The sequence below is a fragment of the Meriones unguiculatus genome, chromosome 15 (genome assembly GCF_030254825.1).
Source record: "Meriones unguiculatus strain TT.TT164.6M chromosome 15, Bangor_MerUng_6.1, whole genome shotgun sequence".
NCBI classification, from domain to species: domain Eukaryota; kingdom Metazoa; phylum Chordata; class Mammalia; order Rodentia; family Muridae; genus Meriones; species Meriones unguiculatus.
Window position 1 is genome coordinate 5,963,694 of NC_083362.1, and position 138,807 is coordinate 6,102,500.

A 138,807-nucleotide genomic window follows, 5' to 3' on the forward strand; every position below is an offset into this window, starting at 1 on the left:
AGAGCTGGTGTACAAAGGACAAGAGCAAGCCCATCGCCTTGACTCTAGACACAGGTCCCCGGCTAGGCCAGGGTGTGTCTGCAGGTATCCGTGCAGAGACACCACGATAAAGGCAACTTAAAGGAAGGGGGGGCATTTAATTTGCAGCTCGCAGTTCCAGGGGTAGAGTCCTATGACCATCATGACAGGGAACATGGCTGAGACAGGCATGGTGCCAGAGCAGTAACTGAGAGCTCACAGGCTCACAGGTTGGAACAACTAAAAGACACAGCTAACTGGGAATGTGTGGGCTCTTGAGACCTCAAAGCCCCACCCTCGTGACACACCTCCTCATGACAAGGCCACGCCTCCTAATCCTTGTCAAACTGTTCCACCCACTGGGGACAAAGCATCCACGTATATGAGCCTATGGGAGCCATTCTCATTCAAAGCACCACACTGTGGTTGCCTCCGTGGCCCTGGCAGACATCTGACATCCTGTTTGAGACAGGATCTCTTTGCCACTGTGTAAGCCAGAATAGCTGGTCCTATAGCCTCGGGAGATTCTCCTGTTCCCTCCATCTCCTGTTGGTGTGCTAGGATTACAAGTGCTTACGCTATGATGCATTGCTTTGATGTGGGTTCTAGGGACCCAAACCCAGCTTGTCAGGCCTGTCAACGCACTGTCTTCTTCCATGCCCTGCCTTGTTCTTTGAGGCAGGGTCTCTCATTGCCAAGTGAGATAGGCTGGTTGTCCAGGCAAACCCTGGATACTCCTTTCCACCTCCCCAAGTGATGGGAATTTGACGTGGCCACCTAGGGATGGTTCTCATGCTCGAAAAGAAGGCACGTGACCAGTTGAGCCATGTTTCCACGTCTGCCCATTTCTCTCTGAAGCCTTGCTTATTCTAGGTCATTGACAAGAGCCAGACAGACATGGGGCCAGGTTCCCACCTTGACAGCTCCTCTGTCTATGTCAACTTCCTTTTTTTTTTTTTTTTTAATTTATTTTTGTTTTTTCCAGACAGGGTTTCCCTATGTAACTTTGTCCTGGATTCTCTCTGAGTTCTGGCCTTGAACTCAAGAGATCCTCCTGCCTCCACCTCTGGTGTGCTGGGATTACAGGCGTTCCCCGCCACTGCCCAGCTTGTGCCTGTATACTTTCGTGTGGCGCAGAGAACTCAAGCTCTAGTCCTCCTTCTTGCACGGCAAGCAACTTGCTGACTGAGCCATTTCTCCAGTTCTATATTTTTTTCCACTTAAACTGTTAGGCCCAGCATGAGCCTAATTTTCAGAAGGGATGAAGAGAACTCAGAAGATCAGATCTCATCAATGCAAAATCGCAAGAGGTTTATTTTAATCATTGTGCAATGGGGTCACCCCTGTTGGTCAGCCAGGAGTGGCACTGGGAGACAAAGGCCTTGGGGTTTTTAAAAGAATAATTGCGGGAATTTTGAAGTTGCAGTCTTGGCAATTCAGGATTGGATGAGGAAGCTATAAAGTAAGATAATTGGGTAGTCTTAGGTGCTCAAGCTTGGCCAGTCCTGCCAAGTGTGGATGCAGCTGCAATTAAAGGTGGGGGTGGTTAGCTCATCCTTGAAGACTGGGGCTTCGGGCTTTTGGCTGGAGGTCAGGGTCTACTCAGAAGAAGGATTGAGGCCATCTGGGTTGGTTGCCAAGAAACACTATCTCGAAGACAAGAGTCTGGTCATTCTTTTTGCGAGTGAAGGTCGTTGCTTGCTCACTTTTTTATATCTGTCCTCACAGATGGCCAGGGTCACATTCCTCTGTTCTCTGGAAAGGTACTAAGAGGCTTTAGCTTAACCTGGGCCTAAAACTCAAAAATATAGGCTTTAGAAGACATATAGGTTACAAAGTTAGTCTGATCCTTTCAAAACTATTTTCCACTAATAAGACCATCAAATAACCTGCTACAGATTTTCAGAAACATCAAATATCACCCGTGGTAATACTGCTTAGTGGGTGTACGTGTGTGGGTAGAGGAAGGGAAAATGAATGCTCAGTGCCTGGCACACAGGTTCCTGTCTTGCTGGGGTGGTCCCAGGGCCGCACGCGGACTAGACAAGTGCTCTAGCACCGAGTCACGCCTTCAACCCTTACTGGGCGATGCTAGGCCGGCGCTGCAGGCCTAAACTGTGCGCCCAGTCGCTCCAGCCCACAACCTACCACTAGCAGTTCCGGGATGAAAGGGAGCTGTTCCGGGGCCAGAAGCCCTGGGCTCAGAGGACCACACTTCCGGAGTTCCCTGGCTGCAGGCTGACAGACGCCCCAGGGCAGGCTGGAACCGGCTTCTGTGCCGCAACTCATTGGTCCACGGCGTCCGCCCCGCCCACCTGTCGCAGCACCGGAAGCCGGTCTGGCTCTAGCCGGGTCCGCCCACGTGACGGGACACCGGAAGCCGGCAGCTCGCGCTCCAGGTTCTCCCACGTGACGTGGTGGGGGCGGTGCTGGGTATAAGAGGGCGGGGCGAAAGGGAGGTGGAGCCGCGGTCCGATCACGTGAAGGTCACGTGACGCGCTCCCGGAAGTCCGCGGCAAGGCTTCGGGAGGTGGTCAGGCCGAGGTGCGGCGGCATGTTCCCGGCGGGCGCCGAGAGTCTGCTGCATCAGGCCAGGTCTGCGGATCTGGGGCTGAGCCCCGAAGCCGGGGAGGAGCGGGGAGGTGGCGGCCACGCGGCGTGGCCTCGGGGACGGCCAGCCTGCAGCACTGAGGTGCACAACCCAGCAAAGGAATTTTCTCTGGTGCCAGGCTAGCGCTGGCCGTTCTCTGAGCGCCTAGGTTGCGCCCGTCCCCCTAACTAGCCCGTCCAAGACTTGATGGCACTTGATTAAACGAAGGAAATGGCAACCAGAAGCCCCAGACTGATGCATTTGGTAAACTTAAAAACCAAAGGGACAAATCTGGACTCTGAGCTGAGCCACTTGTCTGGGAAGATTAGAATAGAAAGGGTCTCTGGGATCTCAGGGAGCAAGAGCGTGGAAGAGGTAAAGTCTGGGGTCTGCGAGCAAGGCAGAACTCCCAAGATAGGGACTGCACAACAGGTCAACGCACTTGCTGCCAAGCCTGAATGACAGCCGCGGTTCCACCCCTGGCACCCTGGAGGAGCAAGGAGAAAGCTCCTTTTATTGTCTTCTGATCTCCACTCGAGGGCTCCCCACATGCACATAAGTAAATAAATGTAAATTTTGAAACAGCAAGGTCATTCTCTGAGATCTTTTAGGGAAGCGCTCGGTGAGCCAGCCGCGCAGCTTGCCTCGGGCCCCCAGCCCTCCCTGCCACGGTCCCCAGCCCTCCTTGCCTTCAGTGCTGAGTGTGCACTTTTAAGCAGTGTGTTACTTGGGGACCTTCGTGTTGCTTAGCATGTGACCTCATGCCAACATGAAAATGAGGTTTCCCACTCAGATTCTACTCAGGGTCACGAAGCGGAGGAAATGAAAGGCAAAGGGATGCATTGGCATTATTTCTGTCAGAGCTGTAGCCACAGAACACAGGGTATCTATTCTGGTCATCTTGTAGAGGATGTGGTTTATCGCTGTGCCCGGCTAGGCACAGGCCCGGGCCAGATCGTGTCTCCCTTTCCGTATCCTGCCTGTTCTGCAGGCACCCTGGCTCTGGGTGGAGAATGTAGAAAGCAGAGTAGGCTGGCGTGGTAGCAAAGTTGTTGGAGATCACCTGCAGCCTTCAAAGAGCACTAGGACGGGTGAGAGCAGAGACATAGGCTGCCTGGCTTCCTCTTGGTTCCCAGGAGCCAAGTTCAAGGAGCTGGCAGGCAGGTTCAGAATGGGGCAATGTGCAAACTGCCGGCCCTGTCAGGAGACCACAGTGCAGGTGTCAGCCATGGCTTAGGAACTTGAAGGCTCTCCTCAGCACCCACAGGCACCTCATCCATTTCATTCAAACATGTTTATTTATTTGGGGATGGGTGAGACAGAGTCTTACTTGGTGTGGCCTCTGGAACTCACTGTGTAACCCAGGCTGCCTTCAGACTCACAGAGATACACCTGCCTCCACCTCCTGAGTGCTGGAACTAAAGGTGTATGCCACCACACCCAGCAATTTTTTCATCATGGGCCTCTATTTTGTAGTGCTGGGGATGGAACCCAGGCCTGCATGCATCTGCGCAAGTGCCCATCTGCTGAACTGCAGTCCAAGCTCTGTTTTCCTGCTGTTAAGCTTTGTGTCCAAGCTGAGAAACAGATTTTCATACCGATGGCTGGCGTATTCGAGTTGAGCCAGTGACATGTTCTTTCAGGCCTACCTTATCCTCTGCTCTAGTCTTTGTTCTTCACTATAGAAGGTTTGTAGTCTTCTCACAAGTGGGAGGCTCACTGAGGCGTGTTTGAAAGCCAGCTTGGGAGGGCTGGTAATGGAGCGCAAAGGAAGGGTGCTTCCTTTTTATGCCTAAGGCCCTGGGTTCAAACTCCATCAGTGCCATTAAAGGTGGGGTTAATGGGAGCCAGGTGTGGTTATGTCCCCCTGTCCATCATGGGAGGATGAAGGAGAATAAACAGGTTGAGTCTGGCCTATATAGCAAGACTCTCTGGGGGAAGTGGAGGAGAGGCAACTTGGATTAAAATATTCCTGACTTTTGAAAGGCTCAGAAAGCTTTTTTCTGAGTGCGGTGGCTCACTCTTGTAATAGAAGCACTTGGAAGCTGAAACAGGAGGATTGCTGCCAGCTCCACCCTAGCCTGGGCTGCAAAGTCTCAAAAGTGTGGTGTTTTGTTTGTTTGTTTTGTTTTTTTTGCCATTGGAACAACAGAACAAGGTTGTTTGTGTCACCACTAAGGGGTGTCACTAGGAAACCGGAGGTGCTGCACCTCAGTTCCTGGAGAGGAGCCTGCCCACACTCCCGTTCTGTAATTGGCTCCTGGGCACTGTGATCCTGGGTGACTATTGCGCTGGTTAGGGATGGCCCCCCAGCTGGGGTCATGCCTGTGGCTCAGCACAGCACCACGCTCCCTCTGTCTTCCTTAGGGACATCCAGGATGAGGAGCTACAACGCTTCTGCTCCCGGGTCACTAAGCTGCTGCAGGAGGCCCCGGGGCCAGCCACCACGGATGCCCTGCAGAGGCTCTTCCTCATTGTCTCAGCCACCAAGTACCCCCGGAGGTGAGTGGCCAGCAGCACACTGGGTCCTCGTGCCTCCAGGGCATGCCGATGCACTTGCCAAGGATCTGATCTGTCGCCCGCTGGGATGTAACACTCCCCCCACCCCCCGCAGGCTGGGAACGGTGTGTATGGACCTACTGCAGACGACCCTCTGTTCACCCACAAGCCCAGAGCAGCTACAGGTCCTCTGTGCCGCCATCTTGAGAGAGATGTCACCTCTCGATGACCTGGCCCTGTCCTGTGATCACACGCAAAGCACCCGGCTGCTCAGTCTAGTGGCCTCTGTGCTCCTGGCCCAGGTACCACAGTTGCCACGGCCGGGGGTTTGGGGTTGGCATCTGTTTCCGGTGGTTCTGGCATCTCCGGAATACAGCAGGCTGGTGTGTGTCCCTCCGTGTACCCATGTGTCACGGGGAGCCACTCAGCTGGGATCCCACTTCCTTGGATGTCTAATGACTATCTCAAGTGAGCATAGGTCTCTGCGCTCCCCTGCCCCACGCATGGGTGCTGGCACACCAGGTCTCTCTGTTGATAGCTCGGCCAGGCTTCAGGCCTGGGCTGCCTGTGTGATATTTCCGAGCATCACTTGGACACTCCCACTCGGGACACTTCCTGGGGACTTAACTCGGGTCCCCACGCTGGTAGGATCCTCACTCTTCGTGCCCTCAGCTCTCTGTCCTGCTTTAAAGGGAGACAGAAAGGGAGAGATCAGATGTGTGAGCGAGTGCATCTTCAAAATCCTCGAGAACCGGCTACCTGAGGGGCCCAGCGTCAGGCACCTCCTCCCCGCCCTGTCCACGGTCATTGGCCTGGCCCCAGGCACCCTCCTGGAAGGTACTGGACTTCCAAAAGGCCTCCTTGCCTCCTTGCCCATGGCGGCTGTGGTCTAGGGTGTGGTGGGAGGAGGGTTGAGCTGTCTGGAGAAGCCTGTGGACCTCCCCAGGTTAGATCCCTGGTGCGGGGTTCTCTTGAGCAAACTCAGCACCTCCTGGGAGTCTGGGGGTTTACCTTTCCCGCCCTGCACCCCCTCCCCTCCCTGCAGACCAGACCAACCTGCTCAGCAAAAGGCTGGTGGACTGGCTGCGCTACGCCAGCATCCAGCGAGGCCTTCCGTATTCAGGGGGCTTCTTCTCCACGCCCAGGACCCGGCAGGTGAGTCTCAGGCGCTTGGGGATCCCAGGGAGAAGAAATCACAACAGCCCCGTCACATACTGGGGATGTGGCTCACTCAGCGTGCTCAAGGCCTGGGCCCCAGAACCCAGGAGAACCGGGATTTCAGTTATCCTCTGCTGCGTAGCGAGTTTGAGGACGGACTGATGTACATGAGACCCGGTCATGAAAACAAAAACAGCCGGAGTCCCTCCTCCGGCAGCGCTTGCTCTCTCCCCGACACGTGGACGGCATGCATAGCCAGTCCCACCAGGCGGCTCCTGTGGACACTGCACGTCCGTCCTCTTGGTTCTGCTAAGGTCCCTCGTTGTTGCCTCCACCTTGGAGCGGTGGGTGCCGTGGGATGGGGCGTACACTTGGAGTCCGGCCAGCCCTAGCTCCTCAGCTTGTGTGCCTACAGAGGGTGTAAGGCATGCGTCTGAGCTGGAGTCATTAGGTCTTGGGGGCCTGCCTGGGTCTAGGAGTAGGTGCGTCCTGCCATACAATCTAGAGAGGAGGCAGGTACCGCGCGCAGCCTCCTAGTTCTGCTCTCCTGAGGAGTCTGTGAGCCTGCCAGGCTTGTCCCCAGCCCCGTCCTTCCTCCCACAGCCGGGTCCCATCACTGAGGTGGACGGAGCAGTGGCCTCTGACTTCTTCACAGTGCTCTCCACGGGCCAGCACTTCACAGAGGACCAGTGGCTGAACATGCAGGCCTTCTCCATGCTACGGAAATGGCTGCTGCACAGTGGCCCTGAGGACCTGGGCAGCCCAGATGCAGGTGCTCCAGGGTGGGCCGGGGGGAGGGGGCTCAAGTACGCCGTGTCTCGGATGCAGGTGGGGGTGGGAAGGAGGCAGCTGTGCCCTAGCCAGACAGCACAGCTGTTTGTAGCCAAGCAAGGCGTGTGATGAGTGTGGAGGCCAGCAATAGAGGCCCGCTGGCCCCCGAAGAGTCGAGAACACAGCCCGGAAGTGTTCCACCGTGTTCCCAGGGAGGCAGCAGGTCATCAAAAGCAGCCGTGCATTCACAGGCCTGTGTGACCTCCCCTGTCTGCGAACTTGGCTTATAGACAAGTCAGGCTGAGCTGTTCAAGGTGGTATGTGACAGTGAGCCCAGCACTTGAGAGGTGGAGGCAGAAGGATCAGGAGTTCAAGGCCAGTCTCAGCTAGTTTGAAGTCAGCACCGGCTACAACCCAGGCTGTTTTGACACCCTGTCTCAAAAACAACAGAAACCCAAAACCAAGCCAAGTGCAGCAGTCCATACCTGTCATGCTGGCATGTGGGGTTCTGAGGGTTGTAAGTCTGAGATCCAGCTCAGCTACACAGCAAGGCCCTGTTTTCATACACTAAAATACAGAAGAACCAGCTAGCAGCCGGTGGCAGTAGCCTCATACTTGAGGTGAGCTTGAGCATTCTGGGAGGCTGCCTGTCCACACAGGGCCATCACGCTTGTCCTTTCCTCCTCCAGACGACAAGTCGGAGCTGGAGGGCTCCACCCTGTCCGTGCTCTCGGCAGCCTCCACCGCCAGCAGACCGCTGCCTCCTCGGGAGCGCCTGAGGGAGGTGGCCTTCGAGTACTGCCAGCGCCTGCTGGAGCAGAGTAACCGGAGTGAGTGCAGGCTGCCTGGCGCTGCCCCACAACGCCCTCCAGGGTGGGCTCTTGTCACCTAACAGCCTTTCAGGGCAGTGTAGAGACAGGTCACCTCTCTCTGTTCCAGGAGCGCTGAGGAAGGGGGATTCCGACCTACAGAAAGCTGTAAGTAGCCGAGGGGTGGCCGGGGCAGGGGCTACCTGGACCCTCTGACGCAGCTGTGTCCCTGCAGTGCCTGGTGGAAGCCGTGCTGGTGCTGGACGTGCTGTGCAGGCAGGACCCTTCCTTCCTTTACCGCACCCTCTCCTGCCTGAAGGCCCTGCACAGGAGGCTGGGTGAAGACCCGGGCACCGAGCGGGCACTGGTGCCCCTTGCCCAGTTCTTCCTGAACCATGGTGAGTCTGGGTACATGGGAAGCCGGCCGCAAGAGCAGTTTCTTCCAGACACTCAGGTCATCACATTTACAGTTTTGTTTTGTTGTTTATTGGCAGTGCTGGGCATGGAACCCAGGTCCTTCATATATTAGACAAGTGCTCTGCCACTGAGCCACACCCAGCCCCTCACTGGAGGATTCTAGGCAGGTGACCACTGAGCCACACCCCAGCCCTCACTGGGGGATTCTAGGCAGATGACCACTGAGCCACACCCCAGCCCCTCACTGGGGGATTCTAGACAGGGGCTCTACCACTGAGCCACACCCCAGCCCCTCACTAGGGGATTCTAGACAGGGGCTCTACCACTGAGCCACACCCCAGCCCCTCACTGGGGGATTCTAGGCAGGGGCTCTACACTGAGCCACACCCCAGCCCCTCCCTGGGGGATTCTAGGCAGGTGCTCTACCACTGAGCCACACCCCAGCCCCTCACTGGGGGATTCTAGGCAGGGGCTCTACCACTGAGCCACCCCACAGTCCCTCACTGGGGCATTCTAGGCAGGTGCTCTGCCACTGAGCCACACCCCCCAGCCCCTCACTGGGGGATTCTAGGCAGGTGACCACTGAGCCACACCCTAGCCCCTCACTGGGGGATTCTAGGCAGGGGCTCTACCACTGAGCCATACCACCAGCCCTTTTTGAATTTTGATTGCTCTGTTCTGTTTTTACTCGGTTGGTTGGTTCTTTCTTTCTTATTTTTAAACAGGGTCTCATTTCTGGCTGACTTGGATCTCAGGGAGATCCCACCTGCCCCTGTCTCCCAAGTGCTGGGATTAAAAGAATGTGCCACCATACCCAGCTTCCTTTATTTTGAAATGAGTTCCCATAAAGTTGCTCAGACTGGTTTTGAACTTGTGATTTTTCCGCTTCATCCTCCTAAGCAGCTGAGATTACAGTTCTGTGCCAAGCTCGGAACCCTGCTGTAAATTTGAGGCCTACCACCTCCCTGACAATCCCCCATGGTTTGGGCCCCGTATCCTCAGGGAGGTGGAAACACCTCCAGACTCTTGGTGTTCTGGAGGCTCCGCCAGGCTGTCCGAGCCCTGGCCTGTAGAACACAGGGAAGCCTTCCTATGAGTGCTCATGCCCTGGTGGCGTGTGCTGTCTTTCAGGGGAGGCAACAGCCATGGATGCGGAAGCCATCTACCAGCACCTGCTCAGCAGGCTCCCTTCTGAGCGCTTTCACAACCCGACCCTGGCCTTCGAAGTCGCACACTTCTGCACGCACAACCTGGCCCTGTTTGACCCCAGCTTCCTCAGCCTTCTCAGGATGAGCTTCCCGAGTCTGTTCAAGGCACGTGTGGGCTTCCTTGGGTCTGGGCCCTTGGCTCCCCTCCTTTTCATTTGATCTCAGTTTGGGGTACAGGTGAGGTGTTGGGGCGAGGGCTCCTCATGTATCATAACATACAAACAGTGTCATCTCAGACAGCCACATGGAAACAAGACATGGTGTTTCAGACATGTTATCCCAGCAGAAGGGAAACTGAGGCAGTGGAATCTGAAGTAGGAGTTCAAGGCCAGCCTGGGCTCTGAGACACCTTGACTCAAAAAGCAAATAAAGCCAGATCAAGTGGCACACACCTTTAATCTCAGGACTCAGGAGACAGAAGCAAGAGAATCTCTTACGTGTTTGAGGCCACCTGGTCTACATATCAAGTTCTAGGTTAGCCTGGGCTAAATAGAGAGACTGTATCTCAAAGACAACAAACAACAAAAAGAAAAATCTAGGGGCTGGAGAGATGGCTTACTGGTTAAGAGCACTGTTTGCTCTTCCAGAGGTCCTGAGTTCAATTCCTACACCCACATGGTGGCTCACAACCATCTACCCATCTACACTGGGGTCTGATGCCCTCTTCTGGCATGCAGGTGTACATGCAGTTAGAGCACTCATATCCATAAATAAATAGTAAAATAATCTTTAAAAAACCAAAAAGCAAACTACAGTCATGTGTAGGCAGGAGACAGTATGGGTTACTTTGAGCTGGCCGGCCTCAGCTTTGAGATGTTTCTGTCTGAGAAGCCCAGCATCCCATGAGCTGGATTACAGGTGTGTGCAATTGTGCCCATCTTAATCCATTAGTACCGCTCTGTGATGGACCTGTCGGGGCTGAGGGTGTGCATACACTTGTGTGCATGTGCTTGGAGGTCAGAGGTCAACCTCAGGTGGTGCCCTCAAACAATGAGGCCTCTCTCTGATCTGGAACTCTCCAAGTAGACTAGCCTATGTCTAGGAGGCCCTAGAAATCTGCCTCTTCCCACCTTGCCTCCCCAGCGTGGGAGTACAGCATGCACCCCCACCTCTGGGAGGTTGCCCCAGGCTCTGAGGCGTGGAACCAAGGTTCCCGAGTGTGCACAGCAAGTGCTTTCCTGACTGAGCCTGTCCTCAGCCCATGCATGGATCGTTAACCTGCCCTTCCCTGCCCTTACAGCCATTTACAGCCTCAGCCGTGTGTGTGTGTGTGTGTGTGTGTGTGTGTGTGTGCGCGTGTATGTATTCAGTGTGTGTGAGTCTAGGTGTACGTGCGTGTTGGCGAAAGCACAAACTTGGGTGTTGGGGCTCTTACCTTCCACCTTGTTTGAGATAGGGTCCGCAGTTGCTAACCACCGCATGCAGCAGGCTGGTTGGCCTGTGGCCTTCCTGGAATCCTCCTGTCCATGCCTCCTCGGAGTAGGCCTACTGGAGTCACAGATTTGTGCTACCAGCCCCAGCTTTACGTGGGTTCTGGGAGTTTGGAGTTGATGAGCCATCCCTCTGCCCTGCCCACCACCCCGCTTTTGAAATAGAATCTCCCACGTTTCTGGGCGCTCTGGGGTGTGGCTAGGCTGACTGTGCTGTGGCTGCCCAGCGCTGCGGTTTGGGGCGCACGCTGCCGTGCCCACCGCTTGGCATGTGCAGCAAGCCTGACTGAGCCACCCCTATCCCACAACTCGGTTCTTCTTCTGAAGAAAACGAGGGTAATTCAGAGGTGGCTCCCTTCGCTGCTGGCCCGAAGTGGGCTGCAGAGCACAAACTAGAATAGCAAATATGGCCAGAGAGATAATGCCAAACCTGACAGTCGGAGTTCCGTCCCTGGGAACCACATGGCAAAAGGAGAGACCCTTTAGCTTCCATTCATGTGTATGTGTGCATACACAATAATAATAGTAAGCAAAACCCTCAAGACACAGCCAAGGACAGACAGCCTCATCAGAGTACGGAAGGAGCGGGAGCGGTGGGCCAGGTGCCCCTGTCTGAACTGAGTGTATTTGTGATGCCAGTGGGCAGTAGAAGGCCATTGGATGAAGCCACGGCCAGCTAGCGTCCCGCTGCCCCGTCTGAACCGCTGTTTCTCCGCAGTTCCTGGCCTGGAACAGCCCTCCCCTCACAGCCGAGTTCGTGGCACTCCTCCCAGCTCTGGTGGATGCTGGCACCGCCGTGGAGGTGTTGCACGCACTGCTTGACCTACCCTGCCTCACTGCTGCCCTGGACCTTCAGCTCAGGTGGGCCCGCTTGGTCCCGGTCGGCCCTGTCCCCTCCCATGCAGCCAGGCCCCAGCTCTGCGCTCTCCTCACTGCTCCCGTTCCCCTGGACGGGGCTTCAGGCCACAGACAGCACGTCTCTGGGCCCTTCGCCACCCACCCACAGCTGCCCTGAGCCCCAAGGCCCGCAGCACATTCATGTTCAGCAAGGGATCCTCCCATGTTCTCAGTCCCAGACTCCTTCCCCAGCCCGGGAGCCTGTGACTGAGGGGACTTCCCCTAGCCTCAGCTAGGACTCGGCCGGCCTAACAGGGCCGTGGTTGACGTTCTGGGAGTGGCATCCAGCCTTGCCTCTGTCTTCTTAGGGCCACGCAGACGCCATCGGAAAGGCCGCTTTGGGATGTCTCTCTCAGGGTCCCCAGCTGCCTGGAGGCCTTCCGGGACCCACAGTTCCAAGGACTCTTCCGGCACCTGCTTCGCACCAAGGCCAGCGGCTCCACAGAGAGGTAGGAGCTCTGAGATAGCCTATGACGAGTGACTCTGTGCCAGAGACAGGGCTGTGTTCTCACACTCAGCCTGGGGAGGCAGCCATGGTCCTCATCACTATAGCCCTGGGCATAGAGGGCTTCTGGCCCAAAGCCTGGGCTCTGCTTACTGACCAGCCCTCAGTTGATGCTGAGCATCCGCTTTCCGAATGGGGAAGCTAAGGCCTGGCGTGTTCTGGGAGTGGGAAGACCCAGAGAGGCCTGCGGGCCTCTGGTCAGCCCTCGCTGACCTGTCCCTGGCTCTGCTGTCCTGGGGGCCCCGTGGAACATGTGACCCCAGGGAGCGGTCACCCATGACCACCTGGGGCTGGCCGCAGCGTCCCTTCTTCTGGTTGCTGTGGGGTCACTCAGGAAAGAAGGATGGGTGGCCGCTCAGTAGCCGCACTGTGTCCCCAGCCTGACGCCGCTTCACCAGCTTCTGAAGCCCCTGGCCAGCTGTGCCCGGGTAAGCCAGTGTGCAGAGGCAGTGCCCGTGCTGCTTCAGGCCTTCTTCTCAGCAGTTACCCAGGTGAGCCCCTGCCCCGTCTCCTCCTCCATCGACGCCACACAGCCAGGAGGCGCCAGGCCAGAGTGTGGCCCCTGAGCCGTGACCCCACAGGAGCTTTGTCTTGCTGCACCCTCCATGGGCAGGGAAGGGGTTGCTCACACCTCAGCCCTCAGCACTGGGCAGGCACGTGGCCTTGAGGCTGGCAGCGCAAGGCAGAGCCAGAGCAGCAGGGGCCCCTGTATCTTCGGGCCCTGGAGCCCATTGGCTCACTCCTGGCTGCGTGCTCACAGGTGGGATGGCTGGAAGCCCACAGAAGCCCTTGAAGCAGGCTAGCCACAGAGAGGGACAGTTCGGGGTCATTCAGCCGGACACATGGAGCCTTAGCCTCGGGGAGCAGGCTTATTTTCTTTCTTCCTGGTTTTCTGAGATGCCACCTCTCAGTGTAACCCTGCCAGCCTGGAGTCACCGTGCAGGCTAGACTGGCCTCAAACTCTCAGATCCTCCTGCCTCTCTTTTCCCAAGTGATGGGGTTAAAGGTGTGTGCGACAGAGCAGGGTTCCTAAGGGAAGAGCAGGGCAGGAGCAGGGCCGGGAAGCTGGGGCCTCCGAATCCTTCCCAGAACCCCACGTTCTGGGGAGGGCAGGTAGTGACTGAGGAGCCCCCCACCTGTGGCCTCGCGCCTCCGGAGGCTGCAGATAACGGCGCCCAGTGCCTGGGACTGAGCCCTCCCTGGTCTTGACCCCAGTGTGCCGACGGGGCCCTCGTCAACCAGCTGGCGCTGCTGCTCATGGAGAGAAGTGACTCCCTCTTCCCAGGGCCGCAGTATGAGGCCCGTGTGCACAGGTAGGCTTACCAGCCCCTCTGCCCTTCCCGTCCCTCAAGGGCCAGGGCCCTGAGGACTGGTCCTGCATCCTGCCAGACCCTCCCATCCAGAACACTCCAGTGTCTGCCCTCCTCCAAGATGCTGCGTCCTCTCAGGGTTGGCTCTGTCTAATGCAAACGTTCCCGTCCACCGAGGTCTCTTCCTTTAGGGCAGTGGTTCCCAACCTTCCTAATGCGGCAACTCTAATACAATTCCTCCTGGTGTGGTGACCGCCAACCATAAAATTATTCCATTGCTACTGCATAGCTGTAATTTTGCTACTGTTATGTAATATAAATATCTGATATGCAAGATATCTGATATGTGACCCACAAGTTGAGAACCATTGCTTTAGGGGGTTTATTCACACACAAATACACCCACCCCGGAGATTAAACCTAGGGCTACCTGAATGCTAGACTGAGCATTCTAACACTGTAACTCTCTCAGCTCTACCACTAAGACACACCCCAGCCCCTCACTGGGGGATTCTAGGCAGGTGCTCTACCACTGAGACACACCCCAGCCCCTCACTGGGGGATTCTAGGCAGGCCATCTACTCTTCAGTTTTATGATAGGTCTCACTCTAGTCCAGGCTGTCCTAGAACTCACAGCATTCCTTCTGCCTCATTCTCTCAAGTAGCCTGGATTTCAAGCAGTCATGTACCTGGTGAAGTGAAAGGCTCCCTGTGCGGGTCCGTTCTTACCTCCCTGACTTGAGGTGCTCCTGGCTCTGCTACTCCCATCAGACAGGCTGGGGTAGGGTCTGCCCTGAGCACGCACAGCTTCATGGGTTCCCGCTCTCCCGGCAGGGTGCTGAGCTCCCAGTTCCTGGTGCTGTGTAAGCTAAAGCCATCGCTGGTGGTGGAGCTGTCTCGAGAGCTTCTGGAGTTCGTGGGCAGCGTGAGCAGCATCCACAGCCAAGCCAGCATGTTCACCTGCGTGGTAAGCACACGCCGCCACCCAACGACAGCCAGGAAGCCCCGGCGTGCGCTGAGCTCTCTTTGCTCTGGGCTTAGGTGTGGGCCGTCGGGGAGTACCTGTCGGTGACCTTCGACAGGAGGTGCACGGTGGAGCAGATCAACAAGTTCTTCGAGGCCCTGGAGGCCCTGCTGTTTGAGGTCACTCAGTCCCGCCCCTCGGCCACCCTGCCCTGCTGTCCCCCACAGGTGGTCACTACGCTCATGACCACGCTGACCAAGCTGGCCTCCCGGAGCCAAGATCTGATCCCAAGGTATCCCACCTAGGAAGCACAGAGCAGAGCCCATGGAGGACAGCTCTCTGGGTGCTTGAGGGCACTGGTCCTTGGCAGCAGGTAGCTGAGCCCCTCTCTTCCCCAGGGTGTCACTGTTCCTGTCGAAAATGCGAACCCTGGCCCAGAGCCCAGCCTCCAGCTCAGTGCACAGTGAGGAGGATGCAGAGTCCATCCGGACCCGGGCCACGGAGCTGCTGACCCTGCTGAAGATGCCCAGTGTGGCCCAGTTTGTGTTCACCCCCACCCCAGGCATGTGCCAGCCCCGCTACCACCGAGATACCAACATGGCGCTGCCTCTAGCCCTGTGCACGGTCAGCCGGCTGGTGGAGAAGGACGCTGGCCTCTTGCCAGGTTGAAGGGACAGTCACCACCTGAACACTGGCTACATTTAAGAGCCTGGTGGTGAGCCTGATTCGGAGCTGAGCTGCAGGCTGGGGTGGCTACCAAGAGTTGGGAGGAAGGTGGATGTGGCCTCGGGGCTCACCACCTCCGTGGAGGAGCCATCCTGAAGCTTGGGGCAGGCCACACTCAGCCTTGAGGAGCTGACAGAGCGCCTTTTCCTAGGCCAAGCAGAAACGGCCTGATCTGCCTGCTGCTATTATTTTCATTTCTAGAGTTGAGATCCTGCGAATAGTACAGGAAAAATAAATTTTAAGAGATTACTTATACCAGGCCGTGATCCTGGTATAATTTTTCATCCCAGTACTCGGGAGGCAGAGGCAGTCTGAGTGAGTTCCAGGACAGCCAGGGCTACACAGAGAAACCCTGTCTTAAAAAACACACTGCAGTGGATCAAGACAATTTGGGGGTCTGTTCTCTCCTGTGGGTCCTGGCAGGTTGTCTGTCACAGTGACAAGAGCCTTTACCATCTGAGCCATCTTGCCTAATCCAAGTAAACCTTCAAATGCTATATGCAGCCCATATCTCAGTCCTCCTCAGGCTGGGCGATAGCCAGGGAGCCTGGCCTTGGTCTGGAGCCTGCCCTTTCCACGCTGCTGTGTGTGTAGGGAAATCCTGGGTCTCTTGTGTGGTTCCGGTTTTCGAGGTGTGACAGAAGTGACACGCTCAAAGCTGTGAGTTTAATCCCCAGTGTAACCCCAGCATTTGGGAGTGGGAGTTAGGAGGGTCACGCAACTTAGAGGGCATTCCTCAGCACACAGAAGCCTTGCCATAGAAGCCTGATGACCCACGTTTGACCCCCGGATCCCATGGGAAAAGCCGGCAGCCACTGTGTGCACACACGGGTGGAGAAGGAACAGCAGTTCAGAGCCGAGGGCCTGGTGGCCTGGGGTACGTAGAGCAGCAGGAGAACAAGATGGGAGGCAAGGGCCAGCCCCCAGGAGACATGCCATGCCTTGTCCACACATTTTAAAAGCTAAATAAAGTTCAGGAAGTACTCATGAGGGTCTGCCTGCAGGCCGGGTTTGTCCAGCTCTGCTGCTCCGTCATTTACAGGTGTGGAGAGGAATCTTCCGCACTCCCACAGTCCTGCTCAGAAACCCCAGGCCGCGTGCTGGTGCTCAAGGCTGCGGGGCCCTGCTCGAGCCTTTCTGCAGTTAGGAGTCCTGGGCCAGGCTGCCCTAGAACAGAACCTGATGGCACGAACTGCTCGTGGCCACTAGGTGGCGCCACCGCCTTTGGTCTCGCTGGGCATGCCTTGACCCCACCGCCGCTCCACCCTCCCCTTTCATTCTGGGCTCAGCGTTGAGGCTGGAGCTCCTTAAGGGAAAATCCGGCTTAAGGCTCCAGCTGAGGCCTATCCCTGCGTGGGCTGCTCCTACCCAGGCCGCAGGGATCACAGTCTGTCCCTGGGTCATGCACAGGGAAACCTTTGCTTGGTGCCGCTGGGCCTGCTGGGCCCTGACCATACCCCCTTCCTGAGCTGGGCCTGCACAGATGTGCTCAGAGTGCTACCTGTTCAGTGTAGGGGCAGTCACTCCTACAACAGTGGCATCTGCCATGTTCTTCAGTCAGGAACATTGGTGGTTTAAAAAAAAAAAAAATTGGGGGGTGGGAGCTGTTTTGAGACAGGGTTTCCCTGTGTTGCCTTTGCTGCCCTGGGCTCACTTTGTAGACCAGGTTGGCCTCAAAATCACAGAGATCCGCCTGCCTCTGCCTCCCTGATGGCTGGGATTACATGCGTGTGCCACCGTGCCCAGCTAAAAATTAACCTTTTAGCTGTGTGTTTTGCCTGCATGCATGTCAGTGCATCATGTTCACGCCCTGAATGCTGAGGTCAGAGGACATCAGAGCCACTGAACTGGAGCTGCAGCTGTGAGCCACCGGTGCTGGGATCAGACCCAGGTAGAGGCAAGAGCAGCCAGTTCTTAAGCAATGGCGCGTCTCTCCAGCCCAGCACCCAGGCATCCTTCGTAGAGAATTCTCATGACTGCCCGGAGCTGAGAGAGCCATGCCAGCAGGGAAAAGGGCAGAGGCGCTTGAAAATGCACTGCCCTCTTCTTGGTGGCTACCAGCCAGAGCTTAGTGCCCGCTCAGACGGCAGCGCCGCCCTGGCTACTCTATCTCAGAGACGAGCTGGGGTAATGGGCACACACGGGCTTCAGCCCTCCGCACCTTCGCCTGCTGAGGACAGGCCTGGCCTGGGCCGGGCTCCCAGGCTCTCGGGGGCCTGTGGAGCTTTGGCACATTCACTCCGGCTTTTAGCACATTGTGATCATCTTTCACAAGAATGCCTGACAACATACTTGCACTCACACCATGGATGTAGTGTGTGTGTGCGTGTGCACGCACCGCAGACGCTGGAGGTTTTATGTACGTGCTTTCTCGTTGCTCTCCACCTAATTTTATTTTTCTCTTATATTTGGGATCGGGTGTGCATGTGTGCCACAGCAGAGCATGTGTGGAGGTAAGAGGACAAGTTTTGAGTCAGTTCTGTCCTAGGGATGGCTCTCAAGTTGTCAGGCTCCACATCAGCTACTCTTGCTCACTGACCCATCTCATCAAACCACTTTTAAAAAAAAAATTATTTTTTAATAAAGTTTTCATACAATTTATTCTGCTCGTTTTCCCCTTTCTCATCTCCCAGATCCTACCCTTCCAACCTCATCTCTCTCTCTCTCTCTCTCTCTCTCTCTCTCTCTCTCGTTTTTCAATGCAGGTTTTTTCTGTGTAGCCCTGGCCGACCTGGACTCATTTGTAGACCAGGCCTATGAGTTTGTGTTAGGAATCTGCTCTGGGCATGGGCCTACCCTTAAGTGCACACAGTGAGACTCCCTTGGAGAAACCCATTTTTTCTTAGAACAGTGGTTAGTTGGAGCTAGCTTCTTGGTTGGGGATGGGTCTACTTCCTCGTGTCAGCACTGGGACCTTGTCTGCTTTGGATCTGTGCAGGCCCATGAAGGTTGACAGTCTGAGTTACCGTGTGCTGTACGTCAGTCCTATTGTGTCTGGAAGACTCACCCACCCCCTCTGGCTCTTACAGTCTTTCTGCCTCCTCTTCAGCTAGCTTCCTGAGCCCCGAGGAGAGGGATTTGATGAAGATGTCCTTGTGACGAGAAGTTCCATGGTCTGTCTCGCTCTGCGTATTATGCAGGTGAAACCACCTTATTGAGACAAGGGTTTCTCATTGAACCCGAGCTCACAGATTCAGCTGGCTTAGGCAGATCCAGGGATCTCCTGTCACACCCACCCATACCCACTCTCCCCCACACCAGCACACACCCACATATACACACCCAAACCAGCACTGGGGTTACAGGCACACAGCCTTGAGCTTTTAGAAGGATGAGCTACACTTGACAAGCATGTTGCTGAGTTTTATCTCATGTGCTGTGCTCGTTTCTTTAGGTTAATTACTGGATAACATAATGAACCAGTACCAGAATTGTGGCAGTGACACCCATCTCCCCGTGAACCCTTATCCATGCAATCTGCTTCACTGTTTAACCCTAAACACTCTCGGTGAGAAAAATTGCTTGAAAAATTGAATGTTTCCCTCTATCAGGAAGTTTCAGGGAACTATACTGGGGTTCAATATATTTCCTCATTTTGTTCTGAATCGGGGTCATGCTGGCTCATTGCAGAAGGCTTCTTGCTGAACTTCTCAATCCTGTTACCCTGCAGGAACGTGGGGTCCCCTACTCTGCTCCATAGCATGAGGCTTGTGACCAAAGGAGTCAAGAGTGAGGACCAGGAATCTGACCTGCTTCAGCCTCTCAGCTCTGCTCTGGGCTGTAAGCATTTCTTCTGGGTGAAGCTGTGGATTTTAAATTGTCCTTTAAGAAATACACTTAGGAACGGGTGACTGGAGAGATGGCTGGTGGTCGGGAGCGTTTACTGTTTTGGCAGAGGAGCTGGGCTTGGCTCACAGCACCCACATGGCAACTTACAACCACTGGCGCCCTCTTCCAGCCTCGGCTCCTGACTGTGGACAGCACCTACAAATTCATGAGGACACACACACAATCCACAGAACATTTCAGAATCTTGATAAACTAGACTTGGGGCAGCACGATGACTCGGTGGGTAAGGGCTCCTCGCCAAGCCTGCTGACCGGAGTTAAAGCCCCAGACTACATGGTAGAGACAGCGGACTCCCACAGTTGTTCTCTGATCTCCACATGCACACCCTGGCATGTATGCAGACCTCCCCGTTCCATGCACACAAAATATTAGAAATGAATCAAGGGGTTTTGTAATCGAGATTTTTTATATACTCGATCCAGCATCTTGGGCCTCATAGAGTTGCAGCTGGCTGTCCAAAAAAAGCTGCAGTGGATGCACTGCAGCTCCCAGCGGCAACCAGGAGAGGGCAGCATGGAGAAGCATGGGGGCAAGCAACAGGGCCAATCCAGGACTGCGGCAGAGGCCGGTGCCCTCCACAGAGATCCCTTTCACGCGTGGGTGTCTGCAGCTGACGGGGACTGCTCCCAGACTCCCTCTATTCCTGTTGAATCTATGAGGACCGTGGGCTGGAGAGATGGCTCAGTGGGTGACGCCCTTGCCATACAAGCACGTGGACCTGAGCTCACACCCCAGAAGCTACACAAAGCCAGCTATAGTAGCCAGCGCACCTGTGATCCTCACGCTCCTACAATGAGGGGGGAGGAAGAGAACAGTGGATGCCCTCAGGCCACCCAGCCCACTGCACACATCAGCCAACAAAAAAGTGAGCTTGCCTGTAACACGGTGAGGGATGACACCTGAGGCTGTCCCCTTCCCTCAGCACATGCTGGGGCACCTGTGCACCTGAACACACACATGTACACACATATACACACATAACACACATGCAGGCACACACCAAACTGTTTAAAAAAGATGAACATAGCTATTGCTGACTGCTGATGAACAGCGTGGCCAAGCTTGCTCACCCCAGTGTGCGCATGTGCCAGCTGCTTTCCCAGCACACCCAGGCCCTGGCTGGAGAAGGAGGCTGGCTTCCCAACAGTGGGAAGGGAAGAAGAGCCTGGACCCTCACCTTAGTGTTAAGTGTTCAACCACCTGCCTTGGTGACGGGCGACAGTGGAGAAGAGTGGAGGTCGGCTCAGTAGGCTGGGGGCTCAAGGCTGGCTCAGGCCTGCAAAAACATCAGCCCAATCATCTAGACAGGCATGGGGGCTCACACTGCAAGGCCTCAGGTTGTTGGGAGCTGCCCTGAACCACCTCCTTCACAGTATGTGTCACACCAGACTGGACCCAGTCTCAAACAAAGGACCAAAAGACAGGGCCACCGTGACTTGTGGTTCTTGTTTCCTAGCTGCAAAAAAGCTGCAGTTCTGGGGTAGAGAGTCATTCAAGTAATCCACAGCCTAGCTTGAGGGAAGCAGGCCTGTAATTAAAGCTGCTCAGGAGGCTGGGGCAGGAAGGTAGAAAGTTCACAGTCTGCTTGAGCTACACAGCAAGTTCAAGGCCACCCTAGGCAACTCAGTGAGACTGTTACAAAACAAAATATAAAAAGAGGGGCTGAGGGCGGTAGCTCAGTGGTAGAGCCCTTGCCTAGAATCCCCAAGTGAGGGGCTGGGGTGTGGCTCAGTGGTAGAGCCCCTGCCTAGAATAACCCAGTAAGGGGCTGGGGTGTGGCTCAGTGGTAGAGTGCCTGTCTAGCACATCAAGATCCCTGGGTCCAATTTGCAGAACCAGAAGCAGGCGGGAACTATATCCATTATAATCCATACTAGGTGCACTCCTGGCTTCTGTGCTGGCTGGACAAGAAGGGTTGTCACAGAGCTGCTGGCTTCCCTCAGTGTTGCACTGCAGATCCTAATCCCCACTGTAAGAATACGAAAGATAGTTTATTGAATCTAACTTCTCCATTAAAGTCTTTAAACATAAAAGCTCTGTAGGAAATGTCACAACTTAGTGCCATGTGTCATATAAATAAATATACACTAAAATGTACACTATCAACAGGTGTCCTCAACGTGAGGCCACGACACAGGGACTCACTCCATCCACATTAAAACCCAGGACTGGCTGGACTGGGGAGTGTGGGCTGGCAGCGAGGGGGGGGGATCGAGGGGAACAAAGTGGGTGGGTGGCGGTGCCACCTGGGGAGGAGACAGGGAGCGGGTACCGGGGTAAGGGTCTTTGGTCTATTAGGAAGGGGGCTTGCGGACACGGATTTTCTTGGCTGTCTCCACATCAGACTTGGCAACCAGAAAGCGCATCTTCTTGCCTCCGTTTCGGATCAGATCTACTGCCCTGAAATCAAGGAACACGGTGCAGGTGGCACAGAAGGGGCAGCACGGGCTGCTCCCCCAGTCCCTGCTCCTCCCCTCCCCAGGATGCAGGACTGGCCTGCAGGTGCCCCCCCCCCCCACTCTCCTGGCTACTGCAGTGTCACAGGCCAGGGCTGGCCGCCCCTCCCCCCCCCCCGGCTACTGCAGTGTCATGGGCCAGCGGCGGCACATACCTCATGTAGCTGACACCCGTCAGGTTGCTGCCGTTCACCTCCAGGAGTCGGTCTCCCAGCGACAGCCGCCCGTCAGACGCCGCGGGGCTCCCGGGGAGCAGGGTCTGTATGTAGAGTCCCGGGGACCCCAGAGATGTGTGCTGGGAAGAAGCAGGGGCCTCAGGGCACAGCTGGTGCCAACCATGTTCTCCCCAGCAAAGACCCTGCATCCCCCCAGCCCTCCCTGCCACCTGGGGGACCCATGCCTAGAGTAACCAGGTCACAAATTACGGTTCCCGTGTGTCCCACAGGGGAGCACTGGGGCCCATCGTTGCTCCGAAAGGCAGGCCCACGAGGCAGCGCAGGTGTTTCTCACAGGCCCTGGCCATGCTCGCACTGTGGAAGAGCAGTCTGCAGTAACGGGAGAGAGGGCTGAGCTCCAGGGTCCTCACCATGCCATCAATCAGGCCCATCCCCAGCCCCGAGGGGCCTCGCTCCAGCTCCACCATGAACACGTAGCAGAAGTCCTCCGTGCTGGAGCTGGGGCTGGGGCCCTCAGCAGGAGGCTCGGCAGCAGCCTGAACAGGGTCTCCTGCGGGCAGAGAAGGGGTGGGGGGATATGGAGCCCAGCACTCATTCCCTGAGTGAGAACACAGGGGACCTCTGGGGACACAGAGATGTACCACATGACAGCACACAGCAAGTGTTCCTGGATCCCCAGAGGGACAACGGACAGAACATGACAGCAAGCCCGGGGGAGGGACAGGCCCAGAATCAACGGGACATCAACCCCTTTGAGGCCAGCTGTTTCCCAGAGGCCAGGGACTCAACACATAGGGGCAGCCTAGCCTCCCGCCACTGTCCTATCTGCATCCCTCCGTGCCACCAGGAGGAACTGTAAGTCCACCCTCCCTGAGGCCTCTCATTGTGCCCAGGGCCCCGCCCATGCCCCAGCCTAGCCAAGGCCCACCCTGTGCCTTTCTACAACAGAGCTCGCATCTGGGACCGAGCCTGACCTAACAGTTCTGAGCCCTGGCCCCAGAACCTGAGGAGGTAGCTTGCCTCCTTGTCCTGCTCCACCCAGCACCCAAAGCCAGGCGCCTTCCAACCTGAAGGAGAATCCAGGCCACAATGATAAGAGTCGTCAAGGGGCCAGGTGGGCCCCTCTGTGCACACATACGTACATGCAAACACACATATGCATCTAGACATGCTCATCCCTCTGTGCACATATGCACGCACCTGCCCATTCTGTCCCTGAACGGGCACTGAGGAGCACACTCTGGACACAGGGTTGGCTGACAGGGCAGCCCTGCTATCAAGATGCAAGGTGGGGCTGCTACCCAGTCAGGAGCAGGCCAGCCTCACCTTCCAGAGCTGTACCGGTAGGACCACCTGGCCCGTTCCTCTGCCCTTCAGGAGGTGCTTTTCCACGGAGGCCACTGGGCTCTGGCCAGGTGGGGCCTCCAGGCTCCAGGCCCAGCGGTGTGCTGGGAGGAGTGAGCAGGCAGGAGGAGTCAGTGTGCAGAGAGCTAGCCTGGGAACCCCTTCGGTCCCCTCGGGCAGGCTGTCTTCCGGGGGGACCCTGTGCTCGGGGAGCTCCAGTGACAGGAAGAGAATGGGCAGGGGCAGTTTCAACAGCTCCTCTGCCTGGGTCCCTATCAGCCAGGGGGCAGCCATGGCCTTCCAGATGCCCCTCGGGGATCGTGTGGTACAGGCCCTGGGAAGAGAGGTGGACAAAAACCGAGGCTCAGAGAAGGTGACGGGCCAGGTGCCCATGGTGCCACCCTGTGAGGAGAAGAGACACAGACAAGCCACCTTAGAGGATACAGGCCCAGCCAGGCCATGCCAGGCACAAAGAGTGAGTGAAGGTGTTTGCAAGCTGGCACCAAATCAAATGACCCGGATGTCTCTGTCATGCCTGCTGCATCCCCCAGCCCAACGCAGACAGGGTGACAGTCAATGGAAGGCTGCTCTGAGTGGCTCAGTCCCTCCCTCCCCACCGGCATCCTTGTCCCACAGTACCTCGATGCTCTCGGGATGGGCAGGCCCACTGTCAGGGCTGGCTGGGCTCCGCAGCCCCCACAGGAAGTGGCGGATGTAGAGCAGGTGCTGGTAGATGCTGTCCTCCAGGCAGTCTGCATCTAGATCCACGTGGAAGCCCTGGCTCGGCAGGACGATGGGCGGCGGGTTCTCATAGGACTCTAGGATGTCCTCTGTGGGGGAGGAGCGAGGCGCTGGGACCTGGCCTCTCCTCCCTCCATCTTTGTTCCTCACCCACCCACGGGACATGACAGCAGGATCTCAGACAGGGGAGTCCTAGCCTCGTCTCTTCGTTTCTGAATCCTAGCAAGGCTGTCTAGACTGAGTGGACCCACACACACACCCGTGTGCCACTAAGACACACACATGTGTACATGGGATGTTACTGTGTGCCGGTCCTGGGTGGGAGGGAGGCAGGAACCTTTCTGATGCCAGCTCCGAGTTCCCAGCACAAAGCCTGGTACACGGCAGGGAGAGTGAGGGAGTGTTCTGATACCAATTAGTTCAGCAGACGGGGCCCAGTGGGATCGGGCAGAGCCAAGTGCACTGTTAGAGGTGCCCTCTGTGCCCAGCCCAGCCAGTGGTGCCCAGGCACAGGAGGACAGTGGGAAGCCTTAGGCACACCCGCAGCCTGTCAATCAGCCTGCACCTTTTATCTACACGCTCTAAGACATGTTTATGAAGGGAGCTGTGTATAACTTACAAATTGAAGTGTACATGTATGTATGTATGTATGTATGTATGGCCCCACCAGGGCGTGGCTGTGTGCATGTGTGAACAGTACGCATGCTCAGAGCTGAGGAATGTCTCCAGAAGCTTGCAACCTCACCCTGCTGTTCATTTCCTGATCATCTGGGTGCCAGTTGAGCCCAGGCTGAAGCCCTAAGAGCAGAGGTGACACTGACATGGGGGTGGGGGCCATGTAGGGTCCTGGGTGGAGGTGCCGGGTGGAGCGGGCTCCAGTGTTCCTGCCTCAGTGGGCAGCTCTGATGCTTTTCTGAGCCAGAGCTTGGGGTCTCCACCCCCACCTGCCCCTCCCCACACGTGGGCCACTGGGAGGGCTCACCGGACTGGAAGGCCTCTGGGCTGTCTTGGGCTCCTGGCTCCCAGGCACTCATCGGGCCCATGGCAGAGGCCAGCTGGTACTGAGTCAGCAGCCAGTGCAGCTGAGCAGGGTTCAGGGCAGGGAATGTGGCCCGGAGGGTGGCCCAGTTCATCTGGGGACAAGACGCTCAGTCAAAGGCCTCCAGGTGCACGAGGAAGCCCCCTGCTCACAGGCCCAGGGACAGTCCCTCCTCAGGTAGGGCGCTAGTCCTTTCACTCCAAGGGTGGGTGGATGGGGCAGTGCAGACAACAGGGGGTCCGGGTCCGTGAAGGGACAGAGCAGAAGACACCACAGCCATGACGCACCTTATCCTCAGTGATGAGGCTGGCCTGGGCTAAAAAGTAAGACCCTGACTCAGGAAACCCAGGAGCAGTGGAAAGAAGGGAGCAAGGGAAGGAGGAAGGAAAGCCTACGTGCCAGAAACAGTGACATCAGGAACTGTGGGGTGTGACTGTGCACAGGGTAGGAAAGCTCTCTAAGACAAAGCAAAGGGACAGCCAGGCATGGTGGTGCCCACTTGTAATGAATGCTAGCACTCCCAGGGGTGAGGGAAGGAGGATCAAGAGTTCAACCCCAGCCTGGGGTACATAACAAGTCTAAAGCCACCCTTAGTGTGCTCTCTCTCTCTCTCTCTCTCTCTCTCTCTCTCTCTCTCTCTCCCTTTCCCTCTCCCTTCCTTCCCCTCCCTTCCTCCATGGCTTCATTTCCTGCCAACAGCCACAGGCCTGGGCTGAAGCCATCCAGAGTCTATGCCCCAGGGACAACCAGACAGCCAGAGCCTCAGGGCTGTTGGCGCAGGGCTAGGAGCTGACCCCAGGGCCACATTCTTACTGGCAAGCCCTGCACACAGCCCTCCAGCCAGGATGTACAGGGGGAGGGGCTGTTTCTTCATGTCTCCCTCCCCTTTCTGCAGTCTGCCCCCAGGCTGTCAGGGAGGGCCCAGCCATGCTCACATCCTTCCCTCTCCTCCTCTGGCTCCTCTCTGTGCTCTGCCCTCCAGTGTTTGGGTGGCACTTTTGTGAAGATTTCCTTCACTCTTAACTCCACTCCCTCGCACTGGGCCTTTTCACTTCTGCTCCTGGAGTTTTAATTGACAAGAATTCTTGCTCGGTCTTGTTCACCCACATAAAGTCCTGCACCAGTCAGGCAGCTCAGCGGGTGAGGCGCCTGTCACCCGAGCTGAAGCTCCAAGACCCTCGCGGTAGAAAGAGAACCAACTCCGCCAAGTCGTCCTCTCACCTCCAAATGTGCATGTGCCAACACACATACTCACATACAACAAACAGGTGTAATTTAAAACTATCAGAGGGGCTGGAACGACGCTTCAGCAGTTAGCAGTTAAATGTGCTTGCTGCTCTTTTTTTATTAATTAATTCAATTTACATCTTGGTCATAGGTCTTTTTAAATTTATATATGTTATAAATATAAATGGATATACATTTATATATATATGTATGTGTGTATGTATATTTCCGAGACAGGGTTTCTCTGTGTAGCCCTGGCTGACCTAGACCACCACCCCCCTGCCCTCGTCCTCAGAACAGGCGAGCCCCCATGCAGACACCCCAGCTCATCTAGTCACATGAGGGCTGAGCTTGTCTTTCTCCCCTGAGGCCTGGTAGGACAGTCCCACCAGGGGGAGGTGATCAAAAAGCAGGCACCACAGTCCATATCAGAGACATCCCCACTCCACTGACTAGCGGGCCGACGTGAAGCCTAAGATGCCCATTGGACTTGTCTTCTTGGGGTCTGTGCACTGTAGTGCGTGTATCCTATACTGTAGGACCAAAAACTCTCGTACATTTACACACTGGAATACTACTCAGCCATTAAAAACAAGGAAATCATGAAATATGCAGGCAAATGGATGGAACTAGAAAAGATTATCCTGAGTGAGGTAACACAGACTTAGAAAGATACATATGGTGCTTGCTGCTCTTACAGATCCAAGTTCAGTTCCCAGCACCCACACCAGGCGGCTTACAGCCAGCTCCCTCCAGCCCAGGGCAACCAGCACCCTCTTCTGTAGGCACCTGTGCAGACATGGTATTTACTCACATACATTAAATAAAAATCAATCTTAGCCAGGTGCAGTGGCTCACGCCTATAATCCCAGCACTCAAGGAGGCAGAGGCAAGCGGATCTCTGTGAGTTTGAGGCCAGCCTGATCTACAAAACGAGTCTAGGACAGCCAAGCCTACACAGAGAAACCCTGTCTTGAAACCCGCCTCCTCTCTCTCTCTCTCTCTCTATATATATATACACATATATATATATACACATAGAGAGAGATATGTATGTGTATCTCTATATATGTTTATACATATATAGAGAGAGAGAAATATATACATATATACACACACACAAACACACATAATTTAAAAAATAAAATAAATCTTTGCAAAACTGTTTTAAAAGGACAGGGTCTCTTCATGAAGCTCAGGTTGGCCTTGAATTCATGATCTTCCTGCCTCAGCTTCCAGAGTACAGGAATTACAAAGTGTTTGTCACTGTGCCTGGTCCCAAAAAATCTTGTTAAATATTTACAGGTGCATTGTTATTGTGAACACGATTTCTTCTCTGATTTTCACAAGGATAGAAATACTCGGTTTCCTCTGCAGTTGATTTATGCTGGCTAGTCTGAGCCCATCTGAATAAGACCCTCAGGCTAAGGACACTTTCTTTTTAGAGGGTTTAGAAGCAATGACCATGAAGAATATGGATGAATGGCCTCTGTGTGGACAACAAGACTAAAATACCTGCTACCCGGCTCTTGGCAGACTGAGTTTGTCACTTGTCACACCCCACCCTACGACCCACGGTGCCCACCAGGGCCTGGGCTGGCTGGCTTCACCGTGGGCCTCCCAGTCTCCCGTGGCTCCAGCCCTCAGTGTGGGAAGGGGCAGGCACCTTGCTGAGCAGACAGGAGCAGCCGAGAGCACGCAGGGGAGTCAGCTGCTCCCTTCCTGGAGGAAGCACTCACTCAGACCCGACACACAGCTGGGAGGAGGGCCCCGTGCTCAGGTGTTTGCCTCCCAAGCGGAGTCGGCTCAGCACCACCCATGTGCAAGGCCAAGTGCCCTGCATGGAATCCCGTGGAGAAGACAGGCAGATGGCCGGAGCTCATGGACCAGCCAGCCTAGCCTACCTGGCCAAGCGCCAGGCAAGGAGACACCCTGTCTCACACAGAGGGTGAAAGGTGTGAAAGGCACCTGGGGAGTGACAGTCAAGGTTGTCTGTCCTCTGATCTACACACACACACACAGAGAGAGAGAGAGAGAGAGAGAGAGAGAGAGAGAGAGAGAGAGAAACACAGAGACAGAGACACAGAGAGAGAGACAGAGAGAGAGGCTGCACAAATCTGAAATATCCAACCTGATGGCTTTTCTCAAGTGGACATCCTTGCCACCAGCTCCAAGGGCAACCTGGAGCCAATGTGAGGAGCAGTAACAACAATATTTAGACCCGACAGAGGCCCCATGTGAGCTGAGACGCATGAGCCCAAAGCATGAGCTCTGCTTCACAGACTCAGCTCAACAGGAGGGTGGAGGGTCAGCCCCCTCTTCAGCATCTCACATGCTGAACGTCACAATGACTGTGACAGACTTTGCCCACACACAGCAGCTGATGCTAAAGGACCTGGACGGGAACCGGGATCTTGCATGAGTTAAGCACGCACTTCACCGCTAAGCCGCATACGCCCAGCCCATCATTCCCTTTATCACTGTCATTAGGGGTGTGTGTTCCCACACATGTGGGTCCAGCAGGCAGACCTCACCTTCAACACTTTGTGGTCCCTGCAAAAGCATGCTTGTCCCTTGACTGCTTTTCTGTTTCTTCAACTAGAGGACTTTGAATTTCATCCTTCATGCAAGCTGCTCCTTCAGGCCACTCCATCCAAAAACCATACTTAAAATTTCTCTTGAGGGCTGGAGGCATGGCTCAGTGGTAGAGCACCTGCCTAAAGGGCCCAGAGGTGTGGTTCAATAGCAACACCTAGAATCCCCCAGTGAGGGACAGGGGTGTAACTCAGTGCTAGAGCCCCTGCCTAGAATCCCCCAGGGAGGGGCTGGGGTGTGGCTCAGTGGCAGACCACCTGTCTAGAATCCCCCAGTGAGGGGCTGGGGTGTGGCTCAGTGGTAGAGCACCTGTCTAGAATCCCCCAGTGAGGGGCTGGGGTGTGGCTCAGTGGTAGAGCACCTGTCTAGAATCCCCCAGTGAGGGGCTGAGGTGTGGCTCAGTGGTAGAGCACCTGTCTAGAATCCCCCAGTGAGGGGCTGGGGTGTGGCTCAGTGGTGGAGCCCCTGCCTAGAATCCCCCAGTGAGGGGCTGGGGTGTGGCTCAGTGGTAGAGCCCCTGCCTAGAATCCCCCAGTGAGGGGCTGAGGTGTGTCTCAGTGGTAGAGCCCCTGTCTAGAATCCCCCAGTGAGGGGCTGGGGTGTGGCTCAGTGGTAGAGCCCCTGCCTAGAATCCCCCAGTGAGGGGCTGGGGTGTGGCTCAGTGCTAGAGCACCTGCCTATCCTGCCCAGGGTCCTGGGTTCCATCTCTAGCTAAAGAAAATAAAAATGCTTAGTGACTCTTCGGGCCAGTCTTGAGCAACTTGGCACAGCTGGAGTTATCTGAAAGGAGGGAACCTCAATTGAAAAATGCCTCCTTAAGATGCAGCTGTAGCGCATTTTCTTAATTGTGGGGTGGCTCCATCCTTGGGCTGGCGGCCCTGGGTTCTTTAAGATAGCAGGTTGAGCAAGCCATGAGGAGCACGCCAGTCAGCAGCACCCTCCACGGCCTCTGCATCAGCTCCTGACTCCAGGTTCTGGCCTGTTTTGAGTTCCTGTCCTCACCTCCTTCTTTGATAAACAGTAATATGGAACTGTAAGCCAAATACACTCTTTCCCCCCAAGTTATCTGGTCATGGTGCTTCACTGCAGCAACCCTAAGTGATATTTGGGAAGGAAGCAAATTAAATCCACATGTTCCAGTTGCCAGACACGCCCACACACACAATGGTGGATTTTTCACTTTATAATGAAAAAGATTTGACTACTTTTCAAAACCCACACTGTAAACTTCATGTAAGGCAGAGTCCCTGGGCCTGGTGAAACGGCGCAGCTGGTAAAAAGGCTCTTGCCATTGCATTTGCTGACCCGAGTTCCATACCTGGGACCCCAAGGTGGAGGCAGAGAACTGACTCCAGCTAGTTGCTCTCTCACCTCCACACACTCACTGTGGTACGGGCGTCTGTGTACACACACATAAATAAGTAAAGAAATACAATCTTAAAGCGCCGTTTCCAACAGGCGACATTTTTAGTACTTGCTGATGGACAACAGACACGGGAGCCCTAACTGGAACACAGCTCCACTGTCCACCCAGGGTGTGGCCTCAGCCTGGCTTTCCACCCAGCAGAGCCTCAGTGATAAACAGCAGCTACTGTCACCCAGTGCAGAGATGCCAAGACACAGACATGAGGGTCTGCAAAAGGAGTGGCTTTTTCTTCTTTCTTTACTTTTTTTTTTTAAGCTAAGATATCTATATGTAGCCCAGGCTGGCCTGGAACTCACTATGTAAGGCTAGCCTCAAACTTTCGATGATCCTCCTGCTCCTGCCTCCAGAGTGCTGGGATCATAGGCCCGAGCCACCACACCTGGTGGGACTACTCTTCTTTCGATGAGCTGGCTGCTCCACACCTGCCTGCGGCTGAGCAATGTCCCCATGCTCCCCGGGGAGCTTTGAGGGTAGAGGTTATGCTGCAGCTCTCCAGTCCCAACCCCTCACAACGTTCACCACCTCAGGCCAAGGCAACGCTGGTTTCCATACAGGAGGAGAAACCACTGCGGGGTTTCCGTCAGCCATCGGATGGGTGCTCTAAGGAAGAAGGTGCCAAGAGCGGAGGGAAGAGGGTGAAAGCCTAGTTCCTGTTGCTGTGGGGGTAATTAATGGCCATGAACTTGAGGACGAACAATGCAAGGGCACAATCCCACAGGGCTGACTGGGACAGTTCTAGGACAGTGGTTCTGAACCTGTGGGTCGCGACCCTTCGGCAAACCTCCACCTCCAAATCTACTGTTAGGATTTGTAACAGCAGCAGAATTACAATGGGATACTTGTCCGAAGCACTGTATCCAGGGCACAGGCTTAGGGAGGTCGAGCAGCACTGCTGTAGGTGAGGGCCTACTTCTTCACAGCTGTGTTGTGTGCCCTGTCCCTCACGGCTGTGGGAATGAGGCTGTTTCTGGGCTGGCTCTGACCTGGGACTGCCCTAGCTGCCAAATTCCCAGGCTCTTGACAGCAGCCACTGTGAGCTCTCCTCCCAAGCTCAGACCCACTCTGTGGATCAGTCGGATTAGACAGGGCCAGCAGGGGACAAGATCATGTCCTCTTCAAGGCCTTAATCTTGGTCACACCTGCAGAACGCCCTTTGCCACACAGAGACCAGTACAAAGCCCAGGGACTGCCCACAGACACCTATGGGATTATCCATCCTGGTGTGGGTGGGGACAGCTGAGGAACAGAGCGACTCCATGAGCTACATAGGGAATGTGTGTTTTACAGGTGCAGAGTCCAGGCCACCTTAATTTTGTTTGTAAGCCAATGACCTAGAGTCAGAGCCCTTCTCTGCACTCAGCCCTGGTGCCCTCCTACCTGGACGAGCTGAGCGCTGGGAGTGGCCAGCAGATGCAGGGTGCAGGAAAGCTTCCGAAAGAAGCGTTCGGCGGGTGCTCCGAGGCCAGCGCTCCTGGCCCACTCCAGGAACTGCTGCAGGCGGGCACAGGCCTGGACACTCCTGGGCCAATGGAAGCAACTCAGAGAGGGTCCTGGAGAGGGAATAAAGGATGAGAGACACACTAGGGTCCCTAAAGCACCTTCCCCCTTTCCAGGCCACTTCAATGTCCTCTCTCAGTTTGCAAGGCAATGCAAACTACCCACATCCTGGGGCCAGGGGTAGAAACAGAGGCAAGAGGGGCTGTGACAGCCACCAATCCTACCCTCCTACCCTACATCATCCTGCCTATGCGGCAATAGGCACGCGCTGCGGCTGTTTGACACCCGGAACCTCAGTGAGGCAGGGCCAGGGGTCAGCAGCAAGGGAACTCTGTAACCGGTTCAGACTGGCCTCCTGCAGGCTGCTGGCAGGTACTGAAGTATATCCTGCGAGGCATGCTCTAAGCTTTTGTCCTACCCTGGGTCTTGAGCCATCCTCCCACAGGCTCAGCTCTAGCATCCAGGCACGGCAGAGCATTCCCTTGGGAGCACATTTGGCTTTCCCAAAGGAAGCCAGGTCCCAGCCCCCAGCACTCACCCTTGTCCAGCACCTGGTTGAGGAGCAGCGTGCCAGAGAAGAAGAAGAGATAAGCAAGCATCTGGGAGGCCACCTCAGGGTGCATCTGCAGCTGCCGCAGGAGGTCCGAGGTGGCCTGGAACACAGACACGACGCGTCGAAGCTCCTCCGGCAGAGCGGGGCCTGAGCGCCAGCTCTCCCTGCGCTCGGTCTGAAATGGAGGGCATTCCAAGAGGGCCGGGAGGCAGACGTACAGGCACTGCAGGGAGAGAGAACCCCCAGAGCCATGTACAGGAATGCCAGGACTGACCAGGAGTCCCAAACGAAACAAGCCTAAGGCAATAGTTGGAGGGAGGCCCAGCAGGAGCTGCCTCTGAGACTAATCGGAGCAGGGACAGGAGCTGCAGGTACAAACAGAAATGGGCATGGCAGTCGCCGAGCTGTGCGGTAAGAACCACCATGACCGATGACCAGAAGGCTGTTCCATGGCGGCACTCCTGGTATGGGGAAGGGGAAGGGGAAGGGCAGGAGCAAAGGCCTGAGTGGAAGCAGTAGCTGCTTCCCCCCTGCTGGAGCTGGCTCGTGCCAGTCCCTCCCTCCTGCCAAGGCCCTGGAGAGGCGCTGTCAACATCGTGGTGGCAGCACGCACCTTGGAGAGGTAGTACACACACTGCTGGAACGCATACAGCACCACCTCCTCCAGGGCCGCCATGGCCTCCTCGCTGGCCGTCAGCGTGCATGAGAACAGCGACTCCTTGGAGCCTGCAGGAAAGGGGCCACAGAGGCGGCTCACTAGCACAGCAAGTGCACGGGAGCCGCCAGCCAGGAGAAGCATGACGCCACCGTCCGCCCAGCTACCTGCTAGGGGCTCTGCCCGGCCTGTCTGCACTCCATGTGGCTGCAGAGGTGTGGTGATCCCAAACTTGCCCAGTAGTCACACCGGGCAATCCGAGAGGGAGAGCAGACACACACGTCTCCATGTACTGAGACAGAGCACAGATGTCTCTTCTTCCTTCAGCCCTTCCTCTCCACTTTTTCTCTCTCTCTTCCCTCCTTTTCTTTTCTCTTCCTTCTTTCTCCTTGCATGTCATTCAGGCCTCTGGGCTCTTTTGCTTTTTTTTTTTTTTTTTTTTGAGACAAGGTACCTAGCCTGGCCATGAGGTCACTCTGTAGGCCACCAAGACTAGCCTTGAACCTCAGTCCTGCCTCAGTCCTCCAAGTAGTTGGAGTAAGAGACCCAAGCCTCCAGGCTGTGCTCTCCATCAGAAATGGCTATTCCACGGCAGCAAGTGCAATCCGGCCCAGAAGCCCATCTGTTTCACCGCACAGGAAAAAGGTTGTACATCAGCCCCTGGGAAGCTGTCACAGGGCCATGGCATCAAAACAATCTCTCAAGAAAACGGAAACCTCCAGAACTCTGGAGGCAGAGGCCAGTCTCATCTACATCTCAAGTTCCAGGCCAGGCAGGGCTACACAGTGAAACCCTGTCTCTAAAAACCAAAGCAAAGCCAGGCAGTGGTGGCACATGCCTGTAATCCCAGCACTTGGGAGGCAGAGGCAAGCAGATCTCTGTGAGTTCAAGGCCAGCCTGGTCTATAAAACAAGTCCAGGCCAGCCAGGGCTACACAGAGAAACCCTGTCTTAAAAAAACAAAAACAAACAAAGAAAACCAACAACAATACATTAAAAAAAAAAAAAAAAAAAAAGGGAAACAGTCCCAGACTGCTGCTGACAGAGCCACCTGAAAATCCAGATTCACCTCACCCCTTCGTGCAAGGGCAAAGAGTGGGCTGACCAGGAGAGGAAGCAGGATCAGTACACTCCAGAGAGGGCCTAAGACACCAGGCAGACACCTGAGATGGTATCCGGTGGACACCACGCCACAGGGCCCTCGGATCATGTGCTCCTCAGCGCTGAGGAGACCAGCCTCACCTTCTGTAGGCGACCACAAGGTAGACATAGCCACTATGTAGATGCAGTCAGCACCGCCTCCCACTAGAGCGTGGGCCCTCAGCGGCAGGGCCACAAGGTCCCTCTTGCACCTGGGGGAGGCCGAAACAGCCCAGGGCCCCAATGATACAAGGAGCGTGAGCGGCTCCAGGTCCTGGTATGCATGGTCAGGACACAGGAAGCGCAGGTCTCCATGGCTGTCAGCCTCCCAGACTATCTCCAGCATTGCCGTCAGCAGACATGTTTCAGTGAGACCACCTGTGACCTCAAGGCCTGGCTCCACTCCACCACCTTGTTTGTCGTGTCTGTGCATGTGCGTGGAGACCAGAAAACAGCCTCCAGCATCATTCCTTGGGGCCATTTACCTTGGTTTTTCAAACAGGGTCTCTCACTGGGATCTGGGGCTCACTGTTTAGGCTAGGCTGGCTGGCTAGTGAGCCCCAGGGAGCCTCCTTCTTCCAAGACTGTGAGTGTAAGGATGCTGGGATGGCATCGGGTTCTCACACCCGTGCAGCTAGCACTGTGCCAGCTGAGCCACTTCCCCAGCACAGTTCACAATGTCATCCTCCTAGAGCCCCTCCACCCCACCTCTCGGTGGATCCACCTGTCCTAGAATGTTCTAGGAGTTTGAGTATTTGGAAATGCTAATTAAGGAAGCCTACCTACATTTCTACCCCTGACACTGACATGCCCTACCATCTTAAGCTGGGGTTGGCAGCATCCTCCTTTCTGGAAGAGCAGGACACCTCTGAAGCCCTCACTGGATTAAGTGTGAGCCCATGTGTCCCCCACCCTAAGCCGCCTGTGGACACTGTCAGCCTCCCACAAGCAGAACAGAACACTCTACAGTGCATGTGTGTGGTGGGCGCAAGACAAAAGAGACCAGCAAAGTGTCATATGGCAGGCCTTGGGACACCAGGTCAGCCTAACCCACTAACACTGGCCTAGTGCGCCATCCCAAACCACTGGCCTGGGGCCCAGAGAGCTCCACCCTGCAGGCATGTGTGTATGAAGCCACAGCTCTGCCAGCTGTGCCCGAGGCCGGGGCCAGACCAGGACACCCTAAGGGCCATACCTGTCACGTCCAGCTCCTCCTCCATGCTCTGCATGTACAGCGGGCATTTCTGCTGCAGGAAGTACAGCAATTCAATGGAGTTTGACATCCAGAACAGGATGTGCTGCAGGTCGGGAACCAGGTCGGCCATGGGGAAGCTGGCCCAGGAGATGGGTTCCTGGCTACCAAGACAGAAAGACTACAGATTACCCTGGGCACAGGTAAGGAGCCGAGTCTGCTGATCTGTCTGTATGGGGACAATCATCCTGGTGGGACACTAACAGAAGCAAGTACCACTGTCAATTCCCAAGATGTCAGGAGCCTATGAGATGCTCCAAAACCTAAAGTGAAGGACGTTCAGGCAGCCGCAGGCACCAGGAGAGGACTGGCTTCACAGCTTTCTTTTGGAAGGCGATGCTGAGTAGCTGTGAATGCTAGAACACTTGTGTACCACATGCACACACACACACGCACAGAGTGTGTAGGGGGCTTGCAATCCATGGCTTTTGGGACAAGAAACCTGAGTATAAACATGTTATTCAGACAAAGAAAAGGGAACTTTAACAGATTACTTAACGAGACAATTCTCAGAGAAAACAAACTGACAGAACTATCTGAGAGATTACTTAAATACTACTTGATCAGAGAAGGACATCAGCAATGTGTGAAGGTGAGGAAGCAAGAGGCAGAAATCAGGGCTGGGGTGTGGCTCAGTGGTAGAGCCCCTTCCTAGAATCCCCAGTGAGGAGCTGGGGAGTGGCTCAGTGGTAGAGCTCCTGCCTAGAATCCCCCAATGAGGGGCTGGGGTGTGGCTCAGTGATAGAGCTCCTGCCTAGAATCCCCAGTGAGGGGCTGGGATGTGGCTCAGTGATAGAGCACCTCTCTAGAATGCCCCAGTAGGTGTGTTGGGGCTGCAACTCAGCATTAGAATGTTTGCCTACAACCAATGAGGGCCTGAGGAAAATAGCTCACTGGCAGTACATCTGTCTAGGTTGTGCAAGGTCCTTTGTGTAATCCACAGCAGCACGAGAAAAGAAAGTGGGTGGAAAGCAAAGCGTGTTCTTCAGACTTGGACTAACCATTAGAAAATCCCAGCGTGGACACAGTCACTGGAGGTCACCTCCTGGTCTGAAGGGGACCAGAGCCATCCTGTTTCCCACACTTCCTTCTGCAGGTTGGTGTGCTAGCCACAAGGGGGCACTGTTACCCTGGTTAATGAAAACAGAACTAGGCACTGCTCAAGGGCCTACAAGGTACCTGGCACCCAGGCGGGTTCCTGGACAGCTCAGACCCCTCCTCAGATTCAGGGCCAGGAGTCTTATCAATTGAACTATCCAAGCCTTCTGCAGCCCCCGCCTATAACCAGCCTGAGGCAAGTTCCTTTCACCCCAAGCTTGCCACCCTCCAGATGAGCATCCCCTTTTCAGAGGACAGAGGCAATGGCTGGCGCCTACTCTCCTTGATGTCCTTCTGGCCCTCACCTGGCCCCCACAGACTCTAGGACACTCCAAACCATCCCCTCCTGCTTAGTCTCACACACCAGCCCCAACAGATGTGTGGGTGTCAGTCACTCAGGTGACTTGCATCTATCTATGTTTTATTGTCCTAACCAGACTTCAGTCAACTTGTGGTATTTACATGTGCTGTGCTTAGGGCCCTGACAATTCACCAAAATGTCAACCTGCATTCATTGCTTTATTTATTTGTTTGTTTGTTTGTTTACTGAGACAGAATTTTGACATGCAGTCCAGGCTGGTCTTGAACTAAAGAACTGTCTGCCTCAGCTTTCCAAATGCTGGCACTACCATGCCCGGCACGCCCTGGGTCCCTGGGGCTCAGGGTGGTGGTTTCTTCCATAAGCCTCCTCAGCCAGTGCTCAACATCCCACCTCGGCATGTGCTTCTGGAACAGTGCACACTCCCTCAGAAAGATGACCCCAACATCTGACTGGCTGGCCTCCGTGAGGAGAAAGTCCCAGAATCTCTCACTGGTGGCTTCAGTGTCCCTCTCTGGGGAGTCCTGAGGGGCTGCCATTCCACCTGTCACGGAGCAGGCCAGCATGCAGGCCGAGAAGCAGACATAGGGCTCCCTAACCCCGCCTGGAGAAGATCAAAGCTGAAGGCTGTGGGGCCACCAGGGCCTGCCATTTGAGGCTCCCACACAGTCTGGGGCTCCGAAGGCAAAGGTCACACCCATGGGGACATCTGGGGACTAAATGGGGCTGATGTGAAGAGTCGTGAGGGAGGGTCTGGTTCTCTCCTGCTGTCCCAGAGCCAGCAGACGCTCCTGCAGGCCCCGCTCTACCCGGCCATTAATTGCCCTTCAGTCCACAAACAATGGTGACCTCTGGGTCTTGGGCCTGGGTGGGAAGAAGCTGGCTGGCGCCCATCTCTCCCTCGTTAGCTGCTACAGCCTCGGAGGTTAGCGCCACGCTTAGCTTGCACGGCACCGAGCTCTCCGCCCCAGCCTGACCTGTCCACTGGCACGGCCAGAAGAGAGTTCACTTCACTCTTCAGAGCCCGGCTCCCTTTTGTTTTCAAAATTCATTGCCCCTCCATTTCTCCAGGAAGGCCCCAACTGGGAAGTAAAGCAGCTGGAGAGCCCAGCAGCAGCAACTCCCGTCATGCCCTAAGGTGGCCCTCCAGGAAAGGAGGCTCCTGGGAGCTCTCTGGCTGGCCAGCAGTCTACCCACAGCAGCGAGCTCCAGGCTCAGTGAAAGGCACTCTCTCAAGAGGATAAGGCAGATGCTAGAGCACGACATGGCCTCCTCTAGCTTCAAAACACACATGCATGCACACAGACTCACACACACACACACACACACACACACACAGGCGCACACACAGAGGCACACCCACACAGAGCAAGGCAAATGGACACATTTTTCTGACCCCAAGTTAAAGAGGTGGGTCAGCACACAGCTGCACAAAGTCACCCCGGGATGACATCATCTAGGAGGAAAACAGTCCACGCCGAGGGAGAGGAACCAGAAATAATGATTAAGGGGAAAAAAAACAAACACTGCTAAGAAAAAGAACAAGGCCAAGTTGAGATAAACACAGATTAGAAATGCAAATTACAGCATAAGGTGATGGGGGGGGATAACAGGGCTGGAGCAAAACAAGAGAGAGGCAGGAGGCAGAAAAGGAAATGTTAGTGTGTCTGGTGTGGGGGGACAGGTGTGGGGGGGGAACAGGTGTGGGGGGACAGGTGTGGTCGGGGGGACAGGTGTGGTCAGGGGGATCAGGTGGGGGGGACAGGTGTGGGGGGGGACAGGTGTGGTCAGGGGGAGACAGGTGTGTGTGTGGAGACAGGTGTGGTCGGGGGGGGCAGGTGTGTGTGTGGGGACATGTCTGGTCAGGAGGGTGAGTGTGCGCAGTGTGGGAGAGGTGCTGGAGGTGGGGCTGTGGTGCTCGTGGGTGACAGAGGGCGTATGTGGGAGGTATGAGGCCGCTCCAGACATTTAGGTGGTGTGTGCGGTTTGTGGGATGTGTGGAAAGCACAGTGGGGAGGTGGCAGTGTGTGTCTGTGTGGGATATGAGTATGGTGGTGGTGTGTGTGCGTGTGTGGTTCCGAGAACAACTGTAAGTACTGTTCCTCGCAAGCACTGTCAATTTGCTCTTAGGGCAAGGGTGTCGCTGACCTAAGGCTCACTGAGTAGGCTAGGCTGCTGGCCAGCGAGCCCTGCGGTGTCCCTGTATCTCCATCTCCAGTGCTTGGGACTACAAGCGTGCCACCACATATGTGTATGCCTTTTTTTTTTTTTTTTTTTAATGTGACTGCTGTCTGTCTATCAAGAACTCAAGTTCTTCCACTCCATGGCAAATACATATCAACTAACTACTCCTCTCCCTACCCAAGATGTTAATACTTTAGGAGTCCCTTTAAGAGCACTTGGGGGAGTCTAACCGCATAGGAAAGTGTGTCTTTCAAAGGACACTTGGTACAGTATACAGAAACACCAAGAATCCTTTAACACAGATAAGCAGGCTGGAGGAGACGTGGCAGCACATACGTGTGATCTTAGCACCTCGGAGGTAGAGACAGGAAACTCTCAAGTTCTAGGCTAGAAACTGGGCTGAGCAGTGAGATTCTAATTCAAAAACCCAAGGGCTGGGATCAGTGAGATAGGGTAGAGGCCCTCCAGGTCACCCTGGAGGTGGGTGACACAACTCCACAGGCGGGGACCTGCACAGAACAAAGTGGAAGGGAGCAGGAAGCCCGCGGGCACAGGCATTTCTCTCCCTCTGCTTCCTGGCTGCCACTGGTGAGCAGCTCTGTCCCTCCTCTGCCTGCCGTGAGGAGGCTGCCCAGGGGTGCAGAGGCAGCCCTCAGCTGAGCCCTGTGAAACCATGAGCCAAAACAAACTCCCCCTCTCTTAAGCTGGTTGTCCTGTATCTTGTCAGTGATGAAAAATTAGCCAACACAACAAAGCATAGCCTAACATAAGGGCTTGGACCGGAAGTGCATGGTTGCCAGGCCAGGAAGTGTGGGAAGCAGGCTCCATGTCCACAGAGCAGAAGAGCATTAACTATCAGTCACAGAAGAGACACGTAAATCTGGCAGCCTGTGGCCAACCTGAGCCCAGATATGAGGTCATGAGACTACTGTGCTCTGTACGGTTTTGTGTTCTTGTATGATTCATCATTTTCGAAAGAAAAAGGGATTTTTTAAAAGTGAGCATGCATTAGGGATGAAAACAGAACTCTGAGAGTTCTGCAAATACAGCGGCTCTTCCTGTCAGGAAGCAGGGCCCACCCCTTCCTACACTTCTTCAGCCCACGTGCCGAGTTAGGCCACCCCGCCACATGCGCCCCGGGGGGGGGGAGAGAGGTCCCAGTGCAGCAGGAGGAGGGTTTAACACTCTCCCAGCATCTCCACAGCCTCTCAGTCCCCTCAAGCCTGGCTGTCCTGAGAGCAGGCCCTTCATCCCAGCCGGCAGGACCCTTGCAGCTCTTCTGAGACCTGCCATGTTGGCAGTTGCCCCTCGGTATCACCGCTGCCTCCGGCTAGTTTACAGAGCTGACTCAGGCCAGGAGGCAGTGCCTGGTCTCCTCGTGCAGCTGCAGACTGCAGGGGTCCTGACCCTCACTTCCCGGCTCTGGCCTCTGACGCTGACAGGAATGGGAGGTAGCCTGTGCCTGACTCCACCTGCTGGCCTTTGAGAAGGGCAGGATCCCAGCCCACTGCCCTCTTTTACTCAGAACCCTGCTGTACACAGAGGAGGGTGCTGCACAACTCTGCAGCACCCAGAAGCAACAGCATGCTGCTGATTCCCAATTAAGAACACGCTGCCAGCAGGTGGAGCCCTTGGCCTCCCAACGCCAGCCTCCTCCCCAGCTGCTCTGAGCTCCAGGAGACCGACCACCTTCAACTTGGCCTCAGCCTCGGCAGGAGAGCATGGCCTGGGGGCTACACTGGTATGTGTGGACACCGCACAAGTCTAAGAACCTTTTCTTTTAAACACACAGTCTGTGTAGCCCAGGCTGGCCTCTATGTAGCCAAGGATGACCTTGAACTTCTGATCCTCCTGCCTTCACTTCTGAGTGCTGGGATTACAGGTATGTGCCTCCACTGCTGGTTTATGCAGTGCTGGGGATGGCAACCTGGGCTTCCTGTATGTCAGGCAAGCGTTCTACCAACTAAGGCACAGCCCTAGCCCGGGGCATGATTTTCTGAGCATCACTTTTCAGTACTAGTATGCCTGAAGAGCCATGCTAGAAAAGCCATGCAGTTCACAGACTCCCTCTTTGTATGCAGCGCATAGATATGCTGCTGCTACTCTGACAGTTCGCACAGAGAGGGCCTCTCGTGAAGCCCTTCCACTGGGAGGCGCAACGGGCCTCTGCGTCAGCCGGTCTGGTGGAAGATAATCCAGAATGATCCATAATCCCACCAGTGTACAAATGTGCTGTCCATGGAAGCCGGGCTAGGGTGTGCTAACCCAGGGAAGAAGCCGTGGGGCAACTCAGGAAAGAGCTTTCCCCTCTGTGTGGAAGGTGTGCTGGGGAATTCAGTGTGTGTGTGTGTGTGTGTTACACATGCTAGGCAGTTGCTCCACCGCTGCATGCCTTACATGCAGTGTCTGCGGTTGGATTAGCTCATGACTGGAGCCAGGTCCTCCCTGGTGGGCTACGCTCAGCCACTCCTTCAACTCCTGGGGTTCTAGGCAGGTGTCAGCTGCTGCCTGCACTCCAGCCACTCAGCCAGCGTCTAGGTAGAAGCTCTACCACTGAGCTATTTTTACCATTTAAGGTAAAAATTTTGACGCTCTAAGTTAGCTACCCAGGCTGGCCTTGTACTCAATAAGTAGCCCAGGCTAGCCTTGAACTTGCAATCCTTCTGCCTGGGCCTGATAAAGCACAGCTATCAAGTGCCTGCACCACCGGGCCCACCAGGGAATTTCCCATTACAGTTTCCCAAGATGGCTGGGGAAAAGGAATGGGAGGGCAGTGACTTCAGTCTGGAGCCAAGGTCAAGGAGCCTGCAGGGAACGTGGTGTTGCAAGGGAGGGACCGTAACTAGGTCACACTTACAGTTGCGCCTGCTTTTCCGCCAGTTCTTTGGTTTTCTCCTATAAAGGAAAAAAGTAAAACAAAAGCAGACGTGAGAAGGACAGAACAGCACTGGGACTTAAACACACGTCATTCAGAGTCTGCTGATGGCGGTGAAAAGTGTACTTGCCACACAGCCCCTAATTCTATCCCTGGAGCCCACATAAAGGTGAAGGAGGGGCTGCTGCAGGGACCTCGCTGCAGCCTGGCTGGCCCTGTTGTGAGGTGGTACTGACTGGCAAGCACATGGGCTGAGGGCTGCCTCAAGGGATGCGGGAGCCACTCCACCCCATGTTGTCTTTCTGAGTTTCCTCAGTGGAGAGGGCTGCCTACACCACTGAGCCATGGCGGTGTCAGACCTGGTAATGGGGACTCCCTACAAGCCTCAGACCTGTCAAGGATGCAGGCGTGGGCAGATCCTGACTTCCACTCCTCCTAGCACTGAAGGAAGACATTACCAGAGGCAGCAGCTGGCAGAGAGACACACAGTTGTAAACCCAACACTCCCACTTGGGAGATGGGGGCCAGCCTGGGCTGTGAGGCCCTATTTCAAACAAACAAATAAACAAACATAATTTAAAAATAAACTTTTAGGGCTGGAGAGATGGCTCAGAGGTTAAGAGCACTGGCTGTTCTTGCAGAGGTCCTGAGTTCAATTCCCAGAAATCACATGGTGGCTCACAACCATCTAGAATGAGATCTGGTGCCTCTTCTGGGGTGCGGGTGTACATGCAGGCAGAACATTGTGTACATAATAAATAAATAAATCTAAAAAAATAAATAAACAAACTTTTAAGTAGGTCTTAGTTTCTAGACTAAGGATCTTTATTTCTTTTGGGGGTGGCTGAGTTTTTTTGAGACTGGGTCTCTCTATGTACCCTGGCTGTGATGTAATGGAACTCACTGTGTAGACCAGGCTGGCCTTGACATCATGGAGATCTGCCTACCTCTGCCTTCCAAGTGCCAGGATTAAAGGCGTGCACCATTATGCCTGGCCCTATTTATTTTTCTAATCTTTATTTTTTATTCTGTGGTGTGTGTGTGTGTTTATCTGTATGTGTACCGCATGAGTGCAGTGCCCACGGGGGCTGGAGGCCAGAAGAGGTCATCAGATCTCCAGAAACTGGAGTTACAGGCAGGCGTGAGCCGTGTGGTGTGGGTCCTCTGAGAGAGCAGCAGGCGCTCCGCAGTGCTGAGCCGTTTCTCCACTCCCTAGGGCCCCTATTTCTAAAAACTGTGTGACACCAATTCCTACACCTTCCATCTTTGATGAGAGGACTTTCTCTCATAACAAAAATTATACTCCCTATTTAGGGTTTCATAAGCTTTATTTTCCTCAACAAATGTTATTGAAGACGTATCAAATTTAATAAAATGCATGAATAAAAAGGTGGAAAGAGAGAACTGATTGCATAAGTTGTCCTCTGACCTCCACACGTGTGCCATGGGACACACACACACACACACACACTGACACACTTCCCAGCTCCGTGAAAAACCTGGCAAGCGACCTCAGACACCTGGGGGCTGCTAGTCCCTCTCAGCTGTGCTTCTTCCACTCTTAGACGGCTTTTCCACTGACTCAGGTTTCTTCTCATTTCTGCAAACAACCCCCACCTCCTCTGACAGAAATGGCACAGCCTCCATTTCACCCAACAACCAGCCATTTAAACACCAGGAGCCATAAGACAAATACTCTACAAACAGAATGAGCTGCCTCCTGCCATGCTTCCTGTTATGTCCCAGTGCATATTCTCCCATGTGTGTGAGCGCGCGCGTGTGTGTTCTTCTATCACTCTCTACTTACTTATTTACCTAGAGACGGCTTTCTCCCTGCAGCTAGAGCTCTGTTTTAGCTGGACTGACCAGCCCCTGGGATCCATTCTTCTCTGGCCCTGAATCCTGATGAGCAAAATCAAGATTCTTGAAGGCCTCCAACATCCTTGAGCAACAGGGACCCTTTTGGTCCCCAGGAACCAGGTCACCTTCAGGCAGGGAGCCAACAAAGAGGCGGAAACCTTGAGCTACCCCAGGCAGCCTATTCCAGCTTTTGCTGGCACGGCCCAGCAGGTGGCACTGCTGGGCTTTTGCAGGAAGATTCCTTCATGTGTGTGGCCAGGAAGGGGACAGGCTGTAGCGAGAGAGGCCATGGACCCTGCTAAGTATCCCATGACATATACAGGACTGGCTCCCCAATGAGGCTCCCACCCATCCGCCCCCAGTTCTCCTGGCTCATGGTGTGAGGCCCTGACCTGGACGGAATGTGACAGCAGCCACCTGCTGCCTGCCTGCGGCCTTACCACCAAACTGACCTGGTGGAAACTCAGCCCGTGGGCAGTGTCTAGAGGGCTCAGACTCACTCTGAAGGCAAAATGCTACACTGAGGCCTACAATGAGCAGCCTAGTGGCCCGCTGAGGAAAAAGGTGAAAATGGAGAAGCCAGCCCTTTCCCCAGCCTGAGGGCTGTGAGGACAGCAGAGCAGCAGCAGGCCTTCAGCCCTGGCAGGCAGAGCCCAGCCATCTAGCAACACCCTGTCAAGACACAGGCCATGACCCTTACTCACCCAGACCGTGTCTCGCACCCTCTTGGAGATCTTGAGCAGGAGGTGCCTGAAGGTCCCCGGCTGGAAGCGAGTGGCAGAGTGTTGGATGCAGAGGCAGAGGAGGAAGGCAGGCGTCAGTTTGTGGTCATCACCCCCAGGCTCGATCAGAGTCATGATCCTCTGCAGCAGGGTGTCCTCCATGTCCGGCTCAAACTCCAGGAGCAGTGACCGCCTCCGGACCACAGCAGCAGGCACGGAAGCAGCCCCGCGGGCTCTGAGCACCGCACCACACATCCTACAGCTCTGTGGCGCCGCCCCGAGACGGGCGAGGGCACAGGCAGGCAGCGGCTGCGCCTGCCCAGGGTCCTTGAACAGCAGCAGGTAGTAGAGACCCAGGGAGAGCAGGTCGCCATGCTGCAGCACCACGGGTTTCCTCCCCACTTCAGAGAAGTTGACTGAAACCGGCGCCCCAGCGATGGGCTCCAGCACGAGCCGGGGCTCGGCCTGGCCACCTTCCGGGGCCTGGTGACGGCGGATGGTGCAGTGCAGGGGCAGGATGTCGGGGGCGGACAGGCTGATGCTGGGCTTGCTGGAGGGTGTGCGCTGGCCCACGGTGTGCAGCTCCCGGCTGAGCACGTACACCAGGCTGTCCTAGAGAGCAGACGGGCCACTTAGGGCGGCGTGACACCAGCCAGGCCCGCGCCCGCACAGCAGCGTTCCTATCCTGCCGTTGGCCACCTCAAGGTCACTGGGTCACTTACTTCACCTGGGCACCCCAGCCCGTCCCAGAGGACACTGCTTCCTTATACAGAAGAGACCCAGAAGAGGCGAGGGCATTGCTTGGTCTGCCAGCCATGGGCTAAGAGCTGCCGAATCCCCAGTCACCCAGACAGCGGTGTAGCCCTGCTCCTCGTTCTCAGCTCAGCACGGGGCATCTCAGGACAGAGCCCAGCCCCCAACCCCCCGCCCCCAGAACAAGTGAAGGAAAGAATAAGTGACGGTAGGGTGTCGTCAAGGGCTGGCTCCTCGGGACCCAGATAAAGAAGTAAGAAATGGCTCTGGGAAATGGGTCTGCTAGCACACACCAGTCACCTTACATATGGGAAGAAAGCCGAGGCAGAAGGACCATGTTCAAGCCTGCTTGGGTGACACAGTGAGTTTCACACCAGCCTAGGCTACAGGGGAAGACTGTCTCCAAAAGGAAAAAGAAGTGGGGGGAAGGGGGTGCTCAGACAGCACAGCTACAGTCATGATCAGGTCCCACTGTCACCTAGCCAAGGAGGCCCTGGTGTCTCTGTCTGTCTCTGTCTCTCTGTCTCTCACACACACCCCTATCCCAAAGGCCCTAGACAAGTTGAAAAGTGGTCTGGCACAAAGACCCAATGAGGGCTGAGGTCAGTGACAGCTCTTGCTGCTAATTGGACAGAGGACACAGGCAATGACCTTGTGGCCCCCTCCCATCTCCACAGCAGCCTCATGGCCAGAGGAGAAGCCCCAGAGCTGCCTCTGTGGGAGGGAGGCTGAGGCCTGACCCCAGGTCCGTGGGCTGGAAGGGGCGATGTGCTGGGGCTGGGGTGGCTCACGTGCTGCTGGCTGTAGCCCTGCAGCAGCAGCAGGTGCGGGCACTGGTACAGGGAGTAACGCATGCTGTCAGGGACGGGCTCCTCAGGACTCTGGGCAGCGTCGGGTAGCGTGGGTGCCGGGCTGAGGCTGGTCTCGCTGACTGTACGGCGCAGCCGGGTAGGCGGCACGCTCTGGGCAGCCTCTGAGGTGAGGGCTGGGGTTCCCTTGGCGCGGATACGCTGGAGCCTCCGGGCTTGGGAGTTTATCCCTGGAACAGAGTGAGCGAAGGAAAGTGGTCAGAGATCTCATCACACCCACTTCTCAGATTGACCAGACTTTGGTTCTCACTGAGTCACTTAGACAGCTGGCATCATTCTCTCAAGAAAAGGTCTGGAGGAGGCCTCTGGCCGAGAGCCATGTCCTTTGGAAGTTTTGGCATTGCCTTGATGGTGAAGAAGCCCCAGAAAGCCCTGACCCAACAGGCAGCCACAGAGCAGGTAGCCCAGCTGTCCATTCCTTATTGCTCAGAGGTGACCATATACCTTAGCCTGCACCACGGTCCCTGTCACCAAACCAGAAACATGTCCCCTACAACAGCACCTCTCATACCGGATCACCGTGTCCCTGCCACACCTGCCCTGTCTTTCCAAGCCCGTGTGTGTCAGAGGAAACTCTGGGGTAGGTTATTCCGGCTAGAAGCGATGAAGCCAGTTGTTCACTTTACAGGGTAGAATGGGCCAAGCTGCCAGTCACCTGCTGGTCTGCTTCTGCCACAGCATGGCTGCCACTTTCTGGAGGGCACCATGAACCCCGGGCAGGCCGGAGGAGGAGCATACATATGAACACACATTTAGGCACAAGTGCACATGCACCCAAATATACGTACTCACACTAATGTATAAATAATATAATGAATAAATAATAATGTATAAATGTACACAGAAGTCCATGTAAAGATGTACACAAATATACATGCACACATAAACACACACATGCACAAACAAATGTAACACACAAACACCATAAAACACAGATATTCATGCAGCCACAAACACACGCACACAAATCCTGCACTTCACTCTCCTGTGTGTAACGCGCAAGTACAGAAACATAAACACATAGAATTCACATGCTGGGAAATAGCATTACACTCCACAAAACACTTTAAAGCCCTCATGCGCTCAAATGCAGGAAATACTCTCTAAAGCACCACTGTGGGAAAGCTCCCAGCAGGACGGATGGAACCCTGGGGACCAGTTCAATGTTCCCAACTGACCCTGGAGCCTTCTTCCCTGAGCCCTCTGCTGAGTCCCCTCCATGCAGCTTTGTCCCTGTCTGTAGCATCCTTTCTTCCAGCCACTACAAACAAGACAAAAGCCAAAAGGGAGGCCAGGAACTGGCTGCTACGTGCACCTTACCGGGAGCTGGTGGCTGAGCTCTGAGCTCTGCCCTTCCTTGCAGAAAGCTGCTTGCGCATCTGCAGCCCGCAGGGGGCTGGGGCTGCAGGATGGAGGCTGGCCAGCCGCAGTGCCAGGCTACGAGGCTGCTCCGCCTGCTGCAGAGCCCATCTGGCTAGCCCAGCAAGAGACAGGTGCCCAGCAGGTGGGGCTGGCGCCCCCTGGCCTGCCTTGCCCTGCCCTGCCCCAATCTGTAAAGAATGCCAGCTGCTCAGCTTGGCCTCAGATGGAGCCAGATCTGAAAGAAGAAAGCAAGGTCCAAAATGATGCCTCCCCCAAATCATTCCCCAAATCCAGGGCTGTGTGGTGGGAAAGGAGGGGTTTTCTGGGGATATCCCAGTTCTGGTATTGCCGGAAGCAGCTGAGTTAAGGTGGTCCTTTCCTCTTTTGTTTCCCAGGGCTTCCGGAAGGCCCTGAGGCTCCATGTCAGGGTCCACATTAGATACAGCTGACTGAGATTCTGTCCTGAAAAAAAAAACAGACACCCTCCCGGGTGCCCCTCCTAACCCAGGCCTGTCTAACCTGATTGTCAATACTGATGACAATGCAGGGGCCTCCTTCCTCCCCTCAGGTTCCCTTCTCTGGTCCTGGTTAGGCTTGGTGAGCTTCCAGCCTGGACTGGGGAATGAAGGGCCAGGCCTTTGCTCTGCTGGCAGGGGCTGGCTATGTACCCAAGTTCATCAGGAAGCACACGGGGGCCTGGACAGGAAAGGCAGTGCAGCAGCCACAGCCTAGCTTACAGTAGGACATGAGCAAAACCATGGGCACACAGGTCAACAGAGCTCATGCCTTCCTTCTCCGTCACCTGCTCTAAGGGACAGGTACCACAGCAGCCCGCCCAGAGTGGGCCACAGCTCAGTAGATGCTGCGGATGACACTTCAGGGGACATCAGGGAAGATGCCTGGCTCAATACCACCGGCTCAGCAGCGTACAGGCCCTGCGCTACCCCAAAGATGGCTCCTGCTCTGTGGAGAAGTGCACACGGCGCCCTCTCTTAGGACAGGAAGGCTGCAGTGGACTCACAGTCTGGCTGAGCTCACAGGATGGATGGAACTGAATGCCGTGATGGACACGCTGGGCTTAACAGGAAGCTTTGTGTACAACAGGCATACTTTATCATATCATTTTTTTACTTATTTCCTTATGTATTCTGGTAGGGTGATGTGTATGTGTGTGCACGTGCAGTGGGCATGAACATGGAGATCAATGGTTTGACTTTGTGAAACAAGTTTCTTATGTGGGTCTCAGAGACCCAACTCAGGCCCTCCCTTGTTTTTAAGAGTCTCTCACTAGCCTCAATTTGCCAAACAGGCTAAGTAGTCTGGCCAGCGAGTGCTGGGATCCTCCTGTCTCTGCCTTCCCAGCACTGGGGTGACAGCTGTATGCTACCACACTTCTGGCTTTTTTAAAATGAGGAATCTGGGCTCGAATTAGGTCCCTATGCTTGTAAGGCAAGCACTTTCCTGGCTGGAGCGTCTCCTTAGCCCTATCTTGCTTTGTTTTGAGGACAGTTATGAGGTCTTCCTGAATGTCTCCCCATGGCTGGGATTACAAATCTATACCACTGTGCCTGGCTTTATTTTATCTTTAAGAAGTCTAAGCAAATGTGGCACCTCTCAGAGGCAGGCGCCTAGGTGTCAGTTATATATAAACAATTCCTATGGTTTTCTTCTTAGTTTTTGGTGTTCTGATACAGGGTGTTCCCACACAGCCCAGGCCAGCCTGCAACTCCTACTTCTCCTGCCTCAGTCTCCTGAAGCCTGGTGTTGCACGCTGTGCATCATGCCTGGTTGTTTTTCTTTCCTCTTAAAAGCTCTTCTTCAAATGGGCATCATGGGTTCTTACTGTTCTGAAGGCATCTCACTTACATGGGACTTTCCGACTTGTTCCCTCCTCAAGACAACATCACAGAAGGCGAGGGCCCAAGGCATGGCGTCAGGGAGACCAGTCCTGAGAGCCTTCGAGGCCCTGAATTCTTAGAAACAGAGCTGTGGTCACAGTGCCACTGGACCCATGAACCTCATTACTGACATATCAGCTCAGGTCTGCCCGTGACCAGTGACCTCCCCATGTGGCCTCTGAAGGCCAGCAGAGGCCAGCACAGGCTAGGACCGTTCACAGCCAGTCCTGAAGCTACGGAGAACATCTCTTGGTGGCATCGTGGCTGCACATACCCTGAAGCTGCTAAGGGGCTCAGACCTGGTGTCACATGACCTAAAAGGAGCTCGGGGAGTTGGCAGCCAAATGGGCATGTGTCCTCGGGTCATACACAGCTCAAGTCTTGGTCAAGAACAAGGTCGCTCCAGGTGCCACCTACAGCCAACCAGAAGAATTTGCCAATGTGAGGAAACAGTGAGACACAGCCCAGAGGAAGCTACCATTTCCCACATCCTCACTCTAGACAAGCCCACCGGCAAGACTTGGTTCAAAGCCGTTCCTAACACAGCAATTTTGGATGGAAAACTAGTCACAGGTAAAGATGCCAGGCCTTGGCATTTGTGAAAGAGGATGGAAGGGACACAGCCATCTCTTCCCTTCCTCTGCCGCACTGATGGTCCCAGCCAAGGCGCTCGTCTCTTGCTCTGATGTGGCTGAGTTCACTGCAGTCAGAGGCTCTGACTCAGATCTCAGGGACACCCCGGTGACAGTCCTTGCCACGTCTGACCAAACATCTGACACACAAACTGCTTAAAAGATAAGGGGTTTGTTTTGGTTTGGTCTGGGGTTTTTGTTGTTGTTTTGGCTCACAGCTCCATAATATATCATGGACTGGAAGTCAGTGATGGGTGGAGCACAATAAAATAAGCAGCTTGACCCTTGGTGTTGGGAGCAGGAAGCAGCAATTCATGTGGCTGAGGACTGGGAAGCATAGAACACAGGCCAGAATCAGGGATGGGAACAACCTTCAAAGGCCAGCCGAGCTCTGCCTCCTAAAGGTTCTGTAACCTCGAAAACAGATCCACCAGTGGGAACAAGTGTTCAAAGCATGAGCCTGGCCAGGGACACTCGCCACCAAGCCTGACCCCCAGGACCCACAAGGTGGGAAAAGAGAACCCACTCCCACAAGTTGTCCTTTGACTTCCACGTGTGTGCCCAGGCATGTGCTTGAGTGGGAATACACACACACATACAAAAGAAACATGATAGATCGATAGATAGATAGATAGATAGATAGATAGATAGATAGATAGACAGACAGACAGACAGACAGACAGACAGATAAGAGTATTTTCCAGCTGGGTGTGGAGCTGAAATCCCAGCACTCAGGAGGCAGAGGCAGGTAGATCTCTGAGGTTCAAGGTTAGCTTGGTCTACATAGAGTGTTCTAGGCCAGGCAGAGCCACATCGAGACTCTTATCTCTTACACACAAAAGTTCAAATTTGGGGACCTCTGGTGTTCCACAAAACAGACTGTCCACCCGACAGACACTGGAGTTGTTGGTGTGCCCTCTTCAGGGAACTCAGAGACCACGGTTTTCCACACCCTCTCTGCCCCCAGCCTGGCATTTGCTTATCCAAGGCTTCCCAGATCCAGGAGCAAAATGAACATGCCACAGTGTTCCATGAGCACATGCGCCGGGGCATGACTACCCATAAGGCTCTGCAGGCCTCCCAGAGGAAACACCTGAGCAAGCAGCTGGGACTGGCGGAAGCAGTGCCTTTGGCACGGGAGCTCAGAATGAACAGAAGGGTGCCAAGTACAGCCGGGACATCAGTATGCGGACCACGAGGACTCCAGGAGTGTGAGGCTTGCCACTCCCCTCCCACAGAAGGTGGCAGCTAATGTGGCTCTCTTGGTGAAGATGAGTGAGGCAGGGGTGGGGCAGCACTGACAGGAGCCGGTCACTGTCATCACAGCTGCCATCACGGGTCAGCTCCCGCTTCAGAGAGCGCTGGAAAGCACAGTACGGCTCTTCCTGAACATCGCCTGCTTCCCTCACGGAGTCATTCCGTGGGTGTCTCCCCTGATCGTGTTTGGGCATCCCTCCCTGGCTCTGTGGTTAGAAATAGCACAGCCAGGAAAGCACTTCAGCGTTCCCTGCCCAGTGCCCTGGACGCAGGAGAGGCAGCCTGCTGCTGGATGTGTGGGGCAGCACGCCTGCGGTTTTCTAACGTGAGGGAAACAGCCTATTGGAAAGGGATGGCTGGTACCAGCTAGGGCCACACTTCAGATGGTTCTCAGTGAGTTCACAGCCAATTTCATCTTCATAATAAGATTTTGTCTCAAAAAAAAAAGAAAGAAAGAAAGAAAGAAAAGAAAGAAAGAAAGAAAGAAAGAAAGAAAGAAAGAAAGAAAGAAAGAAAGAAAGAAAGAAGGAAAGAAGGAAAGAAAAAGAAAAAAGAGTGAACTGGGGACGTGGAGCTTGCCTGGCATGAAGCTCTGGGTCCACCCCAGCACTGCTGTACTGAGTGCAGTGAGCCACATCTGGCCCAGCACTGAGGAGGTAGCAGCCAGTGGGACAGAAGTTCAAGGTCATCCTCAGCTACATAGGGAGGGAGACTGACTCATGGCAAAACCAGTAACATTTTTCTTTTTGAAGAGCCACTTAGGAATAACATAACATTGTCAGCCTTTCTCTACGTAACAAATCCATTTTAAATTTCCCCGCCCACCAACCCTGAGACATGGTCTCACTATGTTCCTCTGACTGTCCTGGAACTCACTTTGTAGACCAACCTGGTCTATAAAGCGAGTCGACAGCCAGGCACAGAGAAACCCTGTCTAGAAAACCCAAAACAAGAAAAAGAAAAAAGTGTGAAAGATGCTGCATGGTCTGGATGCTATCACATCGTAAAGTCTTAAAAACACAGCAGATACTAGTTCTCTAAGGCAGCCGCAGCCTGGCAGAAGCAAGGAGGACAGACTGTAAGAAGCTGCAGCTGATGAAATACTCAGCGTAGAAGCCGAAGAGGGGCCATCCCTCAGGCAGCAGAGGCAGGAAAGTCTCTGAGTTCAAGGCCAGCCTGGTCTATGTACAGTTCCAGGACAGCCAGAAACCACACACTCACGAATAAAGTAAGGGGCTGCAGAGATGAATCAGTAGTTAAGAGCACGTGCTGTTCCTGCCGAGGACCTGGGTTCAACTCCACATCAGGTGGTTCACAATTGTTCACTATCAAGTATAACTCTAGCTCCTTCCAACATCTTCTGGTGTCCTCCAGTACCTGCACATACAAGGTGCAACACTCTCTCTCTCTCTCTCTCTCTCTCTCTCTCTCTCTCGCTCTGTGTGTGTGTGTGTGTGTGTGTGTGTGTGTGTGTGTGTGTGTGTGAATAAATCCTGAACAACAACAACAAAAATAATGCATCTGAACATTTTGGAGAAAGAGAGGGGAGAGAGAGAAAGAGAGAGAGAGCAAGCAAGCACACTGAATTACTAATGAGTAATATGCCAGGCACAGTGCAACTCACGCCTGTAACCCCAGCACTCGGAAGGCTGAAGCAGAAGAATGCAGTGAGTTTGAGGCTACCCTGTTTCAATTAATCAGACTCTCCTTGGTGTTAGGTGTCAAGAAAAAGCAGAGTGGCTAAAATGATCATCATCCCTTACAACAAAAGCTAAAGTTGATGAGAGAAATCAATCTTGGTGTCTTAGTTACTGTGCTATTGCTATGAAGAGACACATGAGCAAGGCAACTTATAAAATGGGGTGTGCCTACACTTCCAGAAGGTGCATGGTGCTGGAGCCGTAGCTGAGAGCTTACATCCTGATGTACAAGCAGGAGGCAGAGAGAGAGAGAATGCCTGGGCCTGGTGGGGGCTTTTGAAGCCTCAAAGCCTAGGTCAATGACATTCCTCCTCCAACAAGGCCACGCCTCCCCATCCTTCCCAAACAGCCCACCAACTGAAAAGCAAACATCTAAATATAGGACCCAATGGGGCTGTTTTATTCAAACCACCACACACGGCATATCTTCAGTGTGAAAAGCAGTAAATACAAACAAAAATCCTGAGTTGCTTACTATTTTGAGAGTTTCACTATGTAGCCCAGGCTGACCTGAAAGCTAAGACCCTCATGCCTCACCTCCCCACGCTTTTTGAGACAGAGTCTCACTTAGTAGAAAATAGCCTTGACCTTACTGTGTGTGGGGGGGGGGGATGACTCGGTGAAGCGCTTGGGATAACAGGCTTCTTCCCAGTCTGAGTGCGGCTAGGAAGCTAACGCAGGGCTTCCTCCACAATGAGCAAACAGTACCAACTGAACTGCACCTACAGTCCCTAAAACCTTGACTTTTAACTGAATTCACACTGCGACCGCAATGAATGAGGAGAAACCACCTGAATGGGGTGGTGTAGACGGCTCACGTTTCTGGCAGAAAATCACTAGAGAATATTTAAAGTTCTAAAAATCAGAAAGTGGTGGGACAACACTGTCATTGTAAAACACCGAGGGGGGAAAGGGCTCAGCCAGTAAAGTGTTTCCTTGCAAGAACAAGGACCCGAGCCCAATTCCCAGAGGGCGAATATAATGCGCTGGCTAAGACAACACGTGCTTGCAGTCCCAGCCTGGGGAAGGCCGAGACAGGCAGATACTCTGGACTCACTGGCTAGCCTGCTAGCCCAGTTGGCAATGTCCAGGCGTCTGAGAGACCCCGTCTCAAAACAAATGAACACAAAAGTAGGAGGGCACCTGAGGAACAACGCCTGAGGCGGTCCTCTGACTTCCACATGTACATACAAGCATTCACACCCAAACCAACATGCAGACACACACACATGCACACACGAATACATGAACACATGCACACCAATGCCAAAAAAAGAAATAGCTCATGGCCTCTGGGGACAGCAAACTGGGAAGAAGGGGGAGTTGGCAGGGAGTCAGGAATTTTGTTTTTATTTGGTCTTAAGCATCGATGAGAAAGTATCCCCATTAACTGTACACCTCTAATTGAGAGAACAGGCTTTGAAACGACACGCTTTTCAACGCACTGAAAGGATAGATATGCGAGCGTTCTCACCTGCGGGATCGACTCTGCTTCCCAGGTGTGCTTTCTTGTACACGCTCACACCTCTGACACTGGGAAGCACCCCCTGTTCACCAGGAGCTAGGCAGTGGCTGGGATTCAACAGCTCGCCTGGTGTTCCTGGGGCAGACCTGCAACACAGCAATCCTGTGGACACAGGAGGACAGGCAGAAGTTCTGACTGCTCATTCCCAGAACCTGTGCCTTTCATGGGGGGCAGGGGGACACTGAAATGTGACCCTTCGATCAAGCTTAGGACATGGAGGATGTTACTGTATGTGCAGTGTAACTCTGATAGAAGCCCAGGGTCTCAGTGGTAGAGCCCCTGCCTAGAGTTCCCCAGTGAGGGGCTGGGGTGTGGCTCAGTGGTGTAGCCCCTGCCTAGAGTTCCCCAGTGAGGAGCTGGGGTGTGGTTCAGTGGTAGAGCTCCTGCCTAGAATCCCCCAGTGAGGGGCTGGGGTGTGGCTCAGTGGTAGAGCTCCTGCCTAGAATCCCCCAGTGAGGGGCTGGGGTGTGGCTCAGTGGTAGAGCTCCTGCCTAGAATCCCCCAGTGAGGGGCTGGGGTGTGGCTCAGTGGTAGAGCTCCTGCCTAGAATCCCCCAGTGAGGGGCTGAGTGTGGCTCAGTGGTAGAGCCCCTGCCTAGAATCCTCCAGTGAGGGGCTGTGGGCGTGGCTCAGTAATTGAGCACCTGCCTAGTTAAGGACTAGCATGTTTTCAATGGTAGAGCAACTGTAAGCCCCAAAAGATTCATCCCAGGTAACACACACATACACACACACACACACACACACACAGACACACACACACACACACAGAGTCACGCATACACATATACACCTTGAATTCCAAATATATTTGACTATTACACACCTGTTTGTGAAAGCTCAGAATTAACTAATACAGAGTAAAATCCATGTGTAAATCCATGTTTAGATTTAGCAGATTTCTTTCTGTTCTCATTTCCTTATTCTGTAACTCAGACTGGTTTAAAACTCACTATGCCACTCCAGTTGGCTATGAACAACAACAACAACAAAAGAGCCATGTGCAGTGGTGTGTGTGTGTGATGTGTGTAGTGAAAATTTTGCTTTATTAAAAAACCCAATTTTAGGTGTTGTTGTTTTGTTTTGTTTTTACAGGCACAGTGGTACAAGCCTGCAATCCCAGCACTAAGGAGGCAGAGACAGTGGATCTCTGTGAGTTCGAGGCCAGCCTGGTCTACAAAGTGAGTCCAGGACAGTCAAGCTACACAGAGAAATCCTACTTTGAAAACAAAAACAGAAAAACAAAACAAAACCAGAAACAGTTCTATTATATGAACCTTGTTTTACTCTGAAGTGTGGGATATGGAGCTGCTTCAAATTGTCCACAGCAGCTAACTAAGATTTGCCTCGTGCCCTGGCACGGCTGTGAATTTGCCAGCTGAAAATAATTTACATTTGGAATTCTGGGGACTCTTGCAAGGATATAAAGAATGCCAAGGACCTAAAAGAAAGTGGTGGCTGCTGCTGGTTCCTGCTGCTGCTTTTGCTGGTTGCTGGATTGCTGGCTGGAGATATCCTAATGAAGATGAAGACTGGACTTTCCCTAAGGAACGTGATGTCCTAATCAAAAGGAAGTAGTCTAAAGAGATCTACATCCCCTTTCCCCTCTATCCTTCTTTCTTTCATACCTACTGTTGAAGGGAGGGGGCAGGAACTGGGGTGGAAAAGGTAGTAGGTAAAAGAACCCAATAAAGTAGCCAAAAGCCAGGCAACGTGTGTGTGTGTGTGTGTGAGAGAGAGAGAGAGACAGACAGACAGACAGACAGACACAAGGAGAAAGACAGAGACGACAGAACAGAGAGACAGATAACAGGGTAAGTGCAAGGCATCATCCTCGGAGGGTACATGTCTCTGCCGAGCTCACTTCCAGGTTGTGGTGCACAGGAGAAAAAATCATTTATCCGTTAATCTTAAAATGCAGAGAAGGGGTCCTTGGCACATGTGTTCCTTCTGATCTGAGGGATTTCTTCAGCTGGTTGCAGAACCAAAGCCAGAGAGAGCCAAGAGAAAAGGGGGCAGGGAAGGATGGAAAGAGAGAGAAAGGATGCAGACTGTTTTCAGCCCGTGACCAGAGCTGGACAAAGGCCTCCAGATGGCAGCACTGGCACTTCGGCTGGCCCTGATGCAGCTGAGTGCGACAGGGTCAACCCTGTGCCCAGTCTCCACCAAGAGAAGAGCATGTGGTCTCAAGCTGGTCTTTTTGCTGTCAAGAACAATTACAGACATGTTAGGTAGTATGAGGAAACCATGCGCAGCTGTAACAAGTGTCCGATGCAGGAGGATGTGGGGAGTTCAGCTGAGACAGGAAGCTGAGAAAAGGGAAGGCCGAGCTGTCAGTGGGGATGGGGTAGGCCAAGATGGTGCTGGAATGAGCAGACCTCACAAATGGAGACCAACAGTGCTGTCAGCAAAAGGTAGGGCTTTGGGACTCAGCGAAGGACTGGAGGAGAGGATCCTTAAGCCAGGAAGAGGGCTCACTGAGTCCTGAGGGCTGGGGCGCAGCTTGTGGCAGATAATGCTTAGCATGTGTGAAGCTATACATTTAATCCCCAGCAGCCAAAGGATGAAAATGAGAGAGACTGAAGGAGAGAGAAAGAAAGAGAGGAGAAAGGAGGAAGTGGAGGAGAAAAGGGAAGAAGAAAGGATGAGGAAGGAAGAAGAGAAGAATGAGAAGGGGAAAGAAGGAAAGAGAAGGAGAAGAAAAGGACAAAATGGAAGTGGGAGGAGATGGAAGGATGGGGAAGGGAGGAAAAAGGGGAAGGAGGAAAGGGAAGAGAAAGGTGAGCAGTGAAAGAAAAGGAAAGGGGAAGAGTAGGGAAGAAGAAACTAGAAGAGGAAGGGGAGGGGAGAAGAGGAAAAGGAAAGGAGGGGAGGGGAGGGGAGAGGAGGGAGAGGAGAGGAGGAACAGAAGAGGGAGGAAGGGAGCCCTGTGAAGAAAGGAGAATTTGTGAGCAGTGACCCAAGCACACAGCTGTGGAGCACTTCAAGTAACTACCTGGTTTCTGACTGCTGCTTACAGTGAGGGAAAAGAAGAGACTGACAGTTCTGGGAAACAAGAAAACAAACAGGACAGGGTGACTAGGAAAGGGTTGGGACACCTCATTCAGAAGACAAAATCAAAAAACAACTGCCCCAAGTGTGGCAGAGAGGAAAAGCCCAGTGAGGGGGTGGACCTGCCTATAATGAAACTGGAGAAAGATTTAAAAGGCAGAATGCATTGATGGGGTGCCTCTCAGTGCTGGAGCAGGCCCAAGGCCTGGGTTCTATCTCTCCAACCCAGCAAAAGTGAGAAAGCAAACTTATTTCACGCTGGAGCTGGAGAGAGAGCTCAGCAGTGAAGAGCACTTGCTGATCTTGCAGAAGACCTAAGTTCAGTTCCCCGCACCCACATCAGATGGGTCCCAATTGCCTGTAACTCCAGCTTCAGGGCATCTGTCATCTCCTGGCCTCAGTGGGCACCAGGCATTCATGTGGTGCATATACATGCAGGCAAAACACCTATACATATAAGTCTTAAAAAACAAACAAACAAACAAATAAAAAAACCCAAAACTAAAACCCTCACACTTCAGAGAACTCAACCTCACAGGAGCCTCTTTCAAGGGATTAGGGGCTTGTCCACGGATTTTCTCAGGCCAGAGGACCTCAAGGGAACTTGAGCACCGTTTGACTGTCCAGGCTAAAAACAGAAGGAACGTCTGTGGGTGTGGCCTTTGTGCAGTGCAGTGAATTCCCAGGAACTCCCATGCAGCCCACAAGGCTCTTGGGAAAATTCTATCAGTGGAGATGGCCAGACTGAACATGACAGAGAGCATGCAATGACCAGATCCCCCAGGACAGAGGTTGACAGATATGCTGTCACCAAAAAGAATGGGTGCCCCAGAACATGGGAGGACCCAGCAAGTAGCACCGGGAGTGCAGGAGGCAGGGTCAGGAGGTTATCCGAGGCCTGGATTTGAAGGTCGCTTGAGGTCACCCTGGCCCACCTCCTTGCTGATGCTGTCACCTGCGCCTGTCTTGCCACTCAGGCTGTGGTTGTTGGGCAGGCAGTTTCATTTTCAAGGAGGGGTAAAAGTTATGCCAAAGGGGCGGGAGAGATGGCTCAGTGGTGAAGAATATTTGCTGCTCTTCCAAAGAGTTCTGTAGTCAGTACCCAGGCAGCTCATACCCACTAGTAACTCCAGCTCCAGGGAATCTGATGCCCTCTTCCAGCAACTACACTCATGTACTCATGTACGTACACACACACACACACACACACACACACACACACACATGAACATGCACACGAATAGAAAGAAATCTTTAAGATAATTGTTCCCCAAGAATTGCACTTTTAGGGTCAGGCATGATAGCTCACGCCTTTAGTCCCGGGACCCAGGAGGCAGAGACAGGAAGATCTGTGTGAGCTCAAGGTCAGTCTGGTCTACACAGTGAGTTTCAGGGCATCCAGGGCTACAGGGAGACCCTGTCTCATAAAACAAAATGAACAAACAAAAGAATTGTGCTTTACGGATATTCCCCAGAGCCCTCAGCCACACCTCGTTTGTCTTCTTAAATGATTAGATTCTGGGCTTGAACTGATTTCAGATGACCTTGAGGCGGGGTGAGAGCATCCTGCCTGTGAAACGTAAGTATGGATCGCTAGGGTGCAGGGTTGGGCAGTGGTCACCCAATGACTCCAGCCTTAAGTGTGAACGAGGCCCATGCAGATCTTCAAGGAGTCAGTGGCAATGCTGTTCCAGGCTGGTTTTTAAAAAAAGGAGGGGAGCTGAGCACCAGCATTCAGCTCTCTCTGCTTCCTGACCAAACACGCTGGACTGGCTGCCACATGCTTCTGCCACATCAGGCCTTCTCTCACTGTCACGCCTTTCCCGCCGAGATGCACTGCCCCTGCCTGCTACTTGTGGGCTCAAACAAACTTCCTTAAACGGCTGTGGCTGTTAGCTTTGTCAACTTGACACAATCCAGAATCCTCGGACCATGTCTGTGGTGGGAGGGGACGGTTCTTGATTACATTGGTTGAGGTGGAAACAGCAGTTCAGTATGGTGGCACTTTGGCCTACTTGAGGGATTCTGGCATGCACAGAAGTGGATAAAGAGAGCCAGGGAGATGGCTCAGTGGGTAAAGGCACCTGCCACCATATAGTACCAGCCATAATGGATTGTACCCCTGAACCCTAAGAAAGAGGAAGCCCTTCCTCAAGTTACTTATTTGTAAAAATGCAATTAAAAGATTTGTGTTGTTATTTATGTACGTGTCTATCTGTGAACACCTGTGTTGGAACCCAGATGAGCAGAAGAGAGCATCAGATCCTCTGGACCTGGAGTTACGGGTGGTTGTGAATCAGCTGAGGTGGGTGCTGGGAATAGAACTCAGGTCCTCTGGAAGAGCAGGAGGCACTCTTAACCCATGAGCCATCTCTCCAGCCCCTTATGTCACTTCCTGCTGGTCACATTGATGGTCACACCAACATGAAAGTAGCTAATACGCAGAAATATTTTGGCCTTTTTCCCATATCATCCTGCCCTCAGCAAGCCTGAAGAGGAAAGGCATCAAACAGTGCAGTGGGGAGAGACCAGGGTGCCAGGGACTGGGGGAGCCACCAGACCAGTCCCTTTCCCAAAACAGTAATGCCCAGTATGTGCAAAGAAACACACCTGTATCAACTCCAGTGATGCCCTGGCCAACTGCAACTCTAGGCTGATATCCAAAAAGTTCATAAAGTATCAAGTAACATCTTCAGTACTGCAGTTCTAATTATAACACATTCTTCACACAAAGAGGTGTTCCTAACTTCTGGAAGTTTTCAAAAAACAAAAACCACGCTGTACCAACCACCCAACCTAAAAACATGGCCACTCAATCTGCTGCTTTCCCACCTGTCCCCACCAAAGGCAGACAGCTAGATTCTTACAGCCATTTTTTTTTTAAATGAATCCTTGTGATGGTCGCTGTTGTCAACCAGCTGGGCCTGTGAGCATTACCGGGATTATCTTGTGTTAACTGAGGTGGGCACACCTGCCCACTGTGGGCGGCACCAGCCCCTGGCTGAGTTCTTGGATTGTAGAAAGGCAGCCATGTAGCTTTCTGGCAGTGAAGTGTGTTTGCCTGCCTCCTGCTCCCACCTCCTGCTCCCGCCTCCTCGCCTTTTGACCTGGAAACCACAATACTTTCTCCCTTGGATTGACTTTGTGAGGTATTTTATCACAGCAAACAGGAAAGAAATGAATACAATGTCATTTGACCTTTGGTCTGTTCTGAGATAGGGTCTTGGGAAGTGTCCAGGCTGGCCTGTAGCTTGCGATGTAGCCCAAGCTAGCTTTGAGCTTGAAGTGTCCTGGTTCAGCCTCCTGAGTGCTGGGATTCCAGGCAAGCCCCAAGGCCCCAGTTACACAGTTATAACTCCAAGTTATAGCACTCTTCTGTGTATGTAAGCCTTAGTTACACCACACTTTATGTATCTGGGAGGATTTGCATTCTTCCTCAGCACGAGGAAGACATCGTCATGGCTGCACGAAGCCATGGCTTATTTGACGTCACAGTTTTAGGCTTCTTAATGCAAGAAGAATCCTCCCTGTTTCCTCCCTGACTGATGGTTGTTATTTCTAACTCTGGGCTATCTCTAATCAGCAGTGCACCTGTCTCTGGGCTGCCATCAGACAAGAGGCTTACGGACTCCCTGACACCATGCTGTGTACAGGAGAGCACAGTTTTTACACGGAATACAGCAGAACGAGGGTGTGGCATCCTCGGTGACGTGGATTAGCACCAAGATGAAGCATATCTGTACCCACAGCATGATGCAGAGGGCTGAGAGGAGAGAAAGTGGAACCTTTTATGTGGGCCTGTGGTGAGACACCCATGCTATTGTTTATTGTGGTTATTTTTCGAGACAGTCTCATTATGGAACAGCCCAGGCTGGCCTCGAACTCTGGATCCTCTTATCTCCACTCTTGAGTGCTGGGATCAGAGGCATATATCACCACATCTCGAGCACACACGCTCGTGTGTGTGTGTGTGTGTGTGTGTGTGTGTGTGTGTACACGAGTGCATGAGAGAGGGGGTCAAAGTATGTGAATGTAGGCACACATGCCACAGAAGACAGAGATGAGTCAAGTTTCAGGAGTCTGTTCTTTACTTCCATGGTGGGTTCCAGGGATTGAACTCAAGTCATCAGGCTTTTGCAGCAAGTACCTTTATCTTCTGAGCCATCTTATTATTAGCCTTGGCTTGTTGCTGATTTTTTTTATTATATATAGTGTTCTGTCTACATGTACAACTGCACATCAGAAGGCAGCAGATCTCATTATAGATGGTTGTGAGGCACCACATGGTTGCTGGGAATTGAACGCAGAACAACTGGAAGTATAGCCAGTGCTCTTAGCCTCTGAGCCAACTCTCCAGCCCTTGTTACTGATTTCTAACTTACAATACTACAGTCCTATGTGAATACTTAGAAATAAGTTGACCCTTACTTTCTGACTTAGTTCCCCAGGAACCGTGTGTACTTGTCAGGTGTTGAGTAAGGGGTCTATGATAAATGTCCATGGGATTATCGTGGCCAGTACTTGCTGGGGGTGGGGACAGTGACAAATCCAGGCAGAGCCATCTGCTGCTGTATTATGTCTCTTCACTCTACAGGGCAGAATTGAGCAGCTGTGACAGAGACCATGCGGCTGCCCAAAGCTGGATGTATTCACTAGCCAGCGCTTCCTACAGAAAAGCTCAGCAAGCGTTACACTATACTGTCCAAAGGCTCGGTGTTAAAGAAACTGATTTTAAATGTTGTGTGATAACGGCACACTTTGAAACCTCTTAATCTTTGCTTTGCTATTTCCCATTGGAGCTAAGTGATCCAGAGCAAGCATGTCATGAAGCACCCCCCACCCCCACCCTGTTTCCTAGCATGGTCTCTCCCGTCATTAATGGGGCCTCCCATCCCTGTCTACCCAAGCCTCTTCTCACCTGCACGCCATACCCTCACACTGTATGTGTCCCCAGCTCAGCAGCAGCTCCCCGGCTGCACACTGACTCTCCACCTCTCTGCAGTCCTCCCTCCCTCCCCTCGTCCTCCCGCTCAATACTGACAGTCTGAGATGCTCCTCCTCCTCCACACGGACCATGTCCTCCTCCACAACAGCATCCACTTATGCAGTTCGCCCCCTGCCCCCACTGTATTCCTTCAGGCCACTAAACGGAGACTGGTCACCAGCTCCCAAGTCCAAGTCACCCTCCCCCTCAGCTTCCCAAGGGCTGTCGTTATAGCCGTGGCGCCACACCTCGCTTCCTGCCTTCCTCTTTAGGTCTTTCCTGATCTGCCACTTGAAGCTTTGGTGTGTCTTCTGCAGGCACTACACCCTTTCCATTTCCTAGACTCGGAAACATCACCCGGCCTGCCACCTCCTTCAGAAAAGGGAAGGAGTTCTGGGTCCCAAGATGCAGCTCAATGGCAGAATGCTTGCCTTGTGCATACAAGGCTTTGGGTGCCATCCCAAGAACCATAAAAAAAGAAAATGAAAATGAACATCTGAATTCTTACATCAGACTTAAACATTTGGCCAGGGTTTTAGTTGCAGGTTGTTCGGCATTTATTTTTATTGTGTTTGTAATGGAGAAATACATTATCTGCTTTCAAAATAGTGCTTGAAAATACAAGGAGTACAGAAACCACGTGACAGCAAACTCCGCTCAGGAGACAGTACGCACAGCACATGAAAAAATAGTCTGGTACTTACGTAATAAAAACTAGACTTCAAAAGCTCCAAGTTTCCAGCTTGGTTTAAAAAAAAAAAAAAAAAACAGGTATAGTTACACAAAACACTTAATAAACATTTTTTTCCAATGTGTAAACAAAATGAGACTAAATTTGTGCCTGGCAATCTCAAACAGGCCCCAGAGCTATTTGAAATGCAGAACCTGTGTGCTTTTCACCTGACTTATGCTGTGGAAGGGCAAGGTGAGCTTGCACAGAGCAGAGGTGTGACAGACACAAATCCACTCGTCTAGTTATCGGAAAGTCTCAATTGCTGCTTCGCTTAAAAGGAAAAAAAAGACTATAGTCCAACACTGAAAATTAATCTAGAAGGACAAGGGAGGGTTGAACAGTTTTGGTTTGACAGGGGAGAAAACAGGCAGAACAGAAAGGAACAGAGTTTTAGAAGGATGGGGAGAGACAGCTGGTTGTACGGAAAACCTGTTAAGTTTGCTGTATCTGGATTAAGGAAGACTAAACCTATCATTTAATGACATCCGTTTGGCCCTCCTGGTGCCTACGTACAGAAATTCTGCTACTTTACTGAGTAGCAGCTCTTGACTTAAAGTATCCCTATTTGGTAGAAGAGCAGAAAGCTGACTACATGTCAGGTGCTTTGTGGAAATTTTTTGTATGACTGCACACATAAAATTGGATAAATTCTGGTACCGCATTAAGAAAAAAATAAAACATGGCTTAAAGTTCTTGAAGTAAAAATGCCTTTTTGCCTACATATTTAAAATTGAAAACTATTTTTCTTCCAAAGCAGATATTCTGTGATATAGAAAAATCTCACATCTGTGGAGATCAAGAAATTAACCAACATCAGCAATCTGTTTCACAGAAAAAACACTGACCCAAATTTTCCTGAGCTATTTGCCACAGAGTCAGAGTCTCGTATTTTGTGCCACATAGCCACAGAACTTTTGGATTCACATCATGGTTTGGATATTAATATTCTGGAATTTTAAATAACATTCATGCATGCTTAAGGCAAAGAGGATGAAGGCAAAAGGTGTTTTGTTTGAGGACAAATGATTAAGGACACAAGAATGTGGAACTCTGAGAAAATACCTAGTTGCTAATTATACAGTCTCCCAAACAATTCTACAGATAAAACCCATATACCATTTCTTGATCTTGTCCCACAGAAACCAAATATTCAGTAATTATGGTTTTGATGTCAAATAAATGCCCTCAGAATTGACATTCCATTTTAAAGGGTGCAGCCACCTCCTGGGAACTGAGATAGTTTTGTGCTTTCTCAAGTATATTACTACAAAAATAGCATGCAACTTTAAGATTAGTAAAGAAACCTTTTCAGGGAGAAAAAAAAACTGAAAAATCACCAAAGTCAAAAATTAGTTCTAGTTCCTAATGGAAAGATTAAATTTAAAAATCCCATAAAGTGCTAAAATAAGGGGTTCTGATAGTTGGTATTGCAACTTTTCCCAACAATGGATCAAACATAAATCCAATACTTATGTCAGTCATGGATAGAAATGAATACAGCTGGAGGGGACTTTTCTCTTTTCTAACAGTAGTCCTCTGAGATAATATAACTGCTAGCGACATGCTAATGATCTGAGGCATGAGGAAGAGTACTTCTTGTTTTGAATGCTAATCTGGACTTTGGTTCAGGATTAGGCCAGTGAAAAAAACCAATCAAGTATGAATCTATTCTGAGTCACAGCTAGTCTGGTTCCCTCATTTTCCTTTAACATCCGAAAGCAACAAGTTGAATTTGCAAGAAATTTGTGTAAGGGCCTTTGAAGTGGTTTCTATCCATTCAATCTGTTTTATTGAACTCTCAATAAAAAGGAATAGGATCTCTAGGAAAAACAGGGATACCGGGCTTATCTGTTCCCAGGTGTTTCCTGAGAGACCAACAGAGAAGCTGTCTGAGTAATGTCTAAGCTGGACCCGTCTATCTGGTTCCTCCCCTTCTGTTGGGTTTCTTGTTCCTTTCTTCTTATCAGTGAGAATTTCTAGACTCCTAGTATAGGATTGGGTATGCTGGTTGCTGCATTTCCTGAAGATCTAGATGGATGGTTTACTAGATGTGTGGAAGAGACAACTCTGGTCATCGTAGGCTTAGGTGGTGGTGCAATGGTAGGTTGTGAGGGAATCTGAGGGATGCTTTCACTCAGCGCAATCCCCGAGCTTTCTATGGGATTCACATGCTGCAAGGAAACTTCAGGAAACTGTATGTTAGTCACTGATGCTGCCATAACAGCCAGAGCAGGACTGTTTCTGCCCTGAGGGTTTCCAGTCAGTGGGCCTGTCTTCATGGTACCAGTAGGTGAAGGCGCAGACATGTTGTTTTCACTGTCTACAGACAAGAGAAGGCTGCTGTCATTCACAGCTGTCAATCTTACACCTTCTGTTAAATGTGTTTCCTTTTTCTGAAGAACATGATTTGGAAGTAGCTGATGAAGTTCCTTTCTTCTTAAATGCATTGCAGCAATTTTCATATCCATCTCAAACATCTTACTGTTTATCGCTTGTCTATACACTGTATCTGTGAAAGACTGAATATCATAGGTGAGATCAATACTCAGAATTTCAGAATTTTCTGGCTTCTTTAACACTAACCCAATCACCCACATGGTGCGAAATTCTTCCTTGTCAACATTTTCTTTTGGTGCTGGAAATGACTGGGGATTCACATGAGCCAGAGTAATGAACTCATTCTTTTCCAGGCTCCCAACCAGGATTCGGATCTTTGATTCCACCAAGCCCACCCACTCTAAATGTTGTTTCTCTGTTGGTGCACTTGCCAGAAGTACAATATAATGCTTATATTTTTGAAAAAAGCTTGGAGCTTCAAAAAGTTTGGACCATTCTGCCTTGTTCAGCAAAATTTCATGTGTGATAGCAAGCCCTTGCTTGAACTCCTCAATCATGACCATCCGTGTTGAAACAGACACATTGTATGTGGAGTTCTGCTGTGGGTATGCTGGTGTGATTATAGGCATAAGATGGTATCTGTCACTGGGGTTCACTCTTGGGTCCCAAACAGGCAAGTTGAGATTGCGTTCTTCCGGTTCTTTTAACAACACCGGATTTGGCCACTCCCACTCAGAAAACACCAAGAAAAACTTTCGTACAAGAGTGGATGCTATTGCATTCGGATAAAGCTGGCAAGTTCTTGCTACTAGCATAGCCCAGGAAACACCTCCAAGAAAACCCAATATATTGGAATAGATATTGTGGCACTTGGCCCATAATTTAATGGCTCTCAGTGTTAACCTGAAGCTGTCAATGTTTGGTACTAGATGTAAAATTTCATCAGTTACCCGGCAACCATTAAGGCTTCTTATGCACCTAATATCTAAATTTTTAAGCAGACTATCATCTCGTAGGTCCAAATCTTCCGGGATAGTCTGCAATGCTAATCTTGCGAACAAAATATCAATCTCTATCCCACCAAAACACAGTTTGATAACTGGCACAAAGGCCTCCTCAACCGCTCTTAAATCTTTTACTTCCTCCTGTAGTTTCAATTTGTCATAGAAGGAGGTGAAAAAGTCATTCCGATCCACGTGTCTTGGTGCAACACACAACGCATCGATATCGGCACCTTTTGTGTGTACTCCTAGTCGGTAAGAGCCAAACGTAAAAATTTTCCCCCCAACATTCTCAATTACAACTTGTGGAAGATTCCTGCTTTCACTGATTTCTCGGATCCATTCCTTCACCAGATTATTTAATTTCTGCAAAATTAAAATCCTGCGCTGCAGTTCCTCTTCCTCTTCAAACACCCCGAAGGGCTGGAGGGTCTCAATCAGCTTCTGGGTGAGTTCGCGGTCTGTGTCCTTGGGGGCGGCCAGGCTGATGGGGGACGATATGCCGAACTGCTTCGGGGCGGGAGCGGGCTGTTGTGCTCCTTGGGTGGTCACCGCAAATGGCATCATCTCTAGCTCCCGCGCCGCCAGGGCACCTGCCCCGCCACCGCGACCTCGGCGGCCTCTGCTCGGCTCATGATCCGAAGGCGCGAGGGGCGGGCTCCTGCCGGCCGGCCCTGTCGGCCCCCCGCTCCGCTCCGAGCCCGCCGCCTCAAGCGCTTCCCCTGGTACCCCTCCGGGCCAACATGGCGCCGGGCTCCTCAGCGGTCGCGTTCCAGAACCGACGGCGCACGCACGCGCCTGCGCACCGGCCGATGCCGCTGCGGGTCTCACGAGATTGGAGGGAATTCTCGCGCCGGAGGGTTTCCGGAAGAGCCGCCCAGACTAGGTCCTGCCCGGTTCTGAGAAGTGGCTGTTGAGGGAGAATGCATGGGCCTGTATCCCCAGGCAGGTTCCAGAGCAGGCTCCAGCCTGGCCCAGAGGGGCAGTGGCGCTCTCCCCAGGCCCTGGTGTCCCCGTGGCGCCGGCTTCTGCTTTCCCTGGCTCCTGCTGAGACGGTCCCAGCAAGCCAAACTGGCCCCTTCTGCCAGCCACACTCAAATCTCTGTCCTCGTTGTCCCATGTTTCCGCTGCTGTGTGCAAGGTAAAATGCTGAATGTACAGGGGGGCGCTGGAATTCCGCATCAGAGTGGGCGTCCTCGTCATTTCACGGCCTGTAGAAGATTCCCACGCCTATGCCTGGAATATGATCTTCCCGACATTCTCTTGGTTCTCTTAGATACACAATACACCTTCCCATTCTCCCTGTGCTCCACAAGCGTGCTTGTTCCTGGGTGATGTCAGATCCCTCACTTCACTGCAGCTATCTGCAGTCTGTAGTTTAAGCACCGCCAAAGTATATTATTTATTCTTGTGGTACTGGGGATGGAACCTAGGGCCTTGCACGCTGCCACTCAGGGACAGCCCCAGCCAAAGTATTCTTTTAAATACTTACCTTTTTGTTACTGGAAACACTGTTGTCCCAGTTTCACTCCTGTTGCTGACCAAAACAAAACAAACAAACAAACAACAACAACAAAAAAAAACCACCTAGTGGTAAAGGGGTTTATTTGCTTACAATTCCAGGTTACAGTCAGCTACAGGAAAGGTGAGACACACTTAAACCAGCCAGCCACATCATCATGTTCACAGTCAAGAGCACTGGGAACAAATGCACCTGTGTTTGCCTGCTGTCACCCATCTTTCCCATTTATACCGTTCAGCACCCCTTGCCTAAGGATGGTAAAGCCCACAGTGGGCTGGACCTTCCTAAGTCAATGTACAGTTAGGACAATCCTCTAAGACACACCCACAAGCCAGCCAGGTCAAGACAACTCCTCCTTAAGACTCTTTTCCCATGGGTTGGAGAGATGGCTCATTGGTTAAGAGCACTGGCTGTTCTTCCAGAAATCTTGAGTTCAATTCCCAGCACCCACATGGTGGCTCACAACCATCTATACTGGGATCTGATGCCCTCTTCTGGTGTGCAAGTATACATGCAGTTAGAGCACTCATACAATAAGTAAATAAATAAATAAATAAATAAATAAATCTCTAAAAAAAAATAGGGTATGAGATTGGTTTCCAGCTCAAAACCAACTGCGATTCAATACCTCTGGCCTCTGTGGGCACTTACACACACATACGCATACCCCCACATAGACACACAGACCTACACAAAATTGAAACTGCATCCCTTTAAAAAAGGGACTTTCTAGTGTCAGGTTGACAGGTTAAGCTAACCAGCACAATTATCTTTTCTTTTAAAATCTATCTTTGTTTTGGAGGTGTTACTGTTTTCATCCTTTTATACCATTTTCTTCAAATATGGTGAGCACACTTTAGTATCCTACAGCCAATAATGCTCCTGAGAATCTAATTCTGCTGTTTGTTGTCTGTTATGAACTTCTACGCACTTTCCCTTTCGTGTCCTCTTATTTTCATGGTGAGCTCATTCCTGGAGAGGACTGGGATGTCCACATAGTGGATATATTCTTCCAAATGGGCTTCACTTTGGTTCCACCAGATGCTCTTATACCTACTAACCTGTGTATAATGTGATTTCTTTCTTCCTTTCTTCTTCTTTTGAGATAGGGCCTCTCTATGTAGCCCTGGCTGTCCTGGAGCTCGTATGTAGACCCGGCTGGCCTCAAGTTCACAGAGATCCTCCTGCTTCTGTTTCTTGAGTGCTGGGATTACAGGTGTGCCACAACTGGTATGATTTAATTTCATGCCCACTATAATCCTCATGCCGGGTTGGTACTCAACTTCCTCAGAAAGGAGGCGAGTCTCAGTGCTAACTGCCCACCTTTCTGAGGTCTCAGGGGCTCTGGCTCTCTTTAGGCGACTGTCAAGCTAAGTTCCTTTTACTGTGATTCTAGTCTTTATCTTTTGTGTATGTGTGTCTGTGGGTGAGTATGCACACACACTCGGCAGCTATTGTTACATGAGTGCTGGGACTCACGCTCTGGAAGAACACCCTGTGCTTTCAACCACCAAGCCATTGCTCCAGCTCCAAGCTTAAGTTCCGCAGTTGTACAAACTGACGCATGCCTCCCAAGGAAATTATAGGTTCAAAACTAGTTGAGACCCTTTGCTTTGAATGGGGAAAGAGCTCAGTCAGTAAAGTGTTTCTGTGTGAGCATGGAGACCCAAGCTCAATCCCTGGATCCCATATAAAAAGAGGGCACAGCGGGGCACACTTGCAGTATTAGAGAAGGAGATACAGGCAGATCTCTGAAGTAGAAGGCTAGCAGAGCCTGCTTGGTGAACTGTAGCCCAATGAGGTGGACAGTTCCTGAGGAACAACACCTGAGGTTTTGCCCTAACTTACACACAAACATACACACAGGGACTCACATACACATGCACACATGCACACATACACACACGCATATTCACCAATACACATATTGATGCCCATACAAATGATCCCATGGTTGATCTTCTTCTTTACCCTCAGAAATGTCCTTTATTTGGAGTGTGGTACTAGCCTACACATTTGAAAGATAATTTAGAATGTTCATCCTTCATTTCTAGCTTCTTTACATGTCTTCTAGAATTAATCTAATGTCTGCCCAATTCAGTGAGCCCAGTGATATAGTAGAAACCTCATGTTTGGCCGATACGCCAGCACAACACCATGTTGTGTCCTATGGCCTTGTATCTCTGGACTTTCTACTTTCCAGTCTGCATTGCTGGCTCCTCCTCCATTACCTGACCTCTGGATGTTGTGGTCCTCCAGTATCTGCATAAGCCCGCATTCCTCGTCACTGTATGAACACTCACTACCTGCATGCTCTACCGCGGTTTCCACAGCTCCAATATCACAAGCCAGTCATGGTGGCTTATGCATGTAATCTCAGCATTAGAGAAGCTGACGTAGGAGGATCGTGGGATTAAAACCAGCCTGGACTACATAGTGAGTTCCAGGCCAGCCTGGGCTAGGAGACCCTATCTATAAACAAATATCACCCACTTACACATTAACTTTTTATAATCATACCCTCTCTCCTAAGCAGTGGGTCCAATTCCATGACTCCAACCTTGCCAGCTTGAATGGCTCAGACTTTGCCATTTAAAGATAACACTTGGGTCAGCATAATGGCTCAGGCGGTAAAAGCTCTCCCTGCACAAGCCTCAGGACCTCAGTGAGATCTCCAAGCCCAGTGGACTGGGAACTGATTCCTGAGAGCTGTTCTCTGACTGACACATGTGTGCCATGGATGTACTTCAATAGCACATAATAACCAGAAAAGAAAGGTTACTCTCCTCCATAACCTGCGTCACCCTGTAGTCTCCATTTAGAAAACTGTGCCTCCACCTACCCTGAACCCTGAGCTCTTGGTACCTCTGTCTTTCTCATTCTCAACATCCAATCCTCTTACCAGCACTGTTGATTGTACTCGCAAAATATTTGGACTCTACTCCTCTCCACCTTGTAACTGGAGTCTACGCCACCGCTGTCTCTCATGAAACTTACCCAGGCCACTCATTACTGACCTTCTCAAAGGGAGTCTGGCCCAGGAGCCAATGTGGTCTTGCACATGGTTCACTGGTCTCCCATGCTTCACTAAGCCCAGAGTAACCCTCTGGCACTGCTTTCCTCACAGTGGCTGCCCAGCCTTGCTGTCTGCTTGTCCCTGGGTCTTTGCACAGAACTGTTCCTTTGCCCATGTTCTTCCTGCCCCACCAACTGTCCCCTGCTGTTCACCTGGTGAGTGTATTATCATCTTTGACAAAGGCTGGCTGAAAATTCATCTCCTCAGAATTTCCTAAACCCATAACGAACTCATTTTTATAGTACCTTTTACCTTCTTTTTTTCCTGTGTTGGGAGTTGTTTGGGAATAAGGTTATTGTGTAATTCAAATACTGATCCCCCATATATAGTTGTAATCCTTGTTCTGAGAATCTCCTGTCTCAGTGTTGAATAAATATTGCTTCCCAATTCTCCCCTGATAGGTCAATAAAGCAGATTACAGCCAATCGCTGAGCAGGGGAGAGAATTTCCTGCCAGCCAGGAGAGGAGGAAATAGAGGAGGAAGTAGGGGTTTCAGCCATGGAGCAGTCCAGAGAGACATCAGAAGGAGCTGAAACAGGACGCTACAAAGTGCAAGTATCTCTGGGATGTATGCTGGGAAGGAGACAAATTAGCTTACAGAGTTAAGAACAGAACAGAGTTAAAACTTCTTAGTTCTTGTGCTATTAGGCTTGTTAAAATATATAATAGAGTCTCAACTATTTGTATGATAGCCGGGTTAGGAGAGAAAATGAAAAACACAGTTTTGTAAAAATAACTTTAACATTTTGGCATACCAATGTGGGACAGAACTTACACAAATCTAGCCAGACTTATATAAAATCTAAACTTAAGCAAAAAAAAAAAAAAAAAAACAGTTTCTTAGATCTGTTCGTTAAGAGAGCAACTGCAATTTCTAAGGCAGGCGCTTACAGCTTCTAGATTACATCCTCCACAGAACAGCAAAGCCACTAACAGGCTACGAAAACAAAAAACTGATACAAACCCTCAAAACGCAGTTCTTTCAGCTCCTGGAGGGAAAAAGGCTCTTTAACACAAGCAAGCTTCTCAAAGCCAGCCTTTCCTAGCCAAGGTAGAAAACTAAATCCCTTTGAAAAGGGGCTCTTATTGGTCTAACTTGCACAGGCCAAAAAACAAACCTTGTGGACCCAATAACGTCTCAGAATGGGGGAGGGGTCAAGATCCAGTAAGGGAGGGGGAAAATAGCCTCTCCCTGAAAGCAGGAGCCAGAGACAGACTGGGAAGCCTCAAGCATTTATACTGGTAAGGTGTGGAAAGAAAGCCGGGTCTAAGAAAGTGTCCTTAGGAAGAGCTTTTGAGATTAAAGATGATTATTTTCTCTATTAAAACTGGAGGAAGGCAGTGACACAGTGCTTCTGGATTACATGTGAGTTTTTCTTAAGATACAAATACTTTCTTCATTGATGATTTCAGTTTTATATATCCTCTTTGGGAGATATCAGAATAAGACAGAACAGAGGTTGGAGGAATCTTTGAACTGAAATAGAGAACTTTCAGAGAAATCCAATCTGGAATTTACAACAACACCAAAAGGGGTAGTTCCAAATGAAAAAAGTCCACCGAGACTTGAAGAAACTGCAGAACGGCAGCCCACTGAGATGCCGGGTAGAAAGGCTTCAGCTATAGACCAACATGGTCAAATTGGATATTGTGTGTATACAATATTCAATATTGTGTGTATTGAATATTCAAGATCCAATCACTGGGTGAAGGTCTATGTGCTAAAGTAGAAATGCAGACCCTGTGTGGTGTTGCCTTGGAACATGGTCAAACAATGGTTTATGTGCTCCATGTTATAGTGATGAGAGAGCTGAAATATACACACCATGCCATAGGTTCACAGAATTCCAATGGGCTTTTTTCCTGTTGAGGATGATTCTAAGGTTACATATTTGTTAGAGATGGTGAGTGTCTTAGAGGTGCCTTTGCAAATTGGGGCTGATGGTGCTTCAATATGTATATCCAATGGAATATGAGTTTTTAGACATTATAACATGAAAGCTGTCACAGATATAACTTATAATCCTATAGGACAAACAATTATAAAAAGATCTAATAATAATTTTAAAAGGTGGTCATTAAATAGAAGATGAATATAATATCTTCTCAAAATAGATTAAATAATGATGTACGGATTTTAAATTTTTTAAATGAGACAAGTAGCACACCTACTAAGATGCACTGGATTTTAGAAAGAACTGCTTAATTAGATCAGTATATAAAGGTGCTAATTCCTAAATGGAAGAAAGAAAATGTGTTGCATTGGGGAGGAGAATATGCTGCTGTCTCAACAGTAAACAAAAAACGATGTATTCCATCCAAACTGGTGGAAATCAGATTTGACCAGGGGAACCCTCCTGAAGATCTTGGCTGCAGACAGAAGGAAAGAAATAAAGAAGACAAAATAGGACAGGTAACAGAATTTGCTGATCCCTCCACATGGGAACAGCTCTGAGACTGACTGAGACATGAAAATGTCTCTGGCCAGGACTTCAGCTATTCATAGCCAATAAATCTTTGGCTATAAAATCCTCAACACTTATCATGCCATTCTTTTAAATGACATAGATACAAACTGATTTTACAGAGTCTTTAACTGAACTGTTCTCAATGTACAGTTTTTATATTAATATATGTACAAAAATATACAATACCTTTGAAAGTTTATATATTTTGCAGAGCAAGATGACCAAACACCAAAGAAGACAAAACAAGTAGCCCAGGTGATCTACCCTTGCAGAAGGCCTCAATAACTGTTTCCTCAAAACTCTACATCCAGCACAATTTCAGAATAGCTAGCTAGATCATCCAGCATCACAGACTGTTCCAGTCAGGACTTCAATTAAACTCTGAACTTTTTCAGCATTCAGAGACCAGACAACAAAAGTTACAGCTAGCTTTCTTAAGACTTGACAGTATCCCAATTTTCTTGGGCCCCCCCAAAAGAAAAACTAGATCCCAAATCAACAGGAAATTATTTAAGAAAACTATGCCCTGTTCCCAAGAGGGGTTGGATGTTTTTTGTTCATTCTATGGATAATAGATGTTTGTTATTGTTTTAAAGGGGTTGGTTATAGGAATGATAAATAAACGGGTACATTATTGAATCTGCTTTTGGACCAAAGAACATTAATAAGTCAAAAATCTTATATTGGTAGAGCTTTATATTATATTTTGTTACAACATGCTAAGGTATTGAAACTATGTAATCCTTAAAACTGCAATGTTAAATTCTAATCCTTTTAAAAGCTATTATTACCAACTGTTTAGGATAATTAAGAAATGCATATTAGCAGTCAGATAATCAAACTCATGGTAATGTTAGATACTAGTTTAATTATAAAAATATTTCTTAGATTGACAGAAAAATAGCTAGAAGCAAACAATTCAGATAAGTAGATAGATGGTTTTCAAAAACCCCAGAGACCTACAGAATATGGCATTTAAAGATTTTATTAACTTAAGGCTTTTTGACAATGAGACAGGTCTGCTCCTCACATCACCCCCTTCTACTTCAAAGAGCATCAAAGGCTTCATATATGGTAAGCTAGCCACTAGGTGTGAAAATGCCCTTATGTCAATTACAGACAGAATTCTGTCCAAAACTGAACAAACTGGATGCAGGAGAGTCAACTGCTGAGCTTTGCAAGGACAAGGTAGTCCTTTATAATTCCTGTTTCACAGAAAAGTCTGTCAAATATTCTGAGCCAAAACGCTGAAGATGATGCTCCAACATTATGAAAGAATTTTAGGGGACTTTACAGGCAGCCAAATATCTCTGTCATTTCTATACTTTTGGAAGCTACTTGCCTGCACTTCCTACATATCAGGTAATATTTATTCCTTCTTAAGTCTCTGATGGGGTTTATAATTATAGTCTCACAGTTAAACTTAAATTGTTTAAGATAATAGAAATTGATAGATAGTAAAATACTTTACCTAAGGGTGTCAAACATAGAAACATAAATCTTACCTAATAATTTTAATAATTGTTTGTTGATATAATGTTCCTTTGGAATGTATACACCTTACCCTTGTTCATTCAAATGCTGATTTCTCTCCCCCACTATCTGGTTTCAATCGGGACATTGCATTGTGATACTTATTCTAAGCATCTCCTGTCTCAAGTTTGTGTAAACATGCTACCATTTGTTCTCTAAATTGTCAATTAAAACAACCAGCCACAATGTTGAGCAATGGAGAGGATAAGGTGGAACATCCTGGTTCAGAGTGGGAGGAGAGGAAGGAAGCAGAAGGAGAGGAAGGAGTAGGAGGGAGAAGAGGAGCAGGAGAAGGAGAGGAGAAGCTGGGAGAGAGGTCTTGGAATGAAGTGGAGAGATGGACCAGACCTAAGATATCACTAAAAGCAAGTATGATGGGTAAAATCTGAATGGTAGGAAACTATGTGGGCTTGGAGGTTGAGGATGGAATAACTATTGCCCAGCTATTGTGATCTAGGTTAACTAAATAAATCCCAGTCCCCAGAGACTCATACTCCAACCAAGTACCATGCATGGAGATAACCTAGAACCCCTGCACAGATGTAGCCCATGGCAGTTTAGTGTCCAAGTGGGTTACATAGTAATGGGAAGAGAGACTACCTCTGACATAATCTTATTGGCCTTCTCTTTGATCACCTCCCCCTGAGGGGGGAGCAGCCTTACCAGGCCACAGAAGATGACAATGCAGCCTCTCTTGATGAGATCTGATAGACTAATATCAGAAGGAAGGAGAGAAGGACCTCCCCTATTAGTGGACTTGGGGAGGGGCATGCGTGAAGAAAAAGGTGGGAGGGTGGGATCGGGAGGGGGGAGGGAGGGGCTTATGGGGGGATACAAAGTGAATAAAGTGTAATTAATAAAAAAATAAAAATAAATCCCAGTCCCTGTGTGGTGATCTGGTTATACAGCTGTTTAGGATTAACCACAGCTTTACTAAAAGATATTTCAATAGCAAATATTAATGACATAATATAACAATTGTTATTGTTACATATAGTTTGTTATGGTAAGAGAAAGAGTCTTTTATCAGACTAAAAGGGGGAGATGTAGGGATAAGGTATTGTGTAATTCAAATGCTGATCTGATCCTCCCCCCATACTGGTTGTAATCCTTGTTCTGAGAATCTCCTGTCTCAGTGTTGAATAAATATTGCTTCCCAATTCTCCCCTGATACGTCAATAAAGCAGATTACAGCCTATCGCTAAGCAGGGGAGAGAATAGGACTGGGCTTCCTGCCAGCCAGGAGAGGAGGAAATAGAGGAGGAAGTAGGGGTTTCAGCCATGGAGCAGTCCAGAGAGACATCAGGAGAAGGAGCTGAAACAGGACGCTACAAAGTGCAAGTATCTCTGGGATGTATGCTGGGAAGGAGACAGATTAGCTTACAGAGTTGAGAACAGAGTTAAAACTTCTCAGTTCCTGTGCTATTAGGCTTGCTAAAATATATAATAGAGTCTCAATTATTTGTGTGACAGCTGGGTTAAGTGAAACTGAAAAAACAAGCACAGTTTTGTAAAAGTAACTTTAACAGTATTGAGCTGGGGTCTTTATGCATTCTAGGCAAATGTGTTACTATTGAGCTGCACCCCTCCCCCAAAAACTCTTTGTAGTTACTTTTCCTGGAAGGTTTTTTCATGTGTGTGGTGGGTGCACACATACGTATATATGAGTAGTGTCTGTGTAGGAGTGGAGGCACCCTACCTTATTCTTTTGAATCACAGTCTTTCTCCAAACCTGAATCTCACAATTTTCAGCTAGGTTACAGCTCTGATGTTACAAGCATGCACAAGACTAAACCTGGGTTTTTATGTGAGTCTGGGATCAGAACTCAGATCCTCATGGCTGTGTAGCAAGCTTTCTTCACCCTTAACTCATCTCTCCAGCTCCTTAAGAGCTCTTCTGGGACCGGAAGGAGTGTTGAAACAGGATTTGTGTAATCCTGACTCTCCTGGACTCACTCTGTAGACCGGGTTGGCCTCAAACTCAGAGATCCACCTGCCCCTGCCTCCCGAGTGCTAGGAATAAAGGCATGACCACCACTTCCTGACACCTTGAGAGCTTTATCTTCATCATTATTGCCATTAGATTCTCAGCTACCCAAGAGCCAGATGTGTTTAGCTTGTGAATTACCCTATGTGCAGCAGTACCACACCAAGCCTAACACACAGGAGCTCCTCGGAATTTGCTAGGAAATGACCAAGAGTGAAGCCTCCTCATCCAAGTCACCTCAAGTCAGCATCTGGAATAACCCTTCTGTTGGGGGTGAGTGAGCGTCAACCTCAGTCTCATTGCTTTAGGAAAAGGAGCGGTTCCTTTTTAGATTAAGTATTTGTGGCAGGCTGTGAACTTCGCAACTCCTCCGTGTTCTATTGCAGAAGCTGGGACACCAAAGTATTTGATGGTCCCATTTTTTCTGTAGCTCGAGGCAGACCTGGGGCACAACTGGCTATTACAACAGGATGCAATACCTAATACAATTGAGCATATCAGGAAAAAAATCTTTGAACCGATAGTACCACGGGAACGAGCAGATGTTAACGTGGCTCTGATGAAGCAGTAAACTAGAAGGCAACTGTTACTGGAAATGATTCAAACGGTGAACAGAAAATGTGTGGTCTCTACTTCAAATTCTAAATTCTCAACATTGTTCTGATGATACCTGCTTCTAGATAGCCTTGGCAAGGCTCCTACAGCTGAGGAGAAGGCTCAAGAGACAGAGGGAATTAGTCAGGCAAGCATGGCAACTTCCTGTGAGTCCAGTACTCAGGAGGCAGATACGGGGACGCCAGGAACAAGCTGGCTAGCAAGAGCAGCTGGGATTGGTGAGCACTGGCCGCGCTGAGAGGCCCTGCCTCATTAAAAGAGAGTGATCAAGAAGAGACCCAGCTCAGCTTCATGCATCCACAGGCATGCACACCCACAGGCATGAACGCACCCGCACATGTGCGTGAGTATACACATATAGACCACACATAAACACGAAGAAGTAAGTAAATAGACACTAAAAAGGCTGGAGTTTTGTGCAGTATGAAAAGGTATTTAAAAAAAAGAAAACAACAATAAAAGGTGACTGGGGTCAGAGGGATGGCTCTGGTTAGGAGCACTGGCTACTCTTCCATAGGACCCAGGTTCAACTCCCAGCACCCACATAGTAGCTGACAAGGGTTACTCTAGTCTCAGGACATCTGATACCTCTTCTGGCCTCTCAGGGCACTAAACATGCATGTGGTTTACAGACATACACGCAGGCAAAACACCAATACACATAAAATTTTAAAAATAAATAAGTCAGGTCATTATCAACTGAGACTGTAGCTGCATGCCAGAGCTCTCAGCTAGCATGAACGAGGCTGAGGGTTCCATCGACAGCCCTACAAATAGGTCACACCAGCTACACAACTGCTGACTAATGACCTTCTCTCCGGGGCAGTGGTAGCACTCATGCCTTTAATCACAGCACTTGGGAAGCAGGGGCAGGCAGATCTGTGAGTTCAAGGCCAGCCTTGTTACAGAGTGAGTTCCAGGGCAGCCATGGCTACACAGAGAAACCCTGTCTCAGGAAAAAAAAAAAAAAATCCTTCTCAAAAGTTTAAGTTGGTGTCACTAAAACAGTCCAGAGGTCCTGGAAAGTCTCAGAGCTGGTTAATCCATAAGCATTAGTGACCAAAACAGTCATAGCCACACATGCCATCTGAAAATCCCCATCTGTGCGAAGTGCTAAGAAGAATGGAGAGTTTTGAACTTGGTGAGGGATCCGAGGGTGAGGGATCTGAGGGTGAGGAATTTCCAGTATTCTCTGCATGTGTGTGCACGCACACACACACACACCCTCAACCGCATACCTAGTGACATTCCCAGGCCCATGTGCTAACATATGGAGAGACCTGGAGCAACCTAGGGGCAGTCCATTTCCTGTTTACCAGCATAGTTTCCTGGGTAAAAGTTGTCAGAATCAAAATGGAGTCACTTGTGTCAAACCTTAACAATAATAAAGTGTTACAAGGGAGAACATCTCTCACACACACACATGATAACAAGATCCCCCAGGACAGTCTGCCGGAACTGCAACCTTCTACAGACACAGTTCCTATCTCACCCAGAAAACACTTCCAAGGACATCTGCTCGGCAACTGCTTGCTATCTGGGACTACTGCCAGCCTGCTGCAGCCAGGGTGACCATTTCAGACCACCTCATCCAACTGTTAAAAGGATGTTTTCTCCTTAAAAACTCTTTTCTTTGCCACCTTGACGGCACATGTCTCACTGTGACACATATGTTCATTCTCAGTTCGCCTGTCTTTGGAAATGGCTCGGTAGGGTAAGTTAAGCCTCTTGCTGCCAAGCATGGCACCCTGAGTTTGTTCCCCGGAACCACGTGGTGTAAGGAGAGGACCAACTCCTCCAAAGTGTCTTCAGACTTCCAGATTTCTGTCATAGTGTGTACCCCTCAAATAAACAAATAAATGTAATTTTTAAAAAATTTAAAACAAAGAACATTGTTCATATGTCTGTTACTCTGGCATCTACAGTCTCCTCCATCCCCCGCATGCATCCCTCACATTTGGTTTCAAATGTCTTGTCTTTCAAACACCTTACGTCATTGATGCCTCACCAGTCCTGGTGCGGGGACTGACGTCTCCAGCAGTGGCTCATGACAGTGCGATGGGCTGTCCCTCCCCTGCCTTCTGAGGCTTGCTAAGCTGATGCCTTCTGTACTTTCAGACTGCTGAAGAAAAGCTCGAGTTGGTTTGGTTTCCTCAAACCACATGAAATATGTCTCAAAATGAGCCTACCACTAAATACCCACTGCACAAAAACTAGGAGGCTTGAAGGAGAAGCAGCAACTCCGGATGAACAAGCGTCTGAGCTCCCTCCCACCCGCACCTAGGTCAGGAATTATTCAGAAATCAGATTCAAGTTGTGGGTGGTGCTCACCTGTCACCCAAGCACTAGGAATGTGGAAGCAAGAAGATCAGGAGTTCAGGGTCACCCTCTGCTACACAGCGAAGCTGAAGACAGCTGGATTATATGAGACCCTGCCTCAACAGAAGAAACTATTCCAAAAGCAAATGACCACAGGAGGCGGCTTTGAGGATAGAGCACACAGGACACAGCTGGCATATGAAGAAGCAGTGGCTTCACTGCTTGTTCCTGGATGTTCCCAAGCGGCTGCCGCCTGTCCTTAGGTGACAAAGTTCATGACAAAATGCAGACCGTGACAACCTTGGCCACCAACTCCAAGAGGCATGTGTCTGTGTCCGTGCCATGCCACACCACACCGAGTACAGTCTGTCTTAACCCCCCACTTCCATCAGAAAATGCTCAACCTAGAATCCTGGGTACACATGAAAGCTGAGACCCACAGAAGACCTCTCTCCTCCAACGTGCGTGTCGTGTGTGTGTGTGTGTGTGTGTGTGTGTGTGTGTGTACAGCATATGTATAAGTGCTCAAGTATCTGTGTGAGTATGTGGAGGCCAGAGGTTGTTGGGGTTTTTTTTGTTTGTTTTTGTTTTTGTTTTTTTTGAGCCATGGTCTCTCACTGAATCTGGAACTATGCTTCATCTAGACTGGCTGGCTAGACGAGTCTGGAATCCTCCTGTCTCCATTTCCCAGCACTGGAATTATGGCACATGCCACTATATACAGCTTTTGACACAGCTCTGGGGATCTTGCCTGCAAGCAAGAACTTTACTGACTGAGCCATCTCCCAACACCCCTCTCATACATTTTATTGATGCCAATAAATGCCAGGCACCACAGCAAACATTTGATGGGCTCTTTGGTTACAAGTCCAGTGTCTGCTTATCACGTTATCTCTAGCCACAAATCTCAGTGGCCCTAAATGCTTGCCTCCATAAAAATGGAGAAGACACCCAAAGATAAAAAGGGGGGGGGGGCGGGCATCCAACTCCAGGAAGAAACACATCTAAGGCTGAGCAGGAAGAGGCCCAGGACAAACAGTAGTTCCTCACATTCCCCATCCTTAAGATACTGAGTGTCCAAGATCTCCAGCCCTCAAGGCAGCCTGGGTCATGAACAGTAAGCCACACGTGTGGCCTCCAGGGTAAGATGCTGGGTGACAAGAGGCAATTGCCTGAGCTGAGTCCAGGCATTAAGACCTAACGTGGACTCCCAGTGGAGGGCAGGTCTACCCACCAGAGGATGTGAGGCAGTATCTGGAGACATTACTGTGACAGTGCAGGGAGACAGCCTCAGGGCCAGGGAAGCTGTGACACACACAAGTATACCCAATACACTTCCCATAGCAAGACCTTCTCCCACTCAACGATGTCCAGGAAGCTGAGGTGGAAAAATCAGGGCTAACTGCACTTTTCATAAGAAATAAAGGGCAGAAGGGGAACAGCCCAAAGCCAGGTATGGTGACTGGTGACACGAAGCTGTTATCCCAAGCTACTCAGAAGGATGAGGTAGGGGATCACAAGTTTGAGACCAGCACAGGCTCCATAGTGAGACCAAGGCCAGCTTGGGAAAAGCAATGAAAGCCTATCTCAAAATAAAAGAAAAATAATCTGGAGAGTTGGAGAGATGGCTCCATGGCTAAAATAATTTGCTATTCTTCAAGAAGACCAAAGTTCAGTTTACAGCACCCACATCGGGCACCTCACAGCCATCTGTAACTCCAGCTTCAGGAAACCCAACCCTCTCTTTGAGCTTCTACAAGTACCTGCATACACATGGCTTAGATGCATGTATGCAAACACACACACACATATGCACACATGCACATGCATACACCCATTTAAAAAACAATCTTTAAAATGTCTTTAAAAGAATTAAGACATAGCTTGTAGCTATGATAGGGGTGATGGGGTTGGCTCAGTGGTAGAGCACCTACCTAGAATTCCCCAGTGAGGGGCTGGGGTGTGGTTCAGTGGTAGAGCACCTGCCTAGAATCCCCCAGTGAGGGGCTGGGGTGTGGCTCAGTGGTAGAGCCCCTGCCTAGAATCCCCCAGGGAGGGGCTGGGATGTGGCTCAGTGGTAGAGCCCCTGCCTAGAACCCCCAGTGAGGGGCTGGGGTGTGGCTCAGTGGTAGAGCCCCTGCCTAGAATCCCCCAGTGAGGGGCTGGGGGCATCTCAGTGGTAGAGATCAATGAACCTAGTATATGCAAGCCCTTAGTTCCATCTCTAATACCACACACACACACACACACAGAAAGAGTGCGGGGAGGGAGGGAGAGAGAAGTTCCAAACACTCCTGCTGACCTCACACTTGCTCTTGCCAGGATTATAAGCATGCCTTATCCCTCACCCTTCCTAAGGTGCTGACAAAAACCACATGGCCCTGCCATCACCCTCCCCACAGTGCATGTAAGTGATTGTCATCTTTATCTCAATGACAGGACACAGAGCCCTCTCCTCATGGCACAGGCCCTAAATTCCAGCCCCTGGGAAATTACCAAGAACTGCCTTCCAGCCCAGCCTGCTCCACATCCACCTTTGCCTCCCTCCCAAACAGCCCATATTTTGATAAGCTGGAAAATCAGGAAATCACAGCACCAAAAAAAAAAAAAAAAAAAAAAAAAAAAGGCAATGTTTATGGAAAACAGAACCCAAACACGACAAAGGGCATTTCCATGGTGTGCTGAAAGCACAGCAGTGATTCACAAGAGGCGGGTGAACTGCCAGCTGGAGCCTGGTTCCCGCTCCCAGGGCAGCTTGGCTCCAGGCATCAGCCATCCAGGTGCTTCTACTGCGTGAGCCAAAAGAAGCTCCTGAAAGCCTAGAGCAGCTTCTACCGTGACAACAAGAATGGGGCAGAGCCCGGCTCCGTGACAAATGCCTTTAGTCCCAGCACTTGGGAGGCAGAGGCAGCCTGATCTCTGTGAGTTCAAGGCCAGCCTGGTGTTCCAGTAAGTTCCAGGCCAGGTCTGTCTGTCGTGGGGTCACTGTGCCGTGTTACCTGGGTGTCTGCAGGGCATCTTTGGCTCCTAACTGAGCCAGGCCTGCTCCTTCCTTTGCATCTCCCTAGGCCTTACCAGAGGCTCTAGAGTATGCTGCAATGCCAAGTACAAAGCACAAAGGCTGAGGCTCTAGCTCAGTGGCAGAGCACTTGCCTAGCATGGGTGAGGCACTAGGTTCAATCCCTAGGACTGCCAGAAAAAAAAATTATTAAAAAGAGGGGGAGAAGGAGCCGCAGCAGGATGGGTATGCCTGTGACAGCTAATCTAGCATAATCCTCACAGCCCTTGCCCTGGCCAAAAGGCACAGGGCACCTTCATCACACCCAGAGAAGAATGGCAGCCAGGAAAGTCATCCCTTGGGCTGGGCCTGCTTGGGCAGTAACATGACCCCCTAAGGCCCAACAAGTGGGTCACTCAGCCTGACCAATGAAGAATGGACTCTTTATTGGAGAGGTTTCCGTAGCCACCAGGGGAGAGAGGCTTTGAGCTGCAGAACTTCCTCCGGCCTGGCCTCGTGTGAGCGGTGCTGAATGAGTGGACAGAGGAAAATCCACACTGCACCCACAGCAGCCAGCAGCCACTACACCCCAGAACAGGCTCCCTAAAGAGCCCCCTCACTCAGGGGGCACAGGACAATGGCCTAATGACAGACAGACCCATGGATACTGGGCGCCAGCGGCAACCCCTGAGACCGTCTCATCAGGCCTGCTCTGTGCAAAAGAGAATGTCCACAATGCTGCTCTGGGGGCTGAGGAGATGGCTCAGTGAGTAAGAATGCTTGTTGTGCAAACACGAAGACGTAAGTTCAAATCCTCTGCACCACATAAACTGCTAGGTGTGGCCTTGTGCCTCTAACCTCACTGTGAGTGTCGCGCAGAGGAAGACCACTAGCCTGGTCCAGGCTCAGTGCAGGACGCTGCCTTAAGGGAATAAGGGGGAGAATGGTACAGGGCAGGGTGCCTCGGTGCACACACAGGTACAAACACCTACACACGCGCCACACGCACCTCACACAGCAAAGGGAAACAAAGCGATGCTCCGCGCACCAACGTCAAGGCCCTGAGCCCCAGCGCCTGCGTGCGTGTTCGCGCGTGTGCAAGCCCACATCTGCATGCATATGCAGCTCCAGCCCACATGACCTCTTCCCTCAAAAACCTCTCTTTTGACTGAACAGAAAGATTCTACACACACACACACACACACACACACGTGGATAGATGTATATATATATATATTTTTTTTTTTTTTTAAACAAAGGGCCAGTGAGATGGTTTAGCAGGTGAAAGCATTTGCTTCGCAACCCAAGCTGGACACAAACCCTCCCCTTTCTTGCCCCAGCCTCCTGACTGCTGGGATTACACCTGGCTATGAGAAGTCTATGAAAACAGAGCGTGGGGTGGGGAGGCTGGCCAACCGGGAACCTCCTGCCTAAGCCTAAAACCCAGAGCTAGAGCCCCAGAAAATACCACGGACCTGTGAGTGTGCCATAACATGCGCACACGCACCACACACTATATATATATGTGTGTGTGTGTGTGTGAGTGTGTGTGTGTATGTATGTGTGTATAATTGTTTTTAAATAAAGGGCCAGTGAGATGGCTTAGTGGGTAAAAGCACTTGCCATTAAGCCTGATCTCCTGAATTCGGTCCCTGGGACCCATGAGGTGGAAGAGAACTGGCTCGCAGCTTGACTTCTGACCTCCACACTGACGCCTGCCTTCATTAATCTCCCGACACAAATAAGCACTCACATTATTAAAACAGAAACAAATCAAAGTTTTGAAAAAGCTGTCATCATGAAACCTATCACTTTATGTCCTAACGTTAAAGAAAACATGTGGCTGGAGATGGCTCGGCACTGAAGCATATATATTGCTCTTGTAGTAACCCTGGGTTCAAGACCCATTATTCACAGCAGCTCACAACCATCTGGAACTCCAGGCCCTCACAGGGTACGTATCCACACACATAAAAAAAATCTGAATTTTTTTTTGAAAAAAGTTAACTAAAACCTGTAATAAACTCTGGCAAAATAACTGATTTCTATCCACTAATTGGATAGCAAAGCGACGGGCACCAAGCCACCAACCACATCCTTGTGCCCAGAGCAAGGCAAGCACCTACTCCTAAGGCCCGAGAGAAGTATGACAACTGCGTCTAGGTCACCTGAGGCGCTGACTAACGTCCCTCATTCGGGCACTTGGCACCAGAGGCCCTCGGGCTCGTAGTGTCGTGAGAGTCTATGGAGGATCCTTCGCTGCCCTTCTACCCAGTCGCCCTGAGACTCCTGGCATATCTGAGTGGGACTCACCCTGCGGCAGGTCACTGACCCGGAACCCACGGGTCTCTGGGACTAACGGACCGGATACGGCCTGGTACACTACAGAAGGTAGCTGAAGCCGCTGAAACGGGCCACCACGTGCCACCACGTGTCAATGCACATGTCCAGTGAGGTTACTCAGACCTCTGGGGATGTCAATGACTGATGCAGGCCCACTCCCGTCAAACCAGCCTCACCTTCCCCCATGTGCTGTCCCCTCTGCCTGTCACCCTCCTAGCCTCCCTTCCACGCTCAGACCCGGTGCCCCTTCCTCACCTGCTGTGGTGGTATCCACGTCCCTCGCTGCCATCTCTTCCACATCAGACCTCTTCCTCAGCTCAAACCTCCGGGACAAGCCTTCTCGGGGCTTCCATAACTCCTGGATCAACAGGGGCTTCTCATTGTCCCCAAACACTCGGAAGCACTGGGCCTGCCACCGCTGTCCAGAGTCCCCAGCCTGGCCCACAACGTCACAGAGCACATACTGGCCAGCACAGCCAGGGTCCAGGGCATAGCGCTCTAGTGCCTCTTTCACCAGCTCCTGGGCACTCGAGGTGCCAGTGGCCAGAACACTCTTGTAGTGGGCGCCTGTGCAGACACTGTCCCCAAACACCTTCAAGACGCCAGGGGCCGAGAGCTGGGTAGAGAGCTCTGCGGGGTCATCGCTGGCACCCAGGCTGCACAAGGTGGAGTCCAGGTCACGGTACTTGTAGCTCAGTGTCCGGGACAGCATAGTGGACAGCAGCTGGCTCTGTCGCTTTAGCTTGTTCTTCGTGGGAGGAGACATGATGAACTGAGTCCCATAAAACATGGTGGGCGCGTCTTCATGAATAACTACTGAGGCTTTCAGCCAACAGCTGGGGGAAGGCCGGAGCCTGGGAGAACAAAGGGATCAGGTTAGGGCAAGTGTCAGGGTATCAAGAGCAAAAGAGACACGAGTCCATCCCAGCCCAGGGAACACTTTTGGGCCATCCCAGCATCCACACCACCTGGAGCCAGGACCCCAGCAATGGCACTAAGTCAGAGCCTGTGAGGCGCAAGGTTCAAAGCAGGTCTGACAGACTGGAGCGCTTTCAGGGAAAGCCACTATGAAGAAGCACGAGGAAGTCATAGTAAGCCATAACTGCCTTTGGGCTGCGTGACTTCTGAGAAGGGCTGGGAACAGCACTGCAAGTGGACAGGGGACAAGCACACTGATTCTCTGTCCTGGCGGACATGCCCACCATCTAGCCAGGTCACAGCCAGAATAACAACATCAACAACAAGAAACAAAAAGCAAGCCATATTCAACTTGGGGACAGAGTTCTGTCCCTCTGTAGGTTCACTTTTTTCTATGCCAGTCTATACAAAAGACAAAGCTCAGTCCAAACACTTGCAGAGCTAGGGAAATGGCCACAGCTACAACCATTAAAATAACAAAAACAAAAGCCTGGGACTGGAGAGATGGCGCAGTGGCTAAGGGCACTTGCTGTGCACACATAAAGACCTGATCTCAGATCTCCAGCACCTGTGTAAAAATCTGGGCATGGCTATGCACACACCTATAACCCAGCAGTGTGAGGGGCAGAGACAGAAGACTGGCTGCCAACCTAACTCTAAGCTCAGAGAGAGACCCTGTCTCCAAAGAATAAGGCTGAGAATGAAAGAGCAGGTCACCTGATGTTCCCCTCTGGCTTCCATGGACGTGCCTACACTCCCCCCCACACACACACAACAACAACAACACAAACCCCAAGAAAATGCTGCTCCCCATGACCTGGCAGAGGAAACTGGTCCTGACTAGAAGAGATGGAGGTGGAGGTTGGTCCCAACTGAAGAGATACTTCTGTAGGCCTGAAGCTGACTTGTCCACTAGGTCACTAGGCCCTGAGGAACCACACAGAGTGCTCCACAGCCCGTGTAGACATTCTTGGAATGCTTGCACTCCACCCACCACATCAACCACCCGGCCACTGGGGCCCTCCAGAGCGAGGCTGGCTCCCCAGGAGCTCCGAGGGAGCAGGGAGAGGCTGCCTGGTGCAGAATGCTAAGCCTAATGTCCTGTGGGGCTCAGAGGTGGAATTGCCCATCTTCCTCACAACGGTCTGCTGGGGAGCCCAGAGAAGGAAATAGGGGCTTTCAGCTCCGACACCAGCCAGGATGAGGCAGAAAGGCTGCATGCACTCATCTCCTGACGACCACACCCCACTCCTGCACCACAGACAGGCCAGCCAGATTGGTGAGGCAAGAGAGGAGCTTCTAGAAGGCTCACCCCAGACAAGTGTGTTCAGCCTGCAGCCCTGGGGCTGCGCGCAATCGAGGATTAGTTGCGAATGGCACCCAACACAAAACTGTAAACATTTAAAATCCGGGCTTTTTGGTGGTTCGGCTTGGTTTTGCGCAGTGCCTGACTGTCTGCTTTATAGATGACATCACGTTGCAATGTGAAAAGGTTGAACACACCTGCTAGTGACTCAGGACCCAGAGAAAGCACCAGAGACCTGCCACCCTGACTCCAGGCAGCCAGCTCCACTGGAGTCCCCGGCCGCTACTCACCCACATTTTTATGGGTTGGAGAAGCAGCAGCTGAAGGCAGAACCACCCAAGGAACTCTTCAAAAGACTCTCACAGAGCTAACAGGATGGTCCAGTGGGTAAAGGCCCTGGCTACCAAGCCTGCTGACCTCAGGCTGACCCAGCAGCCGCAGCAAGAAGGGGAGAACCAGCTCCCAAAAATTGTCTTCCCATCTCTACATGTGTGTCATTGTCCGTGCACACATGCAATAATAATTTTTAAGTAGAAAAAAGATTCTTGGGTCTAGAGAGGGTGCAATGCTTAAAAGCACGTGCTGCTCGTGCAGAGGACCAGGGTTTGGCTCCCAGCACCACATGGCATCTCACACCTCTAAGTAACCCCATTCCACAAGATCTGAGGCCTTCTTCTGACCTCTGAGGACACCAGGCCCACGGGGCACACGTCCTGCATTCAGGCAAACACTCATAAAGTAAATCTAAAAACAAAAAAACTAAACAAGTTTGTTTGTTTAAAAAAAAATACTTAGTTTAGTAAAGCAGAGTGTGTGGTCCCCATCATCTGTGGGGAGGTGAAGGAACAAAGGTCGACCTGAGTTACACAGGACGCTCCAGGCCAGCCTGGGAACAAGAGACTCCCTCTCAAACAAAATAAAACAAGACAAGGCAAAACCAACCACCAGGGAGCCAGACATGGCCACCGGTGCCTGTAATCTTTAGAATCCCAGCAACTAAGAGGAAGCTGAGGCAGGAGAATCTTCAGCTGGAGGCCAGCCAAAGCTACTCACCAAATCTGTGGCTACAAACACAGGAAGAGCCTGTCTCAAAAGCAAGGACCCCACAGGGAGCTAAAAGCAACTGCCCTACCTCCAAACTGACACTGAGGATCGGATTTCTTCCATATCTTTGCCTGAGGCCCCCACCAGCAGCACCTTCAGGAAGGAAGCCAAAAACCAGGCCGCCACACCTTCAGAGCCTGCTGGCCTGGGTGCCTGGGCATTGTGGGAAGAGTGTGAGCTCTCCAGGACCCTCCTGAGAGCTTTAGGCGCTCAAGCTGGAGCCCCCAAAACTAGTAACAGCCCTGTGGGATAAGTCTCTGGGTCCTATCAGAAGGACCTCTGCCCACCACAGAGCCTTAATAACGTACCCATTTCCTGAAGACTTGAGCTTACCTATAAATAGCTGGTGTCCAGAGAAAGTGGACAGAAAAGGGAATACAGAAGATTCTTTGGGGTTTCACTGAAGAAAGTCATGGAGGGGTCAAAGCATCGATCGTGTCTCTTCCCCTGAGGATCCTGTAACAAGCCTCAACAGTAACCCTGAGAAGCCTAGAACTGACTATGCTCCCCTGCATGTCACTGTCACTTACAAAAAAAGCATTTTCAAGGAGCTGGTGAGATGGCTCAGTGGATAAGAGTGCTGGCTCTGCAAGCAAGAGGATGGGAATCCGAACCCTAGCATCCATGTACAAAGCTGGGCCCGGCTGCACACGCCTGACCTCAGCGCTGGGGCTAACATACGGGCTCTGTGGACTGAGGCTCCTCCAGCAGAGATGTCCACTGTGCTTCACAGAAGTGGCAGGGCAGAAAGAAATGTGGGGCTGTGTCGTCTGACCAAGTATGCTGGACGTGGAAGAGGCAGCTAGATACTGAAAGCTGCCAGCTTCGGTTGGTCTAGCCTCTGCTTGTGTGGGGACTGGCACACACATCCCCACACACACTCCCATGCCTCTCTCTGTCTCTGTCCTCTCTCTCTCAAACACACACACACACACACACACACACATGATCACGTGTGCATCACATGCAACCATGGGAATTAAAGTTCCCTGTCCAGAAGCTACATGAAATGAAGACAAGACGACCCTGAGATCTGCCTCAGAAACACAAGATGACGCCTCCTAAGTAACCACTCCAAGCCTGAGCTGGGCCTCTGCTTGGTCCACACCCCTTCCTTGGAAGCCTCTAGACCAGCACACATTCTCGGATGACACGGGCTCCACAGCACTTCCACGAAGCACAGTGAACGTGTCTGTTGGAGAAGCCTCTGTCGGAAGTCTCACCCAGGAGGGCAACAATGCAGCCTCAGCCACTGAAGCCTGTGGCCAGCTTCTGGAAACCGTGTCCAGGAGGAAACGGAAACACAATGCCAAAAGGTGCTTGAGCGGGAGAAAGGTCACAAGGAAACCTCCAGTGTTTAAAAGGGCCGGATCCAATGCAGAAGTCAACGGGCGTCTTGTACCCAGGCTACACATGCTGGGCAGGCTGGTACAGTCTAACTGTAGTCCTGCTCTAACGAAGCAGAAATGTTAGACTGGGCATGGGAGCGCACACCCGAAATCCCAGTCCTCCGGAAGTTAGAGGCAATAGGAGCAAAAGCCCAAGGTCACTATCAAAAGCAGAGAGTGGGGAGGAGAAATGGAAGCTGGCATGGCTCACATGGAATAGCGGCTCTCAGAAGGCTACGGCAGGATTGCATGGCAAGGCCTGCCTGGGGTATATAATAAGTTCCAGACCGCCTGGGGCTGAGAGACCCCATCTAAAAGGAAGTAATAGGGACGGGGATGTACCTCAGTTTCCGGCATGCATGAAGTCTTGGATTCCATTTCCAACACTGCACAAACCAGGCACCCTGTAATGCCAGTATTCAGGAGGTAGAGACAGGACAATTGGAAGTTCAAGGTCATTGGGCCTTCAAGATGGCAAAGGTGGCTGCTGGCAAGCCTGACATTCAAGTGCCACACATCACATGCTAGACAGAGAAAATGGACTCCTAAAAGCTGTCCTCTGACTTCCACATGAGCACTAATTAAGCATGTGCAAGCATACACAGAGAAATAACAAATTTAAGTATTAAAAATTTAAAGCATGTGAACATAGTGAAAGAATAAATAAATCAACGTAAAAAAAATTTAAAAAGAAGTTCAAGGTCATCCTAGGCTATGCAAAGAGTTTGGGCTCTTTGGCTGGGCTACACAGTTCTCTGCCTCACAATATATACGTTAATAAGTGAGAGGAAAGAGCAATGGAAAACTACAAGTACATAGCTCCTAGCTCCTCTCCTGGGGTCTTGGGAGTAAGGGGTGCAGGCTGGAACTCCAGAAGTAACCTCCTCCTATGCAGAGGGATTCTAAGACAGAGTTAGCAAAAACGGTGACGAGCAGGAGGTGACATAAACCGGGTGAATGTGACTCAATCTTCTTAATCCCAGAGGCCCAGTGAATGCTGAGCTTTGGCTTTTTTGAGGCTTTCCAGAAAGCACCCCTTTATGACCATCCTCCCCACGGCCACTAAAGACAGTGGGCCCTGAGGGTGGCCACCTGCTCACAGGCCACTTCCCTTCCTAACCACAGAATCAAGAGTGCAGCCTGTTTGTCCAAACTGGACAAAAATGTTTCTCAAAAGGCCACTTGGAATTCAGGGAAAGTCCTACAGAGGAGAGCACGCCCTAGGTAACCAGATCTGTTTTTCTGGAAGTATGACCTGTCTTTTCCTTTTCTGCCCAATTCTTGCCTCTGGCACACAAACATTTGGGGACACCTCAGGTCCCGGAGAGTCACAGTCCATGCACGGCTCTCGCTGTGGCTGCCTCAGGAACTGTCTGTCCCTTTCCTTATCCTCCAAGAAGAATCCCATTTCTGCTTTAAGAAACAAAAAACCAACCAGCAAACAAAAAAACCCAAGGTTAAGTCACAGCGACCAGGCAGGCAGTGAGGTCAGTGACAGCTGACATGGGTGGAGGGACGTCTCTTTTCCAGCAGGACAATGTGGAACACATTATCATTCCACCAGAAGAAAAAAAACGAGCAGTCAACTTTGCAGGCGGTGCTTTAACCGGCCCCCCTCATCCGCAAATCCTATCTTTATGGCTCAGGCTGGAGGGAGGCTTCAAATGCGAGCATAATTCAATCAGGTTTCATTTGGCCCGCTAGTCACTTAGCAAAAAGGGACTGACTTCCCCCTGCGGGATCAGAGGCAAGCTCCTCTCTGGAATTCACAAGAGGTGGCCAGCAGCTCCGAGACACCGGTAATCAAATTCTTTTTGGCAATTCAGATTAACCAAACACTCGGCAGGAGACAGAGGCTGGCCGGGCAGGTCTGCAGCCTGTCAGGCCCCCACCCCGGGGCTCCCCAGGGACAGAAGCCAGATCCCTCTGAGGGCCTCGGAGCTCCAGCTCAGCATCTGTCTCGGGCACTGCACTTGTCGGGGGGCTGGCTGGAAAATGGTACAGAAATAGCTGGAGAAACAATGCCTCTCGCGGGCACACGGGTGGGGAGGCGACACGACGCGGGACGGGTGTAGGCGGGGGTGTCACCACCATCCTGGTGGAAGAGTGCGGGACTCCCGCCTTGAGCTCTTTCGGGACGCCTCGGGTTACATTGCACCCCCAAGGCGCTACCAGGGAAACTGAGGCCCGGAAGGGCCCCTCTGCCACGAGTGACGAAACCCGGGTCGCCCCTGGAAGCCCTCGGGGCCACGCCACCCGCGCCCACCCAGCCTCCGGGTGCAGCTCCCCCGGGCCTCTCCAGGTCCCGTGCGCTCGCCGGTTTCCATGGCAACCGAGCAAGCCTGCCTCTATCGCGCCCGGACTCGCCGCGGGGACCGTGACCAGCGCGGCCCCGCCCCAGCGCGTGCCCCGCCGCCCGTGTCTCAGCCCGCGGTCTCCTCCGCGCCCTCCGCGCCCTCCGCGGGTCCCCGCAGCCTCCCCAGCGCCACTTCCTGGGCCATCCTCGGCCTCCGCCGACCTTCCTTCTCGCGCCCCGCACTCACCTCTGCGCAGCCCGTCAGCCGCGTCCCCCGCGCGAGGCTCCCACGCCCGCCGTTAGCCGAGCTAGCGCCCGGCTCGAGGCGCCTCCTGCCGGCCGCGCAACGGACGGGGCGAGGCCTCCGAGGGGGCGGGGCCAACGGGGGCGGAGCCTATGAGGGCGGGGAGCCGGGCGAAGGGAACGGAAACCTGACACCTCAGCGCCCAATGGGCAGAGACGGAGCCTCTGGTGGGCGGGGTCACACGCACTGGGGCCGGCCCGGCCGTCTGGGACTGATAGGTTGTGCACTACCGCCCCCTTCTGGTAGCCAAAGATAGGGCCGGTTCCCTAAGCGAGGGGGCCTTTGAGTGGGCGGGGCCTGGGTGAAGGGGCGGGGCTGTTTTTTCTTAACAAGCTCGGGGTTTCTCACGGGGCGGGGCCTCACGCAAGTAGGGCGTGGCCTAGGCGCCCGTCTGCCCCTCTGGAGCTGTGTGCGCTATTTTCACGTAGGCAGTGGTGTTTGGCCTCCGCCCCATATGGGGGTGTCCTTTGATATTTATGAATACACATGAAACTGACTGGGGTCAGGGAGGCCAGAATTTCATTTAATATATTTTTAATTTATTCATTGACATTTGCATATGTATCTATACTGTGTGTTATCCACATTTAGCCCCATTTCTTTAATTCAATATATTCTTTGTAGAATTTTATTTTATATTTTAAATAGAGTCTCATATCCCAGGCTAGCTGCCTTGCACCCCTGACGTTACTGACTCCGCCTTCCCTGTGTTGAGATTACAGACCTGCACTACCATGCCTAGCTTGTGTATTACCAGGGCCCCGCGTAGGCAACACAAATGCTCTACCAACTGAACTACATCTCCAGCCCTTAGCGGCCAGAATTCTAAAAATCAAGGCATGCCACACTGGCTTAGAACCACGCAAAATGGCAGTGACCAAAATGTCTTCCTAGTAACTTGTTTTTGCTTGGACTTAGCCCTGCTATGTCCGTGAGTGCAAACTGCAGACCCTGACCCTAGGAGCACGTCTTTTTGCTGACAGTTTGTAGAGCACAAGGCTGTAGAGCTGTGGTTCTCGACCTTCCTAACGCTGAAGCCCCCTGACACAGTTCCTCACTGTGGTGGTTTGAATAGGAGCGGCCCTATAGACTCCAGTATTTGAATGCCAGGCCCGGAGCGAAAGGCGTTATTAGGGAGGGTGGGTCTTGCTGGAGGAAGTGTGTCACTGTGGAGCGGGCTTTAAGGTCTCCTACGCTCAAGCTGCACTGAGTGAGACATCTCCACAGCTCCTTCTCCAGCACCGTGTCTGCCTGCAGGCTGCCTTGCTTCCCTGATAAAAGACGAAACCACTGAAACCATAAGCCAGCCCCAATTAAAAGTCTGCCTTTCTAAGAGTCTCTGTGGTCGTGACGTCTTTCTGCAGCAATGAAACCCTACTAAGGCAGCCATGTGTGGTGACCCCCGACCATAAAATTATTTCATTGCTACTGCACTTTGCTGCTGTTAGGAATCAGAATGTAAATATCTGATGTGCAACCCCCCCAGTGGCTGTCACCGCAGGTTGAAAAATGTGGGGTAAAGTAATGACCCCACGTTTGAGACAGGGGAAGGGGACAGACAGTATGGGCCACCCTTTCTGACAGGCCCCGGGTTTAGGCTAGTGAACTTTTTACCTGAAGATGTAGAGGCTCAGAGGAGTCAGGTGGCTGAAGGGCTGTCAAGACTGGCCTCGTCTGTGTGAGGAACACCGCACAGACCTTTACAGGACATCCCCTCCCCCATTCACACCCTCCCCCTGACACACCCCCGTCTGAGAGGCCGTAACCAGACAATACACTGGAGTGTCTCCACACAGCTGGAAGGAGAGCCTGCGTTCAGGTCTGGATGCTGCTTCTGTGACATCCCATGTGGGAACCCAGCCCGTCTCCAGACTCCCCACACCCGCCTCTGGCGGAGACTCCCAAACTGCAGCATGGGAACCAGAACCGGACTAGTTTCCTAAGTAAAGTTTTACTGGGACACAGCTGTGACTGTTTATACCAAGTCACTGACAATGTGTGGCCTGTAGTGGATTGAATGTACAATGGCCATGTCGGGCCTTTGCTTCAAACACTTGGCCACTAGTTGGCAGTGTTACTTTGGAAGATAGTGAAGACTTTCCAGCTGCAAGAGGTAGGCCATGGGGACGGGCTTTTGAGGGATTGTGCTGGTGAACACTTCCTTTCTGCTGCTTTCTGTTACCCATGAGGTAGATCGATCTCTGACACACTCACTAACCATCACAAAGTTCTGCACAAACACGCAGGGCCACGTGACCCTCTCGGAAACTGTCAAGCCGAGACAGTCTTCCTCTTTGAGTTTTTTCTGTCCAGTATTTTGTCACAGCAATGCAAAAGTAACGAAGACACTTACACAAGCATAAAAACTACTCGCTGAAAGGCCCCACTTCCCCCGACATTCTGGGGTACTAGGGACTGAGGCTTCGACCTCTGAATTTCAGGGGAGCACACAGACTCATCCCACGAAACCAGCTTTCATCGCCTAGTTTCCGTTTATCCTTAAAGACCAAAATCGAGGCTTAGTTATGTGGTGGCTGACCTCCAAGATGGCTGCCCTCAAGCCAAGCTTCCTCACCTGGCCCCGAAGACTCAGTTGCTGAGCTGGAATGACTTGTGTGACCAACACAACATTGTCTCCACGGTATTAGGACTCTGGGGTTATACACCGCGAATGTTGCTTGTGCCCTGGCCTCCTCTCCCATCATTGGCTCTGAGGTGTGCTGGCCACCACGGAAAGCCGTTCGAGCAGCTCCGAGGGAAAAGAGGGCTGTCTACCAACAGCAAACCCCAGTGTGTGGGTGCCTGTTTGCTGCGCTGGACCCAAGGCTGTAGGTCTGACATTCTGGTGGAAGTGCAACAACCGACCCCACTGGGGATGGATCCCACCAACAGCAATTATGTTATGAAAGGCTTGGTCCTCAACGCAAGCCACAATCAGAGCTGGAGCTTTGGGCTAACTGAGCAGATCCTGAGGGTATGGACTTAGTCAGTGAATTAACCGTTTGTTTGTTTGTTTGTTTCTTTGTTTGTTTGTTTTGCATGGGAGCACACTCACACTTCATTCACACTTCATGAATGAAGGCACACATGTGTCACAGTATGTCTGTGGAGGTCACAGGGCGGCTTCAAGGTTCGGGCTTCACCATCCACCTCATTTGGACGGATCACCTTGCTGTTTTCCGTTGAGTACTCCGGGCTGGCTGGCTGGCATGGGGAGCCTCCCATCCTTACTTCCTGTCTTCCAGTAGGCATGCTGGGATCACAGATGCTTATCCTGTGCATCCGGCTTTTACACAGGTCCTGGGATTTTACACGGGTCCCGGGGATTCCAACGCCAGGCCTCGTGTTTATGCAGTAAGTGCTTTTTCCCACCGAGTCATCTGCTCATGGAGTCCTAGTGTGACGTCTGAAAGGAAGGACAGCCCTGGATCTGTCAAGACCAAGTTCTCGGTACAAAGGAAGTTTACTTGCCCCAGAGGGACAAAGGGCAGGGAATAAGAGACAGCGACGGGAGATAGAAGACGAGGGAAAAGGGGAAAGCAAGAAGGGAAAGAGGGGAAGGGATATCACCCTGAGGGCCGAAGGACTGCTTCTGGAGAGAGGAAGCAGACATGGCCCCACAGGCAAAGGACAGTTTATAAAGGGAAAGCGCAGCGTCAGGATGAGTTGGCTAATTGTGATTGGGCATGTTAATTAGGGTAGCCAAAAGGGGGCTTTTGATCGCTGAGCTTCCACGCTTTGATAGCCGTATTTTGGTAGTCAGCTTCAAGAGGAGGAAGGGGCCAAATAAGGGAATGGACAGCCAGTGGCTCGCTTTAGGAATGCGATCTAACGGTTTAACGAGATGGAGGGAACGGTGCAGAGGGTAAAAAGCAGAACCTGTCAGCACCGTGTCTGCTCTGCTTCTGTCAGTGTCTGCACTGTCAGGGAACTGCTAGGGCCTTCAGTGACATCATCAGGGGCAGCATAAAATGGGACGGGGGGATGCCGTCAGAGGAAGTCAGTCACTGGGGACGGGGGACCCAATTTGAGTAAGGGAACTTACTCAATAAAAACTAAAGCAGGTCGGGTGTGGTGGTGCACACCTTTGGTCCCAGCACTCAGGAGGCAGAGGCAGGCGGGTCTCTGTGAGTTCGCGGCCAGCCTGGTCTAAAAAACAAGTCTAGGACAGTCAGGGCTGCACAGAGAGACTGTGTCTCGAAGGTCTGGTGGCACATACCTTAACCCCAGCACTTGGGAGGCAGAAGGCAACTTTGTCTACATAGAAAGTTCTAGGCTACATAGTCAGACCCGAAAGCAGAGGCTCAAGCTGAGTCACATAATGACAACCTGTCTCAAAAATCAATTTAAAAAATGTATGGCTGGGTCACACACGCCTGTGATCCCTGCACTCGGGAGGCAGAGGCAGGCGGATCTCTGTGAATCTGAGGCCAGCCTGGTCTACAAAGTGAGTCTAGGACAGTCAAGGTTACACAGAGAAACCCTGTCTCAAACCCTCATCCCCCCCCCCCATACACACACACACACACACACTCCAAAAGTAAAAATTTAGGGCCTTGCCTTCCTCTTTCCACCATTTTGGCTCCTGTGGAGGCCTGCTGGGAACAGGACTTCTTAAAGTGTTGTTTTCCTAATTGATACAAAGGCCAGGAGGCTACGGTGCAAGGCCATTTCTGCTGACTGTAAGCAAGGGCCCCAGAACCAAAGAGAGCACGCTGCATGCCTGTAATGCCAGCACTCGGGAGGCAGAGGCAAGCGGATCTCTGAGTCCGAGGCCAGCCCGGTCTACAGAGAGAGTTCCAGGACAGTCAGGGCTACACAGAGAAACCCTGTTTTGATAAACAAAGCAAAGCAAAACAACAACAAACTGAAGATGTTTATGCCCCAGCTGTATTCTTCTTAGGCAAGAGGAGATGTACTCCTGTGTATAAAGAAAAAAAACACAAACAAACAACAACCACCACAAAACCAATGTCATGGCTCCTGAAGGCAAACAGAGGTAAGTCAGGCTCGTGGAAGGAGTGAGACGGTTTGTGCCAAATCCAGAAGCAACCTCCCTACAAAGCCCTGTTGGATGTGAAATCTGCATAATGCTGTGCCCTTCTTGGATTTAAACTAATGAAAGGTACATAAATAAAGGTGGGTTTGTGCTCTGGGAAATAATAATAAATAAATGTGATCTTTTTTAAATTAAAAGTTTTTTAAAAATGATAGTGATTGAGAAAAGCACTTGGTGTTGACCTCTGACCTCCGCTCACATACAAGTGTGTATGTACCTGCACACACATGGATACATTCACCCATGAACGTGTACATCACACACACACACACACACACAGAGGGGAAGGCAGAGCTCTGGGACTGTCAGGCAAAGGACTTACTGAGCCCAAAGATAAGCATCAGGTTAGGGTAGATTTCCCAGGAATGAAAAGATGGGCTCCTAGGAAGAGCCCCGGAGACGAAGGACAGCTGTCGGGGGCGCATCCTGTTAATAATCCAGCGCTGCCTGTCACAGGTAACACACAGGGTAGTAGGGTTACAAAGATGAGCACGACGGCAGCTTCAAACAGTTCGCTCTGGGGCTGAGGGTGTGGCTTACTCGAGGCACAAACGTGAGGACCTGAGTTCATCCCTCACATAAAGAGCCAGGTGTGGACACACACACACACACACACACACACACACACACACACACACACGCCTGTGACCCCGGCCAACACTGTCTGGACCAGAGACAGAAGATTCGCTATGATTTGTTGAATTCCGCCCTAGCTTCCAGCTCACTGAGAGACCCTGTCTCAAAGGAATACCCTGGAGAGTGGTAGAGCAGGACACCTGATACCGTCCTCTGCCTCCTGCATGCGTGCAGGCACACGTGCTCGCTCCTACACACAGACACATAGGGAAATATTTCACACGCTGGTATGAAGGGCTCGTTATAATACGGTGAGATCCCAACAGTGCAACAGTCAGCCAGTGCTGTATAAGGGTGTGTAACAAACACTCGGAGGCCTACCCTGGAGAACTGCTACTGCCTGCATGCCGGCAGGTGATCTGGGCCGCTGGCAAGTTCGCCTTGACACTGGGGGAGGGGGGATCAGATCCCCGTCTGCCCTGCCTGCCTCCTCATTCTTGGAGGCGCCCTCACTGAGAACCTGGTTTTCTCCTGAGAGATAGGGGGCATGCAGGGTCCAGACCGTAGCACGGGAGCTCGTGTAAAGTATCTGCTGCCGGGTCTGATGATATGTATCTATGATGCCTGCACTTGGGAGGCTGAAGAAGGAACTCGGCCTGGGCACCAGGATGAGACCCTGCCTCAAGAACTGAGCAGGAATGCAGCGTGAGCTTGGCCCATCCACGTTCCACACACTCGCCCCTGAGAGGCTCTGGGGAAGGGCAGCCACTTTCCTCAATGGCATAGCCACTGGTAAATTGCCTGTGCACCTTAAGCGGCACCAGACCAGAGAGAGGGCTAAAAGGAGACAATGGGATGAACACCATTGAAACACAGAACTCCCCCTAACATGTGTATTAACTTGTCAAAGAACAAATTAAAACCATTTTTAGCTAAGCATGGTGGTGCACACCTTTAATCCCGGCAAGAGCAGGTAGAGCCTGTGAGTTAGAGACATCCTGGTCTGCATAGAGAGCTCCAGGCCATCCGTAGCTACACAGTGAGACTATATGTGTGTGTGTGCCCGTAACTCGTGTGGGGTGTCGTGTGCATGTATGTGTGTGTTTTATGAGTGGAAGGTGGGTGGGGAGGCAGAGAAATTGGGACCTTTTCACACTGTTGATGGGAACACACAGGGCAGAGTGTCGTGGTGTAACAGTTTCTTGTCTGGCTGCTGTGATAAAGCAGGTTCGTTTCGGCTCACGGTTTGAGGGTGCAGCCATCATGGCAGGAAGGCACAGGCAGGATTTGGAGAGAGGTGATCACATTGTGTCCTCCTTCAGGAGGCAGAGACCAGTGAGCGCTGCTGCTCAGTTCACCCATGACCCCAGCCCTCTTATTGCTGGAATAAGAGGGGGTTCGTGTGCAGAGAGCTGCCACAGCCAATGGTGACATGCCTGACTCCAAAGGCTCCAGCTATCTCCAAATGCCAGCTGAATGCCAGGTGGTGATGCCTCTCTGTGACCAAACCCACATCTTCTGTTCTTATTTATAAATTTTATTTATTTATTTATTTTTGTTATGTGTTCATGTGTGTGCACATTGGTACGCAGGTTTGAGTACACATGTACATATGAAGGCAGGGCAGAGGTCAGTGTCAGGCACCTTCATCAGTCACTCTCCATCTTGTTTGTTTTTTTTTTTTTTTCAATGCAGTTTATTCAGGAACCTTGAACAATCATCGGACCCTGGGGAAAGCCAGCTCACAGCTTAAACAGCCTCTGGGTAGCCAACCCCAGCGTGCCACGTGGGCAATGCAGATAGGTCCACATACATGGAAGCAAGCCAGATCCTCGGCCTTAGCCAAATGTGGAGTTGTTCGTGACATTTTTTTTCAATCACATTTTTATTTATATTGGGGCTGGAAGATTGCCATGACTCATATATGGAGCTCAGGAGATAACTTTCAGATAGTACTTTTAAAAAAGATTTATGTATTATGTATACAATGATCTGCCTGCATGTACACTTGCACGCCAGAAGAGGGCACCAGATCTCATTGTAGATGGTTGTGAGCCACTATGTGGTTGTTGGGAATTGAACTCAGGATCTTTGGACCCCTGAGCCTTCTCTCCAGCCCTCAAACTTTCAGATATCTTGGGGGGCGGGTGTTCCTTCTATTCTGTCAGTCCCAGGGATCAGATACTCAGATCCCCATCATTGGCGTGAAGAGCCTTTGAGCTAGCTTGTAGGCCCCCACCTTTGTTTTGTGAGACAGCGTCTCTCACTAAACCTGGAACTCACCAGTTCAGCCAGACTGACTGGCTGGCCAGTGAGCCCAGGGATCCTCCTTCTCTGCGTGCCCATCACTGGGCTGGGGCAGAGCTCTAGAGGAAAGCCTGCAGTATTTGTCTCCAGACTCAGGGAAAAGAGATCTGGGAAGTGAGGGTGTGGCTGAGCTGGTAGCATTCTTGCCTGACAAGCACCAAGCCGCTGGCCACATCCCCAGCACTGCAGAAAGTGGGTGGTGTAGCCCCTCATCCCAGCCCTGGGAGAAAGAGGCAGGGAATCAGGAGAGAGAGAGAGAGAGAGAGAGAGAGAGAGAGAGAGAGAGAGAGAGAGAAGCTGGGTGTGGTGGTGTAGCCCCATCATCCCAGCCCTGGGAGAAAGAGGCAGGGAATCAGGAGAGAGAGAGAGAGAGAGAGAGAGAGAGAGAGAGAGAGAGAGAGAGAGGCTGGGTATGGTGGTGAATTCCTTTAACCCCAGAAGGTGGATCTCTATGAGCCTGAGAGCAGCCTGGTCTACATAGTGAGTTCCTGGGCAGCCGGGGCTATGTACAGAGACCCTGTCTCAAAAAAAGAAAGAAGAAAAGGAGAGAGAGAGGGAGGGAGGGAGGGAAGGAGGAAGGGAAGGAAGGAAGGAAGGAAGGAAGGAAGGGAGGGAGGGAGGGAGGGAGGGAGGGAAGAAAGAAAGAGAAAGAAAGAAAGAAAGAAAGAAAGAAAGAAAGAAAGAAAGAAAGAAAGAAAGAAAGAAAGAAAGAGAGGAAGAGGAGGGAGGTGAGGAAGGAAAGAAGAATGGAAAGAAAAGAAAAAAAGTAGGGATGAGGAGAGAGATGGGGAGGGGAAGACAGAGCCAGGTAGGTAGAGGGGCGGTGCTGAGCGCTCCCTCAAGCCGAGTCCCGCTGTGCTGCCATGTGGTGTGAGGACCCAGCCCCTGCCAGGGCAGCTTTGGACATGTCTGCTTGCCGTCCAGGCACTGTTTCCTCTCCCTGTCACCCAGGGCTTCCCTCCTGGGCCTCCCCATCCAGTCCCGCTCACACTTCTAATCTAGCTCTGGTCTGAGACTGATTCAAATTCCCTGGCCTGTTCTAAGCCCTCCAAGGAAGCTCTCCCAGCTGTGCCCGGCTGGGTGACCTGGGTGACGCGTTGCGGCAGTCTCCTGGCTCTTGGCATGACAATGGTGAAATGCATGCTCTCTGCCCCGAACAGCTGGCGAGTCACCCAGGACGTTCTTGGGACAGAGGCACAGATCCTTGGGAGTACCTGTCCCTGCTGTGCTGCTCAGGTGATCTCTGGAGTCTGGGCTGGGGTGGAATGGAATGCTGGGAAACTCCCTCTCCTGAATGACGCCAGATTATGGGCAGTGAGTCTTGAATTGGAGTGAGAGTGGTCAAGGCCTTTCAGGATGCCCCCAAATGTTACCCATAGTGGGAATTTCACCGTTACTTTCCAGGTGGACGGTTAGCATGACTAATTAGGACACCCAGCTGGATGCTGCAATTTAAGTTATTTTATTAGTGCGTGTGTGTGTGTGTGTGTGTGTGTGTGTGTGTGTGTGTAAACCACACAGCTTCAGGAGTCCATTCTCTCCCACTGTGGGCCCGGGAACTGAACTCATGTCATCAGGCTTGACAGGCAGCACCTTGGCCACCTGAGGCGTCTCGCCAGGCCCACTGTGTATTTATTACCCTATTGTTTCCTCCATGCAGCCTTATGAGGTGCTGCCCTTTCGGAGTTTATTCATTGATTCATCTTTATTGGTGTGGGTATCTTGCCTGCGTGTGCACCACATGCATGCCGGGTACCCGAAGAGGCCAGAAGAGGGTGTCAGATTCCCTGAGATGGGAGTTAGAGATGGTTGTGAGCTGCCCTGTGTGCACTGGGAATTGAACCCGGGTCCTCTGGAAGAGCAGCCGGTGCTCTTAACTGCTGAGCCATCTCTTCAGGCCTGAATATAAGAAGTTGTCTTACTTACTTTGTTTTGTAGCTGGGGACCTCTGACACAGAGAGCAGGGGATTGGTCTAAACCCTTGCCAATGGGAAAAGGCAGATTGGATGCCAGGTGTGGGAAGTCAGCCGTGCTGACTTCCAGGAGCAGCTTATGTACCTGAGCGACAGACAGGGCTCTCAGATGGGTGCAGATGTGCACAAGGAGTGAGGAATGCAGAGGATAACCCCAGAATCACACAAAACCTCAGTGTGAATTTGGGCTTTGAAGGATGAGTAGGAGTTGGGTAGGAGAGAGACCCCATGTGGGGTGGCTGTCTATAGACAATTCCAATCAAATGCCCAGCCCCAAGGGCACAGGAGACAGAACTGCTCACTCAAGAGCTCAGCAAGGACCATGTGGTCACTTTAAAGTACCGAGCCTAGGCATCCATTGCTGTTCCTGGGGACCTCCCTGTTCCCCATCAGTATCTTAGTGACAGAGAAGCTTCTCCTGGTCTGGCTGGCACCACACCTGGGCGTTCACAGCTTTCCAGCCTCGGGCCCAGGAGGAGGCCGGTTGTGAGGGTCCCAGCCCCAGTTAGCATCCAGCTATGGTCCTCTTCTCTGAACCCTGAATCCCAGCTGGAGCAAATATAGGGGAGATCCATAGAACAGGGCTACCCAAGGTGGTGGTTTCCAGGGGCTGGAAGTCCCGTTCGCATGCACGTAGGCGTGTGCACACGCTCTCTCACACACACACACACACACACACGTACACTCACACATGTTTACACACATGTGCACGTACACTCATGCACATGGGGCACTCAGGAGCACAAGCAGACTAGACGAAACCAATCCTAAAGCTCACTTGCTCCAAAACCATCGTTCTGAGAAATGCATAAACTTGATTTAATACTGGCTTTGACATACGGGATTCCAGGTGCTGGAGCCCTGAAACGCCTTGGAATGTGCTAGAGCAAAGTATAAGGCACCTGTCCTGGCCACCCCCGCCCACACCCATCTGTCTGGCAGTTGTTGAGTAAGACCTTGGATTTCCAGCAGACTCTTCCAGAGAGCCTGAGGTGTCGGTTCAGGTCAGGAGCCAAGCCTGTGGCTCCTGCACTCGGCCCGTGTCCAGGGATGTCTTCTGACGAGGCTAGCCCAGGAGTAGAAATGGCTGAGGACAGGCCTTTGGTGGCCATCTTCTTAGCTCACAATCGCTTTGGGATGTAGACATTCTACCGGTTCTGACAGATGAAGGATCTGCCCCTGGCCCATCAACAGGGCTTCTGAGAGCCATCTCATGGCACCAAGAAAAAAAAAACAAAACAAAAAAAAAACAACCTCTGCTGAACACAGCTTCATCATTTCTCTGGATTCTATGAGAGGTGAAGAAATAGCCAAGTAGCAGCATCCTCATCCCAGATCTCAGCTCCTCTAGAACCAAGAACCAGCCATGGTGGGGCAGAGCATCAGGGACTGCTGGGAATGTATGACTTGGTCTCCTTGCACTGCCTCTGAACAGTGCACTCCAAGAACTTCTTCAAAGGTGGACAGGAGGGACTAGAAGGCAATGGCGTCCAGAGATAAGCATGCTCTTCTATACAGCAACATCTAATGGCTCTGCTGTGATCCTGTCTCCTAACACACCAGGCCAGCCAAGAGGTTCCATCATGAGCACAGAATCAATTAATAATGTCTGCATGGGATACTATGTTGAATTCTACCACTACGCACATGCTGCAATTGATTGGTGATGTCTGCCATGGTCAGGGATATTCCCCATCTGTTATCTATAATGCTAGGTGACTTCCCCCTGCAGCAAAAAAGGGAGGCCTTCAAGACCTTAAAAATTACCTCTTGGATGGTAATTCCCTATTGCCCTTTTTTGTTAATATTGGTTATAGTAAAAAAAAAAAAAAAGTCTAAAGTAGAAACACAGTACTGAATTAATTTCTTCTCCATGGAAATGACTAAATGTTTTCTTCCTTGCTGGAGAGTCAAAAGGTAGTCTGGCTGTCACTGAAAGGGACCTCAGACCCACAGAGAATTCCATCCAGGAAAAGGCAGGCAGACCTTGGCACTATGATCTGGGTTCAGAGTTCACTTCTCATGATGCTTTGACCCCAAAGTCCAAATGACCCATAGCATCTGGGCTGCCTCATTTGGACACCTTGGTCTGTAGAGTGCTGGGCAGGTAGAGGTACCTCCATATGGCATAGTAGTGGGTACCAGCACCAAATGCCACAAAGAGATGCCAGATGGCATGGGCAAAGGGGATCCTCCCGTCACTCTTGAAGAACACCATGCCCAGGCAGTAGAAAACCCCTCCTGTCATCAGCTCCCAGATGCCTTCAGTGTTGGGCTGTCGGAAGAAAAGATTGGACACAAGTCAGAGGAAGAGCTAGTCATCCCTGCTACCCAAAAGAAAGACATGCAAGTCGGGAACAAGTCCAGAATCCCCTAAGAAGTTTCAACGCTGTGATGTCATCTAGGCCATGTTGTTAACTTCCCAAATTTACAATTGCTTGATGATGGCAAACTCGAGCCTCAGAGGCCCAGCATCTGGGAGAAGGCAAATGCAGCAGGATTTGAAGCCCAAGGTCCTCCTGGGCTACACAAGGCTCTGCCTGAGCAAACAAAACCAACCAAAATCACAAGGCTACTTCTGTCATCACCTTTTGTAATAGGGTCACACAGGAAGTTTAAGGAGAACTTAAGATAAATACTAAGACAGAGAGAGAGAAGGGCCAGGGATGCAGCTGAGGAACAGAACACTTGCCCACACTGTGCAATGGCCTGGGTTCACTCCCCATCACCGCGAGCACACATGCACCTATGCACACATGCACACACACAGAGTCAGTTAATATACCCATACCATTGAACGTTCTCCAGCCTGAAAAAGGAGAACTGTTCTGACACAAGCAACAATGTGGAGGAACCTCAAGGACACATTGCTAAGTGAAATAAGCCTGGCCCAAACAAAGGACAGCTACCATGAAATGTGACTGTCGCAAAGTCCACAGAGCCAGGAAGCAGAGGGGGATCCTGAGGTCTGGATGGAGGGATGCTGCACAGGACTATGCTCCAAGCTGCTAACCTCAGGAGCCCTGGCTGTCCTGGAACTCCTCTGTAGACCAGGCTGGCCTTGAACTCAGAGCTCTGCCTGCCTCTACCTTTCAAGTATTGGGATTAAAGCCACCCCTGACTGTCTCTCCACCTTGTTTTTACGAGTCAGGGTCTCTCACTAGCCTGGAGCTCACCAGTTAGGCCAGCAAACTCAGAAATCCTCTCTGCCATCCTTCCCAGCGCTGGGATTACAGTTCCTGGGTTGCAGAGAAGAACTCTGTCTGACACGAGCAATACAGAACTAAACAGAGAACAGAACTGATCATGAGGAGCGTCGCTCAGCCTCCAAAGAGGAGGACTATTCTACATGATGAGTTTGATGTCAGCCTGGACTACGTGAGACTCTCTCAGAAAGAGGTACATCTTCTAGAAACCTCAAAGATCCTGTGCTGATCACACACTCCAGAGCGGCCTGGAAAGAGAGTCGCGAGGGAAATGTCTACCTCAGGCTGTCCGTGGGTGTCTGAGGGCGCCTGTCTTGATTATTATAATTGACATGTGAAGAAGACTCACTGGAACAACGGGCCTGAGTCTGACTTCCGGACTGCGTAACCTCGGGACTGGGTGTTTGCTCACTTCCCTCTGCTCTTGATGTGACTGGTAGCTTCAAGTTCCTGCCTTGGCTTCCCCTCAACGTTGTACTATAACCTGGAATTGTGACCCAAATAAACCCCTTCTTTCCTAAATTGCGGTTAAAACTTGATTTTATTTTTAGTTATGGGGGAGGGGGGGTTGCGCCATTTGTGTGCAGTGTCCTTGGAGGCCAGCAGAGGGCACCAGGTCCCCTGAATCTGGAGTTTGCAAGTGTTTGCAAGCCACCGGATTGATGTGGGTGCTAGGAACGAAACTCAGCTCCTCTGGAAGATCAACAACTGCTCTTAACCACTGAGCTCTCTTTCCAGTCCCGTCCTCCACGTTGCTTTTGGTCACAGCAACAAAAAAAAGCTAAAAGAATTTATATGGTATTAAGATAATTCCAAGGCATCTCATCACAGGTGCGCGCACACACACACACACACAAACACCCTATAACATACTCCCGGTCCTCAAGAGTATTGTAGCTGAATAACCACAAGGTAGTCATGACACCAGTGTTTCCTAGCAGGTACGGCGTGCCAGACGCCATGGTCAGCGCCTTGCTTGAGCTGTCTAGTCGTCGCCATAGAGACCTAAGCCCAGAGTTAGGCCTGGGGATGCTGCAGCGAGAGCGCCCGCCGCGCTCTCTGTCCGTTCAGGCTAGCACACAGACCCACCGGGCCTCCGTCTCCCCTGCTGCCGGAGGCAAGGTCTCATAGACCGTCCCAAGAGGCAGGTCCAGTTAACACAGAGGCTCCCTCCAGGAGACGGGAGTCACGCGGGGCCAGCGACGCTTACCATGGAGAGGATGACCAGCGCAGGGAAGAAACCCATCACCACATAGCACAGCAGCTCCACGAGCTTGTACCTGGGGAGACAGGTCACGCGGTCTCGGGACACGCCCTCAGGGAGGGGCGGGGCACACACCGAAGACAGCACACTGAGAAGGGGAGATCTTCTCTGTGTGGTACTCCTTGCCTCAAATCCTACCCAGCAGCATCAATAGGTAACAGGAGTCATGTGGCCTCGGGCAAGCCACGTGACAAGCCCCCTTTCTTCTCTGAGCCTCTTTCCTAAACCTCTGAAGTGCACACTGCAGATAGACAGTGGGTTACAAGTTTAAGCTTAGCAAGCTCATGGGTGTGGCCGATGTGTGACCTATGGCAGACATTACCAATCAATCCCAGGACCGCAGGATGCAAGCAGCCATTCTCGATCACGCTGGACTGCTAGATCAACTGAACCCTAGGCTATTCCGGATTGTCTGTCTCCTGGAGGGCCCTGTGGGCATTGCGGTCGCGTGATGCTGTTATTTTCTGCTGCTCCCCCCGCCCCCAGCTTCTTTTTCCTCTCCACTTAATGACGCTCACTCTAGTTCCATAGCAGAAAAATCTCCAGGGTATGTCCCCTCCTAAAGCCTTCCCCCGTTATCCGCTAATTCGGTCTGGGGAAGGCAGGTGAAAGGTGAACCAGATCAGTGGGTCAAATAACCTACGATGCCCCCTGGAGAGGGCAGGGTGCTGGATAGATGGTTAAGAGTGCTTACAGTTGAAATCTCAGCACCCAGGGTGGGCAGCTCCCAACCCCCTATAGCTCTGAGGGATCTGACTCCCTCTTCTCGCTGTTGGTGAAGTTTGAAGAGGAACTTCACCAACAGAGCCATTTCCCTGACACCCACTTACAATGATGTCTTTTTTGGAAAACACCCAGGGCTCAGGAAGATGGCTTCCTTGACAAAGAGGCTTTCTCTGCAAGCCAGAAGCCCTGAATTCGGATCCCTGTAGCCACGTAGAAGCCAGGCACAATAACACACATCTGGGCCCTCACCTCTAGGAGGGAAGAGGGAGAAGGGTCCCTAGAGCCCGCTGGTGGCCAGGCTAGCTCACTGGTGAGCTCTGGGTTCAGTGAGAGACACTGCCTCAAAAAATAAGGTGGAGTGGTGAGGAGGTCACCAAGCATTAAACTCTGGCCCTACACATACACACACACACACACACACACACACACACACACACTGCTTTAGATCTGTCCCTCTGGGCCTGGAGTACAGCAATGAGCCTCCTCAAGGGTAGAAGGCAGGCAAGGCTGGGTCCTCACATTTCTGAGGTCCTCTCCGGGGCTCACCTGCTTGAGGCTGCTGAGCAGGTGGTGCTGAAGAACTAAGGGACAGCCTCACCAGTCTGAGACTCCCCAGCCCCGACTTACCGTTCGTGGAAGAAAAAGACATAGACAGTACCAATGGAGGCCATAATCCAGACCAGCCAGCGCATGTGGGAGGCCCAGGGGCCCAACTCCCGAAGGTTCAGCCTGAGAGAGAGAAAAACAAGGGCAGAGCCTGAAGGGGCCGCCACAGCCAAACGATACATGGCCAGCCTGTCACAGGAAGCTGAGGCCACAGCAGCCCAGTCCCCAATGGCTGCCCAGGGCAACAAAGGCTCTCACAAAGGAGGGGTAGGAAGCGGCACGAACTGAGCTGGCAAAGTTACAGTGGTGGCGCATACCTGTCATCCCAGCATGCAGAAGGCTGAGGCAGGAGGATCACCAGTTCCAGGCCACCGTGGGCTACACATGGGACACAGAGCCAGACAAAAAAAAAAAAAAAAAAAAAAAACTCACACCTGGGAAGTCAGTAAAGTGCAGTTATTCAAGCATGAGGACAGGAGTTCAAATCCCCAGAGCCCACACACTCCCCAGGGACAGGGAGTCAGACACAGGAGGATCCCTGTGGCTCACTCAGCCGTCAGGCCAGCTGGATAGTGAGCGACAGTTTAGTAGGACACCCCGTGTCAAAATATAAGGTGGACATCGAGGCCAGGGAGACGCCTGGCCTTCACGCGACCTCTGTCCTTCACACACATGCACGAGAACACGTGTGCACATGCACCCCACACAGAGAAACAAGCAAGGCTCTTTCACGATGTGCACACGTTCCACTGGTTCTGTTTCTCTAAAGAACCCTAATATACACCACCACACCCAGCTCTTGTAACTTTATACAGTAGTTTGAATACATCTGTAGCTTTTTAATTTTTTTTAATGTTTGTGTTGTTTGTGGGTGTGTGGGTGTGCCCATACCCCATGGTGCGTGTGTGGAGGTCAGAGAACAACTTTGGGGGGTTGGTTCTCATCTACTGTGTGGTTTATGGGGAGAGAACTCGAGATTCGTCTGCAGACCTCAGGGCTGTCTGCATGCATCTTTTTTTTTTCTTTTTTTCTTTTTTTTTTTCTTGCTGTCCTGGAACTCACTATGTAGTCCAGGCTAGCCTCAACTCACGGAAATCCACCTGCCTCTGCCTCCTGAGTTCTGGGATTAAGGACATGAGCCCCTGCACCTGGCCAGGTCATCCTAAAGTCCCTGTTCATAGTCATTTTAAAACAGGGTATAGCCTCCGCAGAGGCTATTCATAGATGTTGGAGCAAAGAGACCAGAATAGCAAGCTTGAGCTTGAAAAGATGCCTCTGTGACTGAGTGTGCCAGTCATAGTGGCACACACCCTTAGTCCCAGCACCGGGGAGGCAGAGACCGATGGATCCCAGCCTGGTGTATGCAGTGAGTTCCAGGCCAACCAGAGAGATGGCAAGGAGGGAGAGAGGGAGGGAGGAAGAGAGGGAGGGAGGGAGGGAAAAAGAGAGGAATGAAGGAAGGAGGGAGGAATGGACAGACGGACGGGAAGATGGATGACTAGATGGAGGGAGGGAATGAGTAAGGTGACAGAGAAAGAAGGAGGGGGGAGGGGGAAGGGAGAGAGAGATTTGTTGCCCTTTTGGAGAACCTAGATTCAATTCCAAGCACCCACATCAGTCACCTGCACCTCCAGTTTCAAGGGACCTGGCACCCTCTTCCGGCCTTTATAGGTCCCTGTATGTACGTGGGCGTACACACACAATGTCACACACAGACACGTAATTAAAAACGAATACCTATGCAACTGTGCGTGTGAACAAACACCCACGTGTGCATAGCATGTAGCAAAGAGAGCAAAGGCTGAAGATTAAGGGGCGAAGGAGAACTGAATGCAGGCAACCAATATAAGTTACGGAAGAGGAAATAAAGCTGATAGGTTTTCGGGGTCTAACTCTGTCCTGTATTTTCTGTTTTGTGTAACAGGTAGGTGCATAAAAATACATTTGATAAAGAACAAATAAAATCCGTGGCGGAGCTCCACAGCGTCCTCCCACTGTACAGAAGCTCAGTGAGATGTATACACTTGGGTATGGTGAATGTGGCCATATGAAAAAAACAAAAAGAATAGCAGGGTCTGAGAGATGGCTCAGTAGTTAAGAGCACTAGCTCCTCTTCCAGAGGACCGGAGTTCAGTTCCCAGCACCCACAGCTGGCTCACAGCTGCCCAGGACTCCAGTTCCAGGGGATCCAATACTCCCACACAGACACACATGCAGGCAAAACACCAATGCATGTAACATAAAAGTAAATAAGTTTTTTAAAAAGAATAGCAAATGTGGTTAGCGCTGTCAACTTGATGAGATCTAGAATCATCTAGAAGAGGCCCTGAGGACGGCTGTGAGGGGTGATCTTAATTATGCTCACAGATGTAGGGAACCCCTCCAGGATGTGTGGCTCCAGTTTTGCACACAAGATGAATTTCGTGTAAATTTGGAGGAAGATATGAGCTTCTTCTCCAGAATGAATTCCTCTGATAAGAATGCCTTTAACATTTTTAAAAACTTATGTTTACAGCTGTGTGTGTGTGTGTGTGTGTGTGTGCACATAGTGCACATGCCACTGGAGGCCAAAAGAGGGCGTCATATTCCTTAAAACTGGAGGTACAGGGTTTTGTGAGCCGTCCAACATTGGTGCTGGGACCTGAACTCAGGTCCTCTACAAAAGCAGCAAATGCTCCCAACCACTGAAAGAAAGGAAAGGAGATGAAGAAAGAGGAGGAGGAGGAAGGGAAGGAGGAGGAGAAAGAGGAGGAAGAAGAGGTGGAAGAGGTGAAGGAGGTGGAAAAGAAGGAGGAAGAGGAGGTAGAAGAGAAGGAGCAGGAAGAGGGGAGGAGGTGGAGGAGAAGGAGAAAAGGAGAAGGAAGAGGGAGAGGAGGAGAAAAGGAGAAGGAGGAAGAGGGGGAAGAGGTGGAGGAGAAGGAGGAGGAAGAGGGAAGGAAGAGAAGGAGGAAGAGGAGGAAGAGGGGGAGGAGAAGGAGGAGGAAGAGGGAAGGAGGAGAAGGAGGGAAGGAAGAGAAGGAGGAAGAGGAGGAAGAGGGGGAGGAGAAGGAGGAGGAAGAGGGAAGGAGGAGAAGGAGGGAAGGAGGAGAAGGCAAAGGAGGAGCAAGCCCTCTCCTCAGTATGTAGTTGTCATTACAAAGACATCAAGTGGGAATGCTTGGCATCACACCTGTAGTCCCAGCAGCTCAGGAAGACTGGAGGCTGGAGGCTGGAGTCAGAGGACCTGTTCACAGAAATTCACCACCAGTCAAGGCTACACAGCAAGATCCCATCTCAGAAAGAGTGTGGGAGGGAGAGCGTTGACCTAGCACTATGAATGAAAGCCCGAGTTGCACCTACATCACACTGATTTGATTTGATTTGATTTTTTAAAGTAGCCCTTAACTTTCTGTGTGGAAGAAATGTGACGGGGCAAATTCCTGATCCTGCCTCAGTGAACAAGGTGAGTAATGACTGAGGATGATCCCAGACAGCAGCACACACACACACACACACACACACAGAAAAATAGGAGGAAGGTAAAACTTGAAATATATACTTTGGGTTTTATTTTGATTTGCTACAGGAGCCCACTCTTTCCACCCCAAACTCAGGGGTTGCAAGCACACACCACACACTTGTCTAAATACACACTTTCTAATGTACAGTACGTGTATAAAACACAGAGGAGGAGTGTGGCTCAGTGATAGGGAACTGGTTTGATTCCCAGCAACACGAGGAGGAGGGAGATAAAAATATACCAAAGCTGAGTAATTTACTTCTAGTGAGGTCTCACTATGTGGCCCTGGTGACCTCAGACGCTCAGAGACCCGCCTGCCTCTGCCTCCCAAGTGCTGAATTGCAGGCGTGTGCAGCCGTACCCAGCAACAAGTAATGCTTTTAAAACATACATATAAGCCAAGCACCATCGTGTCCACTTGAAAGCTCAGCACTGGAAAAGTGGAGGCAGGAGCATCAGAAATCCATGGCCAACCAGGAGTTCAAGGCTATCCTGGGTAACCTGAAACCTTGTCTCACACACACGGAAAACAACAACACATGCTTCTCTGAATATATGTGCAAGCATGTCTATACAGCTATACAACCGTAGACATCTGCTTATAGCCGCAAATATATGTTAATATATGTTAATATATACATAAGTATTTGCATGGAGGCAGGCATACACTCTTGCTCTTTTTTGCTTACAACAACCCTTGAAGGATACACAAGACACTGGTAACGAGCAGGTGTTTCTCGGCACAAGAGTGAGGGCGGGCATGTCTTCTCACGGGTCACCCACGCAAAGGCAGACAGGAGAAAGGAAGTCAGCCGGCGGGCGGGGTCACTCACCAGGGCGCGTAGGAGGCCGCGATGAAGAAGTAGATGGCCATCCTGTCGATCATGTGTAGGCAGTGTTCTACCGACCTGGGCGGGGAGAGAAGGTGGCAGGTCACAGCCCCTGTGGCACACAGCGGCCCCAGTGCGGCCTAGGGACGACCAGGCTGCCTGTCACTCTGTCACTGTGGAGACACCTCGGGGCCCCCATCAAGGTGAAGACAGACACGCCCCTGACTGTGCCTACAGAGCGTGCGTCTGTGTGCCCTTCCACGGGTTGGGCAGGGGCGTACCTGAGATGGCTCTTCTTCCAAGAGACTGTGTGGAACACGGTGGATACCACAAAGAGGCCACAGAGGCCAAGGCCGTAAATCCAGGCGGATATGCTCTCCCAGTCGTCGTCGGACAGGAAGTAGAGGTTGGAGCTGCCAAGGATGCTGGGGATGATCCAGAACTAGAGGCGGGAGGACAGAGCAGTGTTGGCCTTCTTTAAAAAAACAGACACATTTTGCGGGATGGCGGTGGCGCAGGCCTTTAATCCCAGGCTCTTTATGTGACTTTATACAGCACCAGGGTACACTTTCCTGTTCATGCATGTGCGTGTGCCCGTGTGTGCATGTGTATGCGTGCATGTGTGCATGTATGTGCATGTCTATGTGTTCGTTTGTATGTGCATGCATGCATGTGTGTGTGTGCACATTCATCAGGGTGCACCAGTGGAGGTCAGAGGAATAATAGCCAGCTCTCTCCTTCCACCAAGCAGGCCTTGGGGATTGAACTCAGGTCCTCATGCCTGTGTAGAAAGCATTTTGCCCACTGAGCCATCTCCCCTGGGCCAGGCTCAGACTTTTGAAGTGTCCAGGGGAGTCTGTAGCCCCTGGACCTCTGCACTGACTCCGTCCCTTTCTCTAGGTCAGCGATTCTCAACCTTTGAGTCTCGACCATCAGAAAACACACATTTCCCACTGTCTTGGAAGCCCTCAGCCGTGCGTTTATTTTCACTGCTACCCCGAAACTGCTTTGCCACCGAGCAGCGTTTCGGTTCCTAAGACCGTGGGAAATGTGTGTTTCCCCGATGGTTGTGAGAGCTGAGGCGAGAGCGGGCTGCCCAGTGCTTAGACAATATGGTGCCCAGCAAGCACGTGAAGGCCAACGCTGCCACTGAAGACGTGAGACATTTTACTTCAGAGGACTGGATTCCGTTTTCATTTTCCAAACACTCTGACACATAAAACACAAAAAATTGTACCTATTGGGGGCTGGAGAAACAGGACAGTAGTTAAGAGCACTGGCTGTTTTTCCAGAAGACCCAGGTTCAATTCCCAGCACCCACATGTTGGCTCACAGCTGTCTGTAACTCCAGCTCCAGCAGATCTGATCCCATTTTCTGGCCTTTCTTGTTGAGATATGTACAGTAAAGGCTTTGCGTCCGGTTTTGAGTGAGGTGTTTCGGCAAAGCCTTGGCTGTGTTTGGGTCAATCGGTAGAGGCTGGGAAATTATTCTGAGACTGTTTGAACCTTGAAGAAACGTCGTCTCTCTGGAGAATCTACACTAGGTGCTACGTGGGAGCTTGCAGCCGCACAGACCTGGGTCTTGAGACACTCCTGGCACACCTGGAGTTCTTTCTTTTGGTTATGGCGAGCCATGGTCAAAGGGGCAGAGGTTTGTGTGGGTTGTCTGCTCTCCTGGGCAGCAGGAGCAAGATAACTTTGGTAGCTGGAACCTTTCCCTGCCCCAACTAACTGGAGGGAGCTAGCCGGGTGTCAGTCTTTGCAAGAAGGCTGAACCCCTCTGCTCCTACAGAAAATGAAGCTTGGCATCCTGATGAGCCTTTCTCTCTTCTGCAGTGCCTGCGGCCAACATCAGTCAAGAGCTGGGGGCACCAGGTATGCACACGCCGAGCAGACACGCCTCCAGGCAAGATATCCACAGACACGAAAGTACAATTACAACTTAAAACTTGTACCTAACGCACTTCACAATGTGAAGAACCGAGCTCAGATCCCGAGAACTCGCCTCAAGCCGGACATGCCAATCTAAGGCCTTCCCCCACGGCCCTGGTGGGTGGAGAAGGAACGCAGTTCCTTGTTTAAAGACGTGAACATGCGGCCTAAAGAGGTGGCTCAGAGGTTAAGAGCACTGGCTGTTCCTCAGTCAGTTGAACAGTCCTGAGTTCAGTGCCCAGCAACTACATGGTGGCTCACAACCATCTATAGTGAGAGCTGGTGCCCTCTGCTGGTGTGTGTAGACATACATGCAGGCAGAACACTGCATAAATAATAAACAAATACATCTTAAAAGAAAACAAACAAACAAACAAAAACAAAACATGACCATGTTTGACGGAGCCAGTAAACATGGTCAGAGTCTAGGAGGAGCCGCAGTTTCAGATCCTGGGAACCCAACTCTTCCCTACTAACGGGCTTATCTGTTCCAAGGCCACTGTGTGCCCAGCCTGTGACATGGTTGAGATAGGCTGTGTCCCTTTCATGCAACATTGTTTGATTAGCTTCCTGTTGACAATGTCCCATTGTGTGGCAGATTTCTGCTGACTCTGTCCCATTTCCCCTGCAAACAGTGTACAAGATTCGCTGATGGCATACACCTTTAATTCCAGCTCTTGGGAGGCAGAGGCAGGTGGATCTGTGAGTTGGAGGCCAGCCTGGTCTACAGAGGGAGTTGTATTTGTAGTACAGCCAGGGCTACACAGAGAAGTCCTGTCTCTGGAGGGGGGGGGAAATGCTACCTTTCTTAACTTGCTGGTGTGTGTCACAAACTCTTTCGGGCCTCCTGATCCCAGCCTTCTGTCTTCTCATTTTCTTATTCCTGGTTCCTGCCCTCAACCCCTCTGTTTGGGACCCTTATTCCTGCAGTTTGGATCACATGGTAGCACATGTCTATAGTCCTGGCACTATTACATTATCCCAGTATTTCTACAGCAAAACGAAAGAACACCCGGAAATTCATGGACAAGCGAGCCTGGCCTACACCAGTGCAACAGGGACCATCTCAAACAAGGTGGAAGATGAGAAAAGACACCTGAAATTCTCCTTCACCCTCCACAGCTGCACCACAGCACATGCGCGCTCACACTCTTACATACAAACAGGCACACACACATCACACACACAAAGATTTCTAAAAGTTGTACATGTTAATGTGGTGCCATGAAATTTCTGTTTGAAACAGCTTCTCTCATCAGGCTGGCCTCAAACTCGTAACCTCCTGTCTCTGCCTCCCAAAGGCTAGAGCCACGGGCCTGTGCCACCACACTCTTTGCGGAGTATCATCATCATCACCACTATCACCATTACTTAAGTGGTTCTTTTTAGTTATGCTTGGGGTGGTGCATATGAGTGCAGGTACCAACAGAGGCCAGGAGAGGGCGTCAGAGTCCCAGAAGATGGAGCTACAGGCTGTTGGGAGCTGTCAGTTCCTACAAGTGCTCGGAACCGAACTCAGGTCAAAGACAGCTATGTCTTCAAACATTATCGTTGCGTTAGGATGAAAACTTCAAAAATCCTTCTGGGTTTCTTGGTTTGCGTGTTTACAGCGCCGTGAGTGCTACCCAAAGCTCCCCTCACGCTGTTCAAGGGCTCTACAGACTGAGCTATGTCCCCAACCTTCTTTCAAGGTTCTTGAAATGTACAGTTTCATGGTTGCATTGGTAGAGGGCTTGTCTATCATTCCCAGGGTCCTGGGTTCCATCCCCAGAACCACCTAAAGCAGGCATGGTTGTGCACAACTCTAATCCCGGCACTTAGGAGGTAGAAACTGAAGGAAGAACCAGAACTCAAGTTCATCCTTAGCTACACAGTGAGTTTAAGGCTAGCCTGGGCTACATGAGACCCCCCATCTCAAGAAGAGACGGGGAAGGGGCAGGCCACACAGCAGCTGGCTATAGAAGATGAACCCCTGTATTATTCACCTTTACAAACCTGTGACCTGCCTGCCCAAAACTTTCCATCTTTTCCTCATGAGTGTTAGCCTACAGGCGGTCCCACTAGCTGCCTTTGAGGGTCGTGGCAACCTCTGGTGTCATCAACTGCTGCAACTGAGTGATGGGCCCCTCTCAGGCCTCCCCTGCACCTCTGGGCAATAGGGGGAGCCTTAGAGGAGGGCGCTCTGGCAAGACCGTGGAAGATGGAAAGGGTTGAAACGGCACGGGTGGGCAGGGGCGGCACTCACTCCAGGTCGTGGGACTTGTTCCAGCGTGTCCAAAGCTGGGCCCCGTGGCTAGTGCTTGGAATCCCAGTATCGGGGAGCGGACTCAGGCACAGCCCTGCGGTCAGCAGGCTGGTGAGAGACAGCACCCCATAAACAAGATGGAGAGGGCAGAAGCGCTTCTTATGCAAGCCTGAGTTTGGTCCCCGTGTCCCACAGTGCAAGTAAAGAACTGACTCCCGAAATTGGCCCTCTGAGCTCCACACGTAAACAAACACTAAATAATTTTAAGGAGCCAAGGAGATGATTCATCAGCTGAGAGTGATCAGTGCTCCTTTTCTTTTCTTCCTTTTTAAGTTTATTTCTTTATTTTTGACACAGGCTCTCTCTGTGTGGCTCTGGCTGTGCTGGAGCTCACTATGCAGACCAGACTGGCCCCAGACTCACAGAGATCCTCCTGCCTCTGCCTCCAGAGTGCTGAGATGAAAGATGTGCTCACCTTTATTTCCCACACTGCAGAGGCAGAGGCAGGAGGATCTCTGTGTTCAAGGTCAGCCTGGTCTACAGAGAAAGTTTTAGGACAGCTAGAGCTACATAGAGAAACTCTGTCTCAAAGAAGAGGGGGAGGAGGAGGAGGGGGAAGGGCTGGAGACACAGCTCAGTGGTTAAAAGCACCCACTGCTGCTCTTCCAGAGGACCTGGGTTCAGTTCCCAGCACCCATACAGACTGTCTGTAACTCTGGTTCCAAGGGATATGACCCTTTCTTCTGACTTCCTTAGCCACCAGGCAAGCATGTGGTACACATAACATGCAGGCAAAATGATTATATGCATAAAATATATATTTTTTTAAAGTGTGCGCCCTCACAACCATCAAGCCCAGCCTTCGGTGCTCTCTTAGAGGACCTGAGTTCAACCCCAGAGCCCATACTGGACAGCTCACAAATGCCTGTGACTCCAGCCCCGGGGGACCTGACATCCTCTTCTGACCTCTCTGGGGGTCCACACTCAACGGCATAAATACACACACACAACACGTACACAACAGATTGAGAAGAGCGCCTTCCCTGCCCCCACCCTAAGGGTCCCCGTATCAGTGCCTCATAAGTCAACTCACAGCGTGGGTGGCACAGTTGGCTGCGTGTTCGTATTCAGTGGGCTGGTACCTCTTGTGCGCCGGGACTCGGTCGTTCATAAACCTGCAATGAGAGGTGGGGGTTCAGAAAGACTGGCCGAGGAAGCCGGAGCCCAGATCCCCACTCACTCACCTCCCTCTTTTCTCCCTTTCTGCGTATTACGCAGTTTTAGAGGTTACACAGTTTAGATATTACACAGTTTAGGGGTGTGTGTGTGTGTGTGTGTGTGTGTGTGTGTGTGTGTGGTACGCTCCACACAGACACCACACTTGCCTCTGTGTGTACACACAGGCCAGCGGTCCACAGCGGGTGCCTGCCTCCATCGCACTCCTCTCTTGTTTTTTCAGGCGGGGTCGCTCACTGAACCTAGAACTCGCCATTTCAACGAGGCTGGCGGGCCGGCCAGCGGGCCGGCCAGCGGGCCGGCCAGCGACGTCAGAGATCTCCCCTCTCACCCTCCGCCTGGACATGACAGGTCTGCCTTTTACACGGGTTGTGCAGCAGGCGCTGAACCCAGCGAGCCGTCTCCTTAGCCCTGAGCGATAAACGTCTTTTTACAGCTAAGCGTTTAGTGTCTAATCCTCAACGCGATGTTTGTTTGGGAGAGAAAAGCCCTTTCCTGGGGCTAGGACGGCAGCTTGGTGGAGGGCTTTCCTAGCACACGCAAAGCGCTGAGCTCCACTCCACTGCTTCACACACCGTGGTAACTGGTGCAAGTGTGTAATCCCTGCCCTCAGCGGGTGGAGGCAGGGGGTGCTGAGTGCTGGGGATGCCAGACATGCACAGCCATCCCTGGTTCAGGTGGCCCCGGAGTTGGAACTCAGGGCTTCACACAAACTTTGCAAGCGCTCTACCTGCTGAGCCTCCTTCCCAGACCTAAGTTTCTCTCTAAAAAAATCAGAAATCCTGGCGATACAAATGGCTCAGTAGTTCTGTTCCTACTACTCTTGCAGAGGATCCAAGTTCAGGTCCCGGCACCCACACCATGCAGCCCACAAACAGCTGGAGCTGCAGGTCTGAGGCTCTCAGACCCCCTTTTGCCTCCTGAATGCCTGCACATATGTACAGACACAGACACATCTACACATTGATAAACACTTGTGGTGAACACCCTTAATCGCAGCTCTTACAAGGCAAAGACAGACAGAGCTCTCTGAATTCGAGGCCAGCCTGGTCTACAGAGAGAGAAATAAATAAACACTTTTAAATACTGCATTCTCACACAGCACAATTCAGAGCAGAGAAGCGACCTCACCAGGTGGCACACGAAACCTGGTCCCAGCTCAGCAGGCTTCCAAGCCTGGCTCTGCCATGACGTGAGTGTGAAGGGCACTTCAGTGAGGCCAGGAAGAGGCACCCCTGGTCTCCAGTTAGAAGCTTCTGTCCACACCAGCCTCCCAGCCCAATAGACAGAGTCAGCCGGCTGAGCAGTGTTCTCCGCACACAGGCGCCCAAGTTTCCCCTGGAGCTTTGCCCGGCATCCTCCACCAGAGGGAGTCAGGTATCACCCAAAGACTTGGAGAGTCCGGTCCCTCCAGATCCCGCTTGGACAGGCTGAGGCTCCATAAGTAGAGGAACATGGACAGGGGTTTGAATCCCAAGCACCCATGTAAAAAGCTGGGTATGGTCGCACGCCCCTGTAATGCCAGCACCGAGGAAGGCGCCGCAGACAGATCCCGGCATCTCAGTGGCCAGCCTAAGCCTGTCAGACACAGACAGTCTGGTGGTAACAAAACAGCAGGTGATGGAGAGAAACACCGGGAGCCCCCGCCCCCAGGCACAGCTGCGAACACACAAACCCAGTTATTTACTGCGTGTCTTCCCAAAACAGCGACACGGAGGCCTTTGTGCAGCGCGACTCTTTAAGGTCTTCTTGAGTGCCTGCTGTGTGCTGGATCAATGCTAGGTCCCCGGGACATTCATTGAGTACCTTCTGTATGCCAGCTCTCTGCTGACACAGTCCGTAGAGCATTTGTGGAGTGCCTTCTCCATGCTGCCTCCATGTCACGGACACATCAGTGGCCATTTGCTGGGCACTCTTGTAAGCTTGGAGCTTTTGATGAGTGCCCTCCGTGAACCTGCTCTCCACCACTGTGGTCCACAGAACACTTATTGGATGCCTTCTGGTAGCTAGCTTGTGGGATGATGGTGTGGAAAGACAGGAGCAAAGGCTGGCGGGAGGTCCACAGGACCAGGACTGGTCCGGTGCCTTGTTCTGATGCTCCTGACAGGAGCAAAAGGTGGAAGAAGGTCCTGTGGCTTGCCCTGGTGCTCCACTGTGTCTGATTTACACGACACCTAGATGACTCTGGAGACCTCCCCTTAGCCACCTGCCCTGACCACCACTCTCCCACAGCATCTACCCCTGACTGCACAGTTCTGGCCTTGTAATCCGGTGGTCACATGGACAGGGTAATGCTCAGCTCAAAAGACAGATGAGGAAATGAAGACTCCAGGCTGAGAGTCCCAGGCCTTCTTTAAGCCATAACAACCAACTCCCAGGGCTTCCCATCGCAGGGTCTGGGTGCCTGTGCAAGGGAAGACTGCGGGGCTGGAGAGTTAATGCAGTGGTTAAGAGCACTGGCTGTTCTTCCAAAGGACCAGGGTTTGATTCCCCACACCTGTATGGTGGCTCACAGTTGCCTGTAAGTTCAGCTCCAGGGAATCTGAGACATATACATGCAGGCAAAATGCCCAAACACGTAACACAAAAATAAAAATTTTTAAATGAAAGAAAGAGAACTAGGTATGCATCCAGTCGTGATAAGAGTGGATAATAGTGCAGGCCTGTTATCCAAGCTACGTGGGAGGCTGAGAAAGGAGAGTCATAGTTTGAGAGCTGACGGAGATATGAAGTGACGCTGAGACTAACCCTGGGAAATTTAGTGGGGTCCTTACTCAAAGCACAATGAGGTCCAGAGAATCCTAGAATCCCCCAGTGAGGGGCTGGGGTGTGGCTCAGTGGTAGAGCACCTGCCTAGAATCCCCCAGTGAGGGGCTGGGTGTGGCTCAGTGGTAGAGCCCTTGCCTAGAATCCCCCAGTGAGGGGCTGGGGTGTGGCTCAGTGGTAGAGCCCTTGCCTAGAATCCCCCAGTGAGGGGCTGGGGTGTGGCTCAGTGGTAGGGTACCTGCCTAGAATCCCCCAGTGAGGGACTGGGTGTGGCTCAGTGGTAGAGCCCCTGCCTAGAGTCCCCCAGTGAGGGGCTGGGGTGTGGCTCAGTGGTAGGGTACCTGCCTAGAATCCCCCAGTGAGGGGCTGGGTGTGGCTCAGTGGTAGAGCCCCTGCCTAGAATCCCCCAGTGAGGGGCTGGGGTGTGGCTCAGTGGTAGAGCCCCTGCCTAGAGTCCCCCAGTGAGGGGCTGGGGTGTGGCTCAGTGGTAGAGCACCTGCCTAGAACTCCCTAGTGAGGGGCTGGGGTGTGGCTCAGTGGTAGAGCACCTGCCTAGAATCCCCCAGTGAGGGGCTGGGGTGAGGTTCAGCATATGTAAGGTTCAGGCTCCATTACCACAAAAAAAATTTTTTAAAAATTTGCAGAGGGCAGAGAACAACATAGAGCAGGATGTCATACAAGATGGTTGCCAGCAGAAGACGGCCTAAAGCTACAGAGGCAGCGATGGAAGCAACATGTCTACAGGCCACCAAAGGTCCCAGAACCTAGGGAAGGAAACCTCAGAGCTGGAGAGAACCAGCCTTGCCCACACCCCCATGCTGGAACTCAGCCCTCCAAGAACTGTGAGAGAGTAACCATATGTGCACAAGCATTGGGCATTGGCTGCTCCGTCCCTGCAGGCAGAGGACACTGGCCCATGTCACAGCAGGCAGGTTAATCAGCTCTAGCAAAGCCCCCAAGAGGCAGTGACAATTGTCGCTGCCACCAGCTGGTCAGAAGGTGGGTGAACACTGGTAGAGAGACCCACAGGTGGACAAGCCCATCATCCCCTGGGGCAGGGAAAGTTCTGCACTTGCCATCAGGCTCCACCGTCTCCCCTCCCCCCACCCCCGTGCCTTTAACGCCAGGCAAGCCACCCATGGTGCCTGCCATGCGGGTCCAGGGTGATGTCACGGTTGCCGTGGAGACCTGGGGCAGGCCATTATTTATTTATTTCTGTTTTCCACAAAACCCCCCTTGTCTCTCCTTTAGGCTGTAGCTATTGAATGGAGGGTGATGGAGAGGGGAAAAAAAGAGAGGCTTAAAGGTGGGGGAGCATGCTTTGGCAGAGGCCCAACAAACCGTTCCCACCACCCCCGGAGACCCGAGGACTTTCCTCTTAACTCCTTGGGACCCAGAGCTTTTCTTCAAAAGGCCCTTGACCAGCATTGTAAATGGCAACATATTCTTTTTTTTTTTTTTTAAAGCTTTAATTTGTGTACAACAAAAATTTCTCCCTATTTTGTAACATGGTTTTAGGAGTTTGAATGAGTTTTTTGACAATGGACTGGACAATTGGTGCAGCTGGGTTTAACGGGGCATGCCTGTAGCCCCAAGGCAGTGCTTCAGGGCAGCTGGAAGTACGCAGGGAGTCTAAGGTTAACCTGAGCTTTGTGGGATCCTGTTTTGGAAAAGCAACAGATGGATCAAGACAGAGCACGTCCTTAGGTGGAAGGGAACTGTGCTTTGAATAGCAAACAATCTATGCAAATGTGTCAAAGAGGAACTTGTGTATCCAAAAGAAAAAGGGGCCATCCTAAAAATCACCTTAGAGCTGAGGATGCAGCTCAGTTGTACAGCACTTGTCTAAATGCCCCCATAAGGGGCTGGGGTGTGGCTCAGTGTAGAGCCCCTGCCTAGAATCCCCCAGTGAGGGGCTGGGGTGTGGCTCAGGGGTAGAGCTCCTGCCTAGAATCCCCCAGTGAGGGGCTGGGGTGTAGCTCAGTGGTAGAGCTCCTGCCTAGAATCCCCCAGTGAGGGGCTGGGGTATGACTCAGTGTAGAGCCCCTGCCTAGAATTCCCCAGTGAGGGGCTGGGGTGTGGCTCAGTGTAGAGCCCCTGCCTAGAATCCCCCAGTGAGGGGCTGGGGGTGTGGCTCAGTGTAGAGCCCCTGCCTAGAATCCCCCAGTGAGGGGCTGGGGTGTGGCTCAGGGGTAGAGCTCCTGCCTAGAATCCCCCAGTGAGGGGCTGGGGTGTGGCTCAGGGGTAGAGCTCCTGCCTAGAATCCCCCAGTGAGGGGCTGGGGTGTGGCTCAGGGGTAGAGCCCCTGCCTAGAATCCCCCAGTGAGGGGCTGGGGTGTGGCTCAGGGGTAGAGCCCCTGCCTAGAATCCCCCAGTGAGGGGCTGGGGTGTGGCTCAGGGGTAGAGCTCCTGCCTAGAATCCCCCAGTGAGGGGCTGGGGTGTGGCTCAGGGGTAGAGCTCCTGCCTAGAATCCCCCAGTGAGGGGCTGGGGTGTGGCTCAGTGGTAGAGCTCCTGCCTAGAATCCCCCAGTGAGGGGCTGGGGTATGACTCAGTGTAGAGCCCCTGCCTAGAATTCCCCAGTGAGGGGCTGGGGTGTAGCTCAGTGGTAGAGCCCCTGCCTAGAATTCCCCAGTGAGGGGCTGGGGTGTAGCTCAGTGGTAGAGCTCCTGCCTAGAATCCCCCAGTGAGGGGCTGGGGTGTGGCTCAGTGGTAGAGCCCCTGCCTAGAATCCCCCAGTGAGGGGCTGGGGTGTGGCTCTGTGGTTAAGAGCACTAACTGCTCTTCCAGAGGTCCTAAGTCCAGTTCCCAACAACCACATGGTGGCTCACAACCATCTATACTGGGGTCTGATGCCCTCTTTTGACATGCAGGTGTACATGCAGATAGAGCACTTACTTACATAAAAAAAAAAGAAGTGTTTTATTTATTTTTGTGTGCATGCTTGCACATGTATGTGGAGGTTGATATCACATTGTTTGTATGGGAGTGCTGAGGACTGTACTCAAGTCCTCATGTTTACACTGGATGGGCCAAATGAGCCATCTCCACAGCCTCTTTAGTGTTTATTTCTAAGTAATGCGTTTTCTTTTACAGTGCTGGAGAAGGACCCCAAGGCCGCATGTGTGCTATGTGTGGTGGTTAGTGAGAACTGATGATGTGACAGAATCTAGAGCCACCTGAGAGATGGTGTGAGAAATGCTTGTGGAGACTACCTTAATTTTATTGGCTGAGGTGGGAAGCTCTGCCCACTGTGGGTGGTGCCCATCCCCTACGTGGGTCCTAGACTGTTTAAGTGGAGAAAGGGGCCAGGCCTTTAATCCTAACCCTCTGGGAGGCCAAGGCAGGCACATCTCTGGGAGGTGGAGGCCAGCCTGGGCTACATAGAAAGCTCCAGGTCAGCCAGGACCTTGTCTCCAAAAGGGGGCGGGGCCCAGTGAATGGCAGCATGCATTCTTCTCTTTCCATTCTCCTGATTGCCGGTGCTATGTCATCAGCTGCTTCAAGCTTCTGCTGCCTTCACTCCCCTGCCGTGATGAGCAGGAGCCTTGAACCTGAGATGGAATAAGTCCCTTCCTCCCTTATACTGTCCTTGTCAGAATACTTCATCACAGCAACAGAAAAAGAAACCGAAACCCGAGCAAAGCGCTCTCCCGCCAAGCCACACCCTGGCCCTCCTTCCTCTCCAGTGCTAGGAAGTTGTCCAATGTATGGATGTACAAGAGTCCAATGTGCAGGAGTTATCAGAGCACACCTTTAATCCCAGCACTCCAGAGGCAGAGGCAGACAGATCTCTGTGAGTTTAAGGCCAGCCTGGTCTGCAGAGGGAGTTTCAGGACAGCCAGGGCTACACAGCAAAACAAAGCAAAATAAAACAAAAAAGTTTATCAGTTTTCTGCAGAAGATCAGGGCAGTGTGCTTGTCTCAAAAAACCGAAAGAAGAAAAGAAAGAAGCTAACAAACCAAAAAGATAGTTAGAAGTTTCCCATGAGATAGCACCGCTCCTAGCAGGACCGTGATAGGCAAAATAAAGGCGGAGGCTGAACACTGCTCCCCCATCTCTGGAGAACAGAATTCCCATTCTGCGGACAACCTTGAAGCCCTGATGGCCATGTGGCTGCAGCCCTTGGCAGGCTCCCAGCCTGAGGCAGAATCCAAGGCCAGTCGCTGGAGGACGAGTACAGAATGCTGACCCCCCTTCCTGGCCAGCCGGTCTAGCTGACTATCAGAAGAGCAAGATGGAGGGCAACCGAGGAAGACACGTGGCGTCGCTCTCTGCCAGCGCGCGCGAGCACTTGTACAGCTGCCCTGCACACGGACCGGTGAGTGTGTAAGACACAGCATTAAAAAGAGAGTGCGGCCGGCGGGATGGCTCAGCAGCTAAAGGTGCTTGCTACCAAACCTGACGGCCTGAGTTCAAATCCTGGGACCTACGCTGTGGAGGCAGAGAGCACGCTCCCATAAAGCTGACCTCTAACCACACGGAATTCCATGGCATGTGTGTACCCCGACATACAAACAGAGACAGTAGACAAAATAAAAAGAGAGAATTATGGACTGTCTACAGCTCAGGAGAACCTCAAAACACCACGCTAGGAACAGAGGGTATGGCCCACCGAGAGCTTGCCTAGCATGAGCAAGATCCTGGAATCCCTCTCCAGCCCCCCCATCCCCAAAAGCTATGCTAAGTGAAACAAACTGACTCAAAAGCCACATAAGAAATGCAGTACACATTTATATCACAGCAGCTAGATCAGAAATGACAGTTTGATCTTAAGGATTATTCTAAATGGGGGGGAGGGGGCAGGGGGAGTAACCGGGAATTAGGTCTCAGTATTGAACAATGGGGCAGTTTGGGTCTGAGGAGCGAGGAGGGTGTTCTGGGCATGCGGGAGAGGGTAGGTTGGAATGTTTAAAGATGAAGTGTCAAGGTGTGAGCAAAGTCAGAGCAATGTAGCAGAGCAGGGTAGTGCTTGTTTCAAGCCAGGGCAATGCTTGTTTCAAGTCTGAGAAGATGTGTAGGAACAGTCCCTAAATGGTTATGGACGCTCTGTAATTCTGCACATGAGGCTTCCCATCTCACCACCCCCTAAGCAGGCTGCTGAAGGTGGCAGAGCAAACAGTGCACCCTCTAGCTTATTCTTAAAAAAAAAAAAATGTATTCATCATGTGTGTGTGTGTATGCAGCCTCCACCATTGGTCCTCGCCTTCCACCTTGATTGAGACAGGCTCCCTTCATTGTCCATGATGGTGTCAGCCAGGCCAGCTGGCCTGGAAGCTTCCGGGATTCTCTCAGCCTCCCAGGTTGCCATAGAAGCACCAAGATCACAGATCCATGCCACTGTGTCCAGCTTCACATGGATTTTGACTCTCTGCACTCAGATCCTCACGCTTGCACATCAAGCCATCTCCCTGGCCCCACTTTGTTTGATGGAGGCTCTCATCATCCTGAAAATTCCCCGAGTAGTCTAGGATGGCTGGCTATTGAGCCCCAGCAATGCTCTGCCGGCCCATCCCAGAATTACCGCACTCACTGCCAACGCTGGCTCATTGCTTAAGGAGGTTTCTGAAACCCAGGTCCTCACACTTAAACAGCAAGCACTTTATCCCAGGACAAACTCCCCAGCCCCAACGATGACATCTTTACAGACACTCAGAGACATCGGTTCACCACGGTGGGGACAAGCAAAACCACAATCTTCCTATTATTTTTTAAAGGGATGTCACTATGTAACCCAGGCTAATCATGAATGCCCAGTCCTCCTGCTTCAGACTCCCCGGTGCTAGGGTTACGAGTAAGCCACCAACCCTGGCTAGCCACACACTCTCTGAGTGGCAAGGCCACTCTGCTGGCCTGGAAAAGCAGGAAATGTGAAGGAAAGGCAGCCACACCTCATTATACCGGGAAAAGAGTAGATGCAACAAGGGTGTTTTTAGAGATAGCCCAGGCTGTCCTTGAAATCATAGCAATCCTCCATCCCCTGCTGCCTGCATTGGAATTACAGGCACGTGCCACCACACCCAGTAACAGTGAGGGACATCAGATGCAGGCTTCAGACACGCTAGGCAAGCACTCTACCACAGAGCCGCAGCCCAGCCTGACTGGATGCCTGGTTGGTTGGTTGATTAACTGATTAACTGGTTGACTGGTTGAGTGATTGGTTGATTGGTTGGTTGATACTGATTGATTTGATACCAGCGATAGAACGTCATGCTAACTTCCACAGAGCCGCATCCACGGCACTTTAATGAGATTTTTAAATGCTAAAATCCAGGCTCTGAATCAATACACAAGACCAGACAGGAGAAAGAATCATACATGTAGGAAGGCAGGCAGGATGACTAAAAGTCAAAAGACAAAAGTGCCTGCAGCCAGGCCTGATGACCACAGTTCAAACCCCAGGACCCATATCATAGAAGAGAGCCAACTCCCAAAAGTTGTCCTCTGACCTCCCTGCGAGCTCTGTGTGCTTCGTTATTCTGAAATAAAATGTCTCACTTCCGGTGGCACTGTTTTACACACACACACACACACACACACGGAGGAGGGGGATATGAATAACTTTAAAAAAAAAAAAAAACAGTGGCTCTCTGCTGGGTGGGGTCAGAGCTGGCTAAAGTCAATGTCAGAAACCCCCTGGATGCCCACCCATGGGAGAAGGGAAGTGAAGGATGGGAAACCCATGGCGGGAATGCTGGGCCCACTTCTAGAGGGAACAAGGTGGGCAGCGGGCTGAGAGGCCTGCACACAGTCCCCGTGCGAGCCTATCAGCTTCACCAGCGGAAGACTGGAGTCTGCAGACGAGAGTGGGAGTGCCTTGCTGGACCGAGGTCAGAACCTGTGGAGAGGGAGAGAGGAGGCGTGGGGAACTGGAGGGCCTCCCTTCTGCAGTTTCCTTCACCCCCTGGCTTGTCCCCAGGGTGTGAGATTCTGTACCCCTAAAGAGGAGGAGAAAGTTGCTACAGCCATCGCCCCTCCCCCGCTGGGCTGGTGCCTGCCAGTGGCGACCCTGAGTCCTTGGACAAGAGGCTAAAGAGTTTTGCCCAGACTCCAGCACAATGGGAGTTCTGTCTGTGGGACCCACAGAGGCCAAGGACAGCCAGGAACAAGCGGGCCCCTGGGAGGCAGCTCTCCCCTCTCTTTTGAGCCCCGCGCAGTTTCTTTGTGTCCATTCATAGATTCAGGGCTCCTCCCACAAGGCTCACAGTGACCTGGCTCCTTCTCTGGGAAAGGGACCTTGGGCTTGTGCCTCCCGAGACTCCTCCTGGCATCAAAATCATCAGGCAAGCCAGACCTAGGAGTGTGTGGGCCTGTCATCCCACGACTTGGAAGGCTAAGGCAGGAAGATAGCAAGTTCCAGGCCTGTCTGATTTACAGTGAGTTCAAGATCAGCTAGAAGGACTTAATGAGAACGTATCAAAATAAAAAGGAAAAGGGACTGAGGTGTGGCTCAGTGGTAGAGCCCCTGCCTAGAATCCCCCAGTGAGGGGCTGGGGTATGGCTCAGTGGTAGAGCCCCTGCCTAGAATTCCCCAGTGAGGGGCTGGGGTGTGGCTCAGTGGTAGACACCTGCCTAGAATCCCCCAGTGAGGGGCTGAGGTGTGGCTCAGTGTTCGAGCCCCTGCCTAGAGTCCCCCAGTGAGGGGCTGGGGTGTGGCTCAGTGGTAGAGCCCCTGCCTAGAATCCCCCAGTGAGGGGCTGGGGTGTGGCTCAGTGGTAGAGCCCCTGCCTAGAATCCCCCAGTGAGGGGCTGGGGTGTGGCTCAGTGGTAGAGCACCTGCCTAGAATCCCCCAGTGAGGGGCTGGGGTGTGGCTCAGTGGTAGAGCACCTGCCTAGAATCCCCCAGTGAGGGGCTGGGGTGTGGCTCAGTGGTAGAGCTCCTGCCTAGAATCCCCAGTGAGGGGCTGGGTGTGTGTTAGAATCCCCCAGTGAGGGGCTGGGGTGTGGCTCAGTGGTAGAACCCCTGCCTAGAATCCCCCATCGAGGGGCTGGAACCATGAATAAGCAATAGGGTGCTTGCCTAGCTCACAGGAGACCCAAGTTCAAGCGTAGAACTCCAACTGCTAAGCTCTCCTAAGGAACATGTCACAGGCAGTCCCCTCACCTGCTTCTCCTGGCCCTGGAAATATAGTATGGGGCTGTAGATCTAGGACAGAAACACAGAGGTGCGCAGGACAGCAACATTCACCGCCTAGCCCCTAACTTCCAACATAGCTGTGTTGATTTAATGGGATGCCTGGGGGAGGTTGTTTAGGGAACAGCTTAGGTCCCAAGCTAGTCCTGCTCCCTAGCCCACACATACCAGCAGCCTGACAAAGAGATGGTCCATCCCAGTTGCCCTCAGTGCTCTGCTCCAGAGACCCCCAGTCCAGCTCCCTGCAGAGTTCAGTCCAACAACGGAAAACCCTGACCTCATGCCACAGCACAGGTTCTCAAACCATAGATCCAAACACCCCGCCAGCACGGTATTTTGAGAACCATGGGATAGCTGAGAACAGGTGGGAGATGTGGGTGAGGGCCGAGGAGGTGGATGAGTGGGTGGAGGGGTGGCCAGCATGCTTGAGGGCCATAGCTCGAGCCCACCACGACCACATAAAACGGGGCATGGTGCTGCGTGCCTGCCATCCTAGCACTGGGGAGAGAAATGTGGGAGGACAGGAGTCCAATGTCATCCTCAGCTCCATGGCTAGTTCAAGACTAGTCTGCAATGCATGAGACCTGGTCTAGAAGGAAAGAGAGAGCAAGGGAGGGAGGAAGGTAGTTAATACAACGTACAGTGATGCTTGTCTGTGATCCCAGCACTCAAGAGGCTGGTGCAGAAACACCAGTAGTTTGAAGCCAGCCTGAGCTGCATAGTGAGACCCTGTTTCAAACAGCAAAAGGATGAAGGAGCTTGCCTCCGGGCTTGACTGCCAACTTGAGCTCAGTCCTGGGAATCATGCGGTAGAAGGCGAGAAACAGCTCTGGAGAGTGTCCTCTGACCTCCACGCGTGTGCTGCTCCCCTGCACACATACACACACAAAATAAATAACAAAGTTCTAAAGTTCCAGCGTTGAAGAGTTTTCTGGTACACGCTACAGCTTGTTTTCAGTTCAATTCCATCCCCCACATGCAGAATCCAAGCACTGGCTCCCAAGTGAAGTAGCCACAGATGGATTCCCTCAGAGACTCACACATTCTGGAACAAACTGCTCTCTCTCACTCTCTCCTGCTCTCTCTTGCTCTCTCCTGTTCTCTCCTGCTCTCTCTCTCTCACTCTCTTGTGCTCTCTCTAGCGCTCTCTCGCTCTTTCCTGCTCTCTCGCTCTTTCCTGCTCTCTCACTCTCTTGTGCTCTCTCCCTCTCTCTCTTCCCTTCCTTCCCTCCCCCCTTCCTCCCAGGGGCTCACAGAGCTGCAGTACCCCACATCTAAATGATCCAAACGCATTCTAATCGATTTGCTTCCCTCTGAGACCTGTCTTAGAAATGCAGTCTTGGCGCTATCTTGGCTCCAGCCATTTTGGAATACTCAATGAGAGAGCCTTGGGTACGGGAGGCAGCAGCTTGGGCAGCAGGCAAGGTTCTCTTTATTACAAGAAAATATTGGAAGAGGTAATCAGAAAACTGTGACGCCCTAATGACTGAAAGAATTGATTCTCATCTTGATAACTAATGGCCAGAGGGACCAGTGGATATGAGGTTGCCAGGCAACGGGATAGTCAAAAAGAGCTGACCATTATCTCTACCGATCAATGCAGTGTAGCTGGAAGCATTGACGTCTCTGCCTCCTGTTGAGCTGTGTGTGAAATGCATCATGCCCTCTGCTTTTCTTCTAAAAAATATCAATTGTGAATACCATTAAGCCCCGGGTAGCACATCTGTGCTGTTCTGGAGCCACCAGCCACGTAGCTAATTAAATATGAATTCATTAAAAATAAGAAGTTGGGTGTCGCAATGCCTGCCTGTATAGTCTCAACACTCTGGAGACCAAGGCAGAAGAATCAGCAGGCATGCTCAGCTGAATGGAGTGTCTGAGGCCAGCCTGGGCTACTCCAGGCATTCCGGTAGCTGTCATGGAAATTCAAGGCCAGCCTCGGCTGACAAACTCAGACACAGGAGATCAGGTAGATAGAAAACTAGATAGATAGATCACTGAGTATAGCTGCACACACCTATAATCCCAGCATTCAGGAAATGAAGGCGGAAGGATCGGAGCCCAAGGTCACCCTGAGCTACAAGGAAAGTTCAAAACCAGCCTGGGCTTCCTGAATCTCTGTGTGGAAAACAGGGACTAGAAAGATGGGACTAAAGTGCTTGTCACAGAAGCCTGAAGCTCTGAGCTTAAACCCCCTAGCACACATGTAAAAGCTGGGTGTGGCAGAACAAACCTGTAACCCTAGCTGAGGTGGGGAGAAGGGGCATCGAGATGGGGGATCCCTGAAGCCTGCTGGCCAACAGGTCCAACCAAATCAGTGAGCTTGAGGCTCAAAGTTCAGTGAGAGACCCTCCCTCAAAAATAAGGTGGAGTGGAAGACGCCACACATTGACCTCAGGCCTGCGCACACATGAACATACATACACACAGAGAGGGAAAGAGAGAGAGGGAGAGAGAGAGAGAAGCAGAGCCTTGCTGGAATCCAGAGAAACTACCCCACAATTCCAACTGGTCTGGGTGCTACCGGAAAGCACTGAAGGGCTGCGAGGAGCAGGGGAAGGGGCTGAGGAGGAGTTCTGAGCAAAGAGGCACCAATGTGCTATCAAGGCCTAATCATAGACAAGATCCTGGGACCCAGCAACCCTCCTGGAAAAGACAGAGGGCATGGCCTTTGAGTCAAATGGTAAAATTAGGTGAGTGGAGTGCAAGCTCATGTCCCCCGTGCCAAATCCATGTGGTACAAGCTGGATATGATGGCAGCCAGAGGAGAGTCCTCCTGACGCTACCTGAGGGCACAGGGATGTTGGGACACTGGAAATCTAGAAAACACTGGCCACGCTGGGAGTTTGATCCCAAATTCAGAGTCCCTGGAACAGGACACCACCTGTGACCTGAACTTCTGTTGTCAAAATTGGCCCTCAGCAAACAGCTGCCGCCTTCATCAGATGAGCTGTGCCCATCCTGACTGGGCCCTCACAGAAGGGGCACTGGCCACTCACCTGAGCTTCCAGCTGCTCCTCACAGCCATTCATATGCCATCCTGCCCTAACTCCTGGCTGCTGTGTCCTGGGAGGCGTTAGGGTACACAAGTTAGGGTGCTAACTGAAAGATTCCATCTACGCAGCTTTTTCCAAAGAAAAAGCCACCGTCCATGCTGGGTGAAGGTTCTCGGGGAGGGGGGGAGACTTTGGTTGCACCCCACACACGGAGAGAACTCAGATGGGAGCCTGCTGTGGTTCGCCCCTGGGACCTTATGAGGAAGGGGTGGCACTGCTCACTCTTCCCCAGGGAAGACATCCCAGAAACAGATGTTCGCTGGCTGTTCAGTCTTTGGCATTTTGGAATAGCTGCCCAAGCAGACTAAGACAATTTAAAGATGATATTGCATTCTACAGACTCCATTATGAATCGAATGTGATTTGTCCCCACAGGCTCACGTGTTGAGTGTGTTGTCTCCAGATGGCCTGCTATTCTGAGAGATGATGGGAGTTTAGGAGGTGGGGAAAGTAGGTCACTGGGAGTGGGTCCTGCAGAGCCGATCATCCCTGCTCACTTCCTGTCTCCCTCTCTCCACTTCCTGTGAATGGCTCTCCTCCACACCCTCCCACCATGACAGTCTGTCCAAACACATGAGGCCGAATGACCTGTCTCAAGAAACAAAAAGCCAAGACCACACTGGCTTACTAGTGAGTCCTAGGCAGCTGGGACTACAATCTAAGATCAAGTCTTTAAAAAAAAAAAAAGAAAAGAAAAAAACCAAGGCTGGTAGCTCAGTGTTAAGAGTGAGTTCAGGTCCCAGCACCCTTACCGGGCAGTTTACAACTGTCTGTAATCCCAGCTCCAGGAGATCTGATACCCCTGGCCTTCACGTGCAATGCCACGTGTGGACATGGGCATCTTCCTACATACACATAACTTAAAGTAAAAATACTTGTAAAAGGAGCCTGGGGAGGTGGCCCGGGTGGTGAGGCGCTTGCCATGCAAACACAGAGACCTGAGTTCAATTCCCTGAACCCGTGTAAAGGAAAGCCAGAGGTGGCTGTGCACATCTGTGATCGCAGCGCCAAGGGGGCGATTCTGGGCAGATCCCTGGGGCTCACTGGCCAGGCAGCCTAGCCTACTTGGCAAGTTCTGGGCCAGTGAGAGACCCTGTCTGAAAATAAAGGTAGATGGTGCCTGACGAATAACAGCAGAAGTTCACCTCTGGCCTCTGTGTACACACACACACACACACACACACACACACACACACCAGGGGAAAAGGAAGAAAGCTTAGACACGGTGGCACAGGCCTCTCGTCACAACACTCAGACGCTGAGGCAGGAGTGTTGTGGGGCTGAGGACTGCCTGGGCTACACAGGGAGAGCAAAGCCAGCTTGAGCTGAGGCAATGTTGAAGACGTGGAGGGAAGCAAGGAGGGAGGAGGAAAGCAAGGAAGGAGGGAAGCAACGAGGGAGGATGAGCACACTATGGCCGGTGCGGCCTGACAGCCCCACCAGCGCGGCCAGCTACCCTCTAAACCAGCCTGCAACTAGTCAGCACCTACTGCATACCGCTTCGGCCTTTCTTCGAACCCCGCTGCAGCCTCTGAAGGCATCACCCCCAGCTCTGTCACACCCATGCTTTCCTGCCTCACCTGGCCACACGTCTCTGCTCAGATTGCCACACGTCAGTGCTGACACGAACTCCAGGAGGGCAGGGACTTGTCTTGGGGGGACCTGAATCCCAGCACCAAGGACACACAGAAACACACACACACATGCACAATTAAAAACAAATAATCTTAGCCGGGATTGGGGTGTGTGTGCCTTCAATCCCAATACTTGCAGAGGCAAGCAGAGCTCTGTGAGTTTGAGGCCAACCTGATCTCCTCGGTACGTTCCAAGACAGCCAGAGCTACATAGTAAGACCCTGTCTAGAAAACAGATAGGTAGATAGATAGACAGATAGATCTTTTTACATTCTAGTAAACCTGATTAATAAGCCTATTGTTCAGAAAGAAGGTGTTGAACGTTGTGTGTGCATGTGTGTGTATGTCTGTGTGTGTGTGAAGTTCATGTGTGAGGGTGCACACAAGTGTGCAGACACACATGTGTCCGTGTGTGTGGATGTGAGATGTGAACCTCCAGTCTTGCTCCTCGGGTCCTCCCACTAACTGGTGCTCACCTGAGTAGGCTAGCCTGGCTGTCCAGGGAACATCCACCTCGCCAGCGCTGGTATTATGAGCACATGCCACCATGTCTGGGTGTTTTGTTTGTTTGTTTGTTTCTCTGTGTAGCCTTGGCTGTCCTGGACTCACTCTGTAGACCAGGCTGGCCTCGAACTCACAGAGATCCGCCTGCCCCTGCCTCCTGAGCGCTGGGATTAAAGGCGTGCGACACCTCACCCAGCCTCCATCTTATTTTTTGAGGCAGAGTCTCTCCCTGAACCTGACGCTCGCTGTTTCAGCTAGGCTGGCTGGCCAGCAAGCCTCCAGAATCCTCCTGTCTCTGCCCCACCCCTGCGGGAAGTTACAGATACGGGTCACACCTGGCTTTTACATGGGTGCTGGGATCTGAACTCAGGTCCTTATGTCTGACAAGCGCTTTACCAGTAAATCATTTCCCAACCCCAAGAGCCAGTGCTTTTTAACTTAACATTTTATTACATCTACTTCCTTACTTATTTGTGGAGGGGCTGCCTGTGCCTTGGCACATGTATGGAATTCAGAGGACAGCTTGCAGGACTTGACTATCTCCTTCCAACCATATGGACACCAGGGATGGAACCGGGGTCATTAGGCTTGGTAGCAAGTACCTTCATCTGCTGAGCCATGAAGGTCACCATCATCATCATCATCACCATCATTAAATTATATGTGTATTTGAAGAAAAGTGGACACCAGTGTCTCCAGAGTCCCGACGAGGGCACCAGATTCCCTGGAGCTGGAATTGTGGGTGGCCTCACATAGGTGCTGGACACTGAACTCAGGTACTCTGGAGGAGCTGTGTGCACTCTTAGCCACCGAGCCATCTCTCCAGCCTCCTGTAGATGCCTTCTTCATGCTGCCCCTCCAGGTCAGACAACTGATAATCCAACACAACCTCTCCCCCCTCCTTCTCTTGCCCCAACACCAGCTACAGACATCGACCAAAGAAGTAATTATTGGTAATTATTAACATCCAGACTGCAGAACCTCCATGGGCCCTGACCTCCCCGCTTGCCCTCTTGCCCCATGGCGCTGCTCTCTGACTGAAAGAATCTGCCCTCAGGTCTGAGTCCCGGGGCTGCAGAGGTCTGACCCTCAGCCTGGGACACTGGCTGTTTGGTTTCAGGAGAAATCTGAGATAAAGTGGACAGAAAAGAGCTACCATGGCTCCACAGGTTCGGCAGCCCCTGTGCTTACCACACTCATGGTAAAATATGATCTCCACGTGAAGGCCGACATACACATGTACACACACACACACACACATACACACACACACACACACACACCAGAGTAAATATGAATAAAGTAGGGCCTGTTCTAAACACGTCAAGGCTGACTAGAGTGTGAAGTGTGGCAGAAACCAAGAGAGGTCCTCCCCAAAGCTATCACATACACAAAGCAGCATGCTTTCACCCACACCTCCTGTGCGCGCGCGCGCACACACACACACACACACGCACACACACACAGTGAGACAGAGAGGGAATGAGAGAGATAAAGACAGGGAGAAGGGGAGGGAGGGAAGGAAGGAAGAAGGGAGGTGGAAAGAGAGGGGGATATTTTTTAAGTGAAAAGTGGGGTAGTGATAGCTTGGCAGTAAAGGGTTTGCCCAGGATGCAGGAAGCCTTGATTTCCAAACACAAAAAACCTCAGAACTCATGACGGGGGGCCGGGGTTGTGTGGAAGCAGGAGGATGAGATCAAGATCTCAAGGTCATCCTCAGCTATATTCGGCTGATGAGTATTTGGCTAGCCTGAGATTTATCAGAGCTGTCTCAAAAAGAAGAGGAGGAGGAGAAGAAGAGAGAGGACAGGGACAATAGGGCGGGCCAGAGATCACGTTGCAAGCACAGATAGCTTCGCTTGAACACCCCGTGGAGGGCGTTACAAGTTAGAGAGGACCAGCTGTCCCTGGTACAGATAAAGCTATTCCAGGGTCCTTGAGTACTGGGAGTCACCGGGGGCGTGACAGCCTTCACTAGCACAAGCCTGCCAGTAATCCTGGACACTATTGTCAGCTAACATGAGAAGTCCAGGAAGAGCTTCTCCGGGCCGCGTGCCTACTGCTCCAAACCAAAGATGGCTGCACACAGGACCTCGGTAGACTGTCACCCGGCTTTACAAAGGCAGGCAGTCCTGACAAGAAACTACAACACACACAGCCAGCTGCAAACACCGAGTGATTCCGCTTCTCTGAGGGTCCCAGGGTGGCTAGAATCGTAGGGAGATAAATTAGGCTGGGTGTGGTAGTGCTGCTTGTGATCCCAGTCCTTGGGAGGCAGAAGCTGAAGGACTAAGAGACCAGCCCCAGCTACGGAATAAGGGAGAGGTGTGGAGGAGAGAGATGGGAGCCAAAGGCTGAGGTTGATGACTGCAAAGTTTCCTGTCGGGAAGATAGAAAGTTCTGGAAGCAAGCAGCAGCGCAGTGCTTAATGCGGCTGAGACCGGCGGTTAAGAACGGTTGAGACAGAGCTGGCGTGGTGATTCGGAGGGCCAGAGTGTTTGCTGTGTAGGCCTGACCACCTGAGCTAGATCTCTGGAACCCACCTTAAAAACAAACAAAGATGGATGTGGTGGTTCAAACCCGTAATCCCAGCACTCCCGCCGTGAAGGGGGAGGTGGAGAGCAGCGGTCCAGCGGTCAGTGGCAGCCAGGAAACCTGCGTACTCAGCACAGCCACGGAGAAACGAAGGACAAAGGCCTGCATCAGAAGGAAAAAACATGGCAGGAAGAAAACATGCTCTCAGTCTCTCTCTCTCTCTCTCTCTCTCTCTTTCTCTCTCTCACACACACACACACAGAAGACAGGTAACCGCTGCGGCAGGCTCTTATCCTGGATGCCATGAGTATCGCAGGGCCCTCTCCTGAGAAGGTTCCAAGAACCACAGGGATGGAGCCCTGCCCTCCTCCCCCCTCAGCCCGTCAGCAGCGCTCACTCAAAGCCCAAGTCAATTCCAGAAGAAGCGCACACGTGGGGTCTGTGAATGCCAGGGCGTGCATAGGTCACTTCCGATCTGACCTGGGCGTCAGAAAACCACTCCTGTTCTTCACACCAGCAACCAGAGAGACTTAGAACTCCAGGCAGAGCTGCTTCATTCCCAAGATCCAATCATATTAGCAAAGAAAAAAAAATCACCTTTATTTAAATGCTTTTATTATTGGCTTGGAAATGGAGCTCAGTTGTGGAGACCCCGTCTAATATACGTGGGGCCCAGCTCTTGCCTTTTTGAGACAAGGTCTCACTGTGCAGCCCAGGCTTACCTCCAAAGGGCAATCCTCCTGCCTTAGACTCCCGAAGGCCGGGGTTACAGGTGCAAACTACCGCATTGGGCTTTACCTTGTACATTTTAATGCCTGTGCTCTCTCCAAGAGTGGGTCTGTGAAGACGAAAACATTCCAGATCCCTGCTGTGCAGAATAGAACCCACCAGCCACAAGCATCCTGTGCCCTGAAAATGTCGCCAAGGGAGCTGAGAAGCAGATTCACTCCTTTTATCTAATTCAGTTATTTCTGTTTAAAACAAAGTGGCCACAGGTGGCTCGTGTTACTTTATCTGACAGCAGAGCTTCAGGTTGGGGCTATAAAAACAATTCAAGTTTAAGAGAAAATTGTGCATATAAGTAGCAGAAAAAAATTGGTGTAGCGACATCAGGAAAGAGAGTTAGTTAGCAGGGCACAGTAGCACAGAACTGTCACCCCAGCTCTTTGGAAAGCTGAGGCAAGTAGCTAGAGATTTCCAGGTTAGCCTGGGCTACACAACAAGATCCTGGCTCAGAAAAATAAAATAAAATATCAGGGCGGACAGCATGGGACTCCCTGTTTGTATGCTTGCTGCATTCTGCAAATGTCTGGCCAGTGGTCGAGTGAATGAATGAAGGAGGTGCCCTGCAGATGCTAGGCAGTGAATGAATGCAAGCGACAGCAGACAATGCCAGGCAGTGTGAATGAATGAAGGAGGCGGCCTGCAGGCTGCATGTTCTGAGAGCCTCATAATTCTCACCGGAGCGTGGGTGGCCAGGACAGCTCCAAACCTGATTCTGAACCCCTGTGTTTCACGGGGAAGGAGTTTGGGGGTGCACATGCTGTGCCTGGAAGACTATTATTCTCCCTGTGGTTGGCACTACCGTTGTCGCTGGTTGCCGTGGGTGTGATATGCAGTGGCGTGGGGGTGGGGGCAGGGGGGAGGGAGCAGAAAATCAAAGCAGCCGCTTAAGCAAACCAAATGGGGATTTCACATATATACCAAGGCCGGGGAGATGGCTCAGTGGGTAAAGCACCCGCCTTGCAGGCATGAGGACCTGAGTTCAGATTCCCAGAACCCACCTAGAGCCGGGTGCAGCCGCATAGGTCTGTAATTATCAGCACTCCCATAGCAAGAAACCCTGTCTCACACAAGGCAACCGAGGTTGTCCTCTGGCCTCCGCATGTGTGTCGTGGCACACGTGTGCCCACACGTAAGCACAAGCAAGTATACATGCAAAGAAGAAAACAACATGCGCAGTGGCGGGCCGGCGAGCAAGATGAGTTGGGATGACATTGGTAAGTGATGGATGTGCCTCTCATCCCGAGCCTAAGAAACCCCGCGCCGGGCCACCTGTCATAACACAGGAAGACAGCAAACGGCCTCCACCCCCTCCCCCGCTCTCCACACACACAGGAGCCAGCTGAAGC

General features: G+C 51.9%; 4 protein-coding genes across 9 annotated transcripts in view; 1 reads left to right on the forward strand and 3 right to left on the reverse strand.

Moving 5' to 3' along the window:
• Window positions 1–2,479: 2,479 nt before the first annotated feature.
• On the forward strand, window positions 2,480–15,557 carry Ap5z1 (adaptor related protein complex 5 subunit zeta 1). Its single transcript, XM_060368046.1, has 17 exons — window positions 2,480–2,613; window positions 4,976–5,110; window positions 5,223–5,409; window positions 5,800–5,944; window positions 6,153–6,262; window positions 6,869–7,037; window positions 7,726–7,866; window positions 7,976–8,013; window positions 8,081–8,243; window positions 9,394–9,575; window positions 11,619–11,761; window positions 12,106–12,246; window positions 12,682–12,793; window positions 13,518–13,615; window positions 14,447–14,579; window positions 14,654–14,868; window positions 14,975–15,557. The coding sequence occupies exons 1-17, from the start codon at window positions 2,573–2,575 to the stop codon at window positions 15,243–15,245; spliced, it is 2,424 nt and encodes an 807-aa protein (XP_060224029.1). The 5' UTR covers window positions 2,480–2,572; the 3' UTR covers window positions 15,246–15,557.
• A 5,564-nt stretch (window positions 15,558–21,121) lies between these two features.
• Radil (Rap associating with DIL domain) lies at window positions 21,122–92,649 on the reverse strand. Of its 3 annotated transcripts, XM_060368047.1 has the most exons (16): window positions 92,531–92,635; window positions 85,527–86,125; window positions 54,255–54,407; window positions 45,854–46,101; window positions 44,292–44,921; window positions 41,710–41,747; window positions 35,195–35,355; window positions 32,819–32,931; window positions 32,191–32,428; window positions 31,533–31,705; window positions 24,851–25,001; window positions 23,767–23,957; window positions 23,110–23,461; window positions 22,194–22,333; window positions 21,763–21,902; window positions 21,122–21,551 (listed from the first exon to the last, which is right to left on the reverse strand). In XM_060368047.1, the coding sequence occupies exons 2-16, from the start codon at window positions 86,059–86,061 to the stop codon at window positions 21,446–21,448; spliced, it is 3,369 nt and encodes a 1,122-aa protein (XP_060224030.1). In that variant the 5' UTR covers window positions 86,062–86,125; window positions 92,531–92,635; the 3' UTR covers window positions 21,122–21,445. The 3 variants fall into 3 exon arrangements, with proteins under 3 accessions (XP_060224030.1, XP_060224031.1, XP_021482300.2); XM_060368048.1 differs by lacking the exon at window positions 54,255–54,407 and having other exon boundaries at window positions 92,531–92,649; XM_021626625.2 differs by lacking the exons at window positions 54,255–54,407; window positions 85,527–86,125; window positions 92,531–92,635 and adding an exon at window positions 47,110–47,209.
• On the reverse strand, window positions 64,838–67,168 carry Papolb (poly(A) polymerase beta). The gene has a single exon (XM_021626626.2). The coding sequence runs from the start codon at window positions 66,975–66,977 to the stop codon at window positions 65,049–65,051; it is 1,929 nt and encodes a 642-aa protein (XP_021482301.2). The 5' UTR covers window positions 66,978–67,168; the 3' UTR covers window positions 64,838–65,048.
• Window positions 92,650–103,297: 10,648 nt separating the features above from the next.
• The window catches only part of Mmd2 (monocyte to macrophage differentiation associated 2), a 40,966-nt gene continuing 5,456 nt past the window's right edge, over window positions 103,298–138,807 (reverse strand). For 2 of the 4 annotated variants that reach the window (XM_060368050.1, XM_060368052.1), the window contains exons 2-7: window positions 117,904–117,985; window positions 112,915–113,075; window positions 112,637–112,711; window positions 108,326–108,427; window positions 106,919–107,060; window positions 103,298–104,777 (exon numbers count right to left, since the gene is read on the reverse strand). In XM_060368050.1, coding sequence (XP_060224033.1) covers window positions 104,574–104,777; window positions 106,919–107,060; window positions 108,326–108,427; window positions 112,637–112,711; window positions 112,915–113,075; window positions 117,904–117,985 — 766 coding nt within the window. In that variant the 3' untranslated portion in view covers window positions 103,298–104,573. Of the gene's footprint in view, window positions 104,778–106,918; window positions 107,061–108,325; window positions 108,428–112,636; window positions 112,712–112,914; window positions 113,076–117,903; window positions 117,986–136,683; window positions 136,805–138,807 lie in introns of those variants that run through there. The other 2 variants (XM_060368053.1, XM_060368051.1) reach the window with 2 other exon arrangements.

What these genes read in the sequence shown, in the direction of transcription:
- Ap5z1 (XM_060368046.1), top strand. Translation starts at nt 2,573, where the DNA reads ATGTTCCCGGCGGGCGCCGAGAGTCTGCTGCATCAGGCCAG. An exon ending in CCTGGGCAGCCCAGATGCAG is followed by an intron (nt 7,038 to 7,725) that starts GTGCTCCAGGGT and finishes TTCCTCCTCCAG; the next exon opens with ACGACAAGTCGGAGCTGGAG. An exon ending in GCCAGCGGCTCCACAGAGAG is followed by an intron (nt 12,247 to 12,681) that starts GTAGGAGCTCTG and finishes CTGTGTCCCCAG; the next exon opens with CCTGACGCCGCTTCACCAGC.
- Papolb (XM_021626626.2), bottom strand. Translation starts at nt 66,977, where the DNA reads ATGATGCCATTTGCGGTGACCACCCAAGGAGCACAACAGCCCGCTCCC.
- Radil (XM_060368047.1), bottom strand. Translation starts at nt 86,061, where the DNA reads ATGTTTTATGGGACTCAGTTCATCATGTCTCCTCCCACGAAGAACAAG. An exon ending in CGTGGATACCACCACAGCAG is followed by an intron (nt 54,408 to 85,526) that starts GTGAGGAAGGGG and finishes CTGTGTCCACAG; the next exon opens with GATTGCTGTGTTGCAGGTCT. An exon ending in GGGTGCGAGACACGGTCTGG is followed by an intron (nt 41,748 to 44,291) that starts GTGAGTAAGGGT and finishes TTTCCTTTATAG; the next exon opens with GAGAAAACCAAAGAACTGGC.